Source organism: Sminthopsis crassicaudata, chromosome 4 (assembly GCF_048593235.1).
Source record: "Sminthopsis crassicaudata isolate SCR6 chromosome 4, ASM4859323v1, whole genome shotgun sequence".
Classification (NCBI taxonomy): Eukaryota; Metazoa; Chordata; class Mammalia; order Dasyuromorphia; family Dasyuridae; genus Sminthopsis; species Sminthopsis crassicaudata.
In genome coordinates this window covers 201,117,731-201,261,909 of record NC_133620.1, presented here as the reverse complement: position 1 = coordinate 201,261,909, position 144,179 = coordinate 201,117,731, and the positions used below count along the sequence as shown (strand labels likewise).

Here is a 144,179-nt window from a genome sequence, read left to right as displayed (position 1 = left end):
TGTTCTGGAATCTAAGTGAAGGTACCAATGTCAGCCTATATGTTGAAAATTGAATGAATAGTTAAGTCTTTTTTTTTTTTTTTAATTTCAAGCTAGTTCTTCCTCTAGTTTACAGACAAAACTCATTCATTATAATTAACTCGAGATCTGGCAGTGGTCACTATCTAAAAATTTTTATGTAGTTCTATAAAAAGCTACAACACTACTCCTGATTTAAAATCAGGCCTTCCTGAGTCCAAGCCTTGCAATCTATCCACTGACCCATCCAGTGGCCTACATGGTGTCTTTTTAATGACTGAAGAAACATGTATGCATGGGACAATTTAGAAAGCAAAGGATAGCAGCTCCTAAGGAAATTCTAATAGTGAGAAATGCAAATAATACCCCTCATGATCAAATTTCAAGAAATTTATGAATTGATCCCATATTTCAAACATTATTATTGATTTAGATTTATTCTTAGTATGCATTTCCAAAGCACACTATTGGGTATATACATGATTATTCATTCACAATCTATGATCAAAATTTCCTGATTCATTATTTACTTTGTGAAAATCATGACATTCATTAGCCAACTAGAAAAGTAAGCTAACTTCACTCTCCTTCACAGTCTGTGAACCCCCACATCTATGAGGTTGCCAGTGAGGACATGATAACCTTTTATATACCTTGGTCAGAGTCTTACAAAATGACTAGTTTTATTTTTTTTTTTTCCTCTAAAGAAATACTTAATAGGGACTAATGACATCTAGACTATAAGGAAACAGTTTAGTAAAAATTACATACAAGTTATACAGGGTCAAACATATTCTAAAGAACAGCATTTGAAAGGACTTAAGGGATGAGCACTCTTCAGAAAATATAATGAAGTATGTTACCCAGTCTTGTTAGATAATGGAATCAAGGTAAAAAAAGAGAACTGATTTGGGGAACATGGTCCTTGGTTGGATTTCTTCTGGTTAAGATGCCTATTTCTTATGAGTTTTAGTTTTTTTGCTTCAGTTTTGAATTGGGAGAAGGATACATTGAACTACTTTTTAAATGCAGAGAAGATAACAGAAATAATATTATAAAGCAGCATAGACAAGCAGGACAGTTTTGAAAGTTGTAAAATCCTTCTATACTTGCATTTAAAAAGCAAAGACAATATGAAATGGAGATTCAAAGTATCATTTACAATCCTCCTTATCTTCTTCTGTTTATATGGAAATGTACTTTTGACTTAAATTCAGAATAAGAAATAAAATAAATAAAATAGTAGATTGTACACATCTGTATTTCTATCTATAGTTATAGTTTGTTGTTTGAAAACATATGCACACTGTATTTCAGAAGTTTTACAAATGGCTATGTCTTTTATTTATTCATATATTTTTCTTTTCTTTTCTTTTCTTTTTTTTTTTTTTTCTGCTGAGGCAATTGGGGTTAAGTGACTTGCCCACGGTCACACGCCAGAAAGTGTTAAGTGTCTGAGACCAAATTTGAACTCAGGTCCTCCTGATTTCAGGGATAGTGCTCTATCCACTGCGCCACCCAGTTGCCACAGTCATATATTTTTCTTGCTATCACTAATCATATGTGTACCTTGAAGTATTCTATGTGAAACAGTATTACAGCATATGAGCTCAAATTCCACCTTTTTAACTCACTAGCTGTATGACTTCAAGCAAGTCACAACTTCTCTGAACCTCAGTTTCTTAATGTGAAAAATAAGATGACTCCCAAGAGAGGAGGAGAGGGGAGGGGAGGGAGGAAGGGAAAGGAAAGAGAAGGGAGGGAAGGGAAGGAAGCCATAGATGAGACATAAAAGTTTAGTAGTTTTCATTTTTAAAAATAATGTTTTAGCCTTGTTTGATTCATAATCAGTTTGAACCATTATTTTTGTCATCCTGTGCTAAAATTCTTATATCCTTATATTTGATTGGTTTGTAAATATTTAGCAGATTAAAAAAATATGGGATTTCAAATACTTATTGGATTAACACCCGCTGACATCCTAAAGCATAATTTCATCAGAGTCTTGTAATTCAAAATATGCAGAAACAAGTACCTATGAAACTATACTGAAATAAAAAATGTGCTACAATGTATTTTAAATACACTACCAATAAATGTAAAGGAATAGCTCCAGAATTATAAATAGTACTTTCTTAAGGAGGAGAAGATTTATGCGAGGGCATAGACAAGAATCAAATAGGCTTGGATGTATTATGATCTTTCCTCCTGGAGGAAATACATATACCAATGAAATCACAGACTCATTGGTGGGTTAAATTATTTAATGGAAAAGGGCTTCTTGTATTTTTATGTACAATTTTTCTAGCATTTTAATTTTTATATCAAAGCCAACAATAATGCTATTTTCTTTTCTTTTTTTATTTTTAGAATATAACAAGGAGTCATAGTATGACAGTGGATAAATGCCAAAATGGTCCCAAGCATTAAACATCCACTATGAGTTACAAATTGATTATCGTTGTGAAAAGGTAGAAGGCTTTTCCATACCAGGAGTTCTCTAAATAGATAAATTTATAATTATCACTCTGGTTTTATCTATTAACTCTGGATGTCTCTTTATCATTCCACACTTACCTAACTATTCCAAAAATAGGAAATTGATAAGAAACAAGGATATAAATGGAAGATAGTTGAAAAAATTGATAATACACATTACTAATAATAAATAACACACACAGCAAAAGTCATTTCCACAAATAATCTTAGAATAGCAGTCTCACAAATGAGCAACAACAACAAAAAAATCAGGCACCCCACAAATAGGTTTCATCATGGGTGGGCAAGATAAAGATAAAGTAGGGCAAATAAATAATGGTGTTGAGTTCATAAAAGAGGGTAAGTCTCTATGGCATCCAGGATAGAACCTGCTAATGAAGCCTGCTATGTTGTTTTTTTCTTGTACAGGTAGTGTTTCCTATGCTCTAGTGCCCAGTGTGTTAGAAGAGCCCAGCATTGTAGACAGAAAGTATCAAAAAATGAGCTGAAACATGCACATGCATCAGAGTTTTCACAAATAGAAGATTTCAGTATGCTGTCAGCTATGCTTCTCAAAACCTTAGGGGTTACTAGACAGTTGTTTATCTTGAGGTCCTTAGATATATGGCCTACCTGACTGTCCATTATGTAATTCATTCTATAAATTCCAATATAGTACATTAGTGTAATAAAAAACACTAAAACCTACTTTCCTTAGACCAGAGCCATAAGACCCTCAAGTCCTCAAGTAGTGATTGCAATGACATGGAAACAGTATCCAAAATCTCCCCTGCTAATATATAATCCCAATGTGTAATTCATGTCATAAATTCCAATATGGTACATCAGTGGTACAACACACAATAATGTCCTATTATTTAGTCCAGAGCATGAGCCCCTCAAGTACTCAGGTAGTATAGCAAAGATATGGAATCCTTATCCAGTGAGTTCCCCAGTCATTGTATAATCCTGCTTTAAGCATCTCCATTTGTAAATCAAAGAAAGGAGAGATTGGATAAATTAACATATCTTTTCCTTCTGTGAGATCTCAATTTAACTATAAACTTGCCTCTTCTTGGCATAAAGAATTGTCTTCTTTTTGAAATTACTTTAACCTTTTCTGATGATTGGGATACCCTATAACAAATTATTTCATCCCTAAAGAAACTTTAGAAACTCCTCTATTTCATACCTCAGAGTGCTTATTTATGTAAACATTGTTTCTTTAAAAGAAAGTGTAATTTTCTTGAGGGAACGGTTTTATTTTTTTTTTCTCCCTTACATACCCAGCTGCTGTTTTAATAGCTTTGAATTAGTTAGCATTTTACAAAAATTTGTTGAACAAGTAAAATAAACAAATGGTGTAAACCAGAATTCAATCTCCTTCTACAGGTAGGTTTCTTGCTTACTTAAAAGAAAGAAATTCACACAGAACTGTATTTTATCATAAATCAATCTTTACTGCCTGGAAGTTCTGATTTACACCTTCCGTAAATTCTTAATGCTATAGAAAAGCTTATTTTCTCCTAATGCCTTTTTTTTTTCCCCCAGTGGATATGGGGAAATACAGGCTTTATTTGACCTATTATGGCTTTAGATACTTGAATAAATTTATTTAATCATTTTTATTTCAGTTCTCTAGAGTAAAAAATTCAAATTTATTTAATATGGACACTAAGCTGCTAATTTTCAGCTCTAAATCATTCCTGGTTTTCCTCAACTTGTCATGGAGTATTGTTTGTTTGTTGTTTATTTTTGTTTTCTTGTTCTTCTTGTTATTTTCTCAGACTGCCAGAAACTCTCATGCACCAATGGTGCTAAATTCTATTGATCTTCTCAGTATAAATCTCTGAACAGCTTTAGGGAAGTACTGAAAAGGACTGATTTGTAGATCCCACTTGGAGCTATCTCAGTTCAGAAGTCAGCCACACATAAGACTCAGCATTACTTCCATCAGGGAGGTTGCCAACTTCAATGCCATATACTATTCTCAGTCATCTTGAAGATTCAGAAATTGTGGGGACAGGATGGAAGGTTGTGGAAAAGGAGCAAATAACTAAGCTAAAATATCCTGGAATTACAATAGATATAGCCCCCTAATTTGGCCAGTCTGACTAGGCCTTTGTCCAGAATCCTCAGCTCTCCAGTAAGACTGCCTCTGCTTATTCTTGAAAGTGCATTTTCATTCCACAAAAGCCACAGGAACTTGGAGACATTATTGGAGATCTGAGACATTATTTTACCTTCTGATTCTAAAATATCAGGTCAGTTTTCTTTTATGATTTCCTGTAAGATGTCTCTCCTAGATCTATTTTCCAGGTCTATTGTTTTTCCTAGGAGATATTTCATATTTTCTTCTAATTTTTCATTTTTTGTTTTTATTTGATTTTTGAAGTCTTACTGAGTCATTCACTTCCATTTGTTCAATACTAATTGTTAGTGTATTATTTTCTTCAGTTATCTTTTTTAGTTTCTTTTGCAATTGGCCAATTAAATTTTTTTGTTCATTGCATTCTTTTTCCATTTTTTCATTCCTCCTTTCAATGATCTCATTTCATTTCTCTATTTTTCTTCTTTCTTTTAAGATCCTTATGCAATCTTCGAAGAAAGCCTTGTGAAATAGGGACCAGCTCATGTCTCTCTTTGAGGCTTCCGAGGTCTGTTCTCTTCATAAAAGCTGTCTAGGGTGAGAATTCTTTTTGTTTTTTTAATCATTTTTTTTAAGGCTTGAGGTCTGTTCAATGCAAAGGAGAGACAGCTGCTTTAATTTGCCCTGAGGAAGTTCTGCTGATTGATTTCTAGTGCTGGGTAATGATGATTAGGTCTGGTGTTCTTCTAAAGCTCAGTGGTTTACAATTTGTCTTTTACAAAAGGCAAGTCTGCCAAACCACCTGCTTGCAACCAGGACAGAGTGACCTACAAGGCTCCCAGAAGATTCCCAGATACGTGGAAGCTAAAATGCTCTGACTCTCTGCTCCAGTTTCTTGCCCTGGTCTCCTTATGCTTCAGTCTGGGCTCAGCAGACTGTCCCCTTGCCAGATTGAAAAAGATTTGGTCTGAAGTTCTTCCAAGATAGCTTCTTCTAGAAATATGTTGTATTTCAAATATTTGTGGAATCTTTGACTTCAAAAATCAGTTTAGAGGCTTAATCTGCTGTTGTTTTGAGAGAAGGATAGAGGAGGTTATAGAGTCGTGTCTTCTCTCTGCCATGTTTGCGTCCAGAAGTCCCTAGACCTGAGACCTTATAAAGGCTCCATGGTGGTAACTAGGAGGAAGGCCCCAAAATGAATCATTTTAAATCCCAAAATATTTACAATATTTATTATAAATGACTATCATACTTCATAATCATACAACCAGAGGTAGGGAAAATAATTCATCTCCCTCCTTCTAAATAAGAGCTATACTCAAAGAATGCTAACATCATGTCTTATTTTTTAATAAAGTTTTTTTTTATTTTCAAAAGATATACATAGTTTTTAATATCACCCTTGCAAAACTTTGTGTTCCAAATATTTTTCTTCCTCCCTTTTCCCCAATCCCTCTCTTAAATGGCAAGTAGTCCAATATATTTTTAAACATGTGCAGTTCTTCTATACATACTTCCACATTTATCATGCTGTACAAGAAAAATCAGATCAAAAAGGGAAAAAAAGGGGAAAAAACAAAATTCAAGCAAACAATAACAAGCACCACAAAAGTGAACATGCTATGTTGTGATCCATACTCAGTCCCCACAGTCCTCTGAGTGCATGTAGATGGCTATCTCCATCACAAGACTATTGGAACTGTATGCCTTATTTTTAAAGAACTTTTAAATTTTATTTCAAATTTTATCTTTTTATTGATCAATTCATTTAATGATTTTTGAGACCATGTCTCTCTCTATCTGTGTCATAGCCACTCATAAGCCTGATTTTAATACTGATTAGCACTGAAACTTTAACCTATTTTTTTTTGTTGGTGTGTGTATGTGTCTGTGTGTGTCTGTGTCTGTGTGTGTTTCCCTTTAACTGATCTGAGCATATTTGCCCCTTCTTAACTATCCTGGTAGCCTACTACTCCTGGGGATTCACCATATTGCTGCTGGACATAATACTGACACATGGTCAGTTTTAGTTCTGTGATGGTACAGAACTTCATTACTTAAGCAATCTGCTAGCCTCAGCTTTCCCAGCAGAAAGCAATTGAGGCATGGACCAGCATTCCCAGCTTGAAATCTTTTAAATGTGGCAGAATAATACAACACCTCTCAATCTATACAATCTAGTAAAAGGCCAAGGAGTAGACACTAATCTAACTTAAAAACCACTAATCAACTATCTACCTTCCCTAAATTCCCCACTGCTCAAAGATGTGATATGAAAAATGGCAGAGTGTCTTAGACTGCTATGTAGGATGCTGAAAATTTGGCTTTGCTATCTAAAATAGGAAAGTTGTGGCCCATCTGCTAAGGGTGATAACAGAGCACTCTCTGTTTCTTGGTGTGTCTGAGAGGTTTTTTTTTTTTTGTTTGTTTTGTTTTGTTTTTGTAAGGGAAGAAGTCTTGTTTTTAAGTTATTTATAATAGTAATAACTCAATAATTTTGAACAGCATTCATTCCCTGAATACAAGATCACTGATAAGGAAAAAAAATGTCAGGAATGTTTTTCTATCACTTTAATTAAAGTGGCATGCCCATAAGTCACTCTGACAGTATTTCAGTTTCCCAAAAGCCTTTTATTCATTTTCCTGATATCTGTTATTGAAGAAGATTAGCCAGAGTAGGAAATTTGATGGCCACTTTGGGATAATTGTTTCTTATCTTCATTTGTTTTCCCCCTCCTCTTTAAATCCTGGGGTTCTTTATTTTCAAAAATCATTTTTCCTTGCTCCAGAGAATCAAGTTTAGGTCCATACCTCACCCCAACCCATCATCCACAAATATTTCAAAGACAAAAAGTTTTTCTCTGTGGTAAAATTGATGATATAATAAAAATATGGACAAATATACAATCTTCTCTAGTTTTCCACATCTGTAGATCCCCTTTTTAAAAATCTTTTTTACACTTTTTTTATTATTAAATTCTGAACTAATGAAACACTAGATAAAATAAACAAGTTCATAGAAAAATTCCACTATTTATCCTCATATCTCTCTTTCCTTTCATAGCTAAGCTCCTTGAGTTGAAGATCTACAATCATTTGTTCCACTTCTTTTTCATTCATTTAACTATTTCCACTTTTGCTTCCAAGCTCATCATTCAACTAAAACTGCTCTCTCCAAAGGTACAAATGATTTTTTAATTGATAAATTTATGTTCCAACCATTTTAGAAAACAATTTAGAATTATGCCCAAAGTGCTATAAAACATTATGTACCTTTCAATCCAGTTGTACCACTTTGTTTTCCAAAGAGATCAGAGTAGGGAAAAGGAATTATACATACAAAAATATTTATAGCAGCTCCTTTTTGCAGTGGCAAAGAATTAGATATTGAGGGGATGCCCATCATATAGGGAATGGAACAGCTGAACAAGTTGTGATATATTGTGATGGAATACTATAGAGTTATAAGAAGTGACAAGCAAGATGACTTCAGAAAAATTAGATATAAACTGAAATGAAAATAAAGTGAATAAAACCAGGGGAACATGGTACACAGTAACAAAGCAATAAACTGTGAAAAACTTAGCTACTCTAATCAATACAATGATACAAGGTAATTCCAAAAGACTCATGAAGAAAAACCATGTTCTAGAGAGAACTGATGAATTATGAGTGCAGACTGAAGCATATTTTTTCACTTTATTTTTCCTCCTGTTTTTGTAACATGGCTCAAAATGTTCTGCATAGCTACACAATATAATTAATATTATATTGCTTTCTTTATCAATGGGGAAGGGAGAACCTTAGCAGAGGAAGAGAATTCAGAATTGATCATTTTTTAAAATGATATATAAATCATATAAAATAAACAATTTTGAAAGATAGCAAAAGTTTAAAAATTTTTAAATATAATGGCCTTTCCTTGATCCTCATTCTTTTTTTTTTAATTTCTTTGCTCATTTCTTCTTGATATTCTTTTTTTCTTTTCTAGGTACTTCTAGATTTCTGAGACACTGTTCTTTCCTGGTTCTCCTCCTAACTAGGTAATCCTCCTCAATTTCTTTTACTGCATGGATCTTCATTTAGGTCATACTCATTAATCTTTGGTATTCCCAAGACTGTCACAGTCTCTCTTTTATTCTTCATCTATATTATTAATCTTGGTGATCACTATAGCTCCAAAACATCCAGTTAATATCTCTTTTTAAATGGTTCTTAATTTTTTTCTTTTAGTTCAGATCTAATTTCCTGATATCTAAACTCATTATTTTCAGCTTCCTGAACTTGATTAGGATTTCTCATAGACATCTTAAACTACCAACCCTAAAACTGAACTCATTATCTTCCCTCCTCTTCCTTCCCTGTTACTGTCAAGTACACTATAATTTTCTCAATAACCCACACTCTGAATCTAGTGTCATTCTTAATTTCTCACTTTTTCTAATCCATCAATAGTCACTCTTTTTGTTAGGTCCTATTGATTTTACTTTTGTAGTTACTGTCCTTTCCTCCTCTGATACTGTCATTTAACTCTTGGACTATATGATAGGCCCTCTTTCTAACTCAGCTTTCCCTAGTTCAATCCATTCTCCACTCAAAAGTCAAACTTGCTTTCTAAAGGGCAAATCCAGCTATGTCACTCACTACTCTCATTCAATCAATTTCACTATTTCCTGATTACTTCCAAGAGCAATTATAAAATCTTGTCAGACTTTAAAATCCTTCAAAAACTGCCCCCTTCCTAACTTTATAATTTTTTATGTGTCATTCTCCTATCACCCCCAATTTATTTATGATTTAATAGTGCTTACCTCCTTGATGTTTCTTCCACAAGACACTTCTAACTCTGGGAATTTTCATTTTCCTGACCCATAACGGTCTTTCCCTCCTCATTGTTAACTCTTGGCTTCCTTGGCTTCCTTCAAGCCTTCATTCAATTCCTTCTTCTTCAGCAAAGTTTTCCTGATTCTGCTTAAAGCTAATGTCCTCCTTTTGTGATTATCTTCAATTCATATTGAATACCTGGTTATTATTGTCTCTCCTCATTTAATTGAGAGCTTCTTGAAGGCAAGAATTAATTAATTTATTTCTTTATATTCCAAACACACAGCATTGTGACTAGCATATAGTAAAGACTTTTAGTTGATTTGATAAAGTATTACAGAAAAAAAAGATCATACATGAAATTATGAATCCTTAATTATATGTGGCCTGATTTTTCTTTTAAGTATGTATTAAAGTCAGTGTGTTACTTTTAAAAAATTTCAGCAACACTACTACCTGCCCCAATTCCATATATCCCCAAGGAAGAAAAAGTAAAATCCATACATAACATATACATGATAAAGCAAAACAAATCTCCCCATATCTTGAGTCTATTACTTCTATCAGGAGAACCAAAAAAAATCAGTGCCATAGCCTCTCTTCAATGTGAAATTTTTCTGAGTTTTTTGGAAAGTTGAGGAATTGTGGGAACCTGAAGGTAGGGATGAAGTTTGGCGAAGGAAGCAACAACTGGAGACATCTTGAAATTACATAATATGTAATTGCCTCATTGGTAGTCCAAAATGGAGACTAGGCTAAGCCTTCATCTATTTACGTTTTTAGTCACTATCCCTCTAGCAACATTGTTAAACATTACATTTATTATCATTCTTAAGTGGTGGGTCAATGGGTATTCACAACTTAGTGATTTATGGAGCATATTTCCAAATTGTTTTCCAAAGTGCCTACACCAATTAACAATTCCAATCAATCAAGTGTCTAATAAGTTATTACTGTCTGTCAGGCACTCAGCTGGGCAATGAGGATACAAGTGTAAAAGAAAGAAGCAATGAGTTACAACAGTGTTTTAATATACCTGCTTTCTCAAAATCCTTCCAACAATTGTCCTTTTTTATTTTTTGTAATTTTTGGAAACAGATGGAAGTGAAACTCCATGCTTCTTTTCATTTGCCTAATTTTTTTTATTAATTTGAATACTTTTTCTCATATCTGTTGAGAGCTCAGATTTCTTCCACTGAGAATGGCTTACCTCTCCTTTGACCAACTAGAGTTTTTAATCTTATACATTTTAATTAGGTACCTGACATATCTTGCATTGCAGAACTGTATCAGAGAAACTTCCTGTAATTTTCTTCTGATTTAACTATTTTCCTTCTAATTCTAATGTAATGAATTTGTACAAATTTTGTTTTGAATTTTATCTTCTCAAAATTTCCCATTTTGTCTTGATTGATATAGCCTTTTATATCTACATTATATAATGTTTAGAGGAACTTTTTTCAGTACATTCTATAAAACTGGAAACAATACAGTGTCCTAAAATTTTCCACTAAAATTTTTGGGACACCCTGTATAGTATTGGGTTCTTCTTTCTATTTCATTCTACCCTCTCGGTTTATTCAATGAATTCTTCTTATTTAATTTTTTCTGTGATTTTTGGTGTGATAAGGTTTTTGATTGCACACTTGTTTCTTCTTCCATTTGAATGCAAATATTTAATATTTATATAACAACTTCCTTCCAATTGTTCAAAGATACTTTTTTTAGCTGAACTTTTCACTTGTCTCAAGTGAAAGTTTCAATCTTTCTTTGGGAAGGCTTTTTATATCTTTGGACTGCATGAGTTTTATTTGCCAAAATAATGATAATAATAATAATAATAATAATAATACAGAGATCCATAGAGCCAGAATGAACCTCATTTTACATATTAGGGAACTAAGGTGCAGAGAGGCTGTGAATTGCTAAAGATTACATAGATTCAGGAAGTAACACTATGGTCTGACTCCCTTTTTTCTACTTCAGATATCAAAATGTTTCCATTGTATCATATTTTCCCTGTAATTATACATTCCACTTCAAAAGTTTTAGGCAAACAAGACACTTAGGAACAAACTGAGAGAATAGAATCAAATATGCTAACAAGAGCTATAGATATATTTCAAAAAGACTTGGTGGGGATGTCCCAAATGTTGTCTCTACCAAATTGATACCTGTAAATTCGGACAAGTTATTTTATTGAGGAGAAAGGCATCTCAACAAGATTAGGGTACCCCCTGGTCAGTGTTTGGTGAAAGAATTTGCACACTCAGTCTCCAAGTTAAGGGGCAAAGATTTATTATACTATTTGACAATAGACTAAAGTTCCAAAGGAGTTTAGCAAAGGAACAAAAGCAAAAAAATGAATGCTGCTGCTTGACAGTGGGCTAATTCCAAGATAACATAGTAGAGTCAGAATCAAGGAGATAACTTTAAGGGAAAGACAAACAAATATTATGCTAATGATATGCTAATATTATGGTTTAGAGGTGCAATTGCAGAATGGTAGGAGTGGGGTAGTTCCTGCCTTTGAGTCCTACTCTTACTGATCTTACTGATCAACAGAATCAGAACTGAATTACTGCTGTTAGCCAGCCTTGCTCGTGGAGGTACCAAGGTCTGGTTCTTAGCCTTAGAGTTTCTCAGGCTACTTTCTCACAGCTCTTGACATTCTCCTCCTAGACCTGTTTCTTTTCTTTTTTTTTTTTTTTTTTGTCAAGTGGAAAAATTAGTATAAATAAATATATAAAATATAAAATCCCTTAAACCTTTAAATCCACAATCCTGACTTTTGTTAAGTATGTCCACTCACCTGCAGCATACCAGGTCCTAACAATATACTTATCCCCCCAACCTATGCTCCTTCACATGATCACTCAATTTCTCCAATCCTCCTTTCCCTTATTGTGATTAACTTTATAAATTGGTCCTTTTTGAAAAGATTTCAGCTGAAAGAGGATGAGTGCTTCTGCCCAGAATCATTCTGGACCAATATGATCTGAGGCTGTCATGGAGAAAAGTAGTCCCTTTATTCCAGGGTAATACAGGGTTTGTTTCTAATAGATAAGCTAACACTGGGCCTAAGGGCTCAGAAAATTTCCCTAAGCACTTCAAAACCTCAGTCACAAGGCTTGGGATCCTATGAAAGGGTTAAATGTGCATGAGGCAGTGACAGCTCTTTAATCTTCTGATATATAGCTGTTACTATCATGTTTAGAAGTCTATGAAGGTGACCCAGAACAGCCTTAAAACACAAAAGAACAGCTAGAAAATAACTTGGAGGGTTTTCAAGTAGCCAACTATACATCTTATTTAGTAGCAAATGGCTGGAGAATAACAACTCCTCCCAAACAAAATGAAAATAATGTCATCCTGGAAAATTCTGGGTAGTACCTCTTTGTCTTCAGTATGTGATGGATCACTGTAGTCATGTAAGCTCATTAGTGAAAGCAGAGCACTGCCCCTCCCTTTATTCAACCTCATTCTTATTTCTTTAGCCTCTTTCACTTAGTAGTCCGGACAGAGATTTAACTAGGGCTGGGTGATTAGGGTTTTGTTATAAAGTACTGTGTGTTTTAAGGGGAAGAAATGTGAACATGTTAGGTGTGAGAAGAAATAAAGGGGCAGAGTTGAAATTTAAAATGCCTCTCTAGAATGTATTCATCCAAAGAATAAAGCAGCAATGAGTTCTAGTGGTGGGGCAGGAGACAAGCCAAGATGATAGCAAGCTCTCCTGGGAGAACAGCTTGACTCCTTTGTGGAGTGACTGCAGCAAAGATTAAGTTCTAACCTACCTGAGGAGTAGAGAGGAAAATCTGAACCTATTCAAATAAACTATATGTTCATCTCTTTGTAAAAAGCTAATTAATCCTAATTATTTAGAATATATTGGTCACATAGCCAGTTAAATGATATGATGGTAACTAATTGATTGAAACAAGAAGGTAGAGTATTCCTATGATGAAGGCTTATAAACTATAGTACTAAAAAAAGATGGGTAGTTAGGTGGAACAGGATATAGAGAGCTGGGCTTGGAGTCAGGAAGATCCATTTCCTAAGTTCAAATCTAACCTCAACATTTACTAACTCAGCTCTTTGACCTTGGGCAAGCCATTTGAGCCTGTTTGCCTAAGTTACTTCTCTGTAAAATGAATTTTAGAGATAGTCCCATATCTTTTCCAAGAAAATCCCAAATGAGGTCCCAGAGAATTGAACATGACTAAAAAGCAATTAAACAATGGCAACAAAACCAGAGAAATATACCTTGAACTCTGATGGCTTCTCATAGAAATTATAAGAGAGCAGGAGTCTTATACTAAGATCACATGCTGTGATGACTAATTGGGATTAAAAGAGAGAGGGCAGATTCTAGATGTTAGACTAATAATAATAATAGCTAACAATAGCTAACATTAGCTTAGACTTTGCAAAATAATACCACAAGGCAACAATAATAGATGAATAATAATATATTTATATAGCACCTTAAGATTTTCAGGGAACATTTTATAGTGTCTCACTTTATCCTCACTAGAACCCTGGAGGTCAGTTCTATAACAGTTTTCCCTATTTTAAAATGGAAGTCATCTAAACTAGGAGAAATTAAATTACTTTCCCAGATTCACATAGCTCAGGAAGCATCTGAAATAGAACTCAAACTCATGTCTTCTTTATTAGAAGTTTAGTGTTCTATCCACTACCCCTCTCAGCATCATAACCAGAAGCTAATACTCTAGAAGGGCCAACATTGAAGGGTTAGTTACATTTCAACAACTTCACTGGAAGAGAAATGGGTCATATAGCTCCCAACTCTGACATGAACTAAGGAAAAATGAAAAAATCTTCCTCTATGACCTTGAGCAAATTAGTTCCCCAGCCATGGCTGATGAGGAGTAAACTGAGGTTGTAAACCAAGATAGGTCAGTTCCTTTCCTCCTGGGTCTGATTATCTCTCTCCTACCCAAAGTAACCATCAGGCAGGTTCATTAGCAAATGAATTAGCTACTCAATGCTGTATCAAAACAAAGTCTTTATTGATAGTAAATAGACAGACCTTTGGCCTCCAGGAAGACCAAACTGCCTACAAGGGGATGCCAGTAGGCGGGCACAAGGCTGGTATGAACCTAGTGCAAGGTTTGGGAACACGGGAAACCTCACCCGGCCTGGACACGGAAAGGATTGACAGATTAATAGCTCTTTCTTGATTCTGGTTAGTAAAAGGCATTAGATAGAGGAAGATACACACCGAAAGCAGCCGGGGACAGAGGGTCTGTGATGCAAAGCATAGTGCTTGCATGTTTCAACTCTCTGCCAAGGGATGATTCCACCTAGGCTGTTTTTATCTTCTTGAAGGGGCATATGAATGGAGCCCAGGTTGATTCCTGGAAGGCCAGATTCTTGGCGGGCTTTTCAGATAAGGAAGAAACTGTTTTGGGGAAACCTGAGCAGATAGTTGGGGGTTGAGAAAATCCAAGCCAGCTCAGATCTGGTAGGGGGCTGGGTACAGCCCAAACTGGCTTGACCAGGTCTTGTAATCAAAGATCAGTCCAAAAGGAAGTTGGAGATCAGACAAAGAATATCAAAGGGGCTATCACCCCCATCAATGGCTTCAATTCAGTCTTCTATAAAATAAAGTTGGGATACATAATTACTGATACAACTTTCCAGTCTAAAAGGTGTTATGATAGCCTTTTTTTTTTGGAGGGGGGGAAGGGAGAAATGAGAAAATAAAATGATTTCAAGCTGTCTTTCAGCCATCTTTCCTCTCTCTGTTGACTTGCTGTTTAGGTTGTAATTCCAGTCTCCTCCTTTTTTAATAATCAAGTTTTTTGGAAGCTAAGTGGGAAGACATAATTAATTGTTTAATTGTTTTTGGTAGGTGCTAAGATCTAACTAAATTTTTATTTTTCCCCCAAAGTATTTAACAAAACACAGTCTTGGAAGAAGGAGGGAAGGCAACATCCTCAGGGATAAAGTTATTTTTGTCTTACAGTATGTGCCTTCTCCATGGGGGTAATATCTTCTCATTTCCTCCCTGAATATTGAAGGTGCTTTAAGTGACCCTTGCCCTAAAATGTGGTTTGTGATGCTTGCCCAGATATAAAAATCCTTAGTAATGGATCTTCTGGCAGTTTAGACTAAGATAAAAATCAACTTCATTTACTTCATTCAGAAAGCTTTGTCATCATTTATGTATAGGTTGTACCTATGCCCACAAAGCAGTAGAAAGTAATGTTATAGAGTTCTAAAAAAAAAAAAAAATGGTAGGTATCTTTGAGGGCATGAACTATTTCATTTTTGTCTTCATTCACCAAAGTTATTTACTATTATATTGAAGATCTCACACAGACTCCAAGTTGAAGAGGATTTCCCTGTGTTTGGTGAGCTCCTGCAGATGTTACTCTTTGCTAATGACATTATGCTGATTGCCTCAAGCCTCAGAACACTGAAAAGTCTCCTTCGTGAAACTAATAATCACTTAGGGGAGTTTAGCCTGATCATTCTCACAGGAAAGATCAATTGGATAAAGAATAACTATTATCCAGATTACAACTTTCATTAAGATAGGTAAATAATATGGTGTATTGTCTGTTCTAGATATACATACTAATGGACAAACCATTTTGAATCATGTTTTAAATTGAACAGAAGTGGAAAAATTGACTACATGACCTTCAAGAAATTTCAATGAATTTACTATCAACCTCAACACTTCCTATAAGATCAACATTCTATTGTTTTTCTAGTGTGTGCAATAGTGCCTGGCATAGTGGACACACAATTACTCCTTGTTGATAGATTAACTGATTGATCCTGGGGCCATATATATAGCTACTTTATGTTGTAAAGATGGCTCTACCTTCCCCATCTTTGAATAAAAATTGTGTAAAAATATAAAAGATGTCAATTATTTTAGTGGTCCAATAGATAATAACATAAAGGTCAAAAGTGATAGCCATAGTGTTGAATATTGGGTCTGATACCACGAAGTTGCACTAAATCATGGCACCATGTCACCTTATTTGGGTTATTGAAAATTGCAAAATGGATTGAGTGCTAACTTTAGAGTCAGACAACCTGAGTTGAATTCCTATCTTTGATGTTTACTATCTTTATGATTTTTGGCAAGTCAATAAAACTCTACAGTCTTCAGTTTTTTCATGCTTCTGAGGTCTCTCTCAACTCTAGGATCCATAAAGTCCTAATTGATCTCCTTGTTCCATCTTATCCTACTGATAGCTAATAAACTAAAATGTTATGGGCCAGAACTCTATACTTAAAACAAGGATTGCAAGATTCATTCATCCCATCTCAAACCACCATGGCGGCAGGGCTCTCTCCTTCTTAGCTTCTCCACTGAAACCAAGACTCTGAAAGGCTCTCCAAAAAGCTGCCCAGCCCCAGGCAAGGAGACAATACAGAATTTGGACTTAAACACCTGGCTATTCTGGTGGTGATTACTCTACTGAAAAGAAGGCTGCTCCAAAGACCTCCAGAAAAACCAACCAAGAAAATTACCTAAAATATGGATATAATCAGACCACACCCTTACTCAAATTTTTTCAAGGGTTATCTGATACTTTAAAAAATTCTCTGCCTGACATTTAAAGCCCTCTACAATATGAATACTAAAAACTTATCTAATCTTATTTCCTATAATTCCCTTTCATACATTCTCCATTTAAGTGAAATTAACATAGTAGCAGCTCACTAACCACAGCATTCCATCTCCTTCCCCTCATCACTGCTAGGGCTCTCCTTAAAGTTTTTACTCCCTTCTACCTCCTCTCTCTAATCTCACTTCTAGTATTTTTAAAGGACTGCTTGAGCATAGTCTACCTCCAAAGAAGCTCCTTATTTTAATCACTTGGCATTCCTTTGTATTTCCTTTGTATTCACTCATCCACATATATGTGAAATTCTCTGGTAGAATGTAACCTCCTTTATGGTAAGGACTGTCTGTTTCTTAATTTCCCAGATCTAACATAGTCATTTTTTATTTTATTTTATTTTATTTTTACTAACAATGTTGTTATTATTTGTCCTTCATTCTCAAAAAAGATCATGATGTCAGGAGGTGATGCTATGATATGTAAATGAATTAGATTTAAGTCAGGGAGGACTGTGCAAAATTAGCTGCCTCACTTTCTCCTCCAGAGCAATCTGGATCTAGTGGCCAGATATAGATCAGGACACCTTGAAATAGGTCTGGATGAAATGGGAGACTTTGAACTTTTTAAACTAAGATTTTCTCTCCCAATTGAGTGCTAAATAGAAATGAATTGTGTGTGTCCCTGATCTAAAGCAACAGGCAAACTCATGGAGCCTCAGCCTGCTCATCAATAGAATGAGGATAATGATGCACAATCTAACTCATATCCTCATAGGTTTTTTTGTTTGTTTGTTTGTTTGATTTTGTTTGGAAAGCACTTCTAAACTTCAGATCACTCTATAGAAAAAGAAACAAAATTAGAGCAGCTAGGTAGTTCAATGGATAGAAAGCTGCTGACCCTGGAGTCAGGAGAAACTCAAATACTAGCTATGTGACCCTGGGCAAATCATTTTCCTCTGTTTGTCTCAGTTTCCTCATCTATAAAATAAGGTAGAGAAGGAAATGGCAAAGCACTCCAATATCTTTGCCAAGAAAACTCCAAATGGGGTCAGAGAGAGTTGGACGGGACTGAAAAGATTCAATAACAAAAGTAGAAATGAATGATTGTTCTATGCCCTATATTCACTTTCTTGCATCACACAGAATTGGATAAGATACTAATAACACCAGAATGAAGCTGTTATGATGTTTTTCTAAGGAAACAAAAAATGTAGCATCTCCTTTCAGAAAATATAAAGAGTCTCATAATAATCTAGGCTAATACAATCCTTGCACAATATAAAATCTCTAGGTAGCCTTAATATCAAAGGAAGTGATTAGTATTAAGTAATTCTCATACTTCCCCCCTTTTTTTTTTTTTTTTTTGCTTGCAGGGTCTCTTCAAAATGGGAAATCTATAGCAGTAGCACTTACAGTACTTAGCTGCTCTTTGTAACAGGGTTAGAGTATTTAATCATCTAGTTATAAGCAGAAATCATCTGCCTAAGATATAAAATAATTCAGGTAATGAGATATGCAAAATAGAGGGGGAGAAAACCTGATTCCTATAAAGTCCACTTTCTAAACTGGTTTAAAAATAATGAATCCCTACATCTGCAGTTACAGTCAGTCTTTTCTCTTCTCAGTATCTCCATCTTCAGTCAGATTGCTTGCAGATCTGCTGAAATTAGATGTCAGGGTAAATTATGGTGGAAGTCCTGTTACTAGCTAAGGCTATGAAGAGTAGACACATTAAAAACAAGGTACCATGGAAGGTAATTGCTTTTGATCTTAAAGTTTTTAAATGACAAAATTGGTGCTGATGTGGTATTTGTATCAGATGCTCTGTTTAATTGACACTGACTCACTCTTAGACTTTTTTTTTCCCCAGCAGTGTTTTTTTTAATTATTTTTTTACTTCTTAATTCTTAAAGACTGCAGCAAGGGAGACTCAATAGTATGCAACTGGCATGGAAATGAGAAAAAAATAATGATGTGTGATGACTGGTAGATCAAGCCAGGCTCATGAGTTTCTCTGACACTCTTATAGAGTATCTCTGACAAATTTGTACCAAATCTACCTGTAAAATAGGAAGCTAAATCTGAGTAAAGCCCATTTGAAGATGATATTTGAAGAGAGGTTTCATGAACCTTGCTAAATCAGGAAGAAAGCCCCATTTGCAAACATTTCCATTCCTGTCTCCTTTAATAAAAGGAAAGATGAGAACTCATGACCCACAGGGCTGCTAGAGGAAGGAGATGCTTTCTTCTTTCTGCTCATTTAAATATATAACAAGCCACAGGAGGGAAAAGAGATATCCTATTCCATTGCCCATAACATATGTCAGCAAGTCATAAAAATAAATCACACAGTGGACTATTTGTGAGCATCGCTGAGGCTCCTGCAAGACAGGAGAAGGACTTGGTCCTGAGCCAAAAGGCAAATAATCCAACTGTTTAATATTTGCAGGCCTATAGATCAATGAATAGTTGAGAAAGATCACAAAGAAGGTGATTTGTTAATTCCTGTCCTATCTTTAAGCAAGGTCACCATGTTTTCTGTTTAGATAAACACTTTTTGCTATTACATAATGTACCCACCCTGGATAAAGAGAGAAACTGCTAAATCATTTTAAATTCTAAATTATAGACAAGGACAGAAGAGGCAAGGAAGGGTAGCATATTTTATTCTGGGGAAGAAATAAATATTTTCTGAAGATAAAATGATCTATCTTTTCATTTACTTGACTTTGAATATGTTATATTCTCCTTTCCCTCCTCCCTTGTCTACTAGAATGCAAATGTCTGGAGAATGGGGACTGTGTTGGTTTAATCTTTATACCTCTTGTCACCTACCTAGCACATTGCCTTCTACATAGCAGAATCTCAATTCACGCTTGTAAAATTGAATTGAAGTAGGTCATAAATAGTGAACCTGTATAAGTGAGGATAAAGGGGGGAGTGGGGAGAAGAGTATTGCTATCCTTTTTCTATTGTGATACTTTTCAAATAGTATCTTGAATTCTGTTTCTGAGGAGCAATACAACTCAATGGAGCTTTCAAATATAAGAGATACTCATTTATACCAAGGCAATCCAAAGGCTGCAAGGCCAGAATGCCAAGGAGACAATAAATATGAAGTAAGATGATCTGATACTTTCTAGTGCTTTCAGGCACACTAATTGAACTGCAAATTTCTTTACTGTGTTGTCCAGGGCCTAGATGTCCTTTTCATCCACATACATACTCATTTATAGCTGTCCAAGAGCATGATAATTGGTCTCTCTTCAGAGATAATAGTGTTTCATTGGAGGTCTTCACACAATGGTTGTTATGTATGTTGGAAAGGTAATTTTACTTTTTTCAATTATAGGTTAGGCTAAATAGCCTCTGAGGTCCCTTCCAAACACTGAAGTTCTGTGATTGCGAAGAAAATTAATTCTCTGATTATGCAAAATAAGTGGTACTAGACTTAGCAATCTTCCATGGTATTTGCTACCAACGATAGAAAATCATGCAAATTCCTAACTCATGTTTAATTGAGTTGCATATTTCAACTCTCCTAAAAGAGAATTCCTATATTCTAAATGGTTTGAGTGCTTAAGAAAACAACAAAATAACATGACAACACACTAGACAATACAAAGCGTTACTGAAATTCTTAAATGGCTTCTGGACGTAATGGAAGCATATACCATTTAGGCATAAGTAAAATCTAGAAAGTAAACCTTCATATACTGAGAAATGAGTCCTATACTGCACTGAAAGAAAATGCATCTCAGAAAGTGTTGCCAGATTTCGCCAACAAAGACATTACAAAAGAAAAGAATCTTTAATGCATTACCATCATGAATTTCCTAAGTATAACTGGCATGTATTTTCTGCTTATATCATTCAAGCCTCCAAATGACAAGCAAAAGAGGAGTCTGCTTTTTCCTACTTCTTTTCCCTTTTTTCCATTTCACATTCACATAATGCCTTTTATTTAAGTGCTCTCCTTGTAATGTAACCAAGTCCTGATAAAACTATTAGGAAGGAAAATAGGAAAATGTAGTAACTAACCTTCAAAGCCCTATCCAATCACAACAAAAGAATTAGAATAGAAGACATCAAAGAGCTCTCTGGACTTAATAATCTAGGAGAATGAGTATTTTTAATACCTCCTTTTTCATTCTGGTCAACTGAAAAATCCTCCTGTTTCCACAGTGACTAAGGATAAGGTAATTGTACTTTAAAATGCACCCATGTAAATAAAATGTGTCACTTTTATTCAGTCTCATTAGCCACTCTATTTCTTTGCATGACATTCAATGCGGAGTTAATTCATGATCTTTTTTTCTCTGTGTTTTTATAAAGCCAGTGCTTGCTTGTTTTTTGTTTGTTTGTTTAAAGCAGGTATGTATTTTGCTACCTAAGGTAATTCAGGTAGAGCTGGAAGACTGAATATTGAGTGATCTGAGATCTGGACCTCTTTGCAATATATAATGCTTTTTGTTTTTGTTTTTACAAATTTTTTTTTTCAAACTGATAATTGCTGCCAGAAATAATTTGTATTAAAAAACCTTTATCTGCCTCCAAAATTCTCTCTGGGTAAAAGTCTATAATTTGTTCAACCCAATATAGCCAACTGTCAAGAGTGAATTTATTAGTCTTACCTGCTCACAGCACAGAGGACCACTTGATTTTTCTATGGTTTTTGTATGTTGCTTTAATCATTAAAACCTCCATAATCTCTTTCCACTCCACCTCAAAACAGCCCACTGCTGTCATTTAACTTAAAGTCTACATACTAATAAGCAAATATGGCTAAATTTAAGCTTCCTTGGAAAATCTCCACCTTTAAAATGGAATCTCTATCTCTGTCTCTATCTCTCTCTTTGCCTCTCTCTGTGTGCCTCTCTCTGTGTGCCTCTCTCTGTGTGTCTTTGTCTATCTTTGTCACCTTAGAGCTTCACTTATATTACATTTTCCAACAAAGCTCAATAGATGATGTTTTCTGCCAGATGCCAAAAGATAAATAGGTACAAGATAAGTCCTAGGATTTGCAGACACTAGAGAATTCCCAACCTGAATATTATTTTAGTTACAATTGAGAAAAAGGCTGGAAATGTTATTGTCTTTACCCCCATGATCAAAATTTAAAATCTATCCCATGTGGTCAAAGCTACCTCATAATTAGTCACACTAGGAATTTTGCATACCTATTGATGGAATTTGCTGTCTGCTACAGACTCATTTCTTCTCCAAGTCAGACTTATATGGGACTGAAAGACAATCTCCATATTTACATTTGTTGAAGAAGTGTTCAGCCCTCAGTGATATCTATGTGCTTCTGCCCAAAGTCAAGAAATAAGACTTTGGCAATGGGAGGAAGGAGAAATAGAAAATTGAAGAAAAGAGAAAGTAAAGATATATATATATATATATATATATATATATATATATATATATATATATATATATATATATATATATATATATATATATTTGACCAGCTTATTTGTTGTTGCTGAGGAGAAAGAAATATATAGGAGAAGTAAAAAGAAAATGAAAGAAAAGGGAGAGAAAACCCTAAGAGACAATACCTGACAAAAATAGGATCCTATAAATAAAGCAATAGTGAGACCACAAAAGGGAAATAAACAAGATGTTTGGAGGTAAGTTGGGTAAATTGGAGGAAAGAAATCAAATAGAAACACTCAATCTTAGGAACTCTTTTTCTTTAAAAAAAAAAAAAACTAATCAATTGATCTTTAAAAAGCATTTTCTATTATCATTTTGTATTCTGGAAGAAACATGATTTTTTTTTTTTAAAGATGTCCAGAGGGATATGCATTTATCCTGAATATTTCTTTTAGTTTACATAAGAACATAATCTAAAGTGCTTTTATAGCACTTTGTACTTTCCAATGTACTTTAATAACAATATATCATTTAATACTCAAAACAAGATTTTAAGCTCTACATTAATTTATGCAGCAAGAATATATGCTAACAATTATTAACAGAGGATGGGAGACTTTGGAGTATATACCAGAATATTTTTTTAACTGTAGCAAATTTGTGTCATCTCATACAATTTTTCCAAGATAATAATATATGTATGCATGCATATGGATATACATATATATGACTATTTATATATTCAATTTAAAAAACTATAAAAATATTAAATGAAAGAATTTAGAATTTTGCCTCACTGAAAATAAGAGAGATATTCAATAATAGAAGCTAAAGTAGAAATAAAAAATATTCTAAATTTACACCTAAATTGTATAATCAGATATGTTATCTAATTTAATGTACTAAGCAATGACAGCTAAAGTTTAAAAGTAATGTAAGGACAGAATATAGAAGGTTCTAAATACTCTGCCAATGTTATCTCATTTGATCCTAAAAACAACCTTATAAGATGCTACTATTCTCTCCATTTTGCAGCTGGGAAAACTGAGGCCGAGAGCCCTCATATGAGAGACATACTAAACTACTAAGAATTCAAATTTTTTCTCACTCCAATTTTGTATATGAATTACTAAGCCACCTACTTAGTTCTTCCAGTGAAAGCTCAAAACACAATTAATGAAAACAGAAGGGAGGAAAGAACACTGACTTTGGATGCAGAGCACAGTAAGTTTTGAATCCTGATTTTGCTGACAAGTGTAGGATCTTGGTGGAGGCTAGAAAGGGACCTTAAAAACAGAAAGTCACTTTCCCTTCCCTGGGTTTCAGGTTTTTTATTTGTAAAATGAGATGGTTTAAGTACAAAAATCATTAAATTCTTTTATAGCTATAAATTATGTGATCCTAATTGCTCAGTCATTTAGAAAGAAGCATCAATAAAATTTGGTAACTGATTGTATATGAAAAGACAGAAAGAAAGGAGTCAGTGATGCTTCTCGGGTTTTAAGAATGGCCAACCTTACAGAGAAATTTCCAAATACTAATATTTGATAGAATTCAAATTAGATGAGATGATGGGATGGTTGAAAGTAATGAGTTAACTTAGTTAAAATTACATTGGCATATATTGAAATTTTAACATTAACAATAATTGCAATGGGTACCTCTTTGGGAATACATTGGTATTTTGGTTTACAGATAAACACACAGGGGAACACACACACATACACACACACACACACACACACACACACACACACACACACACATACAGAGTGCCTAAAGTCCACATCTATCTCCAGAAAAGTTCATGTCAAAATATAACTTGTGTCAAGATATTTTTCGCTTAGTTTCAAAGACTCCTTTTGTTGTTGTTCGTCTAACTGAAGGGCAAGACTACTTTGGAAGTTCAGAAAATGCCCTTTAATCCATTTAGAACAAATTTTAAAGTCATGACAGCTCAGGAAGCATCTCCAAGAACCTTCAGCTTTTCATTAAATTGGCAATATCTTTCTCAAGCTGTTTAGTCCCCACAGAAGTGAGTCTTTGAAGTTGACAAGGTGTTCATGGGCAAAAAGGATCTTTTGAGTTGTTTTGTTTTTTTTTTTTATTTAATCCAAATTTTGTTTTACTCAGAATCTAGTTTAGCTACTGAGGAAAGAACAGAAGCTGGATCTGTGAAACTTCTACTATATCTCTGTAGAATGGCCTAATCTCCAGCTGGGTCATGTCCAAAGGGCTGCCATATAGATCTCAGCATTACAACTGAGTACTTGTAGCACAGTGGTGAAATCTTTTAAATATTCATAGTCCTTTTAAAACAATATGATCCAAGAATACATAACACTTGTATGTGAAGGTGTCAAATTATCCAAGTGTTTTTCCCCAATAACTCAATGAGTTAAATAGCACATAATACTCCCAAATTCACTGATTTTTAAAAATGTGACACAGAGGAGTTAAATGACAAAGCTGATTACCCTGTTAGTGACTACTCACAAACAGAAGTCTCCATTTTTGCATGTCTGTCCAGTATTTGCCCTAATGTTTTGTTGGCTTTTTCCTTGACCAGTGTGACTATTGTGAACCAACTCATGAATGGTGATATTTTTGGTGTATTAATTTCTGCTGATGAAAATAAAGTTGTGTTAGACAAAACCCCTGCACAAGATTTTATTGAGTTATGACGTCATATATTGAAACAACAAAAAGACTTCCATTTGGGGGATACTCTTTTCTATATAGAAGAAAATTGACATTAAATGTACTATATTGTAATATTTTTTTTTGCTTGGATTTAAAGATATAGTAATTTCCCTTTAAGTAGATCATAATTATTTTTAACCTCACTATTTGCCCAAAATATTCATGGTTCTTTTTTTTTTTAGCTCCTTTGGTAAGTTTTCAAGAAATTTCATTGGCCTTTATAAAACTCCATCCCCACCTCTGAGAAAATGATCTGTTTTTCCAGAGTAATCCTAGGCTTGCTTATTAGTACCAAAACTGAAAAGATAATAGATAAGATACACTGAGACAAAAGGCAGGTCTCAAAGCTATTGAATAACTGTGATATTTAAGCTTATCCAAGTCCCCATAAAACAACCACCTAAATCTAAGGCCACAAAAGATATTGACCAAGGCTAAGGTTTTTCTAAGAACTAAATTGTGAGTTTTTCAAAAATTGTCCATAAGTTGAATCAATGGCATTTGGGTCAATTAGTGCTGTGAAATTTTTCAGGGCAGATCATGAAGTAAAACCTAGTTGAAAAGGTCCCTTAGAATGGAAGCTTTTTCTCTATAAAAGAAAGATCATTCAAGTTCAACTTGTTTTTTGTTAAAGCTCACTGTTGCTTAACATTAAGTAGTGCCTTCCCTCCACAGACATTGAGTGCATCACACAAAGAGATCCATCATAGACCTGGGAAGAATATTAGAGAAAATTACATTCAAGCACCCTTCTCAGTCACTCTTGGATCGGAAAAGTTGTGCTAGCCTTCAGTAAACTCTACTTGGTTATATGTATTGAATTTTCTCATCACTTCTTTAGTGAAGTTTAATGAAATAACTATCCAGTCAGAAAACTCTTATGAGTAAATTTTGGAGAAAAAATAGAAGATATTGGTGACGACTCCAGCCTTTGAAATTACTACCTTAATAAACTTAGGACCACCTGAGGATTTTTATATCTTTCCAAGGTAGACTACTTCTTCTGATTTTGCCATTTAAGTGTTAAATCCAGTGATTGGCAATGAGGATTATAATAATCAACTGAATCAGAATCTATCGATGACAAAACAGATTTTTATGTGCTTTTTCATTGAGAAAATAAAAAGAAAAAATGATGCTTAAGGAGTTTTAAGTTTCTTAAACCCATGTCTTATTTGTATATACAGTACATAATGTAGTAGTACTCAAAAAATTTTAATTGAATTGAATTGCCATGAAGGATAACACTAATGTTCAACTTTATAATCTACCATTATCAAGTGTTTCTTTTTGGTTTTTGGAATTTTCTTTTCCCTTCTTCCATCCATTCTAGTGAAGATAAGAGAGACTATAGACAATCTTAATTTATCTTTCTTAAATATGTCATTTTCTGCTGTTCTGAGTTAAATTTAATTAGACATAAACACTCTGTGTTTAAATGATGGTCCACTTGTCTCTCTTTTATCTTAAGAATTTTTGATTTAGCATTAACACTTTGATTAACCTGAATTTTAGATGCATTTTTAAGCCCATGATTTCAGCCTTTGATCATGAAGAGTTACAATGGGCCTACCAATGATCAAAATTTGACATTAAGAATGAATGCTGCTGAATGATAAGTAGCAATGTCAACAGATTATGTTATTTTTCATAATAGAAAACCAAATGTGTGCTGATGCTCTCTGAGACATATTGTTTGATCAGGAAGGGGAGGGAAAAGCCTTCTAATCTTTCATCATGATGCCCTTCAGAAGCATCAGTGTGTGCGAGCATGCATAGACGGTTATCTTTTGAAACTAATAAAAATCAGTCACTAAGGAAATGTAGTAACATCCATCAAAGGTAGAGCTGTTCAAGATCTGTGAAGCTCACCATAAGCTCAGATGTACAATCAAAAAAAAATTTGTCAGGCAGACCCCATGAACCATATCTTCAATACTGGAGCTGAAAAGAGCAGTTTTTATACAAAGTAACACTTCACAATATGTTGTTAGATTAGCACTTTTGAAAGAGGAAGATCCCATAAACTAAAGGTTTCAAGGTATACATGAAGTTAGAAAGGACAAAATATGGTCAGATGAATTCCATTATTTGGAATGATATTTATTTTTATGTGAGATTATAAAATAATATACATTGAATGAAAATATGATGTAAAACATTGTCTTTATGAATTCAGAAAATAGGGCTTAATTCATACTTCACTCAAATAAACATATTTTCTGAAATTCAATGAAATTATGTAGGATTTTTCTATTATTTTGCAGAATATTAAAGTAGGTCAAGGATTATTCTTGAAAATAAAACACTGAAACTCATAATAATAAAAATATTCTGCTTTTAGAAAAGGTATGACACATGTTTCAAAAAATATATTTCTATTCATTTTCTTTGACATATAGGAAGAGAAATTCTCAAAGGACTCAATTTCAAGGAGTAAACAGTTGATTTTCCTTATCTGTTTAATATGAACAAATCTTGCTAAATGAATATGTAAACACATATATGACCAGACAGATTTCACATGTGATTTGATTTTCATTTAATATAGGAAAATATAACTAATACATAATTTTACATGTAATCTTAGGGGTGTATGGAATGTTAAGGGAAAACTAGTACTTCTGGTGTGAGGGCTTGCTGAGTCTTTTTCTGAGTTACTCATCAACCTTTGGCATCCTCTACCTGTCATCCAACTCTCAATTGTGGCTCCAAGAAGCTGTAGCACATGCAATAGCTACACCTTAGTAAATAGCAGATAGGTTAAACAAGATTAGGATAACTGACAGTTTCAAATCCATTAATGAGATGGGGATGTAGCTTGTGAAAACTACCCTTGGGACAATGGTTGTTGTTGTTTCTTCTTCTTTCTTCTTCATAAGCTATTGGGCATGAAGGCAGCTGAAGCAGGCACTGGGGAGAACATAGAGCTTAATCAGACACTGAAGATGCAAAGGTCATCCACTGAATCCCGCATCATCACCAGTCATCTTGACTTTTGTCTGCCATGGAACTTTGATGATTCTGGAAGAAAGAGTGAAGCTGATGAATTTGTGCAACATAACCAATTCACCAGCAAGTCAAGACATTATCTTAGGATGAATGGCATCCTCTTTCCTTTTTGAAAATGAAGGATAAACAACAACTCATAACCTTTATAGGTAGGGGAAAAGAATAGGTCTGCGACTTCACTGGTATAGGGAAATCCTACATAAGAAAATTTGTCCTCCTAAGGCAGGCTGTTACCTTCATTGAAGGACTTGTCTGCCCCAGTGAATGAAAAGCCCATGCAGTGGAGCCATATATGACAAAACTGGGGTCGCATGACTCTCACTGACACTGTTGCAGCATTTTCCATTCCTCTGATCATGTGTCCTGACTGCCATGCCCTCACACTAGGATAAAAAAGTAGGTGACAGCTCTCAAAAGAATTATTTTTAAATCTAACAAACAACAACAACAACAAAAATCTGTTTATACTGTTGAAGAGTTGTCATAATTCCAAGTGTGAAAGATGAAAAGGTATTTTTTTTTTATTTGAAAGTTACTTTTTTTTTTACAGAATATTTTCAAGTTAGTGCTCTTATAATGAGAAAATCCATTAATGGCAAACTTAAGTGATTTCAAGGCAATTTTCTATTATATTATAGTACCTCACAAAATTTGTATATGACTATACTTAAGTTATTCTATAAATCCAATATGCATGTGTCTTAGAGTTGTTTCATAAGATCTGTATACATCTTCACATAAAGATCTACATACATCTTTACTGTCTTTGTCCATACTGAATAAATAAATAATAAATTGATTTTGATTGAATAAAGATTATTTTATAGCAACTTATTTAATATTTAGGACATACATTTCATGAAGTATAAAACTACACATAAAATTTTGTTGCATTTTGTGATATTCAGGATATTATATATATGCAACACATAAAAATAAACATATTAATAAACATTTTAAATATGCATTTTGTCCCCAGAATTTGGTATAATACTTAATGAAAAATAGATAAATATGTATTGACTGATTGATTGATATATTATATATTACATATAATCATATTAATTATACATTATATATAATTATTCATTACAATAATTATAAATATATTATATCTTACAATTATATGTATAATTATATTATGTTGTATATGTGAAATATAATGAATAAATATGAAAAAAATGTTTCTTACTCAAGTCATGATAGCTTCAGCTTCTTGTGTTAGGATCCTAGAATTTTTGACTTTAACATTAAATGCAAATAGTGCCTATACATGTTTCAGATACATGAAAAGAAAATTTCAATTATTTTGTTCTCTCAAAAATAATTCAGGTTTATGTTTATAATTTTTATAAGTAGATATATACAGAATATAAGTGATTTCTTAAACTGATTCCAGCTGGTTTCAGAAAGATAAGAAAAAACCTGAAGGTAGAACCATAAACAAAATAGTATGTAAGAAAATATTCAAGTGCATTAGTGGTCCCAATGGGGGTCACTATGGGGTCAAATCCTCAGTAATGTAATTCTGACAATCTAAAGGGAAAGGAGTCTTGGAATTAGCGTAAGCCCCATGAAGTGAAGAAATGAAGTCCACGTTCTTCACACTTTCTTCTAAAAAAATTTTATCTGCTCCAATTATATATATCCTCCAATTATATGTAGATTAACAGTGGAAGCTACTAGGTAAGTCACACTAGCACACCAAGTGAAAAATAACAGTTAACCATGCAAGCGATTGAGGAGGAATAGCCACATCTGAAATCACAAAACAGAGACTTTTAAAATAGTTGTAAATGGCCACTTATCACATTTATATCTGTGAGCATCTTGTTAGAACACAGTAGACTTACAGATATTGATAATGACAGTAAGTAGTTACTGAGGAAAAGATTAATCATGCCATGTGTGTTCAGTTCAATAAGGCATGATAGTAAATAATTTTGGAAAGAATCCAATAAAAATGAATGCAAGAAAGTATTAGCTATTGAAAAAAATAAAATTTAATTATCTATAAAAATCACTTACATATTATATCTCTCATAAATGCCAGATAAATAAGACTGTTGAGGAAGATGACTTCTAAACTGCTTTCCAACTATAAATAAATGATCTTCATATTTGGTGCTGGAAATCATGTTAATTTTTATAAAATTCTTTAAATCATTACCTTCTGATATGATATGTTTGTACAGTTGTTAGAAGACTAGGCCTGAAATCAGGAACACCAGAGTTCAAATCCCCCTTCAGACATGTAGTAGTTGTATGGCCATAGGCAAATCATTTAACCTATTATGCTTCAATTTTCTCGAATATAAAATAGAAATAATACTAGCATCTACTTCACAGAGTTTTTTGTGAGAATTGAATGAAATACTGTTTTTAAAAAATGCTTAGACAGTACCTAGCACATAGTAGATACTTAAATGTTTACTTCTATCTCTTTCCCCCTTTTAGATATTGAAATTATAGAATATTCTCAGAATACTAGTATATATTGTAATTACACCTACAATATACCAAGAAGGATAGATGAATTATTACATTGTAAAACACATGAAATTAATATCATTTATATAAAATATATTTGTTACTTCATACTAATACAATTTATACAAAATATAAATGTTTACCCATTGTTAAAACATCCTATGCCATATTTCTACTTACATTACATTGTGTACATATGGTAGAATTATTGTTTTCATAATGTTAGAAAAGGAAACTATCCTTGATAAAATTTCAGTTCAGTGACAAATTCATAGCAAGGAAGTAGAGAGAAGGAAGGAAGAAGAAGGTAGGGGAGAGAGAGAAAAAGTGGAGGGGAAGGAGAGAGAGGGAGGAAGGTAGGGAAGAAAGGAGAGAAAGAGGGAGGGAGAGAGGAACGGAGAGAGCAAAGGAGGGAGAGAAAAAAGCAAGCAGAGAGGAAGAATTACATTTAAAGTTTTCTTTCATTGATTTGCATTTACAACCTTTCAAGGAGCTGCCCTATTTTAATGGATCAGAATACTTGGTCATATATTCTAATCAGATAATCTGTCTCTAAAAGAAAATCTACTTTTCCAGACTATCTAAATCTTTGCAATATTTTCCCATTTCCTTGATCAGTAAAGGCTTCTGCAAAAATGTTCCTAAAGTTTCGTGAAATTTCTTTACTTTTTTTTCCTCTGGTTTATGGAGCTGTTTGGAATGACAAAGTACTTCAATTTGTTGGTGAATGTCCTAGTGGGTTTAATAGATGTAAACCATAGCCATGGAGACTGCTATTTAGCATTCCACACTGCAAACTTCATCTCCTAGCAAAAACATACATCTATTTTCCTCCATGTTAATGAATTTTTATACTAGTACTATGGCAACTCCGGGTGGCATAGACATTATGATATAATCACACCTCTAGAGAATTCGTGGACACCCCTGAGGTGATGATAGCTAGACTCCTGTTGTGTCTTATGTCATACATACACACACACTAACACACATGCATATATACTGATGGCAACAAAAAGAAAGAATGGTAAGGTGAAACTAGCATATGGAATTAACCTCACTTGTCCACTTTTTAATTACAGGAGCTATAAACATTAGTAGACCATTCTACACTGTTATCATAATTAAAAAGTTTTAGTATGTGGTTTTTGCGTTGCAACACCATCAATCAAAGTCCCTTTTCTGTCATATGCAGCAGAAGCAATATGTTCCACATAGGTTATTTCTGGAATTGTATTACTTACTGTAATCGAGTCCTGTCATGTACCTCCATTGTACCCACTCCACCTGCCATGGTTTTGGCTGCCTATTCTATGTCGGTTTTATACTCCATCAAACGTGCATAAAATACCATCATTGGCAGAAAGAAAAAAATTTTTAAGAATTATACTTTTTTTTTTCTTTTTTGAGACTAGTTTTTTTTTTTTTTGCACTATCCAAACTCACAATTCTGCAAATAGAAAAATATTAAAATTCCAACCTTGAGATTTATCATTTCATTTAGAATAATGCCAGGGTTGGGGAAAGGTGGAGAAAAGATGGCAGATTGGGAAAAGCCATCCAACTGAACTCTCCCAACATTTACCTTTAAAAGACTTTAAGATAATTCATCAAATCAAAATTTCAAGTGACAAAGCCAACAACCGGTCAGTGTGAAACATTTTTCTGGCCTAAGAAAATTTAAGAGGTTGGCAGGAAAAGTCTGTGGCTGTAGGATAGAAGTCTATTTCTAGCTCACACACATTGCAGTAGCAGTAGTAGCTACAGCAGCAGCAACTTCAGGAATTCTAGTCCAAAGATGGTAAGAGGAATGGACAAATTTTCAGAACAAGATTACAAGGAAATTCTTGCTGGAATGGGATACACAGTTCTGGATTATAGTTCCAGAACAGTGAAGAGAACTTCACAAAAGAGCAGGAGCCTTTCTCACAGTTCCAAAGCAAAGAGGAACACAAACACTTGTCACTGCAAAGGAGCAAGGGTCCTTTCTGAGTAAACACCAAAGTGCAGATCAAGAGAGCAGTGTTCATACTTCTCCTAGAATCTCCTAGATTTTCGAAGCACAAAAAACTTGATGACCCTCAGATCCACCTCTGAAAACTGCAGCATGAAAAAGCCTAGTTTTGGACCATGCCTCCCCTCCTCAAGGTGAGCAAAGCCTAATTTCAATATAAAGTTCAAAGTCAAGAAATAGACTAGGTAAAGGAGTAAACAAAAAAATATATATCAACCCAAAAATGCTATTACAGTATCAGTGAAGACCAAGACATAAACTAAAAAGAAGACAACAATGTAAATTACCACCAAAGTCTCAAATAAAAATACTAAATGGGACCGAGTCCACCAAAAAAGCTCAAGAGTTAAAGAAAAAAGATAAGAATGATAGAGGAAAATTGGGGAAAGAAATGAGAGTGATGCAAGAAAATTATAAAAATAGAACTGACAAATTGGTTTAAAAAAGACATACAAAAAAAATAACACCTTTTAAAAAAACAGAATTGGCCAAATGGTGAAAGATATACAAAAATTCATAAAAATTCTTTAAAAAGCAAAATTGGCCAAATGAAAAAAAGAGGTACAAAATATCACTGAAGAAAGTAAATCTCAAAAGTGAGAATTAAGCAACTGGAAGTTAATAACTCCATGCAAAAATGGACATTAAATGGGATGTTCAAACATTTATGATGAAAAACTGAACAAAAAATTAGACATTCAAACAGAAGTCTCAAGGAAGCATAAAACAATAAAAATAGGCAATGTTTAAACTTCACTCTCATTAAACTGGATCAAGATAAGAAATAAGAGGAGAATGTGATTACAGAAAGGAGAAGATGATAAAAGGAAAAGCAAATTATGAGAGATGATGGTTCAAAACAAAATATACTTTTGAAGGGACAGAAAAGAAAAAGAAAGAGAGAAAGAGAAGTAGAGAGAAGACTCTCTTAGAATTGTCAAGCAGCATCATATTGACTATTCCATGTCCCTTATTAAAGATATACTATCTTTGTTAGATGCCTTCAATGAAGATAAAAATGACAATAAGATAAGCATTCAACTTGATGGCAAACTAACTTGAAAAAGCTACAAGTCAAAACCAAAATTATATGTACATGCACTCAATGTAGCTTCTGAGACTAAGATGCAAGTATGACTTCTGTGCTAATATTGACCTGACAAAGCAAGAAAACAATGATCCTTCACCACTGAGCATTACACAATCCATATGTGGATCCACTGAAATGGATCACATTAAATGGAGAAATTTTGAGTGCTTTCAATAAGTTCAGTTATCTTGGCAGTACATTCTCCAGGTTTGTTCACACAGATGAGGTTGATGCACATGTTGCCAGAGCTATTTCAGTTTTTGTGAGTGAGCAAGAGAAGAAATATCAGGCCGCATATCACACTGAAGGTTTACAGAACTGTCACACTCATTACATTTTTATATGCTTCTAAAACCTTGACACCATTTTAGAAAATTGAAGTACTTGCATTTGAATTATTTCAGGAAGATCCTGAAGACTACCTGGCAAGATAATGGCAAAGATAAAGAACACTAAGGTGCTCTCTGGAGCTAAATTGCCAAGCGTTAAAACTTTATTGTAGAGAGCACAACTCTGATGGAGGGGCCACATAATTTGTTTATGCAAAAAATTATTTTGTGAAGAATTTGTACAAGGTAAGCACTCACTTGATAGTCAGAAGAAGTGATATAAGAATATTCTTAGGCTATCTCTGAAGAACTTTAATATTGACGAGATATGAAAAATGCTGTCACATGATTACCCAGTATGGTGTGCCCTTTTCAAATAACACACTAATTCATAAATAAAACAAAATCATAGAAGCACAAAAAATATGAGCTACACAAATCCAGACTATATATGCCTGATCTATAATAGCAGCTTTCAAACTTGTATTGAATTAATCATTCAAAGCCAAACACACCATATCCTAATTCTAATATTCTGGTATTAATGGTCTCTTTTAGGTCATAAAAAAGAAAAGGGCCTATCTAAAAATTAATTATAGTGGTTCTTTTTGCAAGTGGCAAAGAATTGGAAATTGAGAAGCTGCTCATCTATTGGGGCATGGCTGAACCAAGTTGTATCTTATGATTGTGATGAAATACTATTGTGCTATAAGAAAATATAGGAGTATGGTTTCAGAAAAAAAAACATGACAAGAACTATATGAACTGATATAAAATGAAATGGGAACTAGGAAATCATTGTGCAGAGTAGATACATTATTGAAATGCTGATTAACTGTGAAAGAGTTCACCTCTCTGATCAATACAATTGATAGGACAATTCCAAAGGAATTACAATAAAAAAGTTCCACTTCCAGAGAAAGAACTAATAAACTGAATGCAAATTAAAGCATAACTCTAATTTTATTTTCTTGCTTTTTTATGAAAGATAGGTTATGTAGAATTTTGTTTTGCAAGATTTCACATGTATAATTGATATAATAATGCTTGCCTTCTGATTGGGTTTGGGAGGGTGTAAAATTTAAAACTCAAAATTTAAAAAGAAAATAAATAATAAATTGAAATGCTAAAAGTAAAATAGAATATTTTTTAAAGAATATATGCTCAATATACAATGTGAAAGACTGGAGAAATGTGTTTCAAGCTTTATTATTGTCCTACTAAAGAGAAAGGACTGAGAACTATGTATCAAGATTTTCTAAAACAAACTCTGGAACTACTCTGATTACTCTGGAACAAAAATAAAATCTGTGTCCTTTCTTTTAAAAAAATATGTTTTGATTACTTCCAATTTTTCAAAACTACGAAGAACTATTATTGTAGAAAAATGTAGAACATTTTCACCGATATAAAAAGAGACAATTGAATGTAATTCTTTTCTTTCATTTAGTTCAACATTGAAGTTGAATGAATTCTTCACCCTAGGATGAGCATTGAAACCTAGCAAAAACTAGAACACTTTAGTTTGAGGACTTGACAGAAAGAGGAGCTAACTAAAGCAGTGCAAATATATTGCAGATGCAGCATAAGTAGAGGTATTTCTGCCTTCTATGGAAAGACAAGGGGAAACAGATATTTGCCTATTTTCCCATAATTTAACTAATGGTAAAAGATCTTCATGATTCATCGACACATTGCAAAAAAGAGTAACAGTGGCTGCCAAGGACATAGAATTCCAGTACAAATGCTTTTAAATCAGGCCAATTTCAAAATGGAAAGAGGAACCTTATTCAGGGCACATTTGTACTGTGGGATACACAGCTAGAAATAAATTGTTCACCATTATATTTTTCACTTTTGTCAATTTAGGTCTTAAATACATATTTGTGTTTGCTTGATTTCAACTCATTTAGTGTGTTGATAGGAGTCCTGGAATTAAGCAAGAAACAGAAGGGACATAGCTTCAACATGTCTACTTAGGCAGTTTTAACCTTTTGCAACTTTACATGGCAGCTAATATTGTAGTGAAGATTGATATCCAGTAGAGGTCAAAAATGGTACTATATCTTTAAATGGTCTTTCACATAACCTCTAAATGCAAAATTTTATAAGATGCAAAAAACAATCAGCAAGTACATAAGAAACACCTATTTTAAACAAGGTGTGGTGTTAAATGTCGGTAATTTAAAATTTTTAAATAAAAAACCCTCAATTATACAGAAGTTGATTTTCAAAAGTTTACAAACTAGCAAAAAATGCTAAAAATTATGTTATAAAATAGAATATAAAATAAGAACAAAGAAAAATAATTATACAAAATATTATTAACATTTTGAAGGAAGAGAGAATTTTTAGATGAGAAGTATCATGAATCAACTGAAATCTGAGGAAGGAAAATGGATATAAAGAACAAAGAGGTTTCTATTAGTAGAGAAATGAATTTGATATATGGAATGGGGAGGGAAGAGCAATACAAGGGAGGAACAAGAACTTGTATGAATTTAATAATAAGAGTGAAGACAGAATGAAACATGATCATATAGTTGAACTGAAACATAAAGTGCATGAAATAATGCTAAAAAGTTGAATTTGTATTAAATTATGAAGGAGGTATACATAAATGAAAAGAAATTTATATTCTATTATGTAGGGAGTCACTGAATATTTATGAGCAAAGAACTAACAAGATGAAACCTGTACATTATGTTATACTCAATTTTCCATCTCTATCCCTTGGTTCAAGTATTGGTTCTGTTGAACTTTGTGATCTTTGACAAAACACTTAACCTCTCTAGGCTTCATTTTCCTGAACTGTGAGATGGAAATAATAAAGTCTAACCAACTTATCTCAAGTTATTATAAAAATCAAATGACACAAAGTGCATGAAAAAGTTAATAAAATAAAGTACTTTATAGGTTTTAGCTGTGTATATATGCATGTGTATTTTACATTCATATATTTATGTTTTACACACATGCATACATATTTATATATTCATGCATAAGTTTATATGTATGTACAAATATATTTGTGTGTATGTGTATAGAAAGCATGGTATTTTTAGCCTCTAAAGGAAAAGGGATAGTGAGGTGATTTTAAAAAATGAAAAGTCGAATTAGGCAGCCAAGGAATATGAATAGATATAGACTATATTTTGTTTATTACCTCAAATCAAAGAAACCATATTTATATACACACAGGGAACATCACTTATAAATCCACCAAATACCATAAGTGATATAATATCATTTCCCATCTCTATTTTTTGTACATTCATGTAGATCACTGCCTTATTCTCTGGCACTTTCAAACAGTCTCTTCTGTTAGTTATGGTCACATAGAATTTAATTAGCTATTTACCAAATAATAATAATGTTTTTTCAATAGCTTTTAAGCTTTTGTAATTTTATATATAAAAATGGAATCATACAATCATAGATTTAGCTAAAAAAATGTTATGCATAATATAATGTATGTATACACACATAAGGGGAATATATTACAAATAGGTAGTATGATAGAGTGATGTACTGAAATAATTAAGAAAGACCTGAGTTCAAATCCAGCCTCAAATGTTTACTAGCTGTGTTAACCTGAGCAAGTTAAGTCACTTAACTCCATTGGCCCCAGTTTTTTCATTAATAAAATGAGATGGAGACGGATATGTCAAACCACTCCAGTGTCTTTGCCAAGAACACTCCAAAAGAAAGAAATGACAAACCATTCCCGTATCTTTGCCAAGAAAACTCCAAAGTCAGACATGACTAAAATGAAGAAGAACCTATATATGTAATGTATTTCCACACAGATTATTCTAGCAATTGAAATAGTCTATCAGGAGAACCGCTTCCCCATTGCTTTTTACAAACTTTATGTTAATAGCATCTCCAAATCACAGATGGTTTTCCATTGCATTACTCTATCATTTGAAAGGTTCATTATGCAATTGGGATGAACACTAAAAATTTTTAATTCTGAAGAATACTTGAGAGGATAACCTCTGTGAAATAATCAAAAGACAAGTTGCAATCATTCTTTCAGAATAACTAGTTCTTAAGGAAGATTTGACATTGGGTCAAGATTGCTCGATAGCCAGGGAAAGTGACATTCATTCATATTCACATCAGCTCATCAGAAAGCAAAAGTTATTAGATTCTGAATGAAGTAGCAGTGATCTTTGTGTAATGAATTAATGGTCTTAGTCCAAGCCTAGGTATCTATATCAGACCATCACAATTGGTACTAATTAGTACTTTTATGTGCAGATTCATCAGAATAGCTAGTATAATTAGGCAAATAAATTGAACTCCTAGTCTTCCACTTGGAGCTGTCTATTCTTTAGATTAGTTTGGCATTGAAAAGTAGAGCTCAATATTATTCCTCTAAAACGAGATTTTAAAGTTCTGTCCTATTCATTTATTCTAATAACTATTTAATATTTTTATCCTATAGGATATATTTTCCTAATGCATGTTCATATTGTTTGTCTTTATTGACAATCTTGACAGGGAAGATGATATCTGGCATGTTGTCTGAGCAAGTCCACAAGAACTCATATGGATTGCCCATAAAGTTTCATTATGTCTCTAATTGCTCTTTGTAAATACCTTTAGATGAAGTTGGGTGCCACTTAATTGCTTTGTCATGAAGATGATGCTGATTGAAGTTGAGCCTATATTATCTCTAAGAAAAGATAATAATTTCCCAACATTTCTGACTATATGACCACTCACAATATTAATTTATATTGTTGAAGTTACCAATGAAATGCCCTAACAAATATTGCTACATAACTTCACTCAAAATCTAGAATTTTCTCTCCTCAACTTCACAGTGTGACTTTAACACAATGTAGGGATATAGTAAAGAAAGAACTTTGCAAATCTTAGAATATTATATAAAATTATCATCATATTCCTTCTCATCATCAATATAATCTCAGCATCATCATTTTACTCTTATCTTTATTGATGAGATTAAGATCAAAACAGTTAAGACAGTTTTTCTCTAGACTTGGACCAGTGGGAAAAAGAGTTGTTTTGTTGTTGTTGTTATTGTTGTTGTTTGTATTTAAATAATATTACTAGGCTATTAGTTCTTCCTCTGTTTGGTTCCCTAAAATTACTCTGGCTACAGCTCCAGTACTGAACAGCACAACAGGGAAAATAGTCACTTTACCTCATTTCCACAAGATTTTTAGATTCTTTGCTACATCTTTATGCATTTTAAGCTCTTCCTTCCAAGAAGATTGGAATTTATGAATATTTAATTAGTGTTCTGTCATCTATAAATAGATCTATAAAATTATTATACTTATTAATATTATTACATTTGTATCCATTGTATCAGATCCTTTATTGTGCCTGAATACTAGAGTGATCCACTATCTTGGTTATCTTGTGACTTATCTCAGGCAAATTCATACTTGACTGCTTAGGTCCTTTCATTCTGTTTCTTTTTGCTTTGGAGATCTGAGCATGGAACTGTCCTAGTCTTCCAATTGGAATAGCTTTCTATTGCCTTTAAATAAAGTTTAAACTCTAAATATTAGTTTTTAAGACCTTGTAAAATTGAACTCTAATCTATATTTCCAATCTCATTGGACATTATCTTTCCTCCCATATCAGGAGAGAGTTGACCTGATTTTCTCTACAGAATCAGCACTTACATCACCAGTCATCATGTTTTTTGCACTGGTTATCATGCATAGGTATATGTTTATGTATGCATATATAAATATGTCCATGCATATGCATATATACAGCTATTTACACAAATTCACACATATAAATATATGTATTAGGATTTTTTTTTTGTGAACTACAATTTTAAAAGAAGAACATTATAAAGGGGAAAAAAGATGTGACAGGGAATCCAAACATGTTTTGGGAGATGACAGATGGAAGCATATCACACAGTGAAGATATGAATTGGTAGAATTGCTCTGAGTAAATAAGGAACTAATAATGGACTTCAGTGAGAAGGTAGAACTTACACTCTAATATCAAAGAAATGCATAGTATTTCAGTATTACATATCACAACCTATCCATGCAGTATATTGTTTTGTCTGGACTAGCTCTCTGGAGGATCTCAGTACCAGCCCGAGTTGTTGGTCACAGAAGAGGAGTGAAGAGGCAGGATTCAGGTAGATGGTCAAACATGGGGTCCATTTATTCCATATTCTCTCAGTCTTATATACCCTAATACCCTTACATAACTATAGCATACTGTGCATGTGCCACCTATATACTGCACATGTGGTACCACATAAACAACTTGCTATTGTATGTAGATGTGTCTTTGCCACCTGGTATCACTCTGCTTTAATTACAACACAAATTGTCACTTCCCCCTGACTTCCCTGGAAGACCAAGAGTACTTAGGGGAGATGGGGAGCCAAACCAGACATTGTTAGCAGGTTCCCTCTGGGCTGAAAGGTCTTATACTTTTCCCAGAGTTCCCTCATTATCTGTGGACCTCTACAGGGTATAATGGTAACCCTTTAACAATCTCCCTATATTCACTTGTTGACTCATTTCATTATATCTGCGAAATAAAGTATTATGTACACTTATTCCATAATTGACATGATCCTTTGAAAACTATATGACCTTAAGTTGAAGGCAAATAATGAAAAGGCAGAAAGAAGCAGAAAATATTATGTATTCAAAGTCATAAGACTAGACTCAGAAGTGTTTGAGGTTAAAAAAAGTCTCCCTTCATTTTATCTCCCACTTATCTGTTTTCTTTTGGAATCAAGCTATAGATTTTTTTTTACCTCTTTCCAAAATAATCCTTGCCTTTTGCATTTAAATTAAGCCTTTAAGCAATGTTTGTCTAAGTGCATTTATAAACTTGCTCAATAGTAAGGATTTCTGTGGTTGTGGCATGTCACAATCAGGCAGAATATCAATGCAAGGCAGAGCATACTATTAAGTCTACAGAACCTAGACCAGCACACAATAGGAGCTTAATAAATATTTATCTATTGATTGATTTTTCAGCTGAAATGCAGGGGGTAATGTAACAATATAAGAGCAAGTAGAGCCAACAAAAATAAAGAAAAACAAATCGACAAGTAGAGGCAAAACCAAGATTCATGTCATGTGCTCTGCTCTAAGTGATTTTGCCATTTTTGATGTTTTGGCTTGACTCACACTTTCCTACTTTGGATGACCCAGTTCCTTAAATCCTGTTTTAAAAAAATGTCTCCTCTGTTTCTATATCTCCTAAGCACTAGTTGCTGATTCTGAACTCATTCTTCCCTATTCCCAGCACTCCATTATGACATAACCTCCAGGGTAACAAAACACAACAGATTGGCACCTCATTTTCAGAATCAATAATTACATAATTTCATACTTTGAACAGTTAAATCAAATGTTATCTCAATGTCTTTTCCAAAATCAGCTACTCAGAACTGAGTATCCAGATATGTTATGACTAGGTCCAAGTGCAAAGAAATAATCCACTGTTAGTATTGCTCAAGGGTAGCTCAGTGGCAAAGTGAATAGAGTGCCAGACCTGGAGTCAGAAAGACTTATCTTCCTGAATTATAAACTTGCCTCAGATACTTACTAGATATTTGACCCTAAGTAATTCATTTAATTTTTTTTGCCTCAATTTCCTCATTTGTTAAAAAAAAATGAACTTGAGAAGGAAATGGAAAACCACCCCAGTATATTTGCCATATCATGAAGAATCTGAAATGATGAACAGCAATGTTGGACATTTTTTTAATATTTAAACACTGATCTTATCTGTGATGTCATCAATGGGGAGTATATTCTCCAAACATAAAGATCATAACCCTAAATATTTTCTGATCAAGCTCAATTTCCATACATGTCATACCATAAATTCTCCAATACAGATTTCCCAACATAATGGGAACCTACCTCTTCTACTGATATTTTATGTATCTCTAAGGAGCATTATCTATATTAGGCTTTTGTAGTTACAATAATCATGATTATTTTTCTAGGCATTTGTTTTCATCCCCAAATATAACTTCCAGCACATACTTCCTCAATATCCATTACCATAATATCCCAGCATTGGATGGGACTTCAGAGAATAAACAATCCTATAAAATACCATTTATATTTTATACCCAACAAAAAGTCATCCATTTTCTGCCTGAAAATCTCAAACGAGGTACTTCATAGGGAAGCCCATGCTACTTTTACTCACTTCCTTCTGGGGAGGCCCATTCTTTTAGATAGTTCTTTAGATAATTCTAATTAAGGAAATTTTAATTGCATAATTCTAAATTTATCTTTTTGTATCTACCACACATTAATCTTAGTTTTCAACTTGCTGAAATTAAACAAACCAAGTATAATCTTCTAAATACCACTCTTTAAATGCTCAATGATATCTATTCACACTGCACCCATGCCAAGTCTTCTTTTCTTCAAGTTAGACATCTCCAGTCCTTTAATGATTTTTCAGACAGTATAAATTTAAGAAAATTCACTATCTTGGTTAACCCCCAAGACAACTTTTTGCTTCTTGGTGTCATTGTCAAAATGGGATGCTCAGGAACTGAACTCCACTTATAGTATAATCACTTCTGTATTCCAGGATGCTAATTTAATATTTTAATATATTTATTTATTTAAACTTTTAAAACAATATATGAAAAAAATAGAAAAAGAAAAAAAAACATTGTCAGCAGAACATCAAGAAAGATTCAAAATATGTAATAATAAATTTCCATTTCACTATAGTATAAGTGAAAATATTTTATTCATAATTGTCCATTTTTTCATTGTTTCCTTGTAGGTTTTCTGTTTTCTACTGGATACTTTTTATTTTATTCCCTTTCCCTCTTTACTCTGGTTCCCTAAAGCAGGCTACAGTTAAGCATGGATATATTTGGATGTGTGTGTGTATGTGTGTGTGTGTGTGTGTGTGTGTGTATGTATGTATGCATGTGTACAAACTGACTATGATACCTTTATTTTGAAGGAAACTACAGGCTTCTTTTCTTCAAGAATTGTCATGGTGAAAGAATGCTTCAATTAGTGTCCAGTCTACCAGTGATGTAGTTGGTCTATTCTCATAAAGTAGGTTCAGTCTTTCACAGGGAGTATATATTTGAAACTTTTTCAGTGTGGTAGAACTTGCCAGAGCTGCATTCTTCTGAGATAGTCTTTCAGAATCAAGGCTCAAGGGACACAAGATTTTTATAGAAAAATATAATTATAAACTATACAAACTAGAGTTATCACTGGGGGTACCACAGACAATAGCTTATTCATGTCTTATTGGTTATCAGATTTTTATAGAACTCTCTCTGTTTCTATGAAAATATTTAAAAATTTTGTTCACTTCCCTCCGTGTGCTTATAATCTACTGATAGAGCAGAGATGGATCTGGGAAGACACAGAATATATGCAAATAATTGCAAAACCAAACTGTAAATGTTTAAATTGATCTTCTTTTGATAATGAATACATTGTAGGACATGCTAATTATACAGTTCCATGATTTTCTCTATCCATGCACTACAGCCAGAAAGCAGAAACTCAAAGATAAGGAATTATTTTTTTTTTAATAATAGTAATAGTACCTAGAAGCACTAGATAACAGTTTAAAATCACATTCCTGATAAAAAAGGAATGTAGAAGCTATTGAACAACATTCAAAATACCTTTCAATAAATCAATAATCATTAAGCATTTATGAAGCACTTAGTATGTCAAGAATTGTTGATGTTGTTGTTGTTACTTTATTTTCAAAAAGAACAAATGACATCAGGAGGGTGATATTTTGATTTGTAAGTGAATTGGATTTAAATGAAACAAAGATGTGCAAAGTCATCAGCTTATTCTCCTCTAAAGTCATCACAATCCTGTGTAAAAACATAGGTCAGAATGACTAGTGATAGCCCTGGAGGCAGTCAATGGGAAATTCTGGCTTTTGTCTGAGGCAACACCCACAGCTAAGTAAGAATTGAATCAAAAATGACCAGAAATTATACTAAGCATTAAAGATGCAAGAAAAGGCAGAAAGCAAGCAAACAAACAAATTATCCAAACAAAATGTCCACAATTACAAATAAACCCTTAGGAATTACATTGGTCTTGGCAAAGTATACTATTTTGATTTTTTTTTTCAAATAACAATTTTCAGTGCTCTCAAATTCAGAAAAATCATTAGTCTTTTAATTTTTTCCCCTGCTGCCATGCTCAAAGCCAGAGTTCATCAGAAATGGGCCAAAAGAATCACCCAATGAAATCTTCCAGAACTATAAAAAAGACATATTATGCAAAATAAAAAGACAGACATTCCTTTTCACTTCAAGGAAATGGTGGAACAATTCAGAGAGCAACACTTACCACATTAGAGTGTATTGCTTGAATAGTAGATGACATATTTTGAAATATAGCCTTAGTATAATAAAAAGACACTAGAATTTTTGTGTTTTTTTCTTTTTTTAATTCAAAGGGGTAACATAAAGTGGTATTTTAAAAAATAATTATGATGTTTTTAGTCATCAGAATGGATTTGAAGAATAAAATTATGCATGGTAAATTCCCTTTTACTTATAGAACAAAGGACTATGTAGTTCATTTGATTGTCAGAGCATTCCCTTTCCAATATTTTTGCCATACCATGGAACATCTCTCTAAGTCCATGTACAATTCAGGTTATTACACCAACACCTGTTTCTTATAGCTTGTTTCTAATAATGGTATGGAGAAGGTATGTGAAACTCACTGCCTGGAATAATCAGGATTTTCAATGGCCAATTACATCCCTTTAGAAAGTCATTTTGTAACTTGAAAATTTTGATCATGCTAATTTTTCATAGCTTTGTCTTTGCTCCTTAGTTTTATTTCATGTAAAAAGCAATATATTGTGCATAAAAAGTTGGTAGAAAAGGTAGAAAATATTATTTGTTACCAAGCTGACGTGTATATTCCACAAATGGAAAAATCAGCATGTGACAGACACGGACTTCACTCTATTGTGTCTAGAGACATGTTACACACCATAAAATGATGTGAAAGCCTCACATTGAGTAAAAACTGCCAAAAACCTCATAATTGCTATTCTGTTATGTCTTTGGTAACATAATGTTGCAAAATAGTTAAGTACAAAACACAGCAGCTTCCATTTATAAATATAACTGCAATATTATTCAATTCCACATAGATTCATTATTGCCCTAAGGATATTACAAGACATCACAAAGTAGAATATTATCCCTATAACATCTGTCACCAAAACCAAAATTATATTGATGAACCAAGAGAAAACACAGTGAATCTGCAGCTCCACACTGAGCACGAAAGATCCACCCTCTGTCACTGCCTTCAAAATACAGTGATAATCAATGGTTAAGCCCCTCTATCTGCATTCATTCATATGAACTACTTTGCCTCTGCCCTACTTCCCATAACAGCTTCACCTGTGAGAGGTGGCATCATGTGGAGATCATTTCTCATTCTAGTGTGCACAGAGCCGTTTTGAATGCACAGGTTTTTAAGAGGCTCCATCATGTCAGACAGAGGAAGATGGAAAAATCTGACAGCAGGCATTTTCAGAGTATGGCTGAATCCCTGCTGGAGCCTGTTTTCATTGTAAAGTCCCTGAAGCATATGACTTATTCCATTTTTATAAAGCTGGTCATGTACAAAACTGAGGATAGAATTTCAAATAGAAATTGATAAATTACAAAAAATGCTGATAATTTCTGTGAATTACAAAGGCAGGCAAGGTGCATTGAGAAAACATTGTTCCTGAACAAGCCAATGAAACATTCAAAGGCTTTTTTTTAAGTCAAATATTCACTTAGCTCATTGAATCTATTTAAAGGTAGATATCTTCAGTATCATGAATAGCACAGTAGGATTAAGCAGCTATATTTCATGGAGGCCCTGGAAATTTTTCACAAAGGAAATAATTAAATAAGACTAAAGGTGAATAGATTTGCTGATGAATTAGCAAATGTATTTATATACACTTGCATATATACATGTAGCTCTATGTATGTAACAGATATTAATGGATTTTTGTTTTTATTTTTGAACAAAGGTAGGTGTATAAAGTAATGGATAGAATAAATCAATCTTTAAGAGAATGTTATCCTCAGGAAAAATAATTTTACTTCTTCCTCCCCCAGAATATATGTATAGGAAATAAGCTATTTTTATATTTTATTACTATATTAGCATTTCTTGATATCCTAATATAAGGACAAAGAAAGTCTTGGCACAAGTCTTGTTGAGACTAGTCCAGAGAAAATACAATATTGGAAGTAAGAATAATTTACAAAGAATACATATCATCAACTTGGAAATCAGTGAAAAGAGTCACTCTACGAATTCTGCTTTCAGCTTTTCTGATAATTGAGTGCCTCATTACAGACCACAAATTCACTAACATTGTCATCATATTTTATGATCTATGGATTGATGAAATTTGGTATATGGAAAGGGATGCTCATTAACTTTATTCCCCCTATAGATAGGTTTCAGCCTTTTTAATATACCTTGTCTACTATTCTTTCTTTTTCCCAGTTTATCTCACCTACATTAATGATCCAAAAATGTGGTAAATTTAGGGTTTTTTTGGTTTTGTTTTTGTTTTTTTTTACTATTGAATGGAGTGTGTTTATATTGCTCATGTTGGTTATATGTCTCCATATATGTTTGTCTAGATGCTGCAGGTAAGAAAACATGAATACATTTTCTCCATCCACTTTTTTCCAAGGGAAGCTGATTCCTGCCAGAAGGGAAGATAACCATAAAGGTGGCCAGCCGTCTCTTCTCAGAGAGATCTAGGATGATAATCTGCATATAGTAACATGCTGGAATATCTACCTCCTCTAGGAGACAGCTTTCTTCTTAGAACCCTCTCCTTACAAGGACATCTCCTGAAAAGTCTGGGTTTGAGGGGAGGAATGAAGGATGAGGGGGAAAATGAGGATGAAAGAGTGTGTGTGTGTGTGTGTGTGTGTGTGTGTGTGTGTGTGCGTGTGCATCCAGAGAGGGTGAGGAGTGTTTTAAAGCCAGAATCCAAAAGATCTAGGATATTGCCTTTCCTGAGCTATTGCCAGATTCCTTCCTCCTACTGGTATGGGACATCAAATTAGCTATCAATGAGGACAGTCTTATATAAATGGACTTATGTAAGTGTTATATATATACATACACACATATAAACACTGCTTTTATAGTCATATTTTCTTTAAGTCACTTTTTGTACTAACGCAAAATGGAGCAAAAGGAGAACAGAGGGAATAATATGGTATAACAGATAAGAGTATTGCACTTGAAGCAAAGAAGACCTGGGTTAAAATCCTGAATCTGGCTCTTATTAGCTATATCACCCCTTATTAAGTCATTTACTTACTTGAAATTTAGTTTCCTTATTTGTAAATGAAGGAGATTGGACTAGACAATTTCTAGGAATTTTTCCAGCTGCAAATCTATTATTTTATGATAATAATTAATCTTGGAGATTTTAGTAGTCATATTTATAGCAGCCTATAAGATCACTTATGCCAGTATTATTATTACCATTTTATAGATAAGGAAACCAAGTTTCAGAACATTTAAGGAAACTTTTAGAAAGCAATTGCTGAAATCCAGCATAATTTTATCAAAAAAACAGATCAAACCTAGGTAAATCCATGGGAGTTTCTCCCCATCTCACTTACACAGGGCCAGGAAATCCACAGGACTGGATTCTCTTCCATGACATGATTATCTTCCAATGGAAGGCAGTTTTAGTATAGTGTATTTAGAATGTTATAGCTTTTGAGCACTATTTTATGAGAAAATAACCATTCCTTATTCAAGCATGAAAATAGAATCAGATATGGATTTAATATTTTTTAAATCTATCTCAAAGTTAAATTTTTTTCAAGTGAGAATATATTTTTCCTTTCTTTAGGCAAAAGGAAAATGAACCAACTGTCTAAAATTTGCATCACCACCTACCTTTCAGAAAATCTCAATAACTTATCAGTAAGCTGTCTCTATTCTGTTAAGGCACATCATTTCAGCATCTAGTATAATGCCTGGAGATAATTTTGTTTTTTAAAATTCTGAAGGCTAAAAACTAAGCAGAAAGTGCTTCACCTTACCCTCTAATGTGAGTCTTAGACGCTCATTATAGGTCTATGTTTAGTGAATCTTTAGTGAATTAGTGAGATTTTAGTGAATTTTAATGTAGAATTCCAGTTTAGGGAATTTTGTGCATTAGAAAGAAATAATCTATCTCTTTGGCCAAGGTCACAACTATTGAATCAGTACAACTTTTTAAATGTCATGATTTTTGAATAAATAAAATTTTAAGTTAGCAAGTTAGCAAAAATAAAGCTGTTATGGACCTCACAAATAGGCTGTAATTTGTTTATATATATATATACATATATAGATAGATAGATATACATATATATATATACATACACACATATAAACACTGCTTTTATAGTCATATTTTCTTTGTCACTTTTTGTAATAACGCAAAATGGAGCAAAAGGAGAACAGAGGAAATAATATGGTATAACAGATAAGAGTATTGCACTTGAAGCAAAGTTCAAATGGCAAGTAATTAATTGGATGAATAACAAATTGATAGAGTTGTAAAAAAAATGCCCATGAAATGGATAACAGTAAAATGAGAAACAATAGTCAAATAAAGAAAGTAAGAGATAGAAAGCTCCAGTATGGCACTGAGAGCAGTTACTGTTTAAAAAACTTCAGGGCTTCTCTCACATCATAAAGCTCCCTCGTTTATGGGAAATGATAGAGAAATATTACATTGCTGAAATTACAATGTGGCCTGATGGAAAAAATATACACATTGATGGAGCAAGAAATTCATTGAAATGTTGAAGAACAATAAATATAATTCAAGAAGGAAAAAATTATAAAATATAGGATCTGACCTCAAGATTACATATACATTGAGAACTTAAGACGTAAGGATATTATATAGTTGAAACCAAATAACATAAGATTGTATATAACATAAGCCAAAAAAAATCAAATTGTTTATAAACAAAATTCTAGAGGATAAATTAGGCTAGGTAGATGATTATCATCTTTGTTTTACTATCCTGCATTGTATTTTTTCCCCAAACAAATAAGAAAAATATGAGAACTTAGGGGGTGAGAAAAGGAACAAGTAATGCCAGACTAAACATTTCTTTTTCTTTTTTAAACATTACTAGCCTAATAAATTGTGGAAAGTTGATATGAGAGAAATGAATGTAGATCTGATGAAATAACTGGATCTCAAGAATAGTCATTAAGATAGAGATTTGAAGCAGAAAGGGAATTATGAAGGGAGGAAGTAAAAGCATTAATTAATTACCTAGTAATTTTCAGGCATTAAGCTAAGTACTTTACAAATACTGTCATTTGATCCTGGCAACAATTCTGGGAGCTATTAGCACCCTAAATGTTAACATGATCTCCACATTGCAATTGAGGAAAATTAGACAGGCAGAGATTTAATGACTTTCCTAGAGTTATACATTTGGTGTTTGAAATTGAATTTGAATTCAGATCTTCCCATCTTAAAGCCCAATATTTTATCCACTGTATCATTTAGCTGCCTCTAAAGGCCATTGAGTAGAATATCCTTTTTTATAGATGACAGTATTGAGACCAAGAATTTAAGTGGTTTTCCCAGGATCACGTAGCTAGTCAATGTCTAATGTGGATTTCAAACCCAGATTTTTTAAACTTCAAGTCCACCACTCTTTCCACTACATTTTAATAGGCCAGTGTCAAGTCAGATGAAGGACTCTAGTAGAGTATTCTGGAGATTCATTCCTGGCCCTGTATTAGTGAATAACCTTTTCAATGACTTTGATGAATAAATAGATAGCATGCTTGCCAATTTTAGTCAATACACAGCTATCTCTGTCATAGGAAGTATAATTAACACATTGAATCACAAGGAATTTTACCATTCTAGAACAAATGACCAGATTTAATAAAATGATATTTAATTAGGACAAATATGCAGTTTTAAACTTGGATTCAATAAATAAATCACAAGTATGATACAAGAGTCAAAAATCAAAAACTGAAGAAGATAAAAATATGTTTAGCATGGACAAAGAAAATTTGGGGTAGAAGGCAGATATGCTTCAAATATTCAAAGTTGTTCATTTGTTCTAGTTATGTCCTATTCTTCAGACCTTCTTTGGAGTTTTCTTGTCAAAGATACTGGAGTGTTTGCCATTTCATTTTCCAGATTATTTTACAGATGAGGAAACTAAGGTATACAGAAATTAAATTAAATTACTTGCTTAGAGTCATTCAATTAGTAAATGTTTGAGGGTTAATTTGAACTCGTTTTCCTGATTTCAATTCTATTAACTGAGAAAATTAGCTGATATGTATGTGTGTGTGTGTGTGTGTGTGTGTGTGTGTGTGTGTGTGTGTGTATGAGAGAGAGAGAGAGAGAGAGAGAGAGAGAGAGAGAGAGAGAGAGAGAGAGAGAGAGAGAGAGAGACATACAGAGAGAGAGAGAGAGAGACATACAGAGAGAGAGAATGAGATCAGTTTAAAGACCATAGTTAAACCCACTGGAGTTGATAAGATTACTGAGAGTTTAAAGAAGAAACAGGACTGTGACAGAAAGACCCCTGGGAGAACACTCACAGTTAGGGAGTATAATGTGAATGATTAAATGAAGCAGGGAAGTAGTATTCAGAAAGGTAGGAAGGAAACTAGGACAGAGCAGTATCACAAAACTCAGGGAAGAAAGAGTATTCAGGAGATGGAGGTCAACAGTGTCAAGTAAAATAGCTAAATCAAAAAGCATTAAGACTGAACTAAGACCATCAGATTTGGCAATTAAGTTTCAATTAAGTTATTAGGTCTAAAGCCTGATTGCAAAGGATTGAGGAGAGGAGACAAAGTAGAAGCAGCTAATGTAGAGAATTTCTCAATAGAGAAAAAAAGGGAATAAAGTTAAAAGGAGACACCTTGATGGATTGGTAGATGTAGTGCAGAGCACAGTCAGGGAGGAAGAAGGAGGCTGTTCAGATAGAGCAGCAGAGCCTCACAGAAATAACAGTTAACAAAACTTTATTGCTGTTCACAAGAGAAGAACAGATGCCAACGGGAACAATCTCACTATGTGGCCTCCATTTTCTTTAGTCCAAGGACAATTTGGATTCCAACCCATGACTGAGCAATGATATTCATAGTCTTGTGAAGATAAAGTCAGAGCTTAAATTTATATATATAAAGATTTTAAATAATAAAAAAGCTACCATGACATTGATAAGAGATTTTCCCATCAGAAAGGTAATAGCATAATCTCAGCCACTGAGGTCCAAATATTCTCTAAGCTTATTAATAAGGAATGAGAAATGAGAGGAAGAGTCTAAGGAAATAACTATGCAATTAGGCTGGACATCAAAAAAATGCATGTTCTCTGAGTTTATTACACTTAGCATACACATATCCTGGAGAAATCTGGGCCTATGGAAATTCAAATCAGTTTTTACCAGCTTGTAACATACCATAATTAAAGATTTTGTTTTGTTTTGTTTTGTTTTTTTCTTGTCTGTTTGATTGGGTGAATGATTTTTAGGAAGAGGAACTTTGATGTGTTTGAAGGTAGTAAAGAAAGAGCCACTTCATATAGAGAGAATGAGGTTTTGAGAAGAATATAATTAAGGAAGCATTATTCTGGAGAAGATAGGAAAGGTTAGGATCGTGTACACATGAGAAAAGTTGTCCTTGGCAAGAAGGAGGATCTTTTTTTTTTTTCAGAGACTAGACATGATGTCAAGTGGTTTTGATATGAAAGGAATGGGAATAGTACATATGTAATGATCTTAATTCTTTTTCAGTAAAAATGCAAGAAGAGAAAGGATTGTGGGGCAATTTGTGTTATTTGGAAAGAAAGAGAAGTTTGGAATAGTTTTGCTCAGTATTAAGATAATAAATAGATTGATTATAAAGTGGGGAAAGAACTAAAGTGTTGCATTAAGGAGCCAAAAAATTGGATAGCATGGATTTATAATGTAACCAATGGGCATGGTTGGGAAATTCCCTTACAACTTTACTTAGTGACCTGTTAGAGCAAAAAAGGCAGATGGTAGGTGTAATATAGGTCTGAGGTTTGGCAAGAAAAGAGCAGCAATGTGAGGGGAAAGAAAAAAAAAAGATCCAAACAGAAATTATTGTTCATTTGAAATGGCTAATTTAAATGAAGGTTGGAGAGAGAAGATGTAAAGGGCTGAAACTCTGAATAGGTGCACTAGAATCAGACAACCAAGCACTTAAGGTTAATTACCTATTGGGCAATACTCTATTAGCATATGCTTGGAAAAATAGCCCTTCTCACTAGTCTGTGCTGGCTAGATCTTTTGATGTATACAGATAGTTGTAGGAGGGATTAGGGGGTGGAGTAAAACAAGCCAGAGTCACTTTGGAGAAGGACAAGGAGAAGGGAGGTCCATCAGTGGAGAGTGTGAGCGATCCCCTTCACTTCTCCCCCTAAAGACGAAAGACTTTTGCTTATCCTGACGCTGGCTGATACTGAGGTCAACAGGGAGCTAACTCGAACTTTACAGGAAGACAGTGAAATAAAGGGATAATGACCTCAAAAAGAAACAGCTTGGTGGTTTAGTGCTCAACCTGGAGTCAGGAAGACATGAGTGCAAATTCAGCTTCAGATAAGTATTAGCTGTGTGGCCCCTTGGGGCAAATCTATGTCAACCTGAATTGAAGAGAAAAAGGCTAATATAGCATAATAGAGGTCTTTAATTGGGGCAAGTAAGTTGTAGTTCAAAGTAACACATAGCAAGTACTGAAGAACCAAAAAATGGGGCTGGAAATAGGGTTTATATTGGTTACTAAGCAAGGAAATGGCCAATCTGTAAATGGGAGGGGTTAGATGGGGGCATGGCCACAGTGCAGGTGGGAAGGTTAGGGGACTCACAATTTCACAAAGTAAATTATTTTGTCACACAAGCAAAATTCTACAAAGACAATTTGGGAATTTCTGGAGGGAGAGAGTTGAAAGATTTACAAAATTTATCAAAGATAGTATCTTTCAGGCAATTCTTGGGTCTGGGAATGGAGACAAGGTCAGATTCAATCAACTGAATTTGACATCACTTAATCTCTGTTAGCTTAATCTGATGTACAAGGAAAGGGGAAACCACTCTAGTATCTTTGCTAAGAAAAGCCCATGGACAGTATGATCCACAGAGTCAGGAAAACGTGTATACCAACCAAAAACTGAACAACAATATCCTTAGAAAGTGTTCTCTAAGACTGAAAGGAATGGAGGTCTCGATGAGGGTGAAGAGACCATATAGGAAAGGCAAAGCATGGGAAAGATGGAATGAGAGAAGATTGTAATCAGATAGAGAAATCCCTTTATAAATAATTAGAGAAATGAAATACATGTGGATAATGGCAAGGTCTAATGCAAGATCCTTATATGTGATGGAAATGGAGCAAAGGAGTCAGTCATAAGATTTGAGGATATCCACTAAATGGGAAGATAAGGTGTATAATCTGGCATCTACCTGGATATTAAAGAAGCCAAGGAGGGGAAGATGATAAGCTAAATGTGAACTTATTGAGGAAAAAAAGGGGAAGGGAACCTTCTGCAAGCAAGCAGAGGTTTTCTATAGCTATCCATAATTTTGATTGGATGGAACAATATTTGTACAGATTATAAAAGAAGAAAAGTTACATAATTAAAAAATTAAAGATAGAGTCTAGATGTAACAATAGGGAGCAATAAGGAAATATAGAAAGGAATGATAAGCATTATAAGCAGATAAGAGAATTAATCAGATATGAGGGTTCAAAGTTTATTTTCCCTTGGGTGCTTGAGAAGTAAATAATTTCTTCAGATCTGGTTTTCTTTCTATGAATGCTTCAAATGCCTCTTTATTGTTGAATTTCATCTTTTTCATTTATATTTAAGCTGAAATTTTCTAGGTAGGTCACCCTGAGTTGCATTTTGAATTCCATTGCTTTTTGAAACAGATTATTCTATTCCTTCCTGGGAGTTGAAGAATAGTATTGTGTTATTTGAATTTCCTTTTCTTTGACTTTGAAAGTCTTTCTCTTCGTCTCATGTAGGATCTATTTTTGGTTGATGAAGTGTTTAAAAATTTAATCATTTTTATTTAATTTTTAATTAATTTAATTTAATTGAAAAATCTTTCAACTTTAATAATTAAACATAAACATGTTATATGTTTTATGCAGCTCTGGAAGGAAATAATGCATTCTTTCTATTGGCATTTCACTTTCTGTGTTTAAAAAATCTAGATAGTTTTCTTTTATTATTATTTGCATTATGGTGTTAAGTTTTTTGTTCTTGTTTTTTGATTTGTCATGTTCTTCTGTAAGACTGAAATTTCTTAGATTAGTTCTTTGTTTCCTGTCTTCTAGATCAGAATGTTTGTTTTAATAGAGAACATATTTTCTTTAATGTGATTGTTTTTAACTACTCTTCTAGATTTTCTTTCATTTGTTTATTTGAATTTCCAATCACATATCTTGACTTTTACTTAGTGAGACTTGCTATCATAGAATAATTTTTTCCTATTATGCTAATTATTTCTGTTGTTCAGGAAATAACATTCCTCTCTCATAATTCTTTTTTTTTCTATTAAAGGTTTTTATTTTTGAAATATATACATGGATAATTTTCAACACTCACCCTTACAAAATTTTGTGTTCTAATTTTTCCCTCCCTTCTCCTCATTCCCTCCCCTAAATGGCAAGTAATCCAATATGTATTAAACATGTGCAATTCTTTTACACATATTTCCACAAATATATCATGCTTCACACACACACAAAAAAAAAATCAGATCAAAAAGTAAAAAAAAAAAAAAAAAAAAAAAAAAAAAAAAAAGAATAAGAAAGAAAACAAAATGGAGAGAAAACTCCAACAAAGAGTGAAAATGCTAGATTGTGGTCCACATTCAGTTCTCACTGTCCTCTGTCTGGGTGCAGATGACTTTCTTCATCACAAGACATCTCATTATTGACAAGAGCCATGTCCATCAGAAATGATCTTGCCATTGCTGTATATAATGATATCCTGGTTCTGCTCATATCACTTAGTATCAGTTCATGTCTGTCTCTCCAGGCCTCTCTGAAGTCATCCTGCTGATCATTTCTTATACAACAATAATGTTCCATAAAATTCATATATCATAATCCATTTTGCATTCAATAATGTACTCAAGTTCTTCTTGGGCCACAAATTCATTCCTTCTCTACATATCCAAGAAATAAACTAGTCTTGTTCTTCTAATTTACTTATAATATCACTATGTCTAAACCATGAACCCATTTCAATCTTATCTTGGTAAAGGGTTTATTGTGTGGGTCAATACCTAGTATCTGCCATACTAATTCTCACTGTTTCCACATTTTTTGTCAGTGAGTTCTTATCCCAAAAGCTGTTGGGTTTGTCAAATATTAAATTACTTTAGTCATTGACTATTTTGTCCTATGAATCTAACCTATTCCATTGATTGACTATTCAATTTCTTGGCCAATTCAATTACCAAATGATTTTGATGACCATTGCTTTATAATACAGTTTTAGGTCTGGTACAGCTAGGCCACCTTTATTTGCATTTTTTTCATTACTTTTCTTGAAATTCTTGTCCTTCTAACTGAATTTCTAGCTCTAAGAAATAAGTTATTGGGAGTTTGATTAGTATAACACCAAATAAGTAGATTAATTTAGGGAGTATTTCACAATTCTTAATTCTCTTTTAAAACACTTAAAAAACATATTGTAGTTTCATGTTTTCCAAATCCAGAGTTTCTCTTTATGTATTATCCAGTTTTGAATAGTTTTTGTTTTAAAAGTACTTACTTAAAGATGTCTTTGCTCCTCCAGAAGCCATAAATTTTTCTTTCTTTCTGTTAAGGTTTTCCTAGTTGATTCATATGTTTATGCTCAAGGTCACTTTTTAATGTCCCTTTTCTGTGGTCCTCCCAGGGGGCCAGATCTCTAAGCCTTCCAGTCTACTCCCACATTCCATCATTAATTCATAGTTCCATAGGTTGGGTCCTCTGTCTTAAATAAATTTTAGGAGAACAGAACTGTTCTCAAATGCATGCTGCCCTTTTTTCACTCAAGTTTAGTGGAATGCCATACATGGCCCTCCATGATCTATCCCACAATTCTTTGGCTTATCAGGATAAAGCACTGTCAAGCAAGTACTATTTTAATCTGAAAAGATTTTGATTAATTGGAGTTTGAATCTCTTCACTGGGTGGAAGGGGGAGGGGAGACCAAAGGTATAAAGGGTATGAAGGCGAATTAAAGCTCAAGCTCAGTCATATGACCTGTCCTTTCCAACTGTTCCTCTATTGTCTAGAAGAGATTTTTTTTTTTTCACTATAGTATGTAACTATAAAGACCTCAGAAAATAGTTACAATTTGGGATTTGCATTTCCACAGCATACAAAGAGGAAGGGGAGAAAAGCTTGGGTTGCAATTTGTTGAAAGCTCATAGGTTGAGTGGTTAGTGAAGCCAGTAGCATGGTGGATAATGACAAAAGGGATTTTGAATAAGCTCAAGTTAGGCAATAATTCATGGAGTTGGTGGGTTTTTTGACCTTCTTTTGGGTTTCTAGTGTTCTAGACCATGAAAAATCTGAGACTGCTTTAACTTTAATATACTTTTCTAGTCCAAAGAAATTTGAAAGGTCATGAGGTACAAAGAAGATATCTCAATTTGTTAGACCCAGAAATTCTCCCAGTATTTCTAATTAGAGAAGTAGAACATTTGGGAATACTGTCAAGATCTAGTATATAACTATGCCTAAGTGTGCCAAAAGTGAAGTAGAAGAGTATGTAATCAGACTTAATACTAAATGTATTTTTTTAAATGGTTGCTATTCATATTTGAGGATTTGCCATATTATGTTGACCAATCACCTACCAATTATTATAGTAAAGGTATTCATAGGTAGGACAGCTAGGTAATACACTACATAGAGCATCAGATCTGGAGTGAGGAAGAACTGAGTTCAAATTTGGTTTCTGAACTTTATTAGCTGTGTGATTCTGGAAAACTCACAATTCTGTTTTTCTCAGTTTCCTCATCTGTAAAATGAGCAGGAAATGAGAAGGAAATGGCATATCACTCCAGAATTTTTATTAAGAAAACTCAAAATAAGATCAGGAAGAGTTAGACATGACTGAACAACAAATTCATAGGTTACTTTCCCAAAACAGATAATCTCAATGCAACATACTGCTGACATACCTACCATTGAAACTTCTGTCATTTTTCCTAGATGGAGAGAAAAACTAGCCAAATACCTTCTTATTAATGAGCATTACTTTGAATACATTTCCCCTATCTTATCAGATATTATTAGATAATAACAAAAGATACTTTCAAAATCTTTAATTTTATGAACTTCTGTGTTTGACCAAAGTCCAAGCTCAATTAACTAAAATTACAAAAAAAAAAAAAATACAAAAAAAAAAAAAAACAATCAGAAACATTCTTTTCCCCTAAGAACAAACTAAGAACATCTTATTAATACATCTCATCATGTATGAGTCTATATAACGCTTATTGACAAAATGGAATTTTGCCTGCTTCTTGGAATGCAATTCCATTAACATGAAAAAGAAAAAGTATATGTAGAAGACAAGACAGTGGGAGACTTGTTGGGCACAGTGAAATTGTTTCAAAATGTGCAATGCCTGGGAGCTGGGTTAAAAAAGATTGTGTTATGTGCTGAGAGATGGTGGTATTATGACTTGAGGATCTCAGACTCTAGAGAAACAGCCTGGTCCAATTTCTAGCTAACTAAAGATTAACATTAGCATTGATTTTAAAAATAGCCTCTAGCCCTCTGCCCTTGTTCGTGACTAAAATCTGGACTCTGCATGGCACCAGAAAACTATAAAAAAAGAAGAAAAGAAAAATAATACATAACAATACAAAATATTTCTTTAACCTTATGTACAATCAAGAAAACCTCAAAGCTATAAGCTTTTGTTTAGATAAGACACTGGAAGTTTCTTGAGTCTGAAAAAGTGACCTAAAAACTCTCCAAAGAATAGGATTTCTTATGAGATTTTGGGAACCTCATTTCTTGACAGTTTGAAAATACCACTTCAACAGCTATCCTCAGTTTACTAGGGCTTTCTGTTTAACCTGGAACAATGAGAAACTAAAGAAAATGAAATTGGAAAATAATAGAGAACTTAGAGAATTCTGAAGAGGTTCAGCCCAATATGAGTTTCTATTTTAGATGAAAACTTAAAAAAAACAATTTCATCCAAATAAATGGTTCTTTATTCTTGTAAATAACCTCACCTTCACATTTTACTACACTTTTTCATATCTCTCACATTTACATCTAAATACCATTGTGTAAATAACTGCCTTCTCATTTATTATGTGAACAGTTGGGTTAATAAAAAGGCAGAAATGGACAAATGAGTAAGAAAAATTGATAAAATCATCTTAAGGAAAAACACAGTCTCTCAGATTAAAGGGCTTGAGAAGAGATTCAGTTTCCAGAGGGCCTTAGAAGAAAAACAGTCTAATATATTGTTCTGAAAAGACTTGTTTGAAAGCAATTCAGAGGCAAAAGCAGTGACTGAAGTAAAGATGATGCAGTGCCTTGAATTTATTTGTATATGACTGTTTTCAATCTTTTAATTCTCTAGAGAATTATGAGATGATTGTGTCATACCTAACAGAAAGGTGTGAGTTTTAAACCTTCAAATCATAAAGTAGGGATGAATGATTACTCATTAGGAGGTATTAATTTGAGATATAAAATATTGAAACCAGATGAAGATTGAAGGATAAGAAGAGAAACTGAAAGTCAGATAAATTAGAATGTATTCTTACTATTCACAACTGTAACTCCTGACTCCTGCACCTTACCCTTATAATCTTTACCCATTCTTTTTCCCTTGGTATAATGCATAGTTCACTGAAAGTGAGAGAAAAGTAAAAAGGATATATTTGGAAATTACAGTAATATAAAACAAAATATATCAATTAAAAATAAATTTAAAGAATACTACATTTGAAGTCAGAAGAACTAGTTCTGTGATTCACTAACCATATAAACTTAAATTAGTCACTTATCCTCTCTGAGCCTCTATTCCTCAGCTATAAATTGATGAAGTTGGACCAAATGGACTCTGGGATCTCTTAAATTTTAAATGTATGAATCTATGATCTTATGAAAGAGTAAGGAAATCAGAGATAGGATATTTATAATCTTTAGATATCTCTTAGCTTTACAATGTTGGGAAAGTCACTTCACTTTTTATAGCCTTAGTTTCTTCTCTAAGATGAAGGAATGAGACTATATCTTTATGTGCCTGATCCTAAAATTCCATGAATGTCATTATTCATCAACTAATTAATATATTCTAAGGAAAAATACTTGCCTTTTTCACATAAAATAGATAAACTTCAGTACCATCATAAGAGTTAGTTTAGAATAGTAAATCAATAGCCCTCCTCTGAGTCTCATTGCTAACCAGATCCTGGGCAAGTAAATTATAATCTCTTAGGGCTCTAGCAATTCTTTAATGTTATAAGTTCCAGAGAAGGTGTCTACTTTCTTTGGGATACAGGATCATATATCTGGAGTGGGAAAGGACCTTAGAGATCATCATTTTATGCCCATCTTATTGTTAGTAAATCAGTTTACAAGAATTTATTTAGCTCCTATAATGTATCAATCACATTGATAATAAAAGAAAACATTAATACATTGTCTCTGCCTTCAAGGACTTTATATTGTAATGTGGCAAATGGGTAAACAAGCATGATAATAACTAGGTACATATACCATAGTTATAGTGTATATGGATACAATGATCAGTGAGATTAGATAAGGAAATTGAGACCTAAAAAACATTAAGTGATTTAGGATTGTAATCTGGATATCTCAGAGGTTTTCTAATTCAACTCCCTAATTTTAGAGAGAAGAAAAGGAAAGACTAAGAAACTTAATGATTTGTGCAAGGTTCCATAGTTTAAAAACATTAGATGTGGGATATGAAGATAGACTCTTTAATTTCAGAATCTATGATCTTTTTTCACTGTCATAATGATTCCATGCAAATGAAATAACTGATTCGATACCGTCTTATGCACATCATAACATCTTTCCCAGGAAATCTCAAACAACTCTAATAAATCAATAGCTTCTGTGAAATAAGAAACTCAGAATAACATTTATGAGAAATGATCAAAGAACAAACTGAAAATAACTTTTAACTGTGTGTGTAAAGGCTCTTCAGAGGACATCCTGACATAACCTCTACAGCAAAAGGAAAGACTAAGGGCTATTGACTCTATCACAGTTCTCTCACAGTAAGTGATTAAAATCAGAGCCAAGGGGGATGCCAAAGCTTATCATCCATTTTACCATTTTCCACTTTGTCTTTTTTGAGTTAATCATTAGAATTCCACTGTTGTACAAAAACAGTATAAAGAAAATGCCACATGCACTGGCAAAGAGTAATGGGACTTAACAAATGAGCTGAGAATGAAAATTGTTCACTCTCACTTAGCCTGATTCAAATACAAATGATGTCTCGTTTTACAATAATAGCATCTGCATAGGTGGGGCACTGAGCAACACAGTTAATTTTTAGAAATGAGTTTTATTAAGGCTATTTTAGTTTTATTAGACAGTCATTTCTGGTTATAGAAAATCACCTCAAATAGTCATCAAACATTAATCCCTTTTAAAAAATTGATTTACTATTTAATTTTTTTTCTAATTTCACGGAACATAATTTTAATATTCATTTTTAAAATTTTGAATTACAAATTTTCTTCCTCTCTTTCCATATTAGTCACATTGTGAAAAAATGCAGACCTCCAGTCCCCCCAAAATAACAAGAAAAATAAAATTTAAAAGATTATGCTTTCTTCTGCATTAAGGTTAAATCACTTTTCTCTTTGGAGGTAGACAGCATTTTTTTTATCACAACTCCTTTAGAAGTGTCTTAGATCATTGTCTTGATCAGGGTAGTTCAATCTTTCATAGATGATCATCATACAATATTGCTGTTATTGTGGACAATGGTTTTTGGTTCTGCTCATTTCACTTTGTATCAGTTTGTATAAGATTTCCCAGGTTTTTCTGAAACCAAGCTGTTCATTATTTCTTATACTGTTTCATCACAATCATAGGCCAATTCAACCATTCCCTAGTGGATGGACATTCCCTAAATTTCCAATTATACGCCACCACTAAAAGAACAGCTATACATATTTTTGTACATATAAATAATTTTCCTTTTTGTTTTTTTAATCTCTTTGGGATATAGAACTAGTAGTGGCATTGCTAAGTCAAAAGGTTTTATTGTTTTTGGGATGTAGTTCCAAATTACTGTCCAAATAATTGAATCAATTCATAGCTCTACTAACAATGCATGCATACTGCAATTTTCCCATATTCATTCAGTATTTTTCATTTTCCTTTTCTGTCATAATAGCCAATCTGATGAGTGTAGGGTGGTACTTCAGAGTTGTTTTAATTAGCTTTTTGCTCATTAGTAGTTCTTTAGAGCACTTTATATGATTGTAGATAGCTTTAAATACTTCATTTGAAAACTGCCTGTAGTATTATTTGATCATTTATCAATTATGAAATGGCTCTTATTTTTATAAATGTGATTAGGATATAAAGTTTATATATTTGGTTCTTTATATTTTTGCTCTTTATGTATTTGAGAAATGAGACCTTTAACAGAGAAACTTGTTCTGAAAATATTTTCAGAGTTATGAACTGTGTACTTCCCTCCATCCTATTTTCCTCCTCTTTATCCTACTTTCTTTACTACCCTCAAAAGTGTTGTGCTTCTGACTACTGCCTCCCCCAAACCACCTTTCTTTCTTCAAGCCCTACCTTGCTCCATTTCTCTTATCTCTTTCCCCTTTTATTTTCTAACTTGCATTACTTTTCCCAAAAGAGGTTGTATGTCATTCCCTCTTCGAACCAATACCAATGAGAGTAAGATTCAAGTACTCCCTTTCCAACTCCCTTATTTATCCTTCCACTGTAAAAGTTCTTTCAGGCCTCTTTTATGTGAGATAATTTACCCCATACTTTCTATTTTTCCTTCTCCCAGAATATTTTTTTTACTCACATATCGATTCTGTTGTTATTAGATATCATCTCATCATATTCAACCCATATTTATGTCCTTTATGTATATGCCTTTTAACTTCCCTAATAATGAGAAAGTTCTTAGGAGTTACAACTTTTCCCATATAGGAATATAAATTGTTAAACCTTATTGAATCCTTTTAAAAATTTCTCTTTCCTTTTACCTTTTTAATTTTCTTTTGAGCTTTGTATTTGAAAGTAAAATGTCCTATTTGGCTCTTATCCTTTCATCAGAAATGCTTGAAAGTCCTCTATGTTATTCAATATCGGTTTTTTTCTCCTGAAGGATTATATTCATTTTTGTTGAGTAGATGATTCTTGATTGCAGTCCCAGCTTCATTGCCCTTCAGAATAACATATTTCAAGTTTTCCAATTCTTTAATGTAGAAGCTAATAAATCTTGTGTTAATTTGAATGTGGCTCAATGATGTTTGAATTGTTTCTTTCTGTCTATTTTCAAAATGTTCTCCTCGATCTGAAAGCTCTAGAATTTAGATATAATATAACAGGAAGTTTTCTTTTAATGATCTCTCTCAAGAGGTTATCACTGGATTCTTCAAATTTCTATTTTACCCTCTGGTTCTAGAATATTGGAGCAGTTTTTTATTGATAATTTCTTGAAATATAATGTCTAAGGTCCAGGTCAATTGTTCTTTTCCAAAGAAATACTTCACATATTCTTCTATGTTTTATGTTCTTTTGATTTTATTTTATTGATTCCTGATGTCTCATTAGTTTCTACTTACCTAATTCTTATTTTTAAGGAATTATTTCTTTAGTGATGTTTTGTACCTCCTTTTCTATTTGGCACTTCTACTTTTTTAAAAAGTTCTTTTCTTTAGTTAATTTCTCTTTCCATGTAGTCAATTATCCCTTTTAAGGAGTCTTTCCCTATAATAAATTTTTTGTGAATCTCTTATCATTTGGCCTATTATATTTTTTAAGGTATCATTTTCTTCAGAATTTTCTGTGCCTCTTTTACCAAGCTGTTTTTTTTTCTTGCATTACTCATTTCTTTTCCACATATTTCTTCTATCTCTCTTATTTGATTTTTAAAATCCTTTTTGGTTCTTTTAGGGATTTGTTTTAAATCTAATACCAACTTCATCTTTTTCTCTGAGGCTTTGGATATAACAGTTTAACTTTTTTATCTGATTCAGATTTTCTTTCCTGTCATCATAATAACTTTATATAGTCAGGTTCTTTCATTGTTTGCTCATTTCTCTAGCCTACTTCTTCACTTTTAAATTTTGTTAAAATTGGACTCTGCTCCCAGAATGGAAGGGGCGCTTTCTCAAACTTTAAGGTTTTTGTGCAGTTTTTTTAGTCTGTAAGTGTTTGATTCTTTCAAGGTGAGTGACCATGGGCTCTCTTTTCTTCCCTACAACTGTGACCAGAATTCCTGCTTTCCTGAGGCTGCAAGTTCTGGTATGCTAATACTCTTTCTCACCCTGGGATTGCAACCCAGGACTACAATCCAGGTCTTCTTCCAGACAATAATTTATCATTTTAACTTTTTAGAATTCAGCTTTCTTTTGGGATTATTTCATTCCCTTTGCTGCCATGATTGCATATATTATTTTTATGTTTTCACTTACTTTCTTTATCAGTTCAAACAAGTCTTTGAGTGCTTCCCTGAAAGTGTTAAATTAATTCTTTTTATTGCATAATAATGTTCCACTGTATTCATGCACTACAGGTTGTTCCCCAATTAATGTACATTCCCTTTCTTCTCAGCTCCCAGCACTAGGAAATTGAAATTCAGCGAGGTTGCCTAAAGACACACAAGTAATAAGTAGCTTAGCAAGGATCTGAACGCAATCTCTCTCTGAAGATTGGTTCAAAGGAATTGGTAAATTTGACTTAGGGAAGAGAAGACTCAAGATGGACATGATAAATAACAGCTAAAAGCATTAGATGGAAATTGTAGACTTTCCTTACCCATAAAATGAAAGTTATACTGAATCAGCAATCAATGATTTTCATTTAGATTTTTTAAAAAGCATTAATAAACTTGGAACTCAATTTTTAAATTAATGTTTAAAATTGTTTTAAATGCAATTGGGGAAAGGTAAAATAGTAAACACATAAAGGATATGAATAATTTTAAAAAGTATTACTAACATTATTTAATATGAATATGCTGTTATACTATTTTGACATAAGAAATATCAGAGGGAATGGTTTCAGAATAAAACTTGTGAAAATTTGTATCAACTAATACAAACTGAAGTGAGCAAAACTAGGATAACTAACTGATCCAATAACAACAGTATTATAATGACAAATAACTTTTTGAAAACTTAGAAATTTTGATAAAAATAATCACCAACCACATTTTTCAAAGAACTGATGATGAAGCCTGCTAATCTGTTCCAGAAGAAAATACTATCTAAGTAAATAGAACGAATATTGGCAGTATCATCCTACTATAATGATAAGTGTTTCTCCCCCTAAATTCAGCCATCATTTTTCAGAAGAAAAAATCTTCACATTGCAATGAATGAGACTATTACATATTATCAGAAATTACATGTTTTAATATAGCATGTTAAATTTACTATATTTTCAAAGCAAGAAAAAGTCACATGTAATAAAAAATCATTTTGTCATGATATCCCATTGTGTTCTGTTTCATTTATGACAATGTTATTTAATTGCTTTTTCTTTGTTCATTATGGTTCAAATAAAAATAATAAAATTAAATGACTTTAAAAAATTAGAGCATTGCTGAATTTATAGATGTGTTTTTTTATATTTTTCTTAATCAATGGACATATAAACAATAGCAATGGTATTTTTTTATAAATTGTAATAAAAGTGTTCTTATACTTAAAAAGCTGGAATATCCTTCAACTATGTGAATAGTTCAAGTTTTACACAGATTTAAATCTGATGAACAAATTTAAAGCATTTTCACACATATCATATTTGTTCCTTTGAAATACTATGAGGTTGGTAGGAGACATTATTATCATTATTTCATTAATAAGGAAAAAGGAAAATGAATAAGTAATGTAATCCAGTTGGGTAATGAATAGCCAAGTAGTAGGAGAACTGCACTATAGCTAAATTTAGGGCTCTATTTTCATCATCTATAAGATAAAATTATTATTTAAGAGCATTGATGTTATAACTTAGAAAAATCTCTTGATCTTTGAGTTAGCCCCTTCAGATGATAGCTGTGTTAACCATATCTACTCCCATGCCTTCTATCAGGAATCTATACCATGCCTCAACTCCAAAATATCTTATACCTATAATTTTCCTTGATAGAAGTTCCTATGTCTGTAGTTAACTGGTATCTACCTAGCTACAACATCAAAAGAGGAAAACTAACTAGATTACCTGAATATGACCCTACCTCTTCTTAAAAAAAAACCCATAAATTTATTCCACAGATTCCTGAAAAGATATTCTAGCTGCTCTGTATAAAAGATCTGATATGAACTTGATCAAAGGCAAAATGATGTCTCTTGCTCAGATCATTGGTTCATATGTGCTTTCTGTCCTCCTTTCAAGGAGATTTTGTGGTTTGATACCTACAGAGATCTGGTCTCTATGACTGGTTATAATTCCTTTATCTGAGCATAACCTACCTCTGCTTTGCATAGTTTTACCCTTCTCTTCACTGTCACTCTGACCTCCAATCATTCAATCCATTTTTCTCTCATGCCACTAACTCATATCTTGATCACACTTTCCTCCCTTTACCATCTTGACTCCAAGCAAGTTACTTCAGTTCTTCATTTTCATCTTCCTAAGTCCTTCTCCCGCTTACTCTATCATTGTTGCTTTACTCAAGACTCAATACCTTTGCTCATAATTCAGAGCAACAGGTGCTGCTGAACAGAATTGGAGAAAATCAAAATTCTGATGATAAACTCCACTGCAAAATTACGTTATATAAATTTGTTACATAAACATTATGTTCTTACCATGTCAAGGCAATCCTATTTCATATCCTTAATCGATTTACTATCCCCTCATCATAGTGGTTTTTCCAAAGTTTGTAATCCCTCCTCACACCTTCTATAATACTCCCTCCCTAAAACCTGTCAGCTGAGAATCTTGCCACATATTTCACTGGGAAAAAATGAGAGAGAAATGAAGGAAGGATGAAAAGATGGAGAAATGGAAGGAGGGCAAAAGGGAAGAAAGAAGGAAGGGAGGAAAAAAAGAAGGAAGGAAGGAAGGAAGGAAGGAAGGAAGGAAGGAAGGAAGGAAGGAAGGAAGGAAGAAAGAAAGAAAGAAAGAAAGAAAGAAAGAAAGAAAGAAAGAAAGAAAGAAAGAAAGAAAGAAAGAAAGAAAGAAAGAAAGAAAGAAAGAAAGAAAGAAAGAAAGAAAGAAAGAAAGAAAGAAAGAAAGAAAGAAAGAAAGAAAGAAAGAAAGAAAGAAAGAAAGAGAGAGAGAAAGAAAGAGAGAGAGAGAGAGAACGAAAGAAAGAAAGAAAGAAAGAAAGAAAGAAAGAAAGAAAGAAAGAAAGAAAGAAAGAAAGAAAGAAAGAAAGAAAGAAAGAAAGAAAAAGAAAGAAAGAAAGAAAGAAAGGAGAAGAGAGGAAAGGAGAGGAAAAAGGAAGAAAGGAATAAAGGAAGGAGGGACAAAGGAGGGAGGGAGGAAGGGAAAGATGGAAGAAGGAAGGAACTGATTAAAATTTCTAAGAGTCCACATCATTCCTCAATCAATAAATGGTCAAAGGATATGAACAGGAAGTTCACAGATGAAAAAATTAAAGGTATCTATAGTCTTATGAACAAATGTTCTAAATCAGTATTGAGTAGAGAAATGCACATTAAAACAACTTTGAAGTATCATGTCACACTTATCAGATTGGTTAATATGACAGAAAAGGAAAATGATAAATTTTGGAGAAAATGTGGGAAAATAAGGACAATAATGTATTATTGGAATTGTGTACTAATCCAATCATTCTAGAGAAAAATGTAGAACTATGCCCAAATGATTATAAAACTGTACATACTTTTTTGATCCAGCAATACTACTATTAGGTCTGTATACCAAAGAGATCATTAAAAAGGGAAAATAAACCATGTATAGAAAACTATTTATAGTAATTGTTTTTGTGGTACCAAATAATTAGAAAGTGAGGGGATACCCATCAACTGGGGAATGGCTGAACAAGTTGTGGCATATATAATGGAATATTTGTGCTATAAGAAATGATAAGCCACTGGATTTCAGAAAAACCTGTAAATACTTAGACGAACTTAGGCTGAGTAAAGTGAGCAGAACCAAGAGAACATTGTACATAGTAGCACCAACATTGTATACTGATCAACTATTATAGTTGATCTCCTCTCAGCAATACAATGATCCAAGATAAGTCCAAAAGACTCATGATTTAAAATGCTATCTGATTCTAAGGAAGAATTATAAAGTCTGAATCCAGATCAGAACAGAGAAATTTCACTTTTTTGTTGTTGTTTTTTTTTCCTTTCTCATGATTTTCCCTTTTGTTCTGATTCTTCTCACAAAAATGTGGAAAAATGATTATCATGTTCATCAGAATTGATCGTTATATAATATTAATGTTGTTGGGTACAATGATCTTCTAGTTCTACTCATTTCACAGTTCATGTAAGTCTCTCTGAAATCATCCTGTTTATTGTTTCTTATAGAATAACAATATTCCATAACATTCATATACCATAACTTACTCAACTATTTTCCAATTGATGGGCATAGAGTGGAGGACTTTAGCTGATACTGAAAGATAATATTGGTATCACCCTGTTCTTTCTATCAAGCTTCTCTAAAATGTGAGGATTTTGTATATGTTGATTTTGGAGGAACTGTGACAGCCTGACCTTCAATACATCTGAAACTGTATAATAAAGAGTTGTGTGTGTATAATAAAGAGAGAGTGGGAGGTGGGGAGAAAGAAACAGAGACAGAAAAGAGAGACAGAGAGAGAGGAGAGAGAGAGAGAGAGAGAGAGAGAGAGAGAGAGAGAGAGAGAGAGAGAGAGAGACAGAGAGAGAGACAGAGAGAGACAGAGAGAGAAGAGAGAAGAGAGAGAGAAAAGAGAGAGAGAATGAGAGAGAGAGAGAAAAGAGAAAGAATGTGAGAGAGAGAGAGAGAGAGAGAGAGCAGGAGGGAGAGAGGAAGGAAAGGAGAGAGGGAGGAAGTGACAGAGAAGCAGACAGAGACAGACAGACAGAGATTTGTTTAGTTATCCATTTAGTAAGAATTTGAGACTAGTAAAGTCTTCAAACCAAAGAGTGTGGTTAAGTTGTATAATTAATGGTTTAAGCACCAGTTGAACTTGGATTTTCTTACAGTTTGTTGCTTCAGAAAGATGTTGATTAGAGTTACGTGTCCTTACAGATATGGCTTTACCCATTTAAGAGTAAATGGAGAATTGGGAAAAAGCAAACTATGGAAGTTTAGAATTACCAAACATAGAATATGAAAAAATAAAAACACAAATTTAAAAAACCATTCTTGACTCAGATTCCATCACTACACTGAGAGAGAACAGCATGCTGTAGGATTTGGGGATACCGAGGAGACATGTAAATGTAAGCATAGCAACCAGAAATAAACTTTATCCATTTATCTCTAATTTCTAGACAACTTCTAAAGTTTTGGTTTTTTGTTTTGTTTTGTTTTGTTTTTTTGCTTCTGGGCTTTTAACCTACACCTTTTATCTGAGGTAGAAAAATGTGTCAGCCTGGAGATTTGTTCTCTTGTTATTCAAAAGCAAATTTCATATTTGCATTTCTATAATATGGTGGTTTTGTGGTTGGTTGGTTGGTTGGTTGGTTGTTTTGCTCAGTCCTATGACTTTTTTAGTATACCATCTTTTGGTGACTTCTTAAGAGAATTACCAAGGGACACAGAGTTTTAATAACTACTAGTTAGACAGCCAGGATAGCTGAATGGACCCAGCTCTTCCCAGCACTAAGACTGGCTTTCTGGCTGATAAAAAGATGATGGCCAAATTTGCATTGGGCTTTGTGCTCCTCAAACCTAGCCTGGTGGGAGAAGAGCAGTGGGTAATGTACTAGTATCGCCATTTTAGGGAAGAAGAAACTGGAACTTAAGGAATTTGGCACCAAAGCCAAGCTCACAAAGCTAGTAAATGGCAAAAATTTAATCTGTATAGAGATCTTCTGACTCCGTGTTTAAGGTTCTTGCCTCTTAGAAGCTAAATGCTATAACAAATATTTTCAAATTTTTCATTCTTTTTAGCAATCTGTTTTTTGGGGAGTTGGGTTATTTTATTGTTGTCTTTGGGTTTGTTTATTTGTTTTTTAATAGGCAGCTGGTGGCGCAATGAATGAAGCATTAGACCTGCAATCAGGAAGACCTGAGTTCAAATGTAACCTCAGACACTGTTTGTGTGACACTGGGCAAGTCATCTAAAATCTATTTGCCTCAGTCTCTTCAACTGTAAAGTGGGGAAAATAGTAGCAATATGTAATATTAGTAAACTGCTTGGTATAGTATCTGGCACATGGCAAGCACTATACAAATGTATTTTCCTTTTCTTCTTTGTATCCCTTATAATTAGCACGGTGCTAATTATATTTAATAAGCATATGTGTGCTTGTTAAAAATTTGTTAACTGAACCATTTTTATGCAAAGTGATTATTTATTTTCACATGTATCATTACTCATAGAATTCTGAATTTCTTGATTTTTACTTGTGTGAATTTTGGAAAAAAATATTTTTAAACTATTTGTGCTCTCTATCGTGCCCACTCCCACTTTTTGTATTTTTCTTTTTCTTTTTTCATTCTTTCCTAGTATCTCTTTTGCTTTACTGTTTTCCTCCTTCTTGTATTCCTTCTCTTTCTTCTCTATTTTCATCTTAGCAGCCCTCCATATTTACTTTTGTCTCTTCTGCAACCATGTCTCTCTGCCTCTGTTTCTGTATCTTTTGGTCTCTGTCTCTCACTGCCTCTGTCTTTCTCAAACTGATATTTTATTTTCTATTTGATTTATTTTCTGAAGTTTATTCTTCATTACTCATTCCCTCATTATTTCCCTTCCAGAGTTTGATACCTTTGTAATATCAAAGCAGCAACCCTGTTTTGCATGATCTTTTAATGGCTACTTCAATCAAAGATTACTTTTCACTTTTATTTTTCCCCTATAAGATTTTTAAAATGGATAAATATGATTCAATGACCTTTCATTAAATGATCTATCCATTCTCTAGGCAGGCAGGAATTTTATTGAGTGATTTTGCTAGAATTATGTATATTTTGGAAGCCTCTGTGAGTAAAAATTGCAAAAATCAGTCAAAGGATAATAGCCACAATCATCTTCTAAAAGAGAAAAACCACAAACCTTTTTCAGCAAATAGTAAACCGCTGAATAAAAATGCTAATTATTGCTTACCATTCAAAACAGAGAATGTTATACCAAATCCAAAAAGTATAAGCATCTGAAGGATTGATTCTTTTTTTATCCTTTTTTTTTTCTTCTTTGGTGCCACTGAGACATGTGGATTCAGTTTTTTATTTGCAACCAAAGTCTTTACCTTTGGCATTTGTAAATTTAACAAGAGAATTTGGAATAACATGTTAATGTAGCAGCCTCCAGACCTACTATCTTAACCATTATTAAGTGTTATTTGGGTACCTACACATAAAAACAGGATTCCTCCCACCAGCCCATAGCAATTCCTCCTCCCACTGCCTACACCCCACAAAAGGAATACATAAAAGGACATCATTCAGACATCACAGTGACTCCTTCTAGGCTGCTTGAGGGATAGTTTGTGTTGCATTGTGAGTTACACTCAGTCAAGGTGATTTCTATGGTAACCCCTATTTGCATTCTTTCAAATGGTGGTAAATTCTGACATATTCCATTAAAAATTGATAGCAGTGTTTCATCCACGCTTAGGCCATGTGGGAATATTTAATTTTATCTACTGTCAGAGACTATTCTCTTGTGGAATCAAAGCAGTAAGCTTTTTACTGTTAAAATGTTAATTAGATTTTTATAACCATTTTTATAGGTCTTCTCTTCATTTAGATTGCTACAAACATGTTTATTTACAATTCCAAAATGCTCCCATTAATATTCTATAGAAATCTGCCTTGCTACATGGAGTTTAGTTTAATAACAAGCTTCAGAAACACATCCTGTAAGACATCTGCAAAACATCTGTAGACTTGTAATGATATGCAATGATTTTTCAACAAATGAACTAATCATTAAGTGATATTTAAAAGCCCTAACTCTATTTGATCCCATGTTCCAACTATGATTATCTCATTGGGTACTTAGGGCATAATTGCCATTAGATAGTTGCATGAACTTTCTCAAGATATGGTCTATTTACTTTTTCATTGTCTGTGTCTATATACATATAAGTATATAAACATATATGTGTGTGTGTATATATATATATATATATATATATATATATACATATATACATATGATGTCATTCAGATAACACAGATATTTTAGTATGATTCTTCCTGGGGAAATTTTCAAATTTGGTTTGATTTAGATTTGGAGGCGTTCAGGGTTAAGCGACTTACTCAGGGTTACAGAGCTAAAAGGTGTGTCAAGTGATTGAGGCTGGATTTGAACTCAAGTCCTCCTGAATCTAGGGCCAGTACTCTCTCCACGGTGTCACTTAGGTGTCCTGGGTTTTAACTAAGTTTATACAATTAATTTCAAAGCTTTCGCATACAAATACTATACAAATGTAAGCTGATTATTTTTTATGGTTATTCTTGGCCTTTTGATTTTTTCATCTGCTTTTATAATTCCATTTTTTCCAAGGGTAGATATCGCAGAAAATACAATTGCTAGACACATTTTCTAATGCATCATGGTACTAGTCTCCAGTTGAGAAATCCAGCCAGAGTACATAGTTATGCTAAGTTGGTCCCATTATTTCAGATGAGCTCAAGTATTTTTAGAAATTGAAAGGTCACATCTGCCTGTTTTGCATTAATAATAAACTAAGAGGGGGAGCTCAGGAGTCCTTGTTGATAAGGTGCCAGCATGTGCTATGTCATGAAGATGCTCCCTTGCTTTGACAATCATTCTGACCTCACCAAAGAATTACAAACTCCCTATGCCTCCAGGCCAGAAGCAGACAGGACCTCAGGTTAAAGAAGAGATAAATTGATCTCAGCAGTTTGGCTTATAGCTGCTAGTTTCACACTGAGGCTCTCTTAACTCCTTCAGATTCTAGTTTATGCTAGGGATAAAAATTAAAATCTTCACAAATTATTTGTTTTCCAAATTTGAATTCTGGTCATTGAAGGAAGAAGTGCTAGGGGATATCAGTCATACTGTAAAAGACCCTAAACCTATGCCAGCAGTTTTTTCTTTCTTTTTATTGCCCTTCAGAAGAATTTATTTCAAGATGTTCACTGAGCTTCAGTCCAAGGGGCTAATTGTTTTTATTCTGAATGAGTGAATGAATGAATTAATGAATAGCATGTATTCATTCAGTATTACTGCTCTGCAGGTGGACTGAATGAGCTTCAGAAAGTCAAAAGACTAATTTTTTTAAAATTTTCTTGGATGACCAATCATTTGAATCAAATATTTGGATTATTTCAGAGTACTTCTGTTCACTTGATATTATCAGATTTGATATCTTCTGATATTATCAGAAACTGACAGTTCATTTTCATTCCATTTCTTCAACAAAAAAAAAATGCTTCTGAATATTCTTAGGGAAGTTCTCCTGACATTGTACAAAAGAATAAAAGTGAGAGTGATTAGCCAGAGAGAAGCAAAAGTGTTGTTATTTAAATAATACTACTGAAATGTAATACAACCATACTGACACTAAGGTACAAAGAAAGAACAGAAACCAGAATGATGCTTTCAACTAGCTGGTAAGAATTTAATCTCAGATTTTTGTAAAAGCCTTTCCCCCCCCCAAACTGGTAAAATTTGATGCTGCACAATCAGATCAGCTCAGTGGGAAAGTAAGAAGGTAGAAAAACAGATTACTGTTCTTTCAAGTGTAAAGAAAAGGCCAAGAACCTGAGAGCAAAAGCTGAAGACCTGGGAGAAAAGATTTTAAAGTTAGGAGGGGATGGGGCTTAGGTAATGAGAAAAAAAAATCCAGTTATGGTTCTACAACTAGTATTCTTTGCTAGGTTAAAAATGAAGATTTTTTTTCTTCAGTTTTTATTTTTATTCTTATAAACATCCATTATCAGGACTATATCATAGAACTATTAATTTAGCATTGTAAGGGCCTTTGAGGTCATCTAATCTATCTTCCCATTTTATAGATAGGGAAACTGAGTCCAGCAGAGATGAATTAATTTACACAAGATTGTAATAGATTAAGTGGTATAGGTAGCATTTGAACTCAGGTATTACCTTATGAAGATATATCTATAGATAGATAGATAGATAGATAGATAGATAGATAGATAGATAGATATGCAAATTCCACCTAGGGTTCAATTACTCACTCTAATGAGAGAAATCAGTGGAATGGTCAAAGAAAAAGATAAATCTAAAATAGTGTTTATTTCACTTGGAAATGTACTTTTCCATCTGATTATCAGAGTTCCTATTGGTCTGAGAGATCACTTCAAAAAATAATAGGTGGTGTTTTTATAGTTTTTAGGAATGATCAATCTAGAGCAACCAAGGGACCCTAAGTAGTTATTTAGTCCAAACTTCTCACTTCAGAAATAAAACTGAGGCAAAAGAGAGAGGAAATGATTTGCCTATGATCACTTTTTTGACTAGATAAAAGAAGTCATTCTCTACCTTGTTTCTTAAAAACAGGGGTTCTCAAACTATGGCCTGCGAACCATGCTGCCAGCTAAGAACGTTTATTCAGCCCTACAGGTTATGGCAAATGGGCTGAGGGGGGGAGGCAGAGTGTGGGCTTTTGTTTTTGTTTTTGCCATAGTTTGGCCCTCCAACAGTCTGAGGGACTGGTCCCCTATTAAAAAAAATTGAGGACCACTGCTTAAAAACATTAGTTTAACTGAGATCTGTAAAAGACTTATAAAGGCCAAGGTCTCCTGTTGCATCTAGGGCATTCTCCAGTCATCCTGTCTATATCTGGCCATTGGACACAAATGGCTCTGGAGGGGAAAGTGAGCCAGGTAACTTTACAAGCCCTCCCTTACTTAAATTCAATTCACTTCCATGTTATGGCACTGTCTCCCTCAAATCATGGTCTTCCTTGAGATAGAAGGTCAAACAATAACAACAACAATGTACAATTCACTGTGATAGGGAATATGAGAATTAAAAGCAGCTATTCTAAACCCACTTGGGTTCTCAAGAAGTTTCTTTTCTAGTGGGAAGTCATACTAAATATGTAAATAAAGTAAATTAACACAAAGTGAAAATATTAATAGAAGTTAATTTAAAGGAGGTAAATGGGAAGGGAGATCATTAGGAAAGACCTTATATAGGAGGGAGCTGTGCTTTGAAAGAAAGAAGTTAATGATATCTAGAGGTAGAAACTAGGAGGTAAAACTTCCTTATTTTTTTGCCTCATAATGCTTCCTATTTCTTGAAATTATCATTTTTTTAATTTATAGAACCCCCAAATTTAAGTGTTATAAGGGATCTCAAGAGCAAATTGCTCCAAACTATATCCAAAAAGAATAAGAAAGGCTTAATACAAAGGTTGGCACATTTTGTTGTTTAATTGGATCCAGCCCTTCATGTCTCCATTTGGGATTTTCTTTGCAAAAATACAGGAGCAGTTTGCCATTTTCTTCTCCAGATCATTTTATAGATGAGGAAACTGAGACAAAAAGCTTAAGTGACTTGCCCAGAATTACATAGCTAGTAAGTGTCTGAGGTATTTCCCTCTCAGATTGATTCAGTTATTTATTAATTGATTATTTTATTTATGACCAGGTTTAAAAGGCCATTCTTTGCCTCCTAACTTTAATCATGGAATGGAGAGTTGCCTGCGTCAAACTGAGACCTGTTACAAACTTAAAAAGCTTAAAAAGCTTAAAAAGCTTTTTAAAAAAGCTTTTTTTTAAAAAAAAGCTTAAAAAGGCCAAAGTCTCCCACTGCACGTAGGGTTCTCTCCTGTCATTCTGATCTACTATCACTGGATGGCTCTAGAAAAGAAAGTGAGGTTGGTGACTTTGCACAATCCTCCCTAACTTAAATCCATTTCATTTGTATGTCATGGAGTCATCTCCCTGATATCTTGGTCTCCTTCAAGAAATAAAGAAAATTTCTTCCTTAAGCATTTTTTTCTTAAACAAATTTACATTATTTCTAATTTATCTTTAGTTGTCTGTGTACATGTTGCACTATCCTGGCAAAAATAAGTTCCCTGAGAGTAACGATAGCTATTTAATTTTGTTGTTTTATTCCTTATACCTAGCATAGAACCTTGAACACATTAGACACTTAATAGACATTTGTTGAGTTGAATTGGTTGGATTCAAATTGTAGGCCTCAATCTTTAAAGCCAAAACCTTTCCATTATGCTGCCACACCAGACCACTGTTTTCCTATTTGACATGCCCTGATTGCCTTGCTGTCTGTCTCTTACTGCATATTTTTGTACCTGATTCCAGGAAGAAAATAAATGAAACAGAAAACTGTGAAATATTCTCTACAGGAGGTCTCTAAAGTGATACAGGACAGGAATTACTTGATGGAAGGAATCTGCAACTAAAAGTGCTCATCTTACTTCAAGTAAGGCAATGAAAAACTTTCTGGGATGTTCCCATTTTACATTGCAAAAGCAAACTGTTCCTCTCCATTTAATTGAAGCCTAATTTCACTGTCCTAGTAAAACAAACCTCTTTCTCAAGGCTTTCCAAAGTGCTACATTTTTCCAATGGAACATAATGATTACAAGAATGTTATTAAATGCATCTCTAACAAAGCCGTGTTTTGTTATTTGTTTAAGATCCATTTCGATGCTGAACCATTTTACATCTGTGTAGAAAGATTTCTTTTTTAAGGCCCATTTACCCTTGGACTGATAGAGCAGCTCTGCAGTATTCTTGACTTAAAACAGCTTTGGAATATAAATGTAAACCCGTCAGGGACAAGAGGAGCTAAACACTAGCAGGGCTAAACTGTAGCTTTACTTTAGCAGGAACAGACACCTGAATTAATCTCCCACTGCTAAGCAAGAACATAATCTCTACTAATCAAGAAAAGGTTCAGAGGTTGGGTTTGAAGTTGAGTTTGAAGTTAAACTTAAAATTCAAATTTAATCCTAGCACTGTAGTGACAAAGCAAAGCTGAATTTGGGGAATTAAAAGAGCACCTTGTGGGCATGAGGTTCGAGTGCTGGGCAACCCTTTTGAAAAGACTTTCGGAAAAAAGAAAGAGAAAAAAAAAAGAGAGAGAGAGAGAGAGAAAACATAGGACATAGGAGGAGTTTGGGAAGATTCAGAGCTGCATAATCATCATGTGCTTAGGTCCTCAGCACAAAACCTTTCTCTATTCTGGTCATTTAATAAATCTAGTCAAAGCCACTGAATATGGAATGACTCCTCAGTTGGGTTATTGAGATACTTTATGCATGTGCAAGGGAGGTTTTCAGCTTTTTTTTTTTTTATCATTTTCAGAAGAGGAAGCACAAGGCTTTAAGTATTGTCAAAAAAGACATGCAGTTCTGTTTTGCCATCTGAGCAGTTTCTTCTGGGTTTTATCATCATCCCTGAGTGAGTACACAGAATGGAACTGTATAAAAGGAAGTAGCAGCTCCCCTCAGACAGTAAGGCAGGAGGCATTCATGAGTGATTGAGGAAGCTCCAAGATAGGAACTGTTATCTCTATTGTACAAAAGGACTCACTTCTGGATCATTGGATTGGGGCCACACTATCACCAAAGTAGCATAGAATTGCAGTCACTGCTGAGAAAACTAATACTGGTCCACTTCAGTCTTGTAAAATGAAGCTGTGGGAAAAGGACAAGAGAAGTATAAGGAAAAGAACAATGGCCTTGGATTTGGGTTCAAATTCTACCCTGATATTTACTACCTGTGAGACCTTCAGTAAATCATTCCTTAGGTCTTAGTTTCTTCATTGTTAAATTGAGAGACTTTTAACAGATGTTCTGTAGACCCCTTTCAGTTCCAGAATACTGTGATTTTAGAGATCCCTCCAAAATTTGATTCCCATGATATTTTAAAATGATACAGATTGTGAAAAGAAATACCGTGTTTCCCCGATAATAAGACACTGTCTTATTATTTTTTTGGGACTAAAAAACACCAGAGGGCTTATTTTCAGGGGAGGGCTTATTTTATCCTCCATCATGCCCCTTTTATCCTCCATCATGCCCATTTTAGCCTCCATCATGCCCCTTTTAGCCTCCATCATGCCCCCTGAGTGCTTATTTTATTCTCCATCGCTTACTGAACTTACCGAGTTTTTAGACGGTCCTGTCTCAGCTCTACTCCGCGGCGCTGCTCTCAGTAGCGCCAGCAAGCAAATCACCAGGGAAGAAGAGGATGACGCGCTCACTGCTGCAGCTCTGATTGGATGCAGCTCGGAGCGCGACGTGCGTTTCACCCGGGAGGGGAGGGCGGCGCTGCTTACTGAAGGTACCGCTATGCAGCATATAGCGCAGGGGATCACCATGATGACCGTTTTCATAGTAAGTTCGATAGGGCTTATTTTCGGGGGAGGGCTTATTTTAGCGGAATATTAAAGAGTATGTGGGTGTCTTATTTTCAGGATAGGTCTTATTATCGGGGAAACACGGTATAACTTAGATCATATTTAGATTTCAGCTGCTTAATAAGAGTACTTTTTTTTATTCTACACTAACTAATTATATCTTTAATCAGATGCTTACTAACTGAGTCTGAATTTCTTAATCCTCTCTGGATCTCAGTTTCCTCATCTGTAAAATGAGATCTAAGGCATCATGTTGCTCAAATTTCTATGATGCTATAATTAGAAAATCATTAAGGAAGAAAATACAGTTTAAATATTAAGTGTTAAATCATGGATTCCATAGTCTCATCATTCTCAGATATGTTTCTCCCCAAAACACATTCAAGGGAAAAGGTCAGGACTACACAGATAATTTTTTCCAGTGTCTATGAGGAATATTCTTGCAAGAAAGGCCAGCATCCAAATTTACTAAAATTAATGATTCCATCATTGCAGAGGTCATATCATGGTGTGAATGTATTGACCCTGCTTGAAATGAAGGTGGATTTTCCCCCCTCTGGTAATGATTATTCCAGTTGACATCAAAATGAAGTTAACAGACAAAATTTATGTGATGCATTGTGCTTGAGAATGCTCAGCAAGAGGGCCTAGCATTAATATTAGTTTGAGTCATGTAAAGTATTAAGACTAATTAGTTTGAATAGCATAAATAAAGAGCATTACAATAAAGTGATATTATTTTGAGACTTTTTATACCATCAATGTATCCAAGTGACTTTTAAAATTCTGAGACCCTGACCTGTAAACTATTAAAAATCACTAGGGACTGGCTACCATGCCTGGAAATGAGCCAGTGCTATGCAAAGCAATTTAATGATAAGCCAGCTCTGCCCTCTTTCCTCCAAAGTTAGAACAATGTTCCTCAGATGAAGTCTGTACATAGATATATCCAGAAGAAGCTGTTTCTAATAATAATGCATTTGGAATAAGGCAAAGGAGAAGAGCACTGGCATAGCTGGGTGTCTCAGTGAAAAGCAAGGTTCAATAGGTCTTTATTTCCACATGCAGATTTTTTTACCCCATGATTTGTGTGCATCAGGATGTAAATATTGAAAACAACCTTTCATGGCATGTATCAGAGAAGAGAATGCCAGTATGAATAGCATTCAGGAGCTCTGACTAGAATCATCACTTTCAAAACACCTGCTTGTCTGTTTGTTTTTATTCCAAATACTCTCAGTTATTCACTGTTCCAGAGATGTGAGGGGGAGAATCACTGATTCCTAAATTCAATAGAAATTAGAGTGTTTCTAGTAATTAGTGACTATTAATTTAATTATTTGATTTGTTTTTCTCTGTTGCAGTTAATTTGTGTCATTCAATAGTCCTTACAGTTTTGAAAATTATTCTTCCAATTGTAAGAAACATCCTTAGAAAATATATTTTTTATTTTGTTAATATTTGAATCACAAATTATTTACTATCATAACAATACCTTTTAAAGAAATAGGAGCTGGAGGACTGAACTAGGGAACTGTTGTAAAGCTCATGGACTGTATCATGATAAAAATTTCAATTCAGTTAAATAAGTATGTATCAAGTGCCAATTATGATCCAGTTTTTGGATATATATAAGGGAAGAAAGAAAGGAAGGAAGAGAAAGAGGGAGGGATGGAGAAAGGGAGGGAAGAAAGGAAGAAAAAAGGAAGGGAGAAAAGGAGGGAGGGATGGAGAAAGGGAGGGAAGAAAGGAGGAAAAAAGGAAGGGAGAGAAGGAGGGAGGGAGGAAGAAAATAGTAACTGCCTTCAAGGATCAGTACAACAAGAACAAGGAGTTGAAGTACAACATATACACATCTATGTGTTTATGTTATAAAGGGGGGGGGGGAAGAATAATCCCGTCACCATTTAGCAAAATAAAAAAGGGTAAAAGCACTTAAACTACAGAGAAAAGTTTGGCAAAAGATATTTCAGGTGAATTTTAACATCACATATGGTAAAGAATTTTTTAATTTGGGGGACTAAATGTTCCATATGGTGTCTCCTTTGTACATTCTTACAGGAATCCTTGTATGATTTTCCTACTACTTGGAAAATGTGAGTCCTAAAGATAGTCATGCCTTATATTCAAAAAGCCACAGTGAAATAGATGTAAACATTCTTGGCTTTCTGATAAATCAGAACCTCTGTTTAAGTCTTAATCAAGGCAGGGTCCTCATTGTAAATGTTTCCCTTCTTGGACATATTATAAAACATCTTGAAACACAATCATATCTGAAAACTGTGGGTTCTGCCCTTTTTATTCTGTAAAACTCTTCTCTTCAACATTGTTACTTCTGCATTTCAAGAAGCATTGACATTGTAAAAGGCTAATTAGGAATGGCTTCAAACAGAGCTCACTAAATTGACAGAAGATTATAAATAGAGGTCAATAAGATACTTCTTCCTTCAATTCTGGTAATGCCAATAAAATTGTCTCTGAAAGACTTTAATCAAGATGCAGAATAAAACTTGTTTATTTAACAGAAGGAAGAGATTGTTCAGATTCCCACAGGCATCAGATCCTTTTTTGTAGTTCAGTTGAACTGGCCATGCAAAGGCACCATTTCATGGTATGCTACATGATTATGAAGACTCCAGGATTTGTTATTCAAAATTGTTTTGGGGGCAGGAGCTGATCTAACACTAAACTGGGGACCACATAGTCTCCTTAAACCAAAAGAGATGTTAAAAGTTCCACAAAGCGATACATTTACATGTGACTCATTTTGGCTTTAAATTAAAAACAGCTCCCAAGAGTGCAACTACAAAGTTGGAGCAGCTATGAATGTGACTGACTAATCAAAGGAGAGATGAGAGTATTCAGTGCATATGAAGCTTATTTTCTCTTAATCAGATTCCTCTTTATTTCTGAAGTTGAGAATCAAATTTTAAGTCAAGTAAAGCATTTCTATGTAAGGGGATCTTCCTGAATTGCTTTTGAAAGTTTCCATTGAGGGAGGGTGGGAGATCAGTGGAAATGGCAGCTAAATTGCACAATGGATAATGTACCACCCCTAAAGTCAGCAGTACCTGAGTTCAAATTTGGCCTCAGACACTTAACACTAACTGAATGACTCTAGGTAAGTCACTTAACTCCAATTGCCTCAAGGAAAAAAAGAAAGTTTCCTTTTGAGTGAAGTAACCAGTTTTACTGAAATGAGATCACTGCTTTCAAAGGTAAGATTTCCATCAACAACATATGCTGTCTGATCAAAATATTGTTATCTAACTATCCAACAGTGTTTAAAATTTGCTAAACATGATTTAGATCTTACATTTCTATTCAGGTAGTCTAAAACCACATTAGTTTAGTACAGGGTTTTTTGTTTGTTTGGTTGTGTGTGTGTGTGTGTGTGTGTGTGTTCTTTTTTTAACCCTTAAGGTTACACACAGTTTAAGTCAAGAAACAGAAACACAGTGTTAAATAAAACCCTAACATTAGCTTCCCTCTAATCAAAGTTAACCTAGTCAGTGTTTTTTCAACTGATTATTTCCTTCTAATTCTCAAACATTTATATCTAATACAAACAATACAGGTTACACAAATTCTTTCAGTTTATTGAAATTTTTTTTTTGGATTTTAATCCTGTCACGGAACATTGGACCTATCACTTCCCATTCTGGGTTATCTGCAAATGCAAAGAGTTTCTCTTTAACAAAAAAGAAAATGGAATGTGAAAAAGTTGAGAACAAAGCCCTGGAGCATGCTAGAGAACAGCTCCTTCCAGGTTGACTTCTATTTATTCACTATCTTTTGGGTGTACTTGTTCAGTTAGCTACCCAATTCACATTCCAACTGCTGGTCATTCAGGACTCAATCTTGTCTATAATGGCACCATGAAAACTTTACCAAATACTTTGTCAAAATCTAGGCATACTAGATTGATTTTTTTAATCAACCAAATAACTGCATTTAAAAATAAGTTCTAAGTTGTATGATACAGATATAATTGCTGTAGAAGTTCAGAAAAGGAAGAGGTCATTTTGGATTTGGAAAGTTGGAGAAAATTTCATGGAGGCTGCATGAATTGCACTGGATCACAATATATAGGAAGGATTTGAAAAATAAACAGAAAAGAGAGCATTTTAAGTATGGGAGACAGTATAAGCCATCATATATTTAATATAAACATTCAATTAATTAATTAATTAAAATATTTTATTTAAATCATACATAAATCTGAAAATCCATTTATCAATTTTGGAATCATTCTAATTTTTTACAAATTGATTCAATTCCCTATTTATTCACATTCTAAATGAAATGTACTCAGGGATAATTTCTGCAAGGAGGGGGCTGAGCTGGGGATGATGGAAACTCTAACTTAAATTTGAGGGACAAGCAGCTGTTGAGTTTTGAATGTGACAAGCTGTCATAGAGAGATAAGGACACCAGAACCATTGCATAATTTAGCAACAAATTAAAGTTATGAGACAGAAATGAGAAGTTTATTAATAATTACAGGATAAGGTGGAGTTGAGACCAGCTAGGTGGCTCAGTAGATAGTGCATAGAGTTGCAATCAGGAAGACCTGAGTTCAAATTTCATGTCAGATACTATGAACTGTGTGACTCTTAGCAAGTCACTTAATTCTGTTTCCTCATCTGTGACATGATCTGAAAAAAGAAAGGGCAAACCACTGCAGTATCTTTGCCAAGAAAAATCTTTAATGAGGTTATGAAAAGTCAGACCCAATTGAAATGACAAGAACAAAGGCACAGTTTGAACCTAGAAAGAAAAGATAGAGGTGGGAAGATTGACTTAAGCACTGTATCAACTGAATTTGAAGCTGGAAATTCTAGATACTATAATTTGTATTAGTAAATCTAGCTGAGCTGAGGAATGAACTGAAAGCAGGGGATCAAGGAAGTCACTAAGCAGATCAACTAGTTTGCCAGGGACATTGTTCCCACTGAGTTCTTAGTCAAACACAGCATGAATCAATTCAACTTAGCAGTAGAAGCATCTGTTCAACACAGAAGCTTCATTCATAAAGAAACTTCTCTTTTAGAAATTTTATAAAATATTTTATTTGTTTTAATGATTTAAGATCCATCTTCTCACTCTCCTACCTCAATCTTGCTCCAAGTGAAACTAAAATAAAAATAAAACCCAATGCAGAAATGAATAGTCAATCAAAACAAATTTCTACATTAGTCCTGTCCAAAAAGTATTTGAAAGGTGACTCCATCTTTCTATCAGGAAGTGCTCAGCACATTTCTTTATTAACCTTCCAGAATCCTGGCTGGTCATTTTGCTTATAAACGCAGGATACTATTCCATTACATTTACATGCCATAATTTCAGTTTCCATTGTATGGTGACATCCTCATGTTCCCATTCTTTGTGACCTTAAAAAGAGCTTCAAATATTTTTGCATAATCTTAGAGACTCGGAACTAATTACTTATTTAATTTTCTCTCCCTCTAATTCTCCCTTTCCTTATTTCCCCTATCTATCCTATTTCTCTGTAGATTGTAATATTTATTTTTTCTTCTTTTAACCATTTCAGATGAGAGTGAGATTCAAGGATTAGTCATTGCATCCACCCCCTCCTTTTTGTCTATATATTTATTTCTGCATTCAGATCATGTGAGAAAATTTTCTCTAACCTTTTCCTTCACTCACAGGACATTTCTTTTTCTCCATTCTTTTCTTAAGATCATGAACATATAATAGATCCATGTCCAGATCATGAAAAATTGGACTCCCTCTATGGATTCTGAGGATGTTAGTATTCAGAGGAAAAGTATGTATTATCTCCTTATATATAGATTGGAGATAGTTATCCTCATTAGTATCTTCTTATTGTTCCTTCATGTTTGTCTTTTATGTTACTCTAAACTCTTGTGCTTGAATTTCAAAGTTTCTTTACCGCTCTGATCTTTACAGCAGGAATATTCATTCAGAAGTTCTTTATTTCATTAAAGGTTCATTTCTCTCCCTATAGCATTATACTCAGGTTTTTCTGAGTGAGTCATTCTTTATTGTAAGCCCATATCCTTTGCCAACTGGAATATGGTATCCCAAGTTCTCTTTATACTGGTGGCTTCTAAATCATGTGTATTCTAACTCTGTGGCTGCTAGGTACTTGAAATATTTCTTTCTAAGTACAATATTTTTTTTTCCCTTTGACCTGAGAGCTTGAGGTTTGGGCAATGATGTTTCTGGGAGTTTTAATTTAGGGATTTATCTCAGGAGGTAACTGTATACTCTGTCCTTTAGTTCTGAAAGATTTCTTGAAATATTATGTCTGAGATCTTTTTTCTGTTCATGGGATCCAAATAGTCCAATGATTCTCACATTTTTTCCTCTTCAATCTGTTATTCAGATTGGTTGTATTTTCTATAGCTAACATTTTTTTCTTTTTGTTTTTACTCTATTTTAATATTTCTTTTTGCGTCATAATGTCATTTTGGTCCATTCTAATTTTCAATGAGTTTGTTACTTGGGTGAGATTTTTTTACATCTTGTGCCAAATAGCCAGCTCCCTTTCCATTTTTTTTCTATAGTTCTCATTTCTTTTCAATTTTCTCCCTCAAGCATCTTCAATACATTTATAAAAAGCATTTAAGTCTTTTTAACTCTTGTTTCATCTCTTCCAGGAAGTCTGGTTGAGCTTGTGCCCAAGATGTGTTTCTCCGAGGCAACATATATAGATTTTTGGAATAATTTTCTTCTTCTGCATTTGTGTCTTGAGCATCCTTGCCACCATAACAGCTCATTATAATAGGATTCTTTTTTGGTTTTCTCATTTTTTTCAGTCAATTTCCTGGCTTAGTATTTAATACAAGCCTAGATTTTATGACATTTCTAGAGTGGTAGGTCTGCTGTTTATTGGAGTAATAAATGCCATGTTATTTCAGGATATCAGAGATAGTTTGGAGACAAAGTAGGGACAAACAAAGTTTGATTACTGCTCTCCTGGTCTGAGCTCTGCAAGTTTCTGATCTGATTTTGGGTCTGTGCATAAATAGACTGCTGCTAGACTTCACTTGTTAGACAGCCACCTGGAAAATTTTATTGATTCAGAGTGAATGTCTGCTTTGATTATCCTTCTGATGGCTAGGATAGATGCTGCAAGTAAAATTCTGCTCTTCACTCAAGGTCTATGCCACACCACTCTTGCTGCTGCTGATGCTGCTGCTACTGTTGAATTTCCTCCTTTTTTTCACAATTGTCTAAGGCTTCCCTGTGTGGGAAATATCATCAGTATACAGGTCTCTTTTACTCTGCCTTTGATCTCTGACCTAGAACAGGATAGTAGGTGACAAAACGGTCATTTTGAACTTATTCTGTTGCAGTGCTCCAGAACTGGTCTGGGAAGAAGGATGCCCTGTATGGTCCTGGGACCTTCTCTTGCCATGATGCTCATCCTCTCCTGACAGTGGAGTGAGCCAGCCAGAATGCTCCTAGTTTAAACCTATTCCTTGATGAAAGACTCATTACTTTTTTATGGAGTTTCCTATCAGATTTGTCACAATTTCTCAATCTGTTCAGAGGAAATTTATGGATTTGAACCTACCAGATCACTTTCTCCCACTCTACCTTCTTGGTTCCATGTGTATAAAGGAACTTTTAATAGACAAATCATGCGCCTACAAGAAGTCCTGGAAATATGAGGCATCTAGGTTGTATAATAGATAGAATGCTGGATTGGTCTTAGAGTCAGGAAAACTTAAGGAAGTCTTGCCTCAGAGAGTTACTAGCTGTGCAAACTTGAATAAAGCACTCAATGTCAGAATAACAACTACCTCACATAAGAATCAAATAAAATAAGATATATAAAGTGCTTTGCAAACCTTAAAATGTGATATAGATGCCAGCTGTTGTTTCTATTGTTTGTTACTGTGAGCACATGGCTTTTCCCCACTCTTATTTCCCTTAGCAAGTTTTTCTAAGCATGGGTCCACCTTCCCTCCTCCCTAATAAAGACAGTGAAGTGCATTGATAGAAGAATATTTATGTCAAGTTTATGTGTGATTCTTGTTACTTATATTGTTTATTCATTTGTTTTATCATATAAGTAGCTATGTTTCTGGGACAGCTAGGTAGCACTAGGTCTGGAGTCAGGAAGATTCATTTTCCTAAGTTCAAATCTGGTCTCAGACACTTACTAGCTGGGCAAATCACTTAATCCTGTTTGCCTCCATTTCCTCTTCTATAAAATCAGCTGGAAAAGGAAATATCAAACCACTACAGTATCTTTGCCAAGAAAACTCCAAATGGAATCACAAAGAGTTATATACAAATGAAAATGACTGAAAAACGCAAGCTATGTTATATTATTATTTCTTTTCACCTATTATTGAATAGTTATATCTAAGATCTAAAAGTGGCATTGTTGTGAGTTGTTGATTTTATAAATAGAAACTCATAACTGGGGCTCAAGAGTTAGAGTAAATAGCAGGATTGTTTTCCTTTACTAGAAGTAACAGAATTTGAGAGAGAATTTCCATAAAACCAAGAGATGTTAGTTTTTCTCTGAGGACCTAAACCTAACAATTTGAGAACACGTTTGAGAGAATTAATAAATGTATACATGCCCAAGTAAGAGATCTAAGGCACTGAAAGTGGATGCTGTCATTCCATCAACCCAGAACACTAGCAATATTTTTATCTAGGAGAAGGAAAGAGAAAAGGAAGTAAAATATTAAATATTATCTGAGGTAATAGTTTATGATCTTTAAGATGAAAGTAAATTCTAGCTAAAAATGAAGGTATCTGCTGGGATAATTCAATGTTTTTACTAGGCTGATAATGCAAATAAAAAAATATTGTGATTATCAAGAGAGTCTAGATGAAGGGATTATGCATCAGCAGAAGTGGAATATATAGAATAAACAACTACTTACTCTCAAGAAGATATGGTCAGCTTCCTTTAAATTCTCAATTGAAGCAAAGACCGGCTGCCCCACCCTTGCTATAGATTTGAAATTATGCTGCTAGGACCCTATAACTGAGCTTCATTGACCAGGATCTTGTGATTGATGCTCACTGGGAAGAAAATCCAGGGTCCTTCTGCTGATGAAAATTATGACTTCTGAGACTCCCTGACCTAGCAAATCCCTTTAAAATATAATGACAGAGGTTTAGAAGAGTCCAATGAAATCAAATAAGATTTGCTTACTCTCCTTCGTAAACCTCCCCAAAGAGGTTTCAAGCAGAAACCACTCTGTCACTGCGAGTTACTACTTTCAAGCTAACTAATAAATCTGCCACATTTTGATGAGTAAAGGAAACTGTCATGGTAGCCTAATAGATTTCATTCAGAAAAAAGATGGATTCTTACTAACTTGGTTTGCAATTTCATAGAAATGAATCATTTTGAGAAAGATCATTAGGATTGAGGGTGTCAATCTTCACAGAGCAGAAACACTAAAAACAATTTAATACACATATGCCACAAATATAATTAATTAAATATTTTAAATATGTTTTTGCCAGAGCCAAGCAATATATCAGAAGTCAGACTTGACCTATGGAAATTGTACTCTGCTATGTAAATTATATTTTAAGTAAAAGTCTAACTTTGGAAATACTGGTTTCCCTGCTTTGAATTTCAGGTCCTCATTTCAGTAGAAAATTCCCAAATCTGTCATCATGGCATTCAATGGCCTGATCATTAAATATCTAGGAATGTGAAAACTATTTTTATCTAGCAAAATAGGAAGCTGAGAGGACATTATATCTTTTTCTTCCAGTTATTTTCTCTTGGGTCCCAGGTCATTTTCTCTGTTGTTTCAGTTTCAAACCTAATTTAAAGTAGAGGAAGACTACTTTTTTTTTTTTAATTCCTACATTTAAAATCATTAGGAATGGAAATATATCCAATGAACAAATAAAGTGGAAATAATTTTAAAATTAAAAACTTGCTGTGGAAAGGTGACCAGGAATTAATCCTTTAACAAAACAGTTTATTACTTAATTGCTACTGCTGAGAATCACACTAACTAAAGAAAGCAAAGTTAGCAATTTTTTCTTTAGTAAGAAAGTCTATATTTGAACAGTAAGGGTTGCCAAAAGTCCATGACCATTCAAAGCAAAACATAACAAAAAGTATAAAATTTAACTTATTAGATGGTACAAGAAGGGAAAACATTTTTTTTTCTTTCATGAATTCAATGAATTACTGATTCCTAGAAGATCAGAGAGGTATCAGAGAAAATGGACTCTTAGAAAAATAGTATCTAGATAAAGTAAACATCTCTAACAATAAACAGTAAACAAACAATAAGAACTTTGGCTATCATATCCAGGAGCAAAATTTAATTTTTAGCAGGGTTTGAATTATTCTTTATGTTAAGGACCATATAAAAATCAATTTAGGACTGAGCACCAGCTATATGGCCAGAACTGGGCTAGGTGCCATAATAATTCAGAAGGCAAGTCACTTAGTCTTTCATGGATTCATCGTTCTCTTTTGTAAAATAAAAGAGATGGGCTATTTGACCTCTAAACTCCCTTCTACATATAAAGTTCCGTGATTTGAAGTAAGAATTATATTGCAATATTTATGCTCTAAAAATATTTAGTGTAACTAACATTTGTTGAGCATGTGATATGTCCAAAAGACTGCACTAATTGCTGAAGTCTCTATCTTGATAAGAATCATGGGCTTGTAGATTTGGAATGAGAAGGGAAATAATAGATCAACTACTTTAGGCCCCTCTTTTTTATAAATGAGGAAACTACGATGCACTATGCAAGGAAATCATTCAGCCATGATTTAAAACAAGGTTCAAAGACTCCAAATATATTTTTACACTGGGCCTCCATATTATTCTTGCATTTCTTCACTTTGCTATATGAGGCTACTGCATTTTCACTGAAGATCTTTAGCTCGTGGATTTGGATTCAGTTTTTCTAGTTCTAGAATAGTAAGGGATCTAAACTGAAGCATTTTATAGTTTATTTGAAAAGAAAAAAACAACACCAGAAATTATAGAGGGAATTTTTTAAAGTACAAATTGTGTGGAACATACCACAACTACTGATGAATTTCAGAGGAGTGAGAGTTAAATTGAGATTGTCTAGTTACAGAAAGCTTCAAAGAGAGTGTAGGACCTATAATTTTGAAGTTTTGATAGGGTTTGTATAGGTGGAAGATAAAGGAATGGATATGTTAGGAATAACATAAGTAAAGGCATAGTAACAAATATAAATATAGTGGTGTCATCAAAGAGGACTAATCTACCATGAACAGAAATTTTGTATATTAATGTTGAAGAATTTGTTCAGCACTAGGCATTTTCTTGCTAAAGCATTCTTTATTCTTACATCTGCAAGTAAAGGACCAGACCATACACATTCTAATGGTTGTGATAGTAAAATTCTTCTCAATGCTGGGCAAAATCTGAGCATTTTATCTTCTTTCATAGCTGTTTAAGAAGACAGAAGATAGATAAAGACAATATTGAATTGAGAGACAAATGGGAGTCATACAGAACTGGATCTCACTGAAGTATTTCAGGAAAAAGTAGCATATTAAAAGGACATAGTTAAGACAAGTAAATACAGTAGATGCATCTCTTGTTCTGCCTAGAAACAGCAAAATTTTCCATGAGGACAATTTTCCATAGCTTTTGAGGTTGGCAATATAACTAATCTACCCTAAAACTTTGCAGTAATATAAAGCTTTAGTTTTATAGCAAAATAATAGTTATGGAATCTCCTTTCTACACTGTTAACTTGGAGAATTATGTTGGACAGGAAAAGAAACCAAAAGAAGGTCTTGAAGTCAAATGGCATTGATTCAGTGACAGATTGACTAAGTCATTTTTTTTTCAGGCAGTGTTGTTTACTAGTCAATATGAACCTATGCTAGGCAACAATACATATATACCATGAAGGGTATAGCACCTTCCAGAATCTATAAGGAAATAAGAAGAAGAGGGATATGAAGACAGGGAAGCAAGGGGTGAGTGAGGGAGGAAGACAAGGGAGGGATACATGCGTGGGAAGAACTTAAGTAATAGCAAGACAAGTTAAAGAGCAGAATTAAAGCAAAGTCAGCAGGGATAGGAAAAATATGTCTATGTTATGTGTGTGAGGATTATATGTGTATCTGTGTATGTATATAAATATGTGCATATGTATACATATATAAATTTTTTGTTACCTATAGCTTTCTTGGGGGTGGGAAGGATGAAAGGGAGGAAAAGAATAAAGTAAATAAGGTATGCAATAGAGAACAAAAGAACAATTTACAAGGCAGTAAAGAAAAATGGACATTCATGAATATAATTTCTTCTATATATATGTATATATATATGTGTGTGTGTGTGTATATATATATATATATATATATATATATATATATATATATATATATATATATATATATAAATTTATTGATCTGGCTATTTATTGTTCTGATGTTCTGCTGAGCATATGACAATGTTCTCTTTTGTTTTGTTTTATTTTTTTATTCCTTTTCTGCTTTTCTTTTTTTTTGTTTGTTTTTTTAAAATAAAATTTAAAGAAATTTAAAAAAAATAAGAACCAATGCTACCATATATTTTTGTCCAATTTTTCCAGTGAGCTTAAGCAGTAACAAAGATAAACAGTGAAACCCAGATGAATAAGACAATAAATGCAATTGAGGTTGAAATTATAATCTTCCTCTTGAACCCTGAAAATGAGGGGCAGCTGCCAAAATTATCTTCCTAAAGTCTTACAATGTCATTCTCTAATTAACAATCTTCAATGGCTTATCATTGCTTTTACTGAAAATTAAATACAAACTCCTCAGCTTGCTACTTAAAGTCCTCATCATTCCCTTCATACATTCTACATTCCAGTCAAATTGGAACATTCACTTTCTTCAATCCATTTCCTCTCTTTATGGCTTTGTATCAGTCAGTCTCTTCTAGGGTGATATGATCTCTCTCCTCAATCTGACTTTTTGAACCCTTAAATCTGAAGACTCAGCTCAGATATTTTTAGGAAAGCTTTCCCCAGTTCCTTCAGTTATTAGTGTTTTTATCTTCTTTGTAAAATTTTGTGTTTATTTATCTGTATAACACATTACATCTCTTTCAGTTAAATGTAAATAAGCTCCTTAAGAGCAGAGAAAGAGAAAAGGCCATATATTACCACAAAAAGAGTCTTGTAATTAGAGTCAGTGTTAAACTTTGTTCAAGGCTCTGCCATTTCTTGTCTCTGGGGACTTGGATGAGTTTCTTAAACTCTCTTCCTCAGTTTCCCCAGCAATAAAATTGGAGTTGAGAGGTTTCAATATTTGGAACTAATCCAATCTAAATTCAATATACTCCAACAAACAGCTATTAAATGTTTCTTATGTACTAGACATTGTGCTAAGTGGTGGTGATACAATTAAAATTAAGAAATATAATTCCTTTGCTCAAGGAGATTGCAATCTAAGGAAAAGACAGTGCAAAAAAGGAGACAAGAAAAGGGAAATCAGGAAAGGGTATTTTCTATGGAGCTGAAAACAGCAGAACAACAAAGGTGAATAAAATGAGCTGAGAAAGCCTAGTTTCTGCCCTCTCTAAAAGAAGGCATTGGGAAGAGATTGGTATTTCACTCTTCAGCCATTCAATCAGAGGGGGAAGCAGTCTGAAAGAGATGTTGTCAACCAAGACTACAGTTAGCAATATGATGATGAGATTAGAACTGATGGGCTTAACCTGGGAAGGGCATTTTGTACTATGAAGTTGAAACTGGCATAGCAACAGAAACAAAGTGAAATGGACTAAGTAGACTTGTTTATTTATTTATTCATAAATAATAGCATTTTATTTTCAAATATGTATGCAAATATAGTTTTCAACATTGACCCCTGCAAAACCCAATATTCCAAATTTTCTTTCTCCCTTCCCTCATGCTCTTCCCTATTGCAAGTAATCCAATATATGTTAAACATGTGTAATTCTATACATATTTCCATATATTTGTCATGCTGCACAAAAAGAATCAGATCAAAAAAGAAAAAAATGAGAAAGAAAACAAAAAGAAAGCAAAGAACAATAAAAAAGTGAAAATACTATATTGTCATCCACATTCAGTCTCCAGTCTTCTTTCTGAATGCAGATGTCTCTGTCCATCACTAGTCTATTGGAATTGGTCTGATTCATCACATTGTTGAAAAGAGCCACATCTATTAGAATTGATTGTCATATAATTTTATTGTTGCTATGTACAATGATCTCTTGGTTCTACCCACTTCGTTCATGCAAATCTCTCCAGGTCTTAAGAAAGGACTTCTAAGATCCCTTCCAATTATAAATCTATGATCTTATGACTATTTCATTTTTAGCTTTATATGTCCAGCATCCAGCACAGGGCCTTTCACACAGTAAGCATTTTTAAAATGTTTGTTGAATTAAAGTGACAGTCCCTGTACCCCAACACAGCCCTCAATTGTAAGAGTTGTTATTACATGAGGTGCAGAAAAGGAAGACTACAAAAGGGAGATTTTTACATAAGGAGAGGGACCAGGAGTACCAGATCATTGTAAAATAAAGTTAGAGGTTAGTTACCAGACAATCAGAGACAAAGTCAGCTGGCTAAATACAGGAGATAGGGCTTAAATCAAAAGCATGAATCACTCCTAGATAATCAACAGAATTCATGGAGTAATCAAAAGAACATGAACTAAGGTCAAGGCAGAAGTTTTCTATTTCAGAAGAATAAAGATGGTCTGAGTTTTCAAAAGAGTCTGATATAATTTATCATATTTGACACTTTTGCAGTTATGAAAGTATTTTTATGTTTTGGAGCATCCGGTCAACTTTACCATCTAGCTTCCCCTAAATGAACACAATGGGCTAGACAGAGAAGCTAGGAATTCCTATGGGGTAAGCAAGATTCTCTATATAGCAGTGGACAGAAACCAAAGATCATCTACGAGTAGAATGGGTTTAAAAAGGAAAAAGAGGGGGTGAGAAATGAGGAATTAATGAAAAGGGAGATGGGGGTAGAGAATAGATCAGTATTAGAAGGCATCTGAGTGAATATGCCTAGTTCAAAATTTGAAATAGAAAGAAGAGATAAAGACAAAATAAAGTAATAGGAAAGTCAATTGGAAATGAAAAGAAAAGATCCATGAGGGACAGGAATATAAATGGGAAAGCACAGAAGATAGAAAGCAAATACACTGAGTTATAAATGCAGAGGAAACAAGACAAAAGATGAAGAAAATGGGTAATGAGAGTACTATAAGTTCTCTTGGCAAAGATGGAAGGAAGTGAGAGTCATTAGAAATGACAAGCAGTTAGAAGAGATAAGCAGTAGAGATGGAAAGAGATTTTAACAGCTAGATGGATCAGATAGATACAACAAGCAAACAAAGCAACATGCAGAATGTAAGAAAAAGGACCTTAGGAAAAGGATGACTTTTTTTTCCATTATGGATACAGTTGTTGTTTGGTAATATCAATAAGGTTCATGGTAATCAACTCCAGAGAATTTTCAATAATATTATTACAGGAATTTCTGATCAAGAATGGTTTGGATTACATGACTTCTGAGGTCCTTTCCTACTCTGAGATGCTATAATTCTGAAATTGAAATGCTATTTCTGCATTAGCTAATTGCATTTTCTCTGAGAGTTGTAAAGATTAAAAAAATAGAAAAACACAAGTGTTTTGATTATATAGTTTATGCCACTGTGCATTTTCTCCTCTAGCATTCATATAGTTATGTATTTATGTGTTGTATGTGTTGCAAAATATAGCCTAATGTTGTGGATGTAGGGCCAACATTGAAATTAGGAAGATCAGGGTTCAAGCCCCACCTGTGATGCTTATTGTCCTTGTGGACCTGGATAAATCATTTAAATTTGCATATTTACTACTAGGTAACTATCTCCCACTATAAGCTATTGATCTACATTTTTAAAAAGGAGTTTATTGGGAATTCCCTGTACTAGTGAAAACACAGATTCATAAACAAAAAATACATAAAAGTTTTATAAAAAACCATAGTGCTGGGCATATAGCAGCCTGAAAAATGGGATTTATATTTGCAAATGATTCTCAGTTCTACTTCTTCCATGCTATACCCATATGCTAACTCCAGATGTTTTGACTGTTTCATTTTAAAAGTCCTTATAACTGTCTACTCTTATCTTCTATTATATTTGTCTACACAATAATAATCTCTTCATTCAAAATAGTTTGACAGTTCTTGCTATCTATGATAGATTTTTTAAAACTTCATATTTCAGACCCATTTGAGGCTAATTTCCACTCCCAGTTCACTAACATCCTGTGACCTCATCAAGTCATTATTGTAAAGTTCAAACATCACTAATTTGAAACCCATTTCATTGATGGAACACCCCTCCCCTCACACATACGTGCTTGCACAGGTACTTGCTCATTTCACCTTCTGTGCTTTTTACATGTCATTCTTCTCATCTAAAAATATATTTTTTCTACTGCTCTCCACTACTTCATTGTTCAACTTTTTCTAAGTCTAATTAAGAAGACAAAAACAAATGCATATATACATATATGTTTTTGTTTGTTCATACATAAATTCATATACATACACATACCTAGCTAAATACACCAGACGAATTTAACTGTGTAAAAGAAAGGGAAAATGGTACAGAAGAAAGAGATTCAGTTGGGAGACCAGGGACATGGGTGCAGAACCTTGTTTTACCATTGAATGTTTTTGCACCTTGGCAACTTACTCTGTGGACTTCAGTAGACTCATCATAATACAAAGGGGTTTAGATTTCTAGCTTTAAATCTAAAATCTTATATCCCTTTTGAATATTACATTCATAGCATTATGAATTCAGTGTGTATTCTACTTTGCCAAAGAAATTGTGTTGCTCTGTATTATTCTTATGTCATTTCAAGTGTGCACTGCCTAACCAACCAGCTTATTATCTATTTGAGGATGCTATCTTCTATCCATCTTCTTTTTTTTTAACATATCTCAAAGACAAAAACCAAGCTTTTCACATAGGAGATGCTCAAATAAGAAATCAGGAATGAATGATGGACATAAGAAAGGAAGATGGAATCCAATCCATTCCTTAGAGAAACAATCCAAGCTTTTATCATTTTCACAATGTAACTTTGGCACAGGAAGCCATCATTCTCATCATTAAAAATAGAGTAGCCACATTTTCAGTAGGGAATAGCTAAATCATTCAAACTAAAAATGTGTATTTACTTAAGCTTTGACTTTCTGTTGATCTGTGAAAAATTACAAGTGTCATTATTCAAACTGTTATCAAGAGTAAAATACAAAATGTTAGTCCAAAAACATAAGAAAATTGTGTATCTTTTCAATTTAAAAAGTATTTTCTAAGTGCCTACTATATTTAAGCACTGTGTCAGATACTGGGAATAAAAAGAGGAATGAAAATGGACCCTACTTTAAAATGGTTACATTCTTCTAGGAAAGAGGTAAGAATAACTTGTAAATAAATACAAAGTAATTTCCAGGAAGTATTATCATATTGGGAAATCAGGAAAAGATGATTATAGAAGGTGGACAAGATGAACTTTAAAGGAAACTAGAGTTCCTAAGAGACAAGATTAAGGAAGGAGAATATTTCAGAAAGAAAGACAGACTTTATAAAGGAATGGAGATGGTAGATGATATATTGTATTCAGGAAAAGGCAAGTAAGTCAATGATACTGTAATTAGTGAAAAAGCATAATGGAAAATCAAGTTGGAAAAAATAGAAGGGCTTAAAATACCAAATACAAACTTAAATATCTAGACAAAATAGAAACTTCCTAGAGCTTCTTGAACAGGAAAGTGGCATGGTCAATCCTACATTTTAAGAATATCAATTTGAGTTTAACTCAAATAAATAGAAGCAGCAAGGAAAAACAATTTTCACAATAACTATAACATTTTATAAATTAACCACCATTGTTAAATTTCAATCTTTTGATATTTTGAGCTATCAACAAATTGGTCTGATCATTTTCATTCATTTTCTGCTAGGAGACAAACAATAGGAACTATACCAGTGATTTATTTTATTGATGAAATGAATTCCAAATAAGGAAATTCTTTGCACCAATGCAAGCCTGTACTTTTTCTGCAACTCTCTGTCTGAGAGTCACCTAGAGCATTGAGAGGATAAATAATTTTTATTTACCAAGGTCACACAACTAGTCCATGTCAGTGATAAGATTTGAACCCAAATATTCTTGACTCCAAGATCAACTTTCTGACCACAGTGCAACACTGCTTCTCATTTTATCTTCTAATGTGGATGAGTTCTTTTCTTTTCAACTCTGATCCATCATCCTCATAGAAACTCTTAATTAGTGCTTTCTTGTTGGTTCATTATCACAGATATTTGGGCTTCAGGTTGAATTAGAGTTAAGGGAAACATCATCACTAACATAATTCACAGAATGATAAATCACATTACTTTTTACACATGAAGAAAATGACTGGCCCAAGTTCACACAGGCACTAATTTCCAAATTTCAAATTAAGATCCTCCAACTCCAAATTCAGCATTCTTTCACATTGTATTCACATAAACTTTAAGCAATACATGTCTCAAGCTTTACTATAATCAGAAAAAAATGCCATTTAACATGTTTTCCTATGAATGAAATTAAAGATTTCTCCTCTGTTGTGATTCTCCCTCTCCCTCTCCCTCTCTTTCCTTCTCCCTTTGTCTTCCTCTCCGTCTCTCTCCCCTTCCTTCTTACCCCAATGAGAAAAAATATATGGAACCACATTTGGAAAGCATCCAGTCAAGAATAGCTGAAATACAAGTAAACAAAGCAATCAAGTAGAGAGATGTTTTGTGGATGATGTTGTGATTCAGAAAACCTAAGCACTCCCAGTTTTGGCAAAGAACCAAATAAAGAAATTTGTGAAAGTTGCAAAAAATGAACTCTAGTGGACATAGTCTTCAAAGACACATATACAAAATTATTATCATACAAATCATCAATTCATCAATAGATATATTTTAGGAGCACTATCTTATAGAAAAATAAAATTTTAATAAATAATGTTAGTATTTGGTGATAACTTAAGTTCTAAAGTTTTTTGGTTTAAAAAACAATCTTTTTATCTATTTGTAGGATTAAAATCATTAAAGGGGTCTTATAATGCAATTTGTTCCGTACCTTTTAAAAATCACATATTGTCTATATTATAACAAGATACTGTCATAGTACAGGACACTAGTGAAAAGCATTCACAGCTGTAATGCAAGACATTTCAGGAAAAACCCTTGATAACAATTTAATATAGCCACGGCAGTTATGTTCCACAGACAGCCAAGAAAATCATATTTAACAAAAATTACAAAATGTAGAAAAAAGATAACAGGGGTCACTATAATGAGAAGAGCTCTGTACTAGGAAGGAAAAGACCTAACTAGGGGTAGCTAGGTGGCACAGTGGATAGAGCACCAGCCTTGAATTCAGGAGGACCCGAGTTCAAATCTAGTCTCAGACACTTAACACTTCCTAGCTGTGTGACCCTGGGCAAGTAACTTAACCCCAGCCTCAAAAAACAAACAAACAAAAAGACCTAACTATTGCTGTGGTTGTTGCTGTAGTGGTGGTGGTGGTTATTTATTATCTTGCATTTATATAGTTCTTTATGATTTACAAAGTGCTTTATAAATATTATCTCACTTATACTCACAATAATTCCTAAAAGTTCTATTATGATTTCCACTTTAGAAATCAGAAAACTAAAGCAGGCAAAAGTTATGTGACTTGTTCAGGATCACACAACTAATTAATGTCTAAAGCTGGATTTGAACTCAGGTCTTCCTGATGACATTCTATATACTGTTATATATACACTTAGTTGATAGACTCAACTTTACCATTTATTGATTATGGAAGCCTGGATAATTCATCCAATATTTCTGGCCTGTTCTTATTTTTCAAATGGAAATAATAACATGTTCACTTTACTTTGCAAAAGTGTTGTGAGACTGCTATTAGATAATGCATCTTAGAGGTGATTGCTACAAAGCAATCACTACATCATTATTCACATCATCATACTTGAAAATTCTGACCGAGGGTTAAATATTATAATACATCTGAATATATCATGAACTCTTTGAGCATAGTCCAGTACATAATAGGTCATCTATAAATGAGTTTCCTTGTAGGGCTGCTAAATAATCAAGCTTGTAATTTAATATCAAACCAATTCTATTTCATAATGTCAAAAAATGTAATATACAGAGGATTCAATAAAAACCAAGGCTTCAGCAAAGGACAAAGTTATCCCTATGATTCTCATGAAAACCAATAGCATCATGTATTACTTTCTTTTGCTTGACTTTACCTGAGCAAATGTCTTTTTTTCTGCTTAGCAGAATTTCTGTTTGTTTGAATGTGAGAGAATATTTTTGGAATGAAGCTTGATAACATCTGATTTCAACTCCAAGCAAATTTCTATAGCTTCATTAAAACTCGCAGTTTTCACTAGAGGCTAAAATTAGAACTGCATAATGAAAATGCTAATACCACAGTCTGTGTACTGCCACAAGCATTATGACAATGTATTCTCTAAAAGTGGAGAGAAAACAAAAAGAAAACCATTCTAACAACCTGTTCTTTAAGAAGGGAGAACAACTCATAAGGTCACATTGTTCAGGCATTGCCATGGTGTTACCACTCATTGGCATTGTCATCTTAAGTGATTCAAGAAAAAGCCATTTGAAGGGAAAAACACAAATCTTTAGAGATTGAGCATAATTTTTAAAAAATAAGCTTTTCAATCAAGAGTTCATCAAATTTTCAAGAAAAATAGCTACATCCATTCTCCTGTGTCTGGAGCAACAATTTACACATGAAGAACCTAAGATGCCTTGAAGCAGAGAAAATAATATAAAGGAGAGAAGAGCTCAAACTACCAAAGCAATAAAGCCAGGAAGAAACAAAACTGACTGAAAAAAAATCTTCCCCTTTGAAGGAAGGGGAATTCTCATCATCCAAATTGCCTACATAGTAATATTGGAAATCTTTTGATGGAAATAAAAAGATTACATATTTCAGAAGGTAACTCTATTTACCTTTCCCTAAGTGATCAGCAAATCTAATTAGCCCCAAGCTGGTCCCTTAAATAGATATATAGGCTACCCTGAAGCATGATTGAACAAGACAGAAGTCAGATGTGGGAATCCATAGTAAATAGTTCTAGAACTTCATAAAGAGAACATAAGGTGCCAATTTCTAAAGTTCATGTAATACTAAGAGAAGTACTTACTTCAGTAACCATCAGGAGCTGGTTGAAAGGTACCTTTTTAGAAATCAGAGGGATTCAGATCACTTCTATTACAGTTACATTCTGAACTTGTCATTCTCTCCTGCTCTCCCTTAGAATCAATGAACCAAAATACCAACAAATGTTTATCATATATCTACTATATGTCAAACACTATGCCAACAATCAGTAAACATGTATTAAGCACCTACTATGTTCCAGGCACTGTGCCAAGCACTGGGAATAACAAAAGAGAAAAAAAGATTGTTTCTAGCTATCCTCAAAAAATATTTCCAGCAGATAAAAAAATGAAACACATCACTTCCCTCTTTAACATTTGGTTTTGCCAAACTTCTCTCCTTTTGTCTGCTCCTATAATTTAATTACAATCTTTTTTTTTCATAATTGATCTCCTAGTTCCTTGAAGTTCGGTATTCTAGAACTTGAATTGACAGAACTCCACTTCAGAATCAAAAACAAATTTCCTGAAAATCTAACCTGTCCGTGATTTTTTTTAATCAAACAAGAATGCTAATCCTGTTAGAGTTTTTTCCTCCAACTCCTCACCTCGATAGCATTTTTTTATTTTTGTTCTGGATCAATAACTAAGAGATTCAATACAATCTTGAACTCCTTTTGGGGTGTTTTTATACATTACCATTACCCACAAAATTGACTTTTAGAACTCATTTTCTTTCTGATTCTTAATTTCCCATCGTTGAATGTCTCAGAGAATAAGCAAGATGCATGTAGATTGAATCTGAATAGTGTCAAGAGAAAAATAAGTAAAGAAAAAGATAAGAAGTGGATGAAAGATTTCTTCAAAAGAAGTCACAAATAATTAAGAATTTTATGGTAACAAAGAACTGGAAATGAATTAGATGGCCATTGATTGAGAAATACTTAGACTGCTATAGAAGAAAACAATGGAACATTACTGTGACTTGAGAAATGATGAATATGAAGAAATCAGAGAAACATGAGAAAGAAAATTTTTTTTTCTATTTATTAATAACCAATTATTAAATTAAAATCCAGAATATTTCTCCTGTTTCTTCATTTAGGAAAGTCTGTGGAAGGTCAGGTTTTGAAGTATATAGCTGTTGAAATTATCCCTAACCCTTGAAGAATGTGCTCTTCTATCTTGGGTAAAGACCCTACCCAATAAAGAGATCATACTTCTGTTTGTATTGTAAACAGAATCCAGTTCAAATGAATTCTAGTTTGAGGAAATTTACCCTTATTCTTCCATTAGAATTAAGAGTGATCCTCATTCTAGTTCCTGAACTAGAATGTTCTGAATGGAAATGGATTCCCTTTCCAAACTGGTGGAGGTGGCTGAGTCTCATGATCAAGGCACATTGTTAGCAGGAATTGCTGAAGACTTCTTCTAGCCCACTCTCTCATTAAATGTTCACCAATCAAGGTTGGTTTTTAGTTATCAATGGAATTCCCTTACAAGGATTATTTAACTTTCAGGCCTTCCATTTCTATTGTCACTGATCATCAAGAGAAACCACTCACCATCAATTAATTGATTATTTAATAAGTTAATTAATAAGCTAATTAATAATTACCAAGAAGCTTTGTCTGTTAGGGTTTTTCTTTTGTCATCCTTGCAAAGTCATATGTTAATTAATGTAAAGAAAATTAAGAAGGGCCAGGAAAACAATATGCACAATAACTACAATGATGTGAATGAAACTTCAAAAACTTGAATCTTTCATGTAAAGTTCTGTTCCTTTCAGATTTTACAATTTTTATTTAGAAAGGACAAAAATAGAAAAATTATTACAAAGCATAAGAGAAAATTATTTCTCAGAAATTAGTCCTCCAGGGAGAAACCCAGATTGTTCTGAGAAGACCTATGAATGAATGAATGAAGTATTTATTAAGCACTTGTAATATGTCAAGCCCTGAATATGTAAATGGAAATGTAAGACACTCCCTGCTCTCAAAAAGCTCACTTATGGAAGGATTCAGTTGTAAATTAGAAGGAAAATTGCCATGGTTCTTAGGGTGCAGTAGCAAAACCAATGTTTTGCTTCTTCTTTGTGTCAGTTCTACTGACAAAGTCATATTAGATGTGATGTTGAAAATTTTGACAATTCCAAGGACTGTAATGGGAAGAATTTTCTTTTGGGATACTTCAGTAGTTTTAGCTATATATAGCACCTGTAGGAGCAGTTGTCATGGTGTGTCTCCACAGGTTTCCATCCCTACCTCCAACCCCCAGAATAATGGCTGAAAGTATTGGATTAAAATAATTGTTATTACCAAAACTCTTGTTTTCAGGGTTCTGGACTGTCTCCATCAGTGTCTAAAAAGAGACAGTGGTCAAAGTGATTGATTTGTCTGATTTATGTTGCTTCCCAGTCTCTCCCAGTCAATTCAGTCAGGCAATAAACACTCTTTGTGGCATGCACTGTACTATCTATTGATATACTGAAAAACAAACAACAATAAATGTTACTTCCCTCAAGAAGTTTATAATATAATGTGCACAAACAAGCAATAGATCTACAAAGAGGAAATTAACAGAAAGAAGGTAGAATTAAGAATGGTTTAGAGAAAACTTCCAGTAAAAAATGGGATTTTAGTTGGACCTTGAAGGAAGTCAAGAGAGCCAGTAGGAGTAGATGAGAAAGAAGAGAACCCCAGGTATTCAAGACAATCAGAGAAAATGTCTAGGCTTAAGAGACAGTCTATCTTGCTCATGTAAGAGAAAGAGACTAGTGACACTGGATCAAAGAATGCATAACCTAAAATAAGATCTAAGAAGCTTGGAAAGGAGGGGATGAGAAGAGGAGACATAAATTATGAGAACCAAATACCAAACAATGGATATTGTCTTTGGTCCTGGAGGTGATAGCAAACTATTGGAATTTAGTCACTTCATGTAGGCTGCTTTGCCTTCCTTGTTAATAGTAATAGGTTGATACTTGACTCCATGGTAGTCATGTGATGGATTTCAAGGTTGAGCTGGAAATAAGATTAGTTGTTTTGGGAGGAAAAGATGGTGCTATTGCTCAAAGAGCTTTTATGTCTATTAATGGCAATTAATCAATTGTTGTTCTTTGTGTTGATGAAGAAGGCAGGCTTCTCCAAAATGATTTCTCCTGTTAGTGATAGTTGCTGGGCTGGTGATAGGTCTGGTGGTTGTTGGGTTGAAAGTAGGTTTGGTGGTTTAAGGGACATTGCTGTTCAGTTTGGGGTTTTTGGCTGTCCACATCAGTCTCAGTTGAGATAGAAATCAAGGTTCTAGAAGTGGTAATTTGGCTTTCCTGACCCAAACTACCTCCTTTCTCCCTTTCAGGATGCCTTGATGCTTTATCTAGGCCAAATTGCTTTCCCTCTTGCGATTGGTTGACAAGTTGTGAAATTAGCTGTTCCTTTGTTCCCAGGAACTGATGGCTATGAAGAATGTGCTAGAGGCAAAAATGGTTTTATGGGGGTATTGGGTGGAGATTCTAGGGATCCTGTACTTATCCCTCAGAGAAAAGTATTTATTAAAAACAAAGATATTCAAAGTATCTTGCTTCCAGTAGCTAACTGCTGTGTGACTATTATGAACAAAAATGATACATGGGAAATCCTGATAACTATAACTTTTGAGGTGCTCAAAGAATTTAGTATTGCCTATTTTAGTTATGATAAATGTGAACTTTGGTTTCTCACCCTACTTTACATAAGATCTTGTTTTAAGGAATGAGAGAGGATGAAACTGAAAGAGAGAAAGAAGACAGAATATAGAGACACAAAATAGAATACAGACACAGAGAAGGGACTCTTTGCTGCTTGAAGTACCAACATGCCAAGGGCTCAGAACTAAGTGCTGCCTGCTACTGTAAAGGAGCCAAGCCTAGCTGAGCAAATGATTCTAAGAAAAGCAGCTTGAGCTAAAAGCTGAGAAAAATCCAACAGTATGTGTTGGCATCCCCTCCCCCTCCACCAAGATGACTGAATGAAAACAGGGTTTGTATCTATTGCTGTGATTTGCTCCCACACTGACTTGGCTGCTGGGAGCTGACAGAAGGAACAAGCATCCTCTACTGAAAACAGAGCTGGTGGAAAAAAATGAGATGCTTGAGAACTATTTATACCTTGACAGAGGAAACTCCTCAGAACCCAGCTAAGAAAGCAAACAAATAGCTTAACAGAACCTAGGCTTAGGAGAAGTGCTTTTTGTTATAAGAGTATATATAACATTGTCTCCTAGATCAATCAATGAACAAGTAAAACAGGTCAGCCAGTAAAAAAGAAGCTGCATTCATGTTGTAATTTTGGTAGAAAATGACCATCAAGGCTTATAGTACAAAGTTATGAATTGTCCCAGGCACATGTGCTCACAAGTTTATGTTCTCTCTTCCCTACAGACACTATATAAATTGGTAGGAGAATGTGGCCCAAGAATATGGATAATAATTATTAATATTTTTGCTTGCATTCATTTTATTTGTATCCTGTAGGTGTTTTATGATAAGAAGTTATTTTTCTCCTCTTGGCTGATTTGTTTGAAAGGGAGAGGTATCTTAGAGTTTCAGGGGGAACAGTTATGAATTGCAGATATATAGCTTCTTCAAACTAGGTTTATCTCTAAAACGGTAAGAATGAATTATATCAGCATGGCCAATCCCTCAGAGAAATCCCCCTACCTTAGAATGGATACAATCTACTTCTCCTTCTATCACCAATCTTCATCCACATTATGACCTCCAGTCCCTTGACCCCTCAATTCTCTCCCATGCCATCACGAGCTCCTGGATACACTCTCTCCCTTAGTTCAACTCTACACTGTCTTGAGGCCCTTGATTTTTTAAATCATGTTTCCAACTGTGTCCTGCCAAAGACTCAGCCTTTTCTCCTATGCATGTGCTGCTGACTGGTGGTGAAAAAAATCATACAATTGCACTGAGTGGTTCTTCTTCAAATTTATATGGCATAACCTCATCTGGGATCTTACTGCTTACTAGGCAATGTTTTTTTTTTCCTCAATTATAAATTCACTATGCCACTCAATACAGCTCTTTTTAAAATTCATATTCAATTTCCTATGCCTTCCTCTCCCCATCCCACTCTCTCAACTGAGGACCTTGCCTCCTGTATTTTATTGGGAGAAAAATGAGATCATCTGGCAAAAGTTCCCTCTTTTACCCACCTCTTTATCTCATAATAACCAAAAGCCTTCTATAACCATCTTTTCCTTAACCTCTATATCACATAATTAGGTGACCATTTGATTTGCAAAAACCAACTTCACCACACACACAAGTGATTCTATTCTATACCTCTATTCCAGCCTTTCAGAATTAATATTGTCCCCTCTATCATCCCTACTTTTTTATTTATCTTCAATCTTTTCCTCATTGACTGGCTGCTTCTCTCCTGCCTACAGACATTCCTATGTCTTCCCTATTTGAAAAAGCCCTAGTTGATGCCCCACTAATTCTCATCTCATATCTCTCCTGCCTTTTGTGGTTAAACTCCTTGAGAGAACTGTCTACTCTAAGCATTTTCATTCCCAATCCCCTCACTGTCTTCTTAATTCTCTATAGTCTGACTTCTGACCTCATCATTCAACTGAAATTATACTCTTCAAAATAACCAGTGTGATAAGAGAATTTCAGGCTGAACTTTCTTACTTCCATTTACTTAAGATGAACAGGTCACTTAACTGTCTAGACCCTGAAGAATTAAGCTGAAAACATCAAGCTTTAACTTTGGTGATTAACTTATTAGTGATGAGAATTTCTGGCTCAGCTTTATTACTTCTATTTACTTAGGAGAAGCATGTTATATAACTAGCTATAACATTAGTGTTAATCATCTGCAAATTTCAGTTTTATCTCCAGTGTTTAGTGACCAGTTTATTATTTTACCTGCTGTAGATCTCTTTCTGCTATCCATTCTTTGATATTTAAAGCATTTCATTCTTCTTCTGCCCCCAGTAAAGTTCCACTGTATGAAAAGCAATTCCTTTTATTATCAAAACTTACATAATTTAACTTCAGCCTTCATTTGGAGACCAATGGGTTTTTGTACATCATGGGTTTTTACATATTGGTATATTGCTAACTATGATACAACAATACTTTTCAGTAAATCCTTTGACAATTTTTGTATGGTCAAGTGATCTTATAATTTACAAATCAAATGGTCTTTTCTCAATCCTTACTTTTCTTGCCCTCTCTGAAGCTTTTAACATTATAGATCACTATTGCCTCCTAAATACTTCTCCATAGGTTTTCTTGGGGGAGATTATTCTCCAGATTCTCCTCCTAAATGCCACTCCTAAGTCTGTTTTGCTGGGTATTCATTCTGGTAATACCTATAACTAAGGATGATTCAGGGCTTTTTTCTATAGCCTCTTCTGTTCTCTCTCATTTCACTGAATGTTCTTATCACTTCTCCTGAATTTAATTGTCCTCTAGGTTGAGGATACTCTATCTAATTCCAATCTTTCTGCTGGCCTCCAATCTTTCATCTTTATTGGTTCATATTTTCTCAAACTGGATGTTCCCTAGACACTTAAAAATACACAGAAGAGAGCAGAAGAAGCTTCAGAAAGAGACATTGACAAGCTGGGAACTTTTTTTGCAATTAAATTATGACCACTCATTACTATTACTTTTACATTTAATGAGTAATTAAAAAAAACCAAGCAGAATTGATGTAGGAGAGATTCACAGTTTTGAATACAATTCTCTTTTTTGTTCTTTGTAGAGTAAAATGTTCATGTTTGTTGATGGTTAAGATAATAATAGAAAGAATAATTTAAAATATTTTCAAATAGAGATTTTGCTAAATCTTCAAAAATATACCTGTTTCTTTCATTTCTATTCTAATCTCTTAAACTTGATTAATTTTTGTTTTTGTTGGGTTTTTTTTAGCAACAATTTATGTTGAAAGATTGGACCAACAATCCTTGTTCTCAAAGATCTTTTTTGAAAGCATATCTTTTAATTTATTAAGCATACAGAATTAAAACACATATTTCAGAATGAAGGAATTTTAGCTCACAAACAAGTTTACAACAATTATTCATAAAAATAATTAGTTCAAGCAATTAATTTGCATTAGAAACACCTTTAATCAAGTAGAGAAGAGACAGAAGCAAGGTGAGAAGGGCTGAGTGTCACCAAAGAGAGAGGAGAAATAAATGGACACCATATAGTCTGTTGCTACCAGACCTGGAGGTGGCAACTTACAGTACCTTTGGGAAGATAAGATAGAGTAATAAAGATATTTCCCCAAGGTCCCACTGGTCTCTCTTGCTGATATGTATGTGAGCTCTTGGAGATAAACAAAGGAGATTTTCTGAGTTTCTCTGCCCTAAGAAAAAGAAAGAGAGAGAGGTCTCTAAGGAAAGGTGAGAAGGAAATACATAAAAATTTCCTTTCTCAAAAAGAAGCAGCAATTGAAGGAAAAAACCCCAACATATGTCCAAATTAACTGAGAAGGGGAAGTCTAAGAGAAATATACAATTATATAGCATCTACTATGTTCCAGGCACTGTACTTAATGCTTTGGCACTGAATTCACAAGATTTTGACATATATTCTTTAATTCTTCAACATGAAAGCACCTTTTCATGTACATGGGATAGTGAGTCGCTTCAGTTCAATTTTTCAAGCCTGGACATGCTGAGAACCCAAATGTTTTCAAGGGGGTTTAAATTACTCTTGGTTAGAACATTTTTATCTCCATTTCTTGAATAAATTTTTTAACATTTCATAGCATATGACAGTTCAAGGATGTGTTATAGTATTCCATCTCTATAGGAGTAATCCTGCAATTCTGGAACAATTCCATTATTTCATTTTTTTTCAGGATTCATCATTTCCTCAATAGAGGAATGATATAAAAGACCCATTGGAAATTCATTTATTTATTTATTTATTTTTGCTGAGGCAATTGGAGTTAAGTGACTTGCCCAGGGTTGCACAGGTAGGAAATGTTAAGTGTCTGAGACCACATATGAACTAGGTCCTCCTGACTTCAGGGCTGGTGCTCTATCCACTGCGCCACCTAACTGTCCTGATTTTTTTTAATGGCCAATACATTTGTTGAGGGAGATGCTTTACATTCTGTTGAAGATCCCCAGATATTATAAATTGACCTGGACTTCTGACAATAGTTCTGATGTAGCCCTAAATGAAAAAGTGAGTTCTATCAATAAAAATTATTTTCCCACTCATCAATACTTCAGTCTTTGTGTTATTTTTCCCATCTTTCTAGTAACAATTGTCAGCTGATAACTTAGTGGTGTTCTCATTGTTCATTTAATTTCAAGGGTCCTATGCTACATTATAGAGTCGGTTTGTGGGCCTGTGAATGTGTGTGTAGGTCTGTCTGTCTGTAGTATATAGACAAATAGCATAGATGGTTTTAGTGCAGAGTGAAACCTATAGACCAATTCTCAGAATTTTGTTTTATATGAAGAAAAGAATTGGGATTACAAGAAATCAATTATATTTAGATAACAGTTATCAAACTAAGATAGTTAAGAATTCTGTCTTATAAAAAATCAATAATATATCCTTCAACTGCTAGTTATCCTTAATATTTTTGTTTATTTTCTTTTCCCCTAATATATGTTATTCATTTTGTTAAATATTTCTTAATTACATGGAAAATATTTTAACATTATTTTTTTTTAAATTTTGAGTTCCAAATTCTCTCCATATTAGTCATGTTACAAAATAATGCATAGACCAAAAAAATTTTTAAAGCATTAAAAAATATCAGTTCTTTCTTTGGAGAGGGATAGCACTTTTTATCATTAGTCCTCCAAAATTGTTTTGGATCATTGTTTTGATCAGGATAGCTAAATCATTCACATCTGGTCATTGTAAAGTATTACTATTACTGTAAATAATGTTCTCATGGTTCTGCTCACTTTACTTTGTAACAGTTCACATAACACTTCCAATGTTTTTGTTTTGTTTTGTTTTGTTTTGTTTTTTATCTGAAACCATCCTGTTCATCATTTATAACACAAAAGTATTTTATCATCATTGTATATAACAACTTGTTCAGCTATTCTCTAAGTGATGGAAATCCCTTCAATTTTCAGTTTTTTGTTACTACAAAATCCTGATTATATTGATAACATGGTTATCTGCCCCTTCTTTTGCTATTATAAGTGTACTTACAAAACTATATTTCATTTGGAAACAACTATTTCAATATACTTTGACTCTTCCAGTATTCATTTCTGCTTAGTATAGAACCAGATAGCTATAGAAAATATTATGACACATTTAAAGTTCTTGCTCAAAGATCATCCCAATTTTCTATGGAAGGTTCTATAATCCAGTTATGAAACTATATCTTGATGTTCTTATACACATATTAGCAAGAACATAATCAGTATTTATATATACTATGCACACTGGTATGGACTTCAATATATCATTTTTAAAGTAAGCACTCCTGTAAGGAGCCTGATAAGAAAATCCACAGACTTTGCCAAGATAAAGGTCATCTACTGCTGACTACAGGAAGAGACAAGCCTTAATAATTAGTAACTCATGGGAGAAGAGCATTGAGACAACAATGGGTTGGCTTGATATGAACAATTGGAAAGTATTAGGATAATCACTAATTGAAGATCAAACAATAAATAAATCATATCTTCTCTTCATACACCTGAGGATACTAGCTACATATATATATATATATATATATATATATATATATATATATATATATATATATATATATATATATATATATATATATATATATATATATATATATATATTTGTGCTGATAGGTGCTAGGGAAAAACTATGATCATTTGGATGAGAGTAAAGCAAAGTCACCAAGCATTTATTAAGTCCCTGCTCTGTGACAGATACTGAGCTAAGTGTTAGGGATACAAAGAAAAACACAAAACAAGGGTTTTCAGTCTAACAGAAGAGGCATCATGCAAATGATTACATATAAATGAGACACATACAAGGTAAATTAGAGTTAATCAAAGGGGAGAAAATTCTACCATTAAGAGGATGGGGAAAAGGATTCTTGCAAAAGATGAGATATTAGCTGACATTTAAAAGAAGTCAGAGAAGCCAGAAAGCAGAACTGAGAAGGGAGAGAGTTCCATACCTGTGGGACAATGGGAAAAAATTTGAGGAACTGGGGATGGATTATATTGTGCCAGAAATTGTAAGGTATCTAGTGAAACATGATATATGTTCCAGAAGACTGGAAAGATTAAAAGAGGATCAGAATATGAAGGATTTTTAAACTTAGTGTTTTATCTTTGTTCCTACAGCTAATAGTGAGTAAAAAGTTAGTGAAGGGAGACAGGGCCATTGCTAGATGATATACTCAGATCTGCATTTTAGGAATACAACTTGGAGACTTGGGGCAGAAAGAATCAATGGAGAAAGATAAATGTATTCTAAAGACTGTCTGGCAGAGGACCATAAGGAATGATGACTTTCAGAATTAGATTAAAAACAACAAAAAATGAGACACATGCAGGACATAGGATTAGTGTAAATATTCAACTAATAACTGGTGAGAAGTCGCTCCCTACTACAATCAGTATAAGTCATGATTTCTTGACTTGATTTGCCAACAATTTTATTCTTCAAAAGATGAGGGAAGAAATGAGTAAAAATAGTATTCTGGATAGAATTTGAATCAATTAAAATATTGTTTAAACTAATGCAGAATAATAGTTATACCTTAGATTTGATGACATGATTCTATTCAAGAAACATTTTTAGACCCCCTACTTTATGTAGAATATTGTGCTAAGTCATGGAGATGAAAAAAATGAAAGAATCCATGCCCTTGGAAAGTTTATACTTCAGCAGAGGATCACCATCCATAAATGTGATTCATGATTCTCAAATCAGAACTATTGTGATCATAATCGCTTTACAACTTTCCATTTGTATTACTTCTAAATTCATCCTTTATACTCTCTAAAGACCCCCTTATTGTTTCTCTATTAATTCTTGTTCTTCACCTCTCTTCTAATATCACTTTCTTATCTTAACAATATGGATGTTATATTTTTCAATAGTATTTTATTTTTCCAATTACATGCAAAAATAGATTTTAACATTAACATTTGAAGAACCTTATGTTCTATATTTTTTTCCTCTCTCTCCCTTACCACTTTCCTGAGTGAGCAAGTAATCCAATATAGGTTAAACATGCAATTCTTCTAAACATATTTCCATATTTGTTAAGCTTAGCAAAAAAAAAATCAGATCAAATGGGAAAAAACAATCATGAGAAAGGGAAAAAAAAACAAGCAAACAAACAACAACAAAAAGTTGAAAATAATATGTTTTCATCAATATTCATCCTCCATACATCTCTCTCTCTGGATGCAGATGGCATTTTCCACTGGATTCCATATTTGATCAGTTCAGCTATATTCTGTCCTTTACCCTTCACTCATTTGTTCTAGCACTATTCATGTCCTGTCATTCCTAAATCCTGGATCTTCCCCACCATGTATGTTCAATACATATATTCCCTAGCTACTGAAATCTCTGGAGGAGGTTACATCATTATGCTGACTAGATCCAGTACAAATTCATGTATCATGAAAGGTTCATCTGAAATTAAATCAATTACCTCCTTCATTACTGGGAAAAGTAGAAGTTATCCCTTATGTGTTCTCTCTTTTCTCTTACTCCATATTTCAAAAAACTTCACTCATCATCTGTACCTTTATTATTATTTCTAATTAAGATGCAACTGTTTTCCTTACTAAGTCCAATCTCTCTTCCTGCTGTCTTTATCCCACTCTTCATTTGCACTTTTTATCTCATTCATATCTTTAGTCTCTACCTATCTTCTGATGCATTCCTTATTAGTTACCAATATGTCCATTTCTAAACCAAACATAAACTATCAACAATGGAAAATGTTGGCTGTCTCTGACTTATTATGTTTTGGTCTCCATATAGCTACTACATATTTTACTTTTCAGTCATGAATTTCTCTAATGCTATCTTTTGGAATGTTTCTCCAGGGTACTAACATTTATAATATGTAGTGCCCTGCTCACAATCACTCTTCAGAAGCTAATTAACCCCCTGCTTCTAGTTTCTTGCCTTTCTAATCCATCCTTTACTTATGAGCAGGGCTCATCATTGCTGCCACTGGAAAATCAACCCAATTTGGCCTTCACCCTTGAATCCCCTCTGCTATAGAAGCCCAACTCCTGCCTCAGCGCTTCGTCATTCAAGTACAATAATAGTAACAGGCATCATCCATTTTCACCCCAGAGTGGAAGAAATCCAAACAGTTTTGACAAAATCAAAATAGTTTTCCTAAAGCCCAAGTCCAATCCCATCTTCATTCTGTTCAAAAACTATCAATGGTATTTCATTGGTTATTTAGCCAAATTAAGAAAACTCCTTAGCTTATTGATTTAAACCCTTTGCAATCAAGCTCTTCATCACCTTCTCAGTCTTAATTCTTATTACTTTATATCACAAATTCAGCATTCCAACAATGTTCCTCACTGTCTAATCTTATGTAAATGCAACTATATTATTAGCCTCTCCACAAAATCAATATCACTTCTTCTGCCTTCACTAGTTCACACAAACTATTATACTACCTGGAAAGAACTCCTTTCTGAATGTATGAATCTGTGTATGTACAGATTCACAATCATTTCCTGATGTCCCAAGATGTTCATGCTTTCTCCTTTTTCACTTTATTTTTTCCAGTATTACTAGTCCGGAAAATCCAGGGGAAATGATATAAACCTTTGGAATTCATTAATGGATTTTGCTTTGCTCATGATACTTTGATAAGTAAAATGGGGAAAGATTGGCTGGATTCAGATATGACTGAACAATGAATCACAAGCATTAGGGATAATGGAACTTTTAAGGATCTGACCAAAAAGAAAAGCCTATATATAGAAGTAAACATAATGGAAATCTTGAATAGGTATGACCCTGTCATCTCAGAAATCATGGTAGGTAAATAGGAGACATAAAGGGCATAGGCTGACAGATAGTCTTGATTTGAGAGGAACAGAATTTAAAGAGTTCCTAAAATGATAGTCTGAGATGATCTAATTTTTTATAGAGAGATTACAGTGGAGGGAAATCTCTGATGGAATGTCCTAGCACTTTGCCCATGGTCCCTTTGTGTTCAACATTTTAGTCAATGACCTTGATAGAGGTATAGATGTCATGGTAATCAAATTTGAAGGAAAAAAGCCAGAGGGGAAAACTAATACATTGGATAATAGAATTGGGATCCAAAAAGAACTCAACAGGCTGAAATAAAGAACTGAATCTAATAAGGTAAAATTTAGTGGAGATAAAAGAAAAGTTTTATACTTGAGTTTAACAAAAAATCTGCAGAAATATAAGATGTCAGAGATGTGACTAGAAATTAGTGCATAAAAATATTCAGGAATATTTGTGGATTGTGGACTACATGGATCACTAATATGATATGGCAGTCCAACTCAATAAACAATGAACAAAGAGCTATCTGCAGGGTGCAAAGATTAGGTTGGGGGATGGGATGATAATAATATAAAAATTTAAATAAGATGTTTGTTTAATTTGCTGTCAAGCATCTTACAGTATTGTATAGGAATGAAAGTCACTTATAGATGACCCTAATTAACAATAGCATATGATAAGTACATTCAAATTATAAAATTATGAACCACAGAAGTTCTGAGGTGGAAGGTTCTTACTGAGAGATATAAAGAACAGGGAAGACTTCATAGAGGATTGTTATTGAGCAGAGAGAGTTCAAGCAAGCAACAGAAAGAAAGAGAAAGAAAGAAAAAGAGAAAGTCGGAGTCAGAAACTTAAAAGGACAGAGAGGGCACGTTTATTAAGCATGTTCCAGGAACTGTGTCAAATACTGAGGTAAAAATATAAGCAGGACAGCCCCAGCTTTCAAGGAGTTCATATTCCAGTTAGGGAAGAAAACATATAAAACAGAGCTAGGAGGGTTTGGGATGATATAATTACTTGGTGCCTTTCTTTGGAGTCAATTGATAACCAGGAAATAAGTTAGAGGCTTGGTTCCCAGCAATAAAAGGCCATAGGCCATCTATCAGAAGGTAAGTGCTTCCAGGGGTAAAATCCAAAGATTCCAGAGGTAGAATCCTCTGATCCACCTTTGGTGACTACCTGTTACCTAACTCGCACTTTGGTTCCTGTAGCATTCACAGCAGCTATATCCTAGTAAAGCTATCTCTGCAGACAGGCTAAAAACCAGATTGAGGATAATCAATAGGACACAAACCCATCAATGAGATATCTACCCCAATTTCTGAATACTTTCCCTGGCGAGATGGATAATAGTCTGTTCCAATGGCTATGCAAGCAGCTGAAGCAAATGTTGTGAAGTTCTAAACTCTTAGAGTTTAGTCAAGCATCATAGATGACCTTGACATCCCAGTCCATCGCCAGGAATCTTGACTTTTGTCCTGTCACTATATTTTGATGACTATGGAAGAAAGAATGAGACTGACAGCTTTGCACAATTCTTTCTCATTTAAGACATTCCACCACTCTGCCTCACTTAAATCCAGTTGACACTCAAGTAAAACATGACCCATAACATTGGAATTCATTGGTCATCTTCAGAAAATGACAAACAACATCCCTATGAGATGCCTTCCAAGATATACTGAAATTGCTCAACATTAAGACACATTCATATTCCTTATTTAAAGTCATTTTCTCTACTATTACTATAAACCCTAAATCCACTTCTTCAGTTCCCAATTTCTATATTCCCCTCACTCTTTCTGACTTCCTCATTGCCTGATCATACTATGCAAACATGAATTGTCTATAATTTATTTGTCTCTAAGTCCAACAACTATGAACTGGGTGTTTTAATCAAGCAATTCAATTTAATGTAATTTCTAATAATTGTGGCTGTTCCAAAATGGAAGGATTTGTCTTTGAAAGGGACTAAGTTATCTTTCACTGGAGGTAGTCAAGCAAAGAGTAGATGACACTTGTCAATCATATTGTGAAAAAAATTCTGGATGTGAGGGAGAGCCAAACATGGGGTGAACAACATAAGGAGTCCTCCAATTGTTTGAGTCTAATATTATTTCATTCACCTTTAATTTAAGCTCATCTGTTAGAGTGTACACTCTTTGTAATAGAGATTATTTAATGTATTTGCATACAAGGTGCCTTTCCTAGAGATGGACACATGGAAAGTACTTATTAAAAGCTTCTTGTTTTGTTTCTCTCCATTTGTTTACCAACAGTGATAATAATATGGAGGACTAAGTATTGACTAGACCAACTGATGATATTTTCACAAGTGAGTAAGGGATATCAATTTCCCCCAACTGTAAAAGAAAATATACCAAAGTGTATGCTCTAAGGGATGGGAAAATGAGTCAGTTATATTGATTAAAATGGTCATCTCTAGAGTATATTTAATCACAACTTTCATCATTATTTCTTTTTCTTCTGTGATACACACTGTGTAGGAGGTTTATACCACATGAATTGTATACCTAAACCAATATGCACTGACTGTTATCAGAGGATCTGGGTTCAAATCTACTTCTGAAGCTTTACTATCTTGTGTGAGCTTTTACAAGTTATTTAACTTCTGTCCTCCATTGCATCTTCTATAAAATGAAGACGTTAGACTTCATGAGTTCTTAGCCTTTTTAATTAAGGTAACAAACCCCTTTGGTAGACCATAATCTTTTCCTCACAATGCTTTCTGTATTCAATTTTTTGAAACTTGAAGGAAATGCTAAATTTCATTTAAAACTTAGTGAGAAAAAAAATGAATTAATTTTCCCATTCAAATTTACAGACACCTTGAAATCTATCCTTAGATATAAGGTAATGAATTCCTGGAGTGTATGATCTTTAAGGTTCCTAGACCTAGGACCTTATGATCACCTGTCAGCTATAAATACTTATTTTGCCATAGTGATCATTTCAATAGAGAAAGGTAAGGAATAAAAAAGAATAAAGTTACTATAGCTTCCCTACTATTGCTCAGAGAGATATATCATAGGCAGGATAAAACACATTGTATGTCCTCTTCTACCGCTATGCATTTTAGTGCTCTAGTCTCTCTCCTCTTACTGACAGTACACTAAAAATGAGAAGATATCATATAAAAATAGACCAGTGTGATTGATGGTCATACTTCTAGAAATAACAAAGTTCTCATTTGGGGATTGTGTTTTGTGGCCAGTGAGGATTCTCTATAACTAACAACCCAAACCTGCTACATTGCTGTCTTCCTATCATCTTCTAATTAAGCCACTTTACCTTATTCCTACTTTCCGTTGCTAATTTTGGCACTAGTAATTAAGTCAAAGATACCATGCCCTGATAAGGTCATGTCAATCAATTTCTTTATAGTTCCATTCACTATTTTTCTATCTTCCTAGTCCAAAAAATCCCTTCATTACCACCATTCCCTCATATGTGCTGTTTTCCCTTATTAAATGTGAGCTCCTTGAGAGCAGGGATTATATTTATTTCTCTATTTGTATTCCTAGCACTAAGCAAAATTCCTGGCACATAGTATGTACTTAATAATTTCCTTTTTCAATCACTCACTTATTCATTTATTCTTCACTTCATGTTCTCCTTCATGCTCCAGTACTCAAAAATTTTAATGTACTTGGCTGGAGAATAATATATTTATTTCTAATCTTTTTACTTTTCTATTTTCAGAGAAATTATTTCTTGATGCATAAAATAACTAGAAACTAGAAACACTGAAAGAAGGCTCTGTAGTGACATGGAAAGAACAGTGACTCTGGAGTAAGAAGTGCTGAATTCATATCCAGCCTCTGATATTTATTATTTCAAGCAAGTCATTTTACTACCACACAGTTCAGTTTATTTATCTATAAAATGTTATGTAAAAATTCTATGGTCCCTTTTTTCTCTAGATTTGTCATCCTCTGATAAGGAATAGACATAGGGATAGAGGTAAAGGAGAGGAATTCACAAGCATAATTTTGTTCAATACTTATTGCTAAGAAAGGTATTTAGCTAGCTTTCTCCAGTGTATAAAAAAGGAAATAATTAATGTATTTTTTTGTATAAAATTTTTGAGCCCTTCATTCAAAAATGCTTCAGGGTATATATAAGCTAAATGATATCATTGCATAAAACACTTAAATCAGCTGACAGCAGCAATATTAATATATTCAGAGAAAAAAAAACTAGCATCATAAAACACCATGTCTTCCATTATATTCTCTAAATAAAGAAACCATTAAGATGGCTCTTCCCATCGTTCCATAACATAGCAATTGAAAGAAAATTGCTTTAAAATTGATCTAATATTCTTGATCAAATTTTTAATTATTGTCTCTTCATACTTAGTTTTTTCAATGGACTTTACTCATCTCCCATAGGAAAAAGGGAAAGTGAAGTAGGCATTTAAGAGATATTGAATGGGAGGACTCCAAACATGGAAAGGAATGCTTAATACTGTACCACAACATATACCATTAATTTGCTTCACAGATTTAATTTGTCTCTTCCTTTACTGCTAAATACTTTGAATAATTATTTCATTTTGCACTAAGGGAATAAGGATAAATAAAAGACACCTAAAGGCAACTAGATGTCACAGTGCCCTGAAGTCAGGAGGACCTGAGTTCAAATTTGGCCTCAGATACTTAATACATTCTAGCTGTGGGATCCTAGGCAAATCACTTAATCCCAATTGCTTCAGAAAAAAAAAGTTTTTTATTCAGTTAGGACTTACAATATGTTAAAATTGTTTGTGTATTCTAGTAGTCAATATATCAAATCCAAATTGAAATACTTAGGTGGATAAAAAAAAAAAAAAACTAACACATGACTAAGTTCAGGGTAGAAAGAGAGAACAAAAGTATATACAGGTGAGAAAATAGGATAGAGGGGAAATACGGAGCTGGTAATCATAATTGTTAATGTGAATGGAATGAACTTTCCCATAAAATGGAAGCAAATGGCAGAGTAGATTAAAAACAGAATTATACAATATGTTGTTTATGAGAAACACATTTGACACGGACAAACACAGAGTAAAGGTAAAAGACTGAACAGAATGTATTATGCTTCAGTTGAAGTAAAAAAAAAAAAGGCATGGGTAGTAATAGTGATCTCAGATAATGCAAAAGTAAAAATAGATCTTATTAAAAGAGAGAAGGGGGAAAAGTAGATCTTGATAAAGGGTACAGTAAATAATGAAGTAGTATGATACAGAATGTGTATGCACTAAGTGGCAGTGCAGACAAATTTCTAGAAAAGACTTTAAGGCAGTTACAGGAAGAAATAGACAGCAAAACTGTTCTAGTCTCAACCTTCCCCATTCAGAATCAGACAAATCTAACCACAAAACAAACAAGAAAGAAAGTAGGGAGGTTAATGTAATGCTAGAAAACCTAGATATGATAGACCTCTGGAGAAAATTGAATAGTGTCAGAAAAGAATATACCTTTTTCTCAGCAGTACGTGGCACTTACACAAAAATTGGCCATGTATTAGGGCATAAAAGTCTCACAATCAAATGCAAAAAGATGGAAATATTAAATGCTTCCTTTTCAGACTACAATGCAATAAAAATTATATTCAATAAAGGGCTGGGGAAAGATAGATTTAAAATCAATTAGAAATTAAATAATCTAATTCTAAAGAATGAGTGGGTCAAACAATAAAACTTAGAAATACTCCAAATTTCATTCAAGAAAATGACTATAATGACCAAAACCTATGGGATACAGCCAAAGCAGTTCTTAAGGGAAACTTGATGTCTCTAAATCGCTCCATAAATAAAATAGGGAAGAAGGAGATCAATGAATTAGATATACAAAAAAAAAAAAAAAAGCTAGAAAAAGAACAAATTAAAAAGCCCTAATTAAATACCAAAATAGAAATTTTGAAACTCAAAGAGATTAATAACATAGACTAAGAAAAATATTGATCTAATAAATCAAACTAAAACTTAGTTTTATGAAAAAACTAACAAAATAGATAAATCTTTAGTTAATTTAATCAGAAAAAAGAATTTTTTAAAAATCACCAGCATCAAAAATGAAAGGGGTGAACTTACCACAAATGAAAATGAAATTAACACAATTCTTAGGTACGATTTTGCCCATCTCTATGTTAGCAGTTCTGACAATCTAACCAAAATGGATGAATATTTACAAATACAAATACCCCAAGTTAACAGAAGAGAAAATAAAATACTTAAATACTCCTATTTTAGAAAAAGAAATTGAACTAGTCAATAATGAACTCCCTAAGAAAAAAATCTCTAGGGCCAGATGAATTCACAAGTGAATTCTACCAAATGTTTAAAAAACAATGAATTCCATATAGTACTAGAAACGCTAGCCTCGGCAATAAGAGCCGAGAAAGAGATTCAAGGAATTAGAGTAGGAAATGAGGAAATCAAACTATCACTTTTTGCAGATGACATGATGGTATACTTAGAGAACCCCAAAGACTCTGCTAAAAAACTACTAGAAATAATTCAAAATTTCAGCAAAGTGGCAGGATACAAAATAAATCCACATAAATCCTCGGCATTTTTATATATCACTAACAAAATGCAACAGCAAGAGATACAAAGAGAAATTCCATTCCAAACAAATGTTGAGAGTATAAAATATTTGGGAATCCATCTACCAAAGAAAAGTCAGGAATTATATGAGAAAAATTACAAAACACTTGCCACAAAAATAAAATCAGATTTAAATAATTGTAAAGACATTCAGTGCTCTTGGATAGGCCGAGCGAATATAATAAAGATGACAATACTCCCCAAACTAATCTATTTATTTAGTGCTATACCAATCAGACTCCCAAGAAACTATTTTAATGACCTAGAAAAAATAACAACAAAATTCATATGGAAGAATAAAAGGTCAAGAATTGCAAGGGAACTAATGAAAAAAAACTCAGAGGAAGGTGGTCTAAGTGTACCTGATCTAAAGCTATATTATATAGCAGCAGTCACCAAAACCATTTGGTACTGGCTAAGAAATAGACCGGTAGATCAGTGGAACAGATTAGATACAAAGGACAAAAAAGGGTACATCTATAGCAATCTAATCTTTGACAAACCCAAAGATTCCAACATTAGGGATAAAAATTCATTATTCGGAAAAAACTGTTGGGAAAACTGGAAATTAGTATGGCAGAAATTAGATATGGATCCACACTTAACACCATATACCAAGATAAGATCAAAATGGGTACATGATTTAGGCATAAAGAGGGAGATAATAAATAGATTAGAGGAACAGAGGATAATCTACCTCTCAGACTTGTGGAGGAGGAAGGAATTTATGACCAGAGGAGAACTAGAGATCATTATTGATCACAAAATAGAAGATTTTGATTACATCAAACTAAAAAGTTTCTGTACAAATAATACTAATGCAAACAAGATTAGAAGGGAAGTAACAAATTGGGAAAATATTTTTAAAAACAAAGGTTCTGACAAAGGTCTCATTTCCAAAATATATAGAGAACTGACCCAAATTTATAAGAAACCGAACCATTCTCCAATTGATAAATGGTCAAAGGATATGAACAGACAATTCTCAGAGGAAGAAATTGAAACTATATCCACTCACATGAAAGAGTGTTCCAAATCACTACTGATCAGAGAAATGCAAATTAAGACCACTCTGAGATACCACTACACACCTGTCAGATTGGCTAAGATGACAGGAACAAATAATGACAAATGTTGGAGGGGATGTGGGGAAACTGGGACACTAATACATTGCTGGTGGAGTTGTGAAAGAATCCAGCCATTCTGGAGAGCAATCTGGAATTATGCCCAAAAAGTTATCAAACTGTGCATACCCTTTGACCCAGCAGCGCTACTACTGGGATTATATCCCAAAGAAATACTAAAGAGCGGAAAGAGACATATATGTGCCAAAATGTTTGTGGCAGCTCTTTTTGTTGTAGCTAGAAACTGGAGGATGAATGGATGTCCATCATTTGGAGAATGGTTGGGTAAATTGTGGTATATGAAGGTTATGGAATATTATTGCTCGGTAAGAAATGACCAGCAGGAGGAATATAGAGAGGCCTGGAGAGACTTAAATCAACTGATGCTGAGTGAAATGAGCAGAACCAGAAGATCACTGTACACTTCAACAACAATGCTGTATGAGGATGTATTCTGATGGAAGTGGAAATCTTCAACATAAAGAAGATCCAACTCACTTCCAGTTGATCAATGATGGACAGAGGTAGCTGCACCCAGAGAAGAAACACTGGGAGGGGAATGAAAATTGTTAGCACTAATATCTGTCTGCCCAGGTTGCATGTACCTTCGGATTCTAATGTTTATTGTGCAACAAGAAAGTGATATTCGCACACATGTATTGTACCTAGACTATATTGTAACACATGTAAAATGTATGGTATTGCCTGTCGTCGGGGGGATGGAATAGAGGGAGGGGGGGTAAATTGGAAAAATGAATACAAGGGATAATATTATAAAATATATATATATATATATAATAAAAAAAAAAAAAAAAAAAAAACAATGAATTCCAATACTTTATAAAATATTTGGGAAAATAGGTAAAGAAGGAATACTGCCAATATGGCACTGAAACCTAAACCAGGAAAGGCCAAAACAGAGAAAGAAAATTACAGGCCAATCTTCCTAATGTATATTGATGCAAAAACTTAAAATGAAATATTAACAACAGCAACTTATCAGTGTGATAATACATTATTACCAAGTAGGATTTAAGTAATGCAGGGCTGGTTCAATATCAGGAAAACTATTACTATCATTGACCATATCAATAACAAAACTAACAGACTTCATATGATAACTCTTAATAGATGCAAAAAAGCTTTTGAGAAAATACAGCATCCATTCCTATTAAAAACATTTGAGAGCATAGGGATAAAGGAAGCTTTACTTAAAATAATAAGCAGTATCTATCAAAAAACCTACAGCAAACATTAGTTGTAATGAGGAGAAGCTGGACACTTTCCCAATAAAATCAAGAGTGAAATAAGAATTTTCATGACCACTACTATTATTCAACAATGTACTAGAAATGTTGGCTTTAGCAATAAGAAAAGAAAAGGAAATTAAAGAAATTAGAATAGATATTGAGGAAATAAAACTATCACTCTTTGCAGATGATATGATGATATACTTAGAGAATCCTAGAAAATCATCCAAAAACTTACTGGAAACAATGTACATCTTTAGCAAAGTTGCAGGATACAAAAGAAACCCACACAAATCATCGGTATTTCTATATTTTACTGACAAAGCCCAATAGCAAGAGATAGAAAGAGAAATTCCATTCTAAATTACTATAGACAAAATAAAATACTTGGGGATCTACTTGCCAAGACAAATCCAAGAACTATATAATGACAATTATAAAACACTTTTCACACAAATAAAATCAGATCTAAATAATTGGAAAATATCAATTATTTATAGCTAGATGGAGCTAATATAATAAAAATGGGAATCCTGCCTAAATTGTTCTATTTGTTCAGTGCTATACCAATCAAACTGCCAAAACATTATTTTATACAACTAAAAAAATAATAGAAAAATTCATCTAGAAGAAAAAAAAATCAAGAATATTAAGGTAAATATTGAAAAAAAATCTACAAAGTATTGTGGCATAGCATTGCCAAACCTAAAACTATATTATAAAGCAGCAGTCATCAAAACCATTTGGTACTGGTTAAGAAATAGAGTGGTGCATCATGGAATAGATTAGATACACATGACACAATAAGCAAGGCCAATTTGATAAACTCCCAAACTCCTGCTTCTAGAATAAGAACTCATGATTTGATTAAAATTACTGAGAAAAGCAAGATGGTGGAGAGGAGGCAAACAGCTACTTGAGCTCTGCGTTTTCTCTCAGAATTTACTTCATTACAAGCTTCTGAATTAATGCTTGACTAGAAAAGAACCCACAAATAATCACCAACAGAAGACATCCTTGAAATTCGCCAGAAAAGGTCTGTATTTGCTAAGGGGGGAGGAGGGGCGGAGTGGATGAACAGACTGGGGGCAGACTGAGGGCAAGCAGCGAGAGCCAGACAGGCAGCTCACACAGCTCAGACTGGAGGGGGCAGGGGTGCGATCTCTTCCTTTTCTGCGAAATGACTTTTACCCCAGTGTGGATATTCCATCTTGGCAGCAAGCCAGAAGCAGGCAGAGAAGGTGTAAACACCAGAGGTAAAGAATAAAATCACTATTGATCAGAGAAATGCAAATTAAGACAACTCTGAGACACCACTACACACCTGTCAGATTGGCTAAGATGACAGGAACAAATAATGATGAATGTTGGAGGGGATGTGGAAAAACTGGGGCACTGATGCATTGTTGGTGGAACTGTGAATACATCCAGCCATTCTGGAGAGCAATCTGGAATTATGCCCAAAAAGTTATCAAACTGTGCATACCCTTTGATCTAGCAGTGCTACTACTGGGCTTATATCCCAAGGAAATACTAAAGAAGGGAAAGGGACCTGTATGTCCCAAAATGTTTGTGTCAGCCCTTTTTGTAGTGGCTAGAAACTGGAAAATGAATGGATGCCCATCAGTTGGAGAATGGTTGGGTAAATTATGATATATGAATGTTATGAAATACTATTGTTCTGTAAGAAATGACCAACAGGATGAATACAGAGAGCCTTGGAGAGACTTACATGAACTGATGCTGGGTGAAATGAGCAGAACTAGGACATCATTATACGTTTCAACAATGATACTATGTGAGGATGTATTCTGATGGAAGTGGATATCTTCAACACAGAGAAGAGCTAATCCAATTCCAATTGATCAATGATGGACAGAATCAGCTACACCCAGAGAAGGAACACTGGGAAATGAGTGTAAGCTGTTAACATTTTTTTTTGTTTTTCTCCCCAGGTTATTTTTACCTTCCGAATCCAATTCTTCCTTTGCAACAACAACAACAACAAAATTTGGTTCTGCACATATATATTGTACCTAGGATATACTATAACATTTAATATGTATGGGAATGCCTGCCATCTAGGGGAGGGAGTGGAGGGAAGGAGGGGAAAAATTCGGAACAGAAGAAGTACAAGGGATAATGTTGTAAAAAAAAATTACCTATACATATGTACTGTCAAAAATGTTATAATTATAAAATTAATTTTAAAATTACTGGGAAAACTGGAAAATGTGTCAGAAACTCAGCATAGACCTACATCTCATACACTATACCAAAATAAGGTCAAAATGGATATATGATTTGAGCATAAAGGATAATACCATAAATAAATTGAGAGAGCAAAGAATATTTATCTATCATATCTTCAGAGAAGGGAGAAATGTATGACTAAAGAAGAACTAGAGAACATTATGAAAAGCAAAATGGACTACTTTGACTACATTAAATTAAAAATGTTTTGCACAAAAACCACAATAGAAACAAGATTAAAAAGGAAGTATAAAGCTGGGGGGGGGGAAATCTTATAGCCAGTGTTACTAATAAAGGTCCCATTTCTAAAATATATAAAGAACTGTCAAATTTATAAGAATACAAGACATTCCCCAATTGATAAATGGTCAAAGGATATGAACAGACAATTTTCAGATGATGCAATTAAAGCCACTTATAATTTTATGAAAAAAGCTCTAAATCAGTATTGATTAGAGAAATGCAAATTAAAACAACTCTGAGGTATGAAGTGCCACTTCACACCTGCAAGATTGGCTAAGATGACAGGAAAAGATAATGATAAATGTTGGAGGAGATGTGAGAAAACTGGGACACTAATGTGTAGTTGGTGAATTTGTGAAATGATCCAACCATTCTGGAGAGCAATTTAGAACTATGCCCAAAGGGCTACAAAACTGATTCCTTTGACCCAGCAATGCCATTACAAAGGGCTAAATCCCTAAGTCCATATCATAAGGAAATCATAAAGGTGGGAAAAGGAGCCACATATGCAAAAATGTTTGTAGCAGCTCTTTTTGTGATAGCAAAGAATTGGAAAAGGCACAGATGCCCATAAATTGGGGAATGGCTGAACAAGTTATGGTACATGAAAGTAATGGAATATTATTCTTCTATAAAAAAGGATGAACAAGCTGATTATAGAAAGACCTGGAAAGATTTACGTGAACTGATGTTGAGCAAAACAAGCAGAATTAGGAATCCATTGTACACAATAACAATAAGAATGTGCAATGATCAACTATGAAAGATTTGGTTCTTTCCAGTGGTTCAGTGATCCAAAGCAATCCCAACAGAGTTAGGACAGAAAATGCTATCTGCATCCAGAAAAAGATCTGAGGAGGAGACTGAATATAAATCTTTTTTTTTTTGTTGTTGTTGTTGTTCTTTTTTTTCTGTTCTTTTTTATCTCTCCCATAGTTTTTCCCTTTTGCTCTGATTTTTCTCTCCCAACATAAAGCAAAAATAAAACACTGTGGAGTGTGTGTGTGTGTGTGTGTGTGTGTGTGTGTGTGTGTGTGTGTGTGTGTGCATTTTGTGCTTCAAGATAATAGACGACTCTGAGAGTATATGAAGCCATTATCTAACACAATAAAAACAATTCTCATTTATATTGCTCAATTTCTTCTTTGTTTAGTTGCTTCTCCTCTCCCAACCCCTCCCCTTTATCAAAATACCTTTCTAAATATAATTTCATTTATCTCTTTGATTCTCTAGCACCTAACAGTGTCTTACAAAATATTTGCTTAATAAATGCTGATTGATTAAAGTTATAAAGTCTACAATTTGTATTTTGTGAAAAGAACCTCTCAGATTTGACTGGTATTAAAATAACAGAGGGAAATGGAATGAAGAGAAACTGCCCAATTTCTTGTCTCATATCACTCTTCTCTCACAGGATTACCAATTTAATTGAAGTCTTCCTCAACTCTCACCTAGAATGTTGCAGCAGTCTCTTAACTGGTCTCCCTGCCTCAAGTTTCTCCCCTTTCTAACCCATCTTTCACATAGCTACAAAGTAATTTTCCTAAAGTCCAATCTAGCCATGGAATTCCTCCATAGTCAATAAACTCCTATGGCTCCCTATTGCTAGTAGAATTAAATTTAATCTTCTCTAAACAGTATTTAGAACTTTTCATTAGCCTATCCCAAACTGATTTTCCAGGCACATTACATGACAGGCTTTAATGTGCTCTATGGTTTAGCTAAATTAGCCTTGTTACTATTCTTCACATACTCCACATTTTATCTCCTCCATTCCTGGAATGGTTTCCCTTTTACTTCTAACTTTTAGAATTCCTAATTCTTTTGAGACTCAGCTCAAGGGCCTTTTTCCTCATTTCCACTTTCACTTCAGATGATAGCTTTATTGTAAATAAAAGGCTCTAAGTGAATATCTTTTCTTCTCACTGAGGTTGATGGGGCATTGAATGTTGGAGTTTGAAGCCTGCCAGCCTATGACTGGAGAACTGGTTCAGGGACTTGTTAGTTTTCAGACTGGGAAAGCACAGTAGGGTAGTACTAACTCCAAGTTGTTTTGATATATTTTCATTATTCTGAAATATAGCATTCACACATATGTTTTTGTAATTGATCTTAGAGGAACACAGAAGTAAAAATTTAAAAAAATGAAAGGAAGAATTAGTCAAAAGGAAAGTTATAAACCATTGATCTTATTGATGAATTTACTAACTCAGACCCTCATGCAGACAGGAAAACGTAATTGTCTATAAACACATGGCACCAAGGAGAAAATGACAAGTACTTTTAGAATCAGGGAAACAGTATTCCAGAGCATAGGGGACATATGATTTTTGAGTGCTACACATGGCAGATGAGGATCAATATTTGAATGACACTCATATGTTCAGGACCCTGACTGCTATATAGGGCCAAGGACTGATTTTATTTACACTTACTAGTCATACTAAAAAACAAAAAAATCAATCACTTCTTTGATCCAATTTCTACTTTCCACAAGAGTGCTTCATCCTTACTCTTCCCTGCCAAACTTTTAAAAATTGTTTTCAATTTTCTATTTCCTCTTCCTTACTACCCATTTGTTCTTGAAATCCTTGTTCTTGATCACCCATTTCTTCCACTCTATTCAAAAGGCATTTCCCAAGCAATACAAAATTTGAAAAATCCTGTGGTCTCTTTTTCTGTTTTCATTTTCCTTGACCTCTCTGAAGCACTCTGAAGAACAGTGTTGATCACCTCTTTTTTCTCCTCCTGAATATTATAGAACTTCTTTTTGTTCTTATCATTTTAGGTCATTCTTTTTCTGTTTCCCTTTTTCTCACTCATCCTCCCATTTATCAACTGTGAGTATTCTACCAGAAATCTCTGCTCTGGTCCATGGACATAGCTTCAACTTTCTCCTCTATGCAGGTACCTGCCAAATCTGTAGCCCTGTCCTCATTCCTGAACGTCAGTCCCATATCATCCAACTTTTTAGTGTGCTAAAAATTGCTGCTTGGATTATCCATGGATACTTTAATGAATTAATCATTCATTCCCTGTGTCCAAAACTGAAACCATCTTCTCTCCTCAGAATCAATACCTGTTACTAAATTCTCTATTTTTATTGAGGTTATGACTATTGTCCCTATTACCTTCTTGTTATTCTCAATTCTTACTACTCTTTTACCTCATACATCCAAGTCAGCAACCAAGTCCAATTCATTCTTCTTTTCAAATATATCTTGATTTTCTCCTATCAATTCCTATTACCATCATCATAGCTCTTTCCCATAATAGCTTATCCTTTTTCCTGAACCGTAATATATAGGTAACTGATATCCAATTTCAGCTGCATGCCACTACCAAAATAAATTTCCCAATACATAAGTCACTCTCCTGCTTTAAAACTTAAGAGAATGGTTCCCCAATTAAATTATTTAGTTGGCATTCAGTGTCTTATGGTTTGAATTTGTATTTCTCTCCTTATTGTACATTATTCCACATACTCTACCTTTAAGTCAAGATGAGCAATTTACTTTGCCATTCTCTTGAGCCCTTAGTTATTTTTGCTCCTTTGCAATTGCTACCTCTGCTACCTAGAATATCACACACACACACACACACACACACACACACACACACACACACACACACACATTCCCCCTACTGAAATTCCTTCTTTTAAGACCTAGTTCTGGTTCTATCTCCCATATGAAAGCTTCCCTAGTTCCCCTGGCTACAAGAAATTTCTACTTCAAATTTTGTATATCTCCCTTGGATCTCTCTTAAGTACTTTTCTATCATATTACAAGTTACATTATTATTATTATCTGTGAATTTATTTTATCTCCTTTTGGAATACAAACTCCTTGAAAGCAAGGGCTATAAATTTCTTCAATTTTGGTCTCCAGTGCCTAAATCTTAGTTATTTCTTATGGCATGAACAGAATTGAGTAAAAAACTTCAGAATCTTTGACACCATAATATTCTATCATAGAAGAAGAGCATGAAAGTAGACATTTGCTAAGACAGACGTTAGCAAGGGAATATAGGTTAAAAGAAGTAGACAAGAATTCTTCATAGTCAAAGCAAAAGGACCAAATACTCAGGAACCCAATCACTCAAACTATTCATCAATGATTAGACATTAATTAGGTATCAATTAGATACTCAGGAATTCGAGCAACATTCAGGAAGACAAGCAATTCAAGAGAACAAGGGAAGCATTTTTATGGTACCTATCATGTGCCAAATACTATGCTACATGCTTTAAACATGCTAATATTATTTCCAATTTTACAGTTGAAGAAACTGAGGTGGAGAATGCTTAAATGATTTTCCTGGGTCAAAAAGCTGGTAAATATCTGAGGCCTGATTTTAACTCCAGTCTTCTTGACTTCAGGCACAGCATTCTAGCCACTGTACCACCAGATGTCTCTAAAATCAAGGTTCCAAGTACAAAAGAACTATTAAGTGAACCTCCTTCTAAGGTAAAGTCAGATTTGATCCAGAGATTTGTATATCTTCTTTAAAGACGAAAATTTATCCATGATTGTATCGTCTAGAGAAAAACAGTGGTGAGTTTTGATAGTCCAGGATTCTTAATTAGAAATTTTTCCTCTTTTTTATCAACAAGTTAAAACAGAGTTGCTAGTAAAGCCAAATAAACGTCAAGGGATGCAAATTAATAGAATATAACTTATATGTCTAAGAAACTGATAAGGTTTAGAACATTAAATAAGATTGCAAACAGACTAGACAATCTAGGGGAAGAAAAAAGGGTAAGGGAAAATATTATTAAAGAAATGAAAATCAGAAAACCAGGCATAGTATATTCTCTAATTTAAAAGTCTTCAAAATCACTACAACTATTGTTTTTGACTTGAATAAAAAAGAAGAAATAAGCCTAACTTCAGTATCTAAAATGCCATGCAAAGCCCCACTTCCCCCATACACACACACACACACACACACACACACACACACACACACACACACACATACACACACACACTCTTATACACACTCACACACATATTTCTACCTGCTGAATTTCTTTTCTTGAAGATCTGGCTCAGTTCTGCCAATATATCCTTATTATCCAATATTCATATTTTGAATACCACTTTGAACCTCTCATATGCTTATATATCATACTTTGTTCTATTATTATCTCAGTAATCTTTGGAGAATAGTAAAGATTTAAAGGAAAGCTCTCACGATTCAATTAATAAGGTCTGATCAGGGAAACATTCTCAAAGCACTCCATCTCAGAATAAGGGATAAATCCTCCAGAAGATATATGATACAGTTAAGCTACTAGTACTGAAGTTGGTAAGTTGTAAAAGACAGTAGGCTAAAGACAAGCTGGAGAGTTTCATGCAAAAACTAGCTATTGATGTAAGGAGCAAGAAGATATAATATGTTATTGCCTATTTTAGTTTTTTTTTTTTTTTTTTTTTTTTTTTTTTGCTAACTATATGTTAAGATTAATTATTTTGACAATCTGAAGAAGTGAAAGGTCTGTCATCTAAATTTCAGTACTCTGAAGAAAAACCTCAGATCACCCAGTGCTAGATATAGGTCAGAGTCCATTCCAAACATAATATTGCCCTCAACTCAGGAAGACAGAAAAATTCAGAAAGTCTCAGTCAAAAAAACCCTTAATTTTTAAAATGTGCTTTAAAAAAATTTCCTTCTAATTCTTCCAAGGTGCCACTAGAGCTGAAAGCAAAAGCAGAGGCTCTTAACATTAAATCAGTTTAAAAAAAATTATATTTATGACTTTGACTGGATGTAAAGGTGACATTTTTAAAGGTTAAACTAGGTCAATTAATTGAAAGTATCACATGCAAAAAAAAAAAATCAATTCAATCATCCTAAAAATAAACAAGTCTTATTTCTTAGTTATTTTTATTCTCAAAAAGCATTCCCTAATGTAAAGTGTTCTAATTTGGCAGATTAAAAAAGGATGACTATTTTTTCAACAAAGAGACAACTTGGCATAGCAAAGTTATAATGATGGAATATTTTTAATAATAAAAATGAACTCAAATTGAAACACACATTTTCAAAGGTTTGTTGGTACTAAGAGGGATTTTTTGTTTGTTTAGGTTTTTGTTTTTGTTTTTGTTTTTTGTTTTTGCTTTATAGTTAAACATTGAATTTGGCATGATGATTCATCAATTGAGTGCCATATTTATTAAAAAAAAAAGATTGAAGTTCAATGGGAGGATGCTATGACATTAAGGAGGACAGTGATAAGTAAAAGTCCAGGAACAGGGACTAACTCCCCAAGATGAACAGGAATGTAGTGATGTCTCCCCTGTCCTATGTTTCTTTCATCAATCAGTATTCATAATTCAAGGAACTAATATTCCTCAGGAGGAAAAGTCTTTTTTAAAAGGGGAGGGCATATTTTAAATCATACTAATCAGTTGGGTAATTACTACAAATTAGAGCAATGATGATATCCTTCAGATGTCTCATGTATAAGAACAACTGAAAAAACAAGAAAGAATCAAGTAAGCACAAAATCCTTTAATGAGCTATCAGATGATATTATACACTGGAAAGGGAAAAAGGCATAAGGGAAAAATAGAATAGAAAGCAACATTTTCTCAAAAGAGGTAGTACAAATTAATGTAAGTAAAGTTTATACAATGGGTGATATGAAGGATGTAGAGAGAATTCAGTTTTGCATTCTTATTTAAGTTGAGAAAAGAAAGGTTAAAAAGGGAATAAGAAGAATAATGAAAGTAAACAAGTAATTTGAAATTATATTAGGTATAGAATAGGAGGCATTTGGAAGCAGATTGTTTTTGTTATGGTTACTATTATTTTTTTCATTCTTGTTTGAGGAAGGAAGAAGTAAAAGAAATCCCAGAGAACAAGAAGAAAATGAAGGTGGAAAATATGAATGTTTAATAGCTGGGGGGAAAAAGATTAACAATTGTAAAGTAAAATGTCAATGTAATGTATTAACTGCCCCCCCAATAAAAAGAAATATAATGGGGAAGTGGATAGTGTGTGTGTGTGTGTGTGTGTGTGAAGGAAACTTTTACACATATGCTCAATGAAATTTAGAGAATGGAAAATAAGTTAATATGTTTAAAACAAATCTAAAAAAATTGCCTTGTGATTATGATTTCAGATAAAGTAAAAATTAAATCCAATAATGCCAGGAGATGAAACAGAGATATTTTTCAAAGTAATATGACTCAAAACAAAGATAAAATAATATATCTTTCAGTTCAGCAAAATAACTGAACAGAAAGAGAAAGAAAGAGATACAAAGGCAAAGACAGAGAAAGAGAAAAACAAAAAGACATAGCCAAAAAGAGCAATGGAATTCTTGACTTCCAAAGATTTCAAACAAGAACAAAAGATAGATAACTAAATTCAACTATATTGAAAAGACTGAGTAATGAAATTAATTTTATCATGTTTCTAGGGCATTGCTTAAAAATAACAAAAGTGTATTGAGAGAAAAAAGAAACAAAACAGAGGGCTCATCATGGGAGAAAAAGTACCTAAGGGGTTAAAGATTGTAAAGAGTCAAGAAGAAAGGAGGGAAGAACTAAAAAGCTTGTCCTCTAAATTGTTCATAAGTTAATCAATATTGTGGTGAGAAAAAAGATATGCTAGGAAGAGACACAAGCAGGAGAAGAAAGGAAAGAAGCAGAAAGAAGCTGAAAATTCAAAACAGTTCAGTCTGGGGTGAAAAGAAATAGGTTAGAAATATTTTCATTTGCTTACCAAATATGAAGGTTATGGGACAACAGAGTAAAGAGCAGGAGAGGAGAGGGGCTGAGATGAGTGCATTAGAAAATATAAGTTGCCAAGAAGGGAATGTTAAAAGATGTCATTAATGAATTTCTCATGGTGAATGGGAATGAGGGAAAGAATATGTTTGGGTTGAGATAAAGGAACTTTATAGAGCAATGGTAGAGGCAAATGGGCACAACAGTTTACCACCTCCTCTGAAAAAGGATTATGCTTCCTGTAAGGTCAATCCATTCTAGGAATGGAAATGTATATATTCACAAGGATAGAATATCAAAAAACATCAAGAATACCAAAGGAAATAATGGAGAAAAAGTGGAAAGAAAGGAGGTTTAGCAATACTAGATCTTAAATTGTTATTATAAGGCAGTAATTATCAAAACTGTCTGGAACTGGCTAAAAATAGAAAAGTAGATCAACAGAATATACTAGAAATAGAATTTATGCCACCAAATAAATATAACATTATATTTGACAAGTATCAACACTTAAGATTTGGGATAAGAATTCACTTTTGGTAAAAATTGTTGGGGAAGCTGGAAAACAAGCAGAAACAGGGCATGGACCAATATCTCATACCATTTATCAATATAAGATTTTATGGATATATAACTTAGATGTAAGGAGAGAATTTACAATAAAACTAGAAGAACATATCAATTATTAGACTTATGGATAGGGGAACAATTTATGAATAAATAAAAAATAGAGAATAAAATGGCTATAAAGTAGATAATTTTGATTCCATTAAATTAAAAGACATTTACACAAATAAAATGATTATAAGCAAGATTAGAAGGAAAGCAGAAAATTGAAGGGGGATTAGAATTTTATGGATAGTTTTTTCAGATAAAGATCATACATTTAAAATGTATAAAGACTTTGTTCAAATCTATAAGAATATGAGTTGTTGCCCAATTGATATAGTCAAAGGATATGGACAGGGAATTTCACAATGAAGAAATCAAAACAATTTGTAGTCATATGAAAAAATACTCTAAATCATTATTGATTTAGATAGCAGATTATCTAATCTGATAAAATGATAGAAGGAGAAAGTGACACATGTTGGAGAGGATGTGGAAAAACTGGTACACTAATCCATTGTTAGTGGAATTGTGAAATTATGTAATGATTTTGGAGAGCAATTTGCAGTTGTGCCCAAAAAGTTATTGAACTACCTATATTCTTTAACCAAACAATGTCACTAGTTGGTCTATTTCCAAAAATAATTAGGAAAAAAGGGAAAAAAATAACTAAGTTCCAGAAAGTTTATAGCAGCTTTTTTGTGGTGGCAAAGAAGTGGAAATTGCAAGGGATGTCCATAAATTAGGACATGGCTAAAAAAGTTGTGGTATGTAATTGTGATGGAAATATATATATATATATATATATATATATATATATATATATATATATATATATATATATTTCTGATATAAGAAATTATTAGTTCAGTGATTTTAGAAAAAGATAAAAAACTTGCATGAAATAAATATGGTAACAGTAATATTGTTTTAAGAATGAATTTGAGCAAATAAATTACTTTGTTTATTATAAATACCCAAATTACCATTGCCACTAACATTATTCAATATTGTACTATAACAATCAGAGAAAAAGAAAGTGAAAGAAACAGAATAAAGCAGGAAATGACAAAACTATCTCCTTTTGCAGATAATATGATATTCTTGATAAATTCCAAAGACTCAGCTAAAAAGTAAGCTGAAACAATAATTTTAACAATGTAACAGGATATATAAATCAGAACTGTTTTATATCAACAAACAAAATTCTGTAAAAGGTAGTAAAAATACTCCATTTAAAACAACTCTAGACAGTATAAAATATTTGGAGGACACTTGCCAAGACAATCCCCAGAAATATATAAAAACAAAATTATATTAAAAAACACTTTTATTACAAATAAAATCAGATTTAAATAATTGGAGAATTATTATTTGATCATAGGTAAAAAGGGTCAATATAATAAAAATGACAATTTTATCCAAACTAATTTACATATTCAAAGCCATCCCAATAAAATCCAAAAAAATTATTTTACTGAATTTGAAAAAAATTAATAAAGTTTCATTTGGAAAAATAAAAGCACAGTTTTTCTTTTCTTTTCTTTGAAAAAACAGAGTAAGAAAAAAAAGAAAAGAAAAACAGAAAAGGAACAAAACAAAAAAGAATATTGTCATGTGCCCAGGAGAACATCAGGAGGATCAAAATATATAACAAATTACCATATCAATATATATATATATAATATTCATGAAGGTCCATTTTTTTTCTTTACTTATACATTGTTCTTTGGTTCTCTGCTGCACACATTATTTACTTTATTCTTTTATCCCTCTTTCATCCCCCCATCTCCAAGCAGGTTGCAGTTAAGAAAAGATATATTTATGTATGCATATGTAGATATATACATATATATATATATACATATACACATACCTCACATACATATGTCTTTCCCATCCCTGCTGACTCTTTAATTAAATTCTACTGCATAACTTGCTTTGCTGTTACTTAAGGCCCTCCCATCCAAGGATTCCTCACCCTTAACTTTCCTGTCCACCTATCCTACCCCCCTTATTTCTTTATAGATTTTGGAGGGTGTTATACCCTTCTTAGTATATATGCAATGTTGTCTATTGCATCCATTCCTGATGTAAGTAGGTTTTCAGAATTATTGGCCCTCTAATGCCTCTGTCTATTCTTCCTCTGCAACTGATTTGTATAAAATGATTACTATTTTGACCTTAACTCTGCCAATTTTTCTTTTGAGCTACCCTATTATTGATGTGAATCTTAAACATATAATATATTTCCCATGTTAAAAAACTTAAATGATTTTTCCATGTTTCAACAGTTTGTCCATGTTGAGTTCCTTAAAATTGTTTTTAATGTGTTAAATTTTCTATTAAGTTCAGGTTTGGTTGTTAGAAAGTCCTGAAATCTGCAAGTTCATTGAATGTCTATTTTTTTCTCATTCAAAATTATAAATAATTTTGCTGCATATGATATTTTTAACTGCAGGCCTAGTTTTTTTGATTGTGAGTAGATAAGATTTTTCCAGGACCACTTCCTTGTTTCTTGAAAATTTTTCTCTTTGATCTGAGGTTTCAAAATTTGGCAATAATATTCCTGTGTGTTTTCTACAAAGATCTCTTTAAGGGAGTGATTAGTGGATTTTTTTCTATTTCTACTTTCCTCTCATATTCCATCACTTCAGGACAATTTTCCTGGATTATTTCCTGCATTACTGTATCAAGGTTCTCTTTTTGGTCACAACTTTCTGGAAGTCCAATTATTCTTTCATTTTCTCTTCCTGATGTATTCTCCAGATATGCTGTTTTTCTTATAAAAGGCTTCACATTCTGTTCTATTTTTTCATTCTTTATAATCTGTTTTGTTATTCTTTGATCTTTCATAGCTTCCCCAATTCCAATTTTCAAAAAATTATTTTCATCTTTGAAACTCAGTACCTTCTTTACTAGTTGGTTAATTTTCTTGTTTTTTTGGAATGGTTTTTAGTTTTAGTCTTAGTTTTTCCTCAATGTGTCCCATTTGAGTTTGAAATTCTTTTTTGAGTTCTTCTATAAATTCTCTTTGAGCAGAGAGCCATTTCACATTTACTCCTTGGGGTAGAAGCTTTTTTTTTTTTTTTTTTTTTTTTTTTTTTTTTTAATCTAAGTGTCCTCCTGTGAAGATGAATCCCGGTCTTCCCTGGTCCCATAATGTTTCAACAGTTGGGTCCTTTCTTCTCTGCTGGTTCATTTTTTTTTTTAATAAGAGAAATTAGTGTAAGCACTTCTAATTATGGGATGGAGGGATGATGCTTCATGCTTCCCTTCAGCTCTTCCCTCTGACCAGGAACCCCAAACCAAGAGTTCCATACTCCTGGAAGTGCCCACAGGCAGCAACATCCCTGCCCCACAGTCTTTGCATTGGCTGTGCTGGTTACTTCTCATCAGGGGTTATATCTCAGCAGCACAGTTGGGCCTGGTGTTCCTAATCAGCTCAAGTTCCCTTGGTCCTCCCAGACTCACACCCCAACTTGACAAACAGTCTAGTAAGTGAAAGATTCTGTGATACCTGTAGAATCTCCTGCCATACCTAAGTGTCCCCACTTAATGTTTCCCTAGAAATAGCCTGGAGGTGTTTGCACATCAAACAGATTAATCCCTAGCCCCAGGTCTTTCTTCAGAGTTGTTACAGGAGGACCCCTGCTCTGCCTCAAGCCTTCTTTATTTTTCACAAGTCTATGTTCACCCTGAGATAAAAATATGTTCTATTTGTGAGGAAAATTGGGAGAGCTTCAAATTTACCAAACTACTCAGCCATTTTTTCAGAATCCACCTCTGGAAAGATAGTTTTAAAGCAATATTTATCTTGGTGGGTAATGGGAAATTTCTTTTTTCTTTTTTTTTTTTAGAAAAATATTGAACACTATTTTTTAAAAATTATGAGTTCCAAATTATTTTCCTTTCTCTTGCCCCTCTCCCACTCACTGAGAAAGCAAGGGATATATCAATTATATGTGGGAAATAATGTAAAACATTTCCACAGTAGCTAGATAACAAAAAAGTAAGAAAAAGTGATAAAATTATATTTCAATTTGCACTCAAAGTTCATCTGTTTTCTCTGTGAAGGTGGAAGGAATTTTTCATCATCGTTCTTTGTAATTGTCTGGCTCATTATCTTGATTAGAGTTGCTAAGTTTTTCAGTTGTAATTCATCATTGCAATATTGCTGTTACTTTATACAATGATCTTCTGGTTCTGCTCACTTTTTATCAATTCTTATAGAACAATGGTACTCCAAAAACAATGATATGTAGAATTTGTTCAGTTATTCCTAAGTAAATTGCTGTTACTTTATATAATGATCTTCTGATCCTGCTCAGTTTGTATCAATTCATTTAGGGCTTTTTTTTTTTTTTTTTTTTTTTTTTTTTTTATGGAAAGCATTACCTTCATCATTTCTTAAAGAGCAATGGGACTCCAAAAACAATGATATATAGAATTTATTCAGTTATTCCTCAATTGATGGGTCATTCCTCAATTTGCAATTCTTTGCTAACACAAAAAGGCTATTATAGCTAGTTGTAATATTGCTGAGTCAAAGGGTATGCATTGTTATATAACCCTTTAGGTAAAGTTTCAAATTTTTCTCCAGAATGGTTGGACCAGTTTAAATTCTACCATTAGTTCATACTGTGTCTATCTTCCTCTATCTTCTCAAGCATTTGTAATTTCTGCTAAGTGTGAGGTGATACTTCAAGATGTTTCAAATTATATTGCTATAATCAATAGTGATTTTAAAGTATATTTCAGATAATTATAGATAGTTTTGATTTCTTCTTTTAGAAATCACCTCTTCATATCCTTTGGCAATTTATCAATTGGGGAATCTATCATTTTTAGAAATCTTATTCAATTTCATATATATATGTATGAGAAATGAGGTCCTTACCAATAAAACATATTATAAAACATATTTTTACATTATTTATCATCCAAGCTTGTTGTTATTTAATTGTTTTAAGTTACTCGATCCCTTTTGAAGCTTTCTTGGCAAAGATAATGAAGTGATTAGCCATTTCCCTCCTCAGATCATTTTACAAAGAAGGAAATGTATTTGTGACCATATCAAGGGATTTGCCCAGAGTCACACAGGGTCACACACACTCTATCCACTGTGCTATATAGCTGTCCTAATGTTTTAGTGCTTTTAAGAAAAATGTAATTATCTCCTTTATGTCTGTTTTGTTTTTGCTTTGAGATCATGATTGTTACCTCTGCCTTTTTATTTCAGCTATAGCATAATAAATCCTGCTCCAGTCCTCTATTTTATCTGTGTTGACTTTGTTTCAACTGTTTCATGTAAAAAACTAAAAAATCTATTTTTATTGGATACTAGTTTCTTTTTTTTTTATTTACTCATTTATTTATTTTTAATACACATTGCATTATGAATCATGGTAGAAGAGACAAATCAGAACAAAAGGGAGAAACCATGGGAGAGATTAAAAAAAAAAACAGAAAAAAATAAGTCAACATAGCATGTGTTGATTTACATTTAGGCTTCTTACTTTTTTTTCTAGATGCAGGTGGCATTTTCTGTCCTAAGTCTATCTTATCACTGAGAAGAATCAAATCTTTCCTAGTTGATTATCACACATTCTTGCTTTTATTTTGTATAATGTATTCCTGGTTCTGCTTGTTTCACTCAGCATCAGTTCATGTAAATTTTTCCAGGCCTTTCTAAAATCATCATTTTTTTATAGAAGAATAATATTCCATTACTTTCTATATATCAGAACTCATTCAACTATTTTCCAATTGATGGACATCTACTCATTTTCCAATTCTTTGCTATTACAAAAAGAGCTGCTACAAACATTTTTGTACATATGGGTCCTTTTCCTTTCCTTTATGATTGCCTTGAGGTACAGACTCAGTAACAGCATTACTGGGCCAAAGGGTATACACGATTTTATTGTTGGGAATAATTCCAGATTACTCTCAATGGTTGAATCATTTCACAACTCCACCAACAGTGTATTAGTATCCCAGTTTCCCCACATCTGCTCCAAAATTCATGATTATCTTTTCTTGTCATTTTAGCCAATCTGAGAAATGTGTAATAGTACCTGAGCTGTCTTAATTTGCATTTTTCTGATCAATAGTGACTTAGAGCATTTTAAATATGACTAGAAATAGTTATAATTTCTTCATCTAAAATTAGCTGTTTATATCCTTTGACTATTTATCAAATGGTGAATGACTTGTATTCTTATAAATTTGACATAGTTCTTTGTGTGCATATATATGTATATATGTGTATATATATATATATATATATATATATATATATGTTAGAATGAAACCTTTATCAGAAATACTGACAGTAAAGATGTTTTCCAGCTTTGTACTTCCCTTTTAATCATTTTTTCTTTTTTATTGTTATATGGTTACTTATTTTTAATACATATGGCTTAATGAATCACTTTCCTTTTAATCTTATTTCTATGGGTTTTGTTTATGCAAACCCTTTTTAGTTTAATGTAATCAAAGTTGTCAATTTTACCTTTCATAATGTTCTCTAGTTCTTCTTTGGTCATACATTTCTCTGGATACTAGTTTCTAATCCATTTTCCTACCCACATCCATTTTATGGGCAAGTTCATCCTATTCACATTCACAATTATGGACTACCTGTGTAATTCCCTCCATCCTATATTCTCATATTTATCCTTTTTTTCTACCATTTTATCCTGTCCCTCCTGAAAAGTCTTTTGCTTTGGACCACTGCCTCCCTTAACTTTTCTTTCCTTTAATATTTCCTCCAACCTAAATGGAAAGTCTTAAAGAGAGATGTAAGGATGCATAAATACATAAATAGGAAAAGAACTTAAAAATTTTAATACATTTTAAAACTTGAGCAGGACAAATAAATAGGAAATTAGAAAAGCCTGTGAGAATAGATTAGCATTAATCCCAAGCAAAACTAATTTCAAGGAAGTTAATAACTTGACTTCCTTCTCTCATAGCACATAGCAATTTCCACTGCAGCTAGCAACATGATCTATATACTGAGATATGGAGAATCTCAGTGCAAAGAGGAGTAAACTTCCTTTTGACCTCAGGTCTTCCATCTCCTCCTGTGCCTGGCCTTTAAGGGAATTTTTTAAAAAAAGAAAATCAATGGGTAATAGTGCTTTCATCTCCTGGTACACCATTTCTTGCCTATTTACCAATCATAAAGGGAAGAGAAGTAGTAAAACTAGAAATGGGCCCTCTTACCTCAGTAGCTGACTATATACCTTCTGGGTCATTCTTTTCTAGTTTCCAATCCAATCTTCAGCTTCTTCTGAAAAGAGGAGCCTAGGACTCAATGGTGAATTTCTTCACATCTGGTCTTACCCTATATAGAATAGTAGAATTATAAAATCAGTTATTCTGAACCCTGTCAGTTACTATCTAAACCCCATTCCCATCCTCATCATCCTATTTCTTATTCCTATTCCCTTCACTTTTCCTCCCTAAAATTTCAACTAAATACCACCCATCCCTTCTACTGTACCTCCTGAAATACTTGTTCTATAGATACAAACTTCCCTTCCTCTTAATTTTTTTCCTTTCTCACTCCTTTCATCTTCTAGCTATTATTGAAATTTAGTTTCTTCTTGATTACATGCTCTTTTTGTCTACTCCTTCTAACACCTGCTATATCTTCACTCATTCTCCTTAGTTTACTGGTTGAGGTGGGGGAGTTGTAATATTTGCTCCCCATTTATAATTTCTGGTCCTCCCTGATCTTTGTCAATCATTATGCTTTCCTCCTTTTAAGTTCCTGCAATTCATATCTATCACCAATTGCAACTTCTGTTACTATTGTCTATTGACCTTCAGGTAAATCTTCCTTTTTCAATGAGCCTCGTATATATCTCAGGATTTTTCTCTCCTTTCCAATCACTACTTCTAGTGAAGATGAGGAAAACTTATAATAGTATTTATAAACATTTGAATCACCCCTGGTTATAAGATTATGACTTGATGTCAGAGAATTTGAAACCTGAATTAGAAAACATCACATCTCACATGAAAGCAATGATGTTCTTTAGGAAGTGCATGCAAGTAGGTACAATCTTATATACTTAAAGCACTTCATTATGGCTCCCAATCCTGATGATGCAGATCTTTAAATTACCTACACACTCATTTAAATATGAAAGAGTTCAATTGATGAACTGATCTACATAAATTGTTAGGCTGTTGTCAGTAAGGGATATGAAAAAACATGATGTGATATGAAAAATACCAATGCTGTAGTTTTGCAAGTCAAGAAGTACAGGGAAAGAAAATTAAAACAATAAAAGCAGAAGGAAGAATTCTTGTGAGCTTTCTAGACATATATGTTGTCACATATAGTCAAAATTAGTTTTGTTTATTTTTCTACACCTCAGTTACTGTTATTTTCTGGCATTTAAATAAATTCTCCCTTTTCCAGTTTTTGCATTGTGGAAAACCAAGTTAGTAATAGATTGTTTGCCTGATAAAGTTACAGACAAGTTGAAAGGTTTGGCTGTGGGTTTGAAACACTGGTTATTGGACAGACTTTATTTAAGAAATCATTGGGAAATAATGAGCAGGTGACTTGCTATTGAGTCCAACATATATTTGACTGATACTGGTAGAAGTTGAAGGTTTTCCACTGTATGTGTAAAAAAAAAAAAAAAAAAAAAAAAGAGGGGGAGGCTAACTTGATTTGATTCACTTTTCTTTTTCTCTAGAAAGACCTCAACAGACATACTTAGTCTTGCTCAAACTTCCTAACTATTCACTTCCTAAACCTATTTACTTCCTATGACCCACTCCTTCATGTAACCTCAGATTATTATAACTTTAATCTTGCAGCCACCCAGAGACCCACTCCATGTTCAAGGACTTTGTAATCTCTTTATTTAATCATAATCTAGTGATTTTAGTCTTCTCCTTGTACCTTCCCTTAGAAAATTACTTTTCGTCCATACTGCAACCTTTATGTTTTTTTTTTCTTTTTTGATGGTACAACAAGCCTCAGGAATCACACTTATACTAATCATTCTCTCCTCTTTTCTCCATCCTGATCACTTTGTTAAGTAGTTTAACTTGACATAGTCATTTTCTTTTGAATCATATTTATTATACTGTCAATTGCAACCTGTGTCTTCATGCCTACATAAACACACACACACACGCACACACACACACGCACACACACGCACACAGACACAATGCTGAATGTGAGTGAATGAAGTTATACTGCTACATTGCTTTGGTGGGTCCATTATAAATTACTATTACACAATCTCAACTGGACCCTCACTACTGTGAGGAAATCCTAGTGATATATTCCTTTTGTCATGCTGATGATTTGCTTTTCCCAGTAGCTCTTCCCAAGCTTTTTATTCTTCTTCAGATGCCCCATGTCTCCCATTCTGCACCTTTTCAGCTGCGAATGTTGCCTCATATTTTACAGAAAAAAAGTTGAGGCTATTCTTCAAAAAAATTTCTTTCTCCCTCTACCTCATCTCATATTACTTACCTCATCACATGTTACTCAAATGCCTTCTGCCACTTTCTCCTCTTCTACCCCTGTCTCACATGAAGAGGGGGACTTATTCCCTACCGAGGCTCACTCTTCTTCCTGCACAAGCAATCCTAATATATCCTATCTCTTGGAGCAGATTTCCACCCTTGTCATCCTCACTCTATCATCTATTTTCAATTACTCTTGTACACTAGTTCTTTCTCCATTGCCTACAAACATGCCCATGTCTCCTCCATCATCAAAAAACTTACACCTGATCCTTCTATCCCCTCCAATTGCCATTCTATACCTCTCTCTTCTACCTTTTGTGGCTAAATTCCTTTAAAATGCTATCTATACTAAAGTACTATCATTTTCTCTCCTCTAGTTCTCTTTTTAACTTCTTATAATCTAGCTTCCATTATTATCATTTAACCACAAGTGCTTGTAACAAAGTTAACAATGATTTCTTAACTTTAACTGTCAAATCCCAAAACCTCAATTCTTAGTCTCCTTGAATTTTGTAGACTTTGACACTTTATCCCATTCTTTTCCTTGATTCCTTTCTTCAATAGATTTTTGGGACTTCATGCTTTCCTGGTAATCCTTCAATCCATCAAATTACTCCTTTTTTAGTATCATTTGCTGGATCTTCATCCAGATCATATCCTGTAGCCATAGGTGACCCACAGGCTTCTATCCTGGGTATTCTTCTTCTATACTATTTCACTTGGTAATCTCAGCAGTTCCTGTCGATTTAATTGCCAGTGGACCCTGATGTCTCTGGAGAAGAAAGTGAGGCAGGTGACTTTGCACAGCCCTCCCTCATTTAAATCAAATTCACTTCCATGTCATGGCATCACCTCCCTGGTGACATGGTACTCTGCAAGAACTAAGAACAAACAACAATTATCATCTATAAACTGATGATTCCCAAATCTACCTATCCTTCCCTAACTCTCTGCTGACCTCTAACCTCATGTCTCCAAATGCTTTTCAGATATCTCAAGTTGAAGGTCCAGCAGACATCTCATACTCAACACGTCCAAATTTGAACTCATTATCTTTTCTTCTTTAACCCCACATTCTTTATTGCCACAGAAGGCAAAATCATCCTCCACACTCCGTAGGCTCATAACCTAGGTATGATTTTTGACTCCTCACTATGTCTCAGTCTTCCTATGCAAACTGTTGCCAAGGCCTGCCTATTTTACCTCTGTAACATCTCTTGAATATAATACCTTCTCTTCTCTGACAACATCATCATTCTGATGCAGGCCCTCATCACCTTATGTCTGAATGATTACAATAGTGTGCTGATGGGTCTACCTGCTTCATGTCTGTCTCCACTTCAACTCATCCTCCATTCAGCCACCAAAGTGACTTTTCTAAAGCATGGGTCTGGTCATGTCACCCCATACACACACAAACTCAATAAACTTCAATGGTTCCCTATCACTTCCAGAATCAACACACACACACACACACACACACACACACACACACACACACACACACAAAGCCCTAGTGTCCCCTTACCTTTCCAGTTTTCATCTCTTTAGCAGCTCTGTAAAAGTCTCTGCAGCCTCTTCCCTCTGACTCCAACTGGCAGCTCTCACAGTTATACTTTAGACTCCTACTGTAGACAGGAGTCTTTTGTCTGCTCTGAAGGAGATTCAAAAACCTCTCATTACTGTGGAAAGACTGCCCTCTAGCACTAAGACTGTGATAGCCCCAGTTTCTTTCAGAACTGTATTATTTAGTGACTCTTTAACCTTTACCCCATCCAAGGAGCAGTCTCTATGAACACCATATCACCCTTTAATCATAATTTTCCAGGTATCTCATTTTCTAAGGAACATGCTTTGATACTTTTTATTCATATATATTTTAGTTAAGTTTAATCTATTATAGGTAGAATGGTATAGTGAGAAGGAGGTAGCAGAGTGATATAGTAATTTGGAGTCAGGATGATCTGAGTTCAGATCCTGATTTATTTTTGTGTGTGTGTGACCATAGTTAAGTCAGTTAATTTTTTGTGATTTTGATTTCTTTATCTGAAAAAGTGGATATAATAATGCCTGCAATACTTACCTCACAGAGTTTTTGGTGCAGCTCAAATGAAAAAAAATAATTTTAAAGTTCTTTATAAAATTACAAAATATTACTATAAATATATTATAAATAGAATATGATTTTCCATTCTGTTAGTTAAGGAAATGACATGTAGTAAGAGTACAATTCTTTTCCACTGTGTTCCTTTATAGCCTAGGTATTTCTAATCAAGTAAAGCTTCCCTTTTATTTCTTTTCTTTTTTCTTTTTTTTTCTTTTTTTTTGCTTTTTGCTGAGGTAATTGGGGTTAAGTGACTTGCCCAGGGTCACCCAACTAGAAAGTGTTAAGTGTCTGAGGTCACATTTGAACTCAGGTCCTCCTGACTTCAGGGCTGGTACTCTATCCACTGTGCCACATAGCTGCCCCTTATTTCATTTTTTTTTTTTAATGAAAATGCAGTTTTAAGAAAAAAAGTGATGCAAACAAGGAAGGTCACTGTAGTCATCAAATATATAGACAGACCACAAAACAGTATGTTTTTGAAAATAACACTTGTAAATAATTAATGTAAATAGAAATATAACCCATTCATAAATCCTAAAAGATTTTCTATTATATCTATTAAATGATCATAGTTATGTAAACAATCAACATTTGAGCATTAAAAATAAAACAAAAAATAGACATTGATAATAAGAGACATTTAGTTTGGAGTTCTTTTTGCTCTGAAGCTTCTTTGCTGTCATGTGAACTACGTATGCTT

The 144,179-nt window shown here is 33.6% G+C and overlaps 1 long non-coding RNA gene across 1 annotated transcript; it reads right to left on the bottom strand.

Annotated features, from left to right (window-relative positions):
• Positions 1 to 27,373: 27,373 nt before the first annotated feature.
• Positions 27,374 to 142,985, bottom strand: LOC141541220 (uncharacterized). Its single transcript, XR_012481696.1, has 3 exons — positions 142,901 to 142,985; positions 139,093 to 139,213; positions 27,374 to 28,130 (listed from the first exon to the last, which is right to left on the bottom strand). It is a non-coding gene; the product is annotated as an uncharacterized LOC141541220 (long non-coding RNA).
• Positions 142,986 to 144,179: the final 1,194 nt, after the last annotated feature.